The 144,179-nt window shown below is 40.0% G+C and overlaps 4 protein-coding genes and 3 long non-coding RNA genes across 11 annotated transcripts in view; 4 read left to right on the top strand and 3 right to left on the bottom strand.

Annotated features, from left to right (window-relative positions):
- The first annotated feature begins 614 nt into the window (after nucleotides 1-614).
- cnbpb (CCHC-type zinc finger, nucleic acid binding protein b) lies at nucleotides 615-22,045 on the top strand. Of its 2 annotated transcripts, none has more exons than XM_077202661.1 (5): nucleotides 615-761; nucleotides 15,527-15,651; nucleotides 15,913-15,978; nucleotides 20,792-20,990; nucleotides 21,066-22,045. In XM_077202661.1, the coding sequence occupies exons 1-5, from the start codon at nucleotides 634-636 to the stop codon at nucleotides 21,181-21,183; spliced, it is 636 nt and encodes a 211-aa protein (XP_077058776.1). In that variant the 5' UTR covers nucleotides 615-633; the 3' UTR covers nucleotides 21,184-22,045. The 2 variants fall into 2 exon arrangements, with proteins under 2 accessions (XP_077058776.1, XP_077058777.1); XM_077202662.1 differs by having other exon boundaries at nucleotides 708-867.
- Nucleotides 22,046-26,581: 4,536 nt separating this feature from the next.
- Nucleotides 26,582-43,687, top strand: isy1 (ISY1 spliceosome associated protein). Of its 2 annotated transcripts, none has more exons than XM_077202649.1 (11): nucleotides 26,582-26,695; nucleotides 27,044-27,066; nucleotides 28,244-28,295; nucleotides 28,558-28,623; nucleotides 29,010-29,052; nucleotides 29,429-29,541; nucleotides 32,323-32,440; nucleotides 34,305-34,427; nucleotides 40,189-40,313; nucleotides 40,384-40,467; nucleotides 42,321-43,687. In XM_077202649.1, exons 1-11 carry the CDS (start codon nucleotides 26,693-26,695, stop codon nucleotides 42,426-42,428), a joined length of 858 nt encoding a protein of 285 aa, XP_077058764.1. In that variant the 5' UTR covers nucleotides 26,582-26,692; the 3' UTR covers nucleotides 42,429-43,687. The 2 variants fall into 2 exon arrangements, with proteins under 2 accessions (XP_077058764.1, XP_077058763.1); XM_077202648.1 differs by having other exon boundaries at nucleotides 26,583-26,695; nucleotides 40,381-40,467.
- A 10,376-nt stretch (nucleotides 43,688-54,063) lies between these two features.
- LOC143712234 (haloacid dehalogenase-like hydrolase domain-containing 5) lies at nucleotides 54,064-79,291 on the top strand. Of its 2 annotated transcripts, none has more exons than XM_077204560.1 (9): nucleotides 54,064-54,274; nucleotides 60,153-60,356; nucleotides 62,773-62,885; nucleotides 63,161-63,254; nucleotides 69,042-69,075; nucleotides 70,076-70,253; nucleotides 71,860-72,048; nucleotides 75,436-76,194; nucleotides 77,455-79,291. In XM_077204560.1, the coding sequence occupies exons 1-8, from the start codon at nucleotides 54,188-54,190 to the stop codon at nucleotides 75,818-75,820; spliced, it is 1,284 nt and encodes a 427-aa protein (XP_077060675.1). In that variant the 5' UTR covers nucleotides 54,064-54,187; the 3' UTR covers nucleotides 75,821-76,194; nucleotides 77,455-79,291. The 2 variants fall into 2 exon arrangements, with proteins under 2 accessions (XP_077060675.1, XP_077060673.1); XM_077204558.1 differs by having other exon boundaries at nucleotides 75,436-76,245; nucleotides 77,393-79,291.
- A 2,561-nt stretch (nucleotides 79,292-81,852) lies between these two features.
- Nucleotides 81,853-83,036, bottom strand: LOC143712011 (uncharacterized). The gene is made up of 4 exons (XR_013194957.1): nucleotides 83,013-83,036; nucleotides 82,791-82,845; nucleotides 82,451-82,515; nucleotides 81,853-82,039 (listed from the first exon to the last, which is right to left on the bottom strand). It is a non-coding gene; the product is annotated as an uncharacterized LOC143712011 (long non-coding RNA).
- An 8-nt stretch (nucleotides 83,037-83,044) lies between these two features.
- Nucleotides 83,045-83,831, bottom strand: LOC143712010 (uncharacterized). 2 transcript variants are annotated; one of them, XR_013194956.1, is made up of 4 exons: nucleotides 83,722-83,831; nucleotides 83,465-83,580; nucleotides 83,228-83,372; nucleotides 83,045-83,134 (listed from the first exon to the last, which is right to left on the bottom strand). It is a non-coding gene; the product is annotated as an uncharacterized LOC143712010 (long non-coding RNA). The 2 variants fall into 2 exon arrangements; XR_013194955.1 differs by having other exon boundaries at nucleotides 83,465-83,738.
- Nucleotides 83,832-84,464: 633 nt separating this feature from the next.
- Nucleotides 84,465-85,158, bottom strand: LOC143712009 (uncharacterized). The gene is made up of 3 exons (XR_013194954.1): nucleotides 85,122-85,158; nucleotides 84,712-84,785; nucleotides 84,465-84,580 (listed from the first exon to the last, which is right to left on the bottom strand). It is a non-coding gene; the product is annotated as an uncharacterized LOC143712009 (long non-coding RNA).
- Nucleotides 85,159-113,007: 27,849 nt separating this feature from the next.
- Nucleotides 113,008-144,179, top strand: part of syn2b (synapsin IIb) — a 122,970-nt gene continuing 91,798 nt past the window's right edge. The window contains exon 1 of the mRNA XM_077202611.1: nucleotides 113,008-113,519. Coding sequence (XP_077058726.1) covers nucleotides 113,194-113,519 — 326 coding nt within the window. The 5' untranslated portion in view covers nucleotides 113,008-113,193. The remainder of the gene's footprint in view (nucleotides 113,520-144,179) is intronic.

The following is a 144,179-nucleotide window of genomic DNA, read 5'->3' as shown; positions in this document are numbered from 1 at the left end:
TGTGTGTGTGTGTGTTTGTTTTTGTGATTTGTGAGGACACAAATGTGTATAATGACATGTACAGTATGTGTGTTTGTGAGAAAGAGAGAGGCACCAAGAGACTGGCGTTCACAATCACAGATTATGCTTTTTGGAAGTCTGACCAACATAAGAATTTTTACAGGAAAATATAATCTGAACAAGTAACATCCACTTGTGTTCTGACCAATTAAGGGGGAAAAGCATTGCAGTAAATCACACCGATTAAATCTAACGATCACTAATCATATCACCTCAAACCGTGCAAATTATACTTTGTTCTCAAGTTGTTACTGTTAACTATGGCAAGCAGAGAGTTTTGAACACTGGCTGGTTATGCTTGCTCAATTTATTTTTGTATATTTTTTAACCCAAAAAAGTTACAGACTGCAGCTTTAACAATAATTTAAAAGGAAGATAGAAAGCTAGAAATGAGGGTAAGATATTAGTTTATTGTAGTGGCGACCTTAGTGTGACGTGCCTATGGTGCGACGCCTCCCTTCTCTCACGTAAAAATACACGACTGTCTCCTTCGGTTGGTAATGGTAATCCAAGGCACTTTACACCCGCCATACAGAGAGAGAGAGAGATAGAGAGAGTGTGTGTGTGTGTGTAATGAGCGGGTCGTGTGCAGTCTCAGATGTGGGCGGGGCTTCAGGATTCGGTACCGTGCGCAAACCGCGTGTGGCGCAGAGACTGAGAGGAGGAACCGAAAATAAACAGCAACGAGTCACGTCGCCGAGGTGAGTTCCCTTAACGGGCGAAAACACGACATTTAACTCGACGCATATCGTGTGGTGACACCGTCAAGGTCTCAGAGAGAGTCTCCACCGTCTCGAAATGCCACGGGTATGTTTTTTAAGGCGAGTCGTTCAGAGTAAACGTGTCCAGAAAGACACAGAAGTGTGTTTTCTGACGGCGCACTTTGGCCTAAACTGCGACAGGCTGCGCGCGGGAAACTCGTTACATCGAAGCGGCCATTATCGCGACGCTAATGTGCGAAATTCGCCAAACGCGTAGCTGAAGGATAGCTCTAATCTCGTCGTGGGACTGGATGTGTGTGAGGGAAAGGGTCTGTGGGAACCAGCCTGATGGACCGGGTGAGTGAGGCCAGAAATCAGCCCTGAGGAAGACTGTAGCTGATCTTCCTCAGGGCTTCATCTCACACGATCAGCTTGTTTTGATTCTTTACAGTGCGGGGAGATTCAAAGACACTTGCTGTCTGAAGTGACTCGGTGTGTTTATTAGCATAGCATTTCTGTTCACAATAGGCGCTTTGAACGCTCGAATTCTGTGTGGTTTTTTTTGGCATCTTTCCGATTCCAAACATCCCAGTCGCACCGATTTCAATCGAAAACCCTTTTCAAATTGTAGGTTTCAGCACGTTTAAACAGTTCGTGGAGAGCATGATTTCTAAAAAGTGACAGTTGTTTTGAAGTCCGATTCGTGAACGAATGAGTCGGTTCTCTTTTCAAGGAATCGATTGAATCTGTTTCCGAGCGGTTCTCGAATCAACAACTCGCTGAAACCAATTCAATTCAGAAAGCTTTATTGGAATGCAAAAAAAAAAAACATTTTGTATGGCCACAGCATTAAACAAACTGAAAATTATTTAGAACATGAACATTTAGTGAAGCATATGTGATTCGTGAACGAATGAGTCGATTCACTTTTCAAGGAAAGCTTAATTGGCATGACTTTTTTTTTTTTGAATGGCCATAAGCATTAAAAGGGGTGGTTGATTGATTTCACTTTTCTTTAACTTTAGTTAATGTGTAAAATTGCTGTTTTAACATAAAACTTAATAAAGAGCCTTTGAGTTAAAAAGTAAACAACAACAAAAAATAGGTGAGAGGGATGGAGGACTAGAGTAAGACTTAGAGAATAATGAACACAGCAAAACAAAAATGGTAACACTTTACAATAAGGTTCATTAGTTCACTACCTTAGTTAACATGAACTAAGAATGAACAATACTTTTACAGCATTTATTAATCTTAGTTAATATTAACTTCAACATTTACTAATACATTATTAAAATCAAAGGTTGTATTTGTTAACATTAGTTAATGCACTGTGAACTAACATGAACAAACAATGAACAGTTGTATTTTTATTTACTAACATTAACAAAGAACATCTAATACTGTAACAAATGTATTCCTCATTGTTAGTTCATATTAGTTAATGCATTAAATAATGTTAACTAATGAACCTTATTGTAAAGTGTTACCAAAAAAATAATATAAAGTAAAATAGCAAAAGTGGTACCCAGGGAATATAAATGGGGATCACAATGCCAAGGATCTGCAAAGAGAAGGAAGTATAGAACATCAGAATTAGCATAAAATGTTTTATTATTTTATTACTCTAGTGCAGGGGTGTCCAAAGTCGCTCCTGGAGGACCACTGTCCTGCAGAGTTTAACTCCAGCTTGACTCCACACACCTGCCTCCACACACACACCTGCCTCCACACACACACCTGCCTCCACACACACACCTACCTCCACACACACCTGACTCCACACACCTGCCTGGAAGCTTCTAGTATGTCTAGTAAGACCTTGATTGGCTGGTTCAAGTGTGTTTAACTAGGGTTGGAGCTAAACTCTACAGGACAGTTGCCCTCCAGCAGAAGGATTGGACAGTGCATATACTGTATAGCAGCATAAGTATAAGTAACAGTATGCAAAATATAAAACAAGCCCTACTTTCCAAGGAGTTTTGTTGAATTTGTATTACTATTGAATGTAGTTTCATGTAAATGGATGTATACTTATTAATAACAATAATATCAAAATAGTTTACATTTAATCAATTTATTCATAGAAAAAAAAGTCCTACAATATAACTTTGTATATTGTTACTATTAACTCTTAAATCCTATTTTCCTGGTTCAGTTTTGCCACTGTATTTCTTTTTAAGGGCCTTGTTTTAACATTATATCCTAATCTAAACACACACACACAGACACCTACGATGCTTTTGGGAAACGCTGCCCTAGTTATTTGTGCGATATGGTGAGTGAAGTTACACAATCTTATTTTTACATCACTTCATTTTATCATCACACTAAACGCCACTTCAGAATTAAAAATTGTAAATAAAATTAGAGAAAAGAAGAGTAGCTTGCCTGTAGGCTACTCACCATACAGAGATGAACAGCGGAAATGAAAACATGCTAGAATCGAAGTCATGAGTTCACGTCAGTAACCAATGAGAAGAGATGTTGGCGGGTAGAGACGTGGTGCGGCCCCACCTCAATTGACGTCATCACTTTGCCACTAACCAATGAGAAGCATTGTGGGCGGGGCTGCACATGCAGCCTCGCCCCAGGTGCACCCCCGCCCAAATCTGCAGGCTCCAGCCAGGTGCTTCTCACAGTAAGAGCAAGCCATTCATTCATAAAAACTCATTTACAACAATTGAGCATGCTTTAAGTTTTTTGTGATGATTATCTGGGTCAGTATATATGCGGAAAAGATGATAAAGGCACAAAAGCTGTTTTTATATTTCATTCATTAACTTCATTGTTACTTTCCCTGTTTAGCCTTACATGTTATCAACTTTTGCTACCATGAACGGGATTATAATCGGTTTCCCTCAATACCTCATCATCAGGGTCCGAAATTAACTTTTTGGCTCACCTGCCACGGGGACTGGTAAATGAAAAACTCCACCAGCCAAGCAGCCAAGCATATCACTTGCTGTCTGAAGTGACTCGGTGTGTTTATTAGCATAGCATTTCTGTTCACAATAGGCGCTTTGAACGCTCGAATTCTGTGTGTTTTTTTTTTTGGCATCTTTCCGATTCCAAACATCCCAGTCGCACCGATTTCAATCGAAAACCCTTTTCAAATTGTAGGTTTCAGCACGTTTAAACAGTTCGTGGAGAGCATGATTTCTAAAAAGTGACAGTTGTTTTGAAGTCCGATTCGTGAACGAATGAGTCGGTTCTCTTTTCAAGGAATCGATTGAATCTGTTTCCGAGCGGTTCTCGAATCAACAACTCGCTGAAACCAATTCAATTCAGAAAGCTTTATTGGAATGCAAAAAAAAAAACATTTTGTATGGCCACAGCATTAAACAAACTGAAAATTATTTAGAACATGAACATTTAGTGAAGCATATGTGATTCGTGAACGAATGAGTCGATTCACTTTTCAAGGAAAGCTTAATTGGCATGACTTTTTTTTTTTGAATGGCCATAAGCATTAAAGGGGTGGTTGATTGATTTCACTTTTCTTTAACTTTAGTTAATGTGTAAAATTGCTGTTTTAACATAAAATCTGCAAAGTTGCAATGTTCATAGTTCAAAGCAAAGGAAGATAATTATTTTCTCCACCAGCCAAGCATATTTTTTATCGTTCAAAATAATAAACAGCCTTTTTGTGTCACATATACATTCATTTCAGTACATTTAATTGAGATAAGGTATTATGTTGAATGAATAAGAGTACATAGAAGTCAAAACAGAGCAACAAATAGTAAGACATGGACATGAGCATGGAACTAGTGCTCATAACAGTACATTTGAAGGTTTATTAAGAGTATCACATACTTTACCGTTATATATATATAATCTTTTTTGTTTGTTTGCTGCTTGCTTAAAAAAACCATAGGCTATATAGCCACATCATGTAGACATGTTACTTTAAATAAAAACTAGACAAGCTGTGGATTGAGGTAGGCTTATATTTTTATTTGACGAAAAAAACGTAGTCTGATGAAAAAAAAAGTTTCTTCAAAGCTTCTTCAAACTGATTCAGTGTTTTCTTTTTGTCATCTTAATTTGTTAATTATTTAAGTTAAATATATTTAGTGTAGGTCTATTTTAGGTGTGAAGGTTCACACACGCTTCTTGAGGCACACACGCACACACACGCAAGGTCTCTCGCTCTCTGCGGCGCGCGCGCTACACGGTTTGAAGCACAGTATGTGCGCGCTCTTTCTCGCTCGCTCTAGATTCCAGGAGGTTAAACTAATTTGCAGGTATCAGGGAGCCGCTATCAATATGCGGGAGACTCCCGGAACTTTCTAGAATGTCTGAAACATTCACCCGCCAGTGTGGCGGATAGCCTTTTGAGATTTACTCGCCAAACGGAAAATCTACCTGCATTTGGCTGTTGGCGGGTGTTAATTTCGGACCCTGCTCATCATACTCAAGGATTCCCCTTCCATCAGGACAAAACGCTTAACGTAGCTTAATGGACTAATACAGTGATATAAAAGACCAAACTCGCACCTTATTGGGGAAGTATGCCTACATACATGTTAATATTCCTACATACATGATTAATCTGGTAGGGTCATATCACTTTCATATTGTTGTCCTATATTGTTAATTTAACTGTAACTTAAGTCGCTTTGGGATAAAAGCGTCTGCTAAATAACTAAATGTAAAATTGGCTTTGACATTCAGACATTTAGGGACCGTCTCTAAAGTAGCATTGGTAGTTATACAGGCCTAAACGTTTCTAACTTCAATAGCAAACTTCAATTTATTTGAATAAATTATGCATTATGCCTGACACCTACAGGAACACTTTACAGTTAGTGTTATGACTGCAAGTCGTTCTCTTCAAATGCTATTGAAGTTAGAAACGTGTATACCAATGTCGTATGTAACTTTAGAGACAGTCCCTAAATGTGCGAATGTCCAATGTCAAGCCAATGCCAGTATCACTGAGAAACGCTCAGCTTTAAACTCTGTGCGTTAAGTTCATATCCTGAGTTCTGCTTGCCTGCGAGTTTGGTCTTTTATATCACTGTATTAGTCCATTAAGCCACGTTAAGCATTTTATATGTCCAGCAGAGGAATCCTGACGTATTGAGGGAAACCCTAGTAGCTATGCAGAGAGGCAACTAAACAACCAATAGATATGTCAAACTCAAATGTAACATTGGATCTGTATACATCCGCATCGGGGGAATAACATTATAATCTCGTTCACGGTAGAGATGCATGTAGGCTAAACAGGAAAAGTAATCGTAAAGACACTGAATTTCACATAAAACATAATAATCACAGATACACTTACATTGTTGTAAATGAGTTTTTATGAATGAATGGCTTGCTCTAACTGTTGCTCGGACTTCGTCAACAACACGCGCTTGCACCCCCTGCTGGTGAGGTCGACTAACAGCAGATGGAGATTATGCTCGGTAATCTACTGCTTCTCCTGCAGTTCCTGGACGTCAATGTTGAATTTACTGTCGAATTTGAACCACTGAATTTGTGGAAGTGAATTTCCGAAGCGAAATAAAATGGACCGAAAACCGCCTGTTGAATATTATAGGTTGTATTTTTAATCAGTTTGAATATTTTGGAAGTGAAATATGAAAGGTGAATATGGATTATTGAAATTTTACTAATGAAAATGTTTGAAATGTTTTGAATTGAAATATTCACAGCTTAAATATTCAACCATGCTAAATTTCAGCCCATAAAAATGCAAACCATAAAAATACAATGCTTAAAAATACAAGCAGGGTTAATGCAATGCATATTTTTTCAAAGTAGTACAATTCAACAGGCTTTTTGTTTAAAAAATATTTGCCATTATTTTACTTCCATAAATAATAATAATATTGTATTTTATTTAGTTTTTTAAATTATTTTCTGTACAGGCTTTTACTGTAAATGTAAAGAAAATAATAAAACTAAATATAAAAGACAATATTATATTCATGGCTAGATATAGCAAAAAATAATATTAACATTAATAATAAATCAGTTAGGGAATAATAATAAATTAAGATTATAAAACTACTCTCTCTCAAAAGCAATTATTACATTAACGGTTTTACTGAAGGGGAGGACATTTATTTTGACGGATATTGTATTAATAACTGCAAAAACTTTGTTTTGAGTCTTATGATGAAAAGTAAGTAAATGCAAATTATATTTACCTACAGTCAAATTTTACTTATTTAGTTTAGTTTACTCATTCATGTAGTTTGATTCACTGATAGTTTTTTTAGCTCTTTATTTTTATGAGCACCACCTTATATTAAATATCCATCATAACTCTGATGTCGAGATCAGTGTGTTTTCCGCAAGTTATGTTTAAGATAAAACAAACACAAAATCACATGCAAGCCTATGAACAGTGCAGGAAAACTAATACTGACATTTGGGTGACAGATAAATGTGGGGAAAAATGATTCTTGGCAATTAAGAAAATATTTTGAATCGACCACATAAAAAAAAAAAACAGATTAATCGAAAAATCTATTTTTTTGCCCAGCCCTACACCATTTATCAGTGTGTGTTCATGAACTGGAGTGTGTGTTTCTCAGTTGTAGGGTGCCGTCTGAGGCTATGAGCAGCAACGAGTGTGTGTTCATGAACTGGAGTGTGTGTTTCTCTCAGTCGTAGGGTGCCGTCTGAGGCTATGAGCAGCAACGAGTGTGTGTTCATGAACTGGAGTGTGTGTTTCTCTCAGTCGTAGGGTGCCGTCTGAGGCTATGAGCAGCAACGAGTGTGTGTTCATGAACTGGAGTGTGTGTTTCTCTCAGTCGTAGGGTGCCGTCTGAGGCTATGAGCAGCAACGAGTGTGTGTTCATGAACTGGAGTGTGTGTTTCTCTCAGTCGTAGGGTGCCGTCTGAGGCTATGAGCAGCAACGAGTGTGTGTTCATGAACTGGAGTGTGTGTTTCTCTCAGTCGTAGGGTGCAGTCTGAGGCTATGAGCAGCAACGAGTGTGTGTTCATGAACTGGAGTGTGTGTTTCGCTCAGTCGTAGGGTGCAGTCTGAGGCTATGAGCAGCAACGAGTGTGTGTTCATGAACTGGAGTGTGTGTTTCTCTCAGTCGTAGGGTGCAGTCTGAGGCTATGAGCAGCAACGAGTGTGTGTTCATGAACTGGAGTGTGTGTTTCGCTCAGTCGTAGGGTGCAGTCTGAGGCTATGAGCAGCAACGAGTGTGTGTTCATGAACTGGAGTGTGTGTTTCTCTCAGTCGTAGGGTGCAGTCTGAGGCTATGGGCAGCAACGAGTGTGTGTTCATGAACTCGAGTGTGTGTTTCTCTCAGTCGTAGGGTGCAGTCTGAGTCTATGAGCAGCAACGAGTTTGTGTTCATGAACTGGAGTGTGTGTTTCTCTCAGTCGTAGGGTGCAGTCTGAGGCTATGGGCAGCAACGAGTGTGTCTTCATGAACTGGAGTGTGTGTTTCTCTCAGTCGTAGGGTGCAGTCTGAGGCTATGAGCAGCAACGAGTGTGTGTTCATGAACTGGAGTGTGTGTTTCTCTCAGTCGTAGGGTGCAGTCTGAGGCTATGGGCAGCAACGAGTGTGTCTTCATGAACTGGAGTGTGTGTTTCTAAGTCGTAGGGTGCAGTCTGAGGCTATGAGCAGCAACGAGTGTGTCTTCATGAACTGGAGTGTGTGTTTCTCAGTCGTAGGGTGCAGTCTGAGGCTATGAGCAGCAACGAGTGTGTCTTCATGAACTGGAGTGTGTGTTTCTCAGTCGTAGGGTGCAGTCTGAGGCTATGAGCAGCAACGAGTGTGTGTTCATGAACTGGAGTGTGTGTTTCGCTCAGTCGTAGGGTGCAGTCTGAGGCTATGAGCAGCAACGAGTGTGTCTTCATGAACTGGAGTGTGTGTTTCTCTCAGTCGTAGGGTGCAGTCTGAGGCTATGAGCAGCAACGAGTGTGTGTTCATGAACTGGAGTGTGTGTTTCGCTCAGTCGTAGGGTGCCATCTGAGGCTATGAGCAGCAACGAGTGTGTGTTCATGAACTGGAGTGTGTGTTTCGCTCAGTCGTAGGGTGCAGTCTGAGGCTATGAGCAGCAACGAGTGTGTCTTCATGAACTGGAGTGTGTGTTTCTCTCAGTCGTAGGGTGCAGTCTGAGGCTATGAGCAGCAACGAGTGTGTGTTCATGAACTGGAGTGTGTGTTTCGCTCAGTCGTAGGGTGCCATCTGAGGCTATGAGCAGCAACGAGTGTGTGTTCATGAACTGGAGTGTGTGTTTCGCTCAGTCGTAGGGTGCAGTCTGAGGCTTTGAGCAGCAACGAGTGTGTGTTCATGAACTGGAGTGTGTGTTTCGCTCAGTCGTAGGGTGCAGTCTGAGGCTATGAGCAGCAACGAGTGTGTGTTCATGAACTGGAGTGTGTGTTTCGCTCAGTCGTAGGGTGCAGTCTGAGGCTATGAGCAGCAACGAGTGTGTGTTCATGAACTGGAGTGTGTGTTTCGCTCAGTCGTAGGGTGCAGTCTGAGGCTATGAGCAGCAACGAGTGTGTCTTCATGAACTGGAGTGTGTGTTTCGCTCAGTCGTAGGGTGCAGTCTGAGGCTATGAGCAGCAACGAGTGTGTGTTCATAAACTGGAGTGTGTGTTTCGCTCAGTCGTAGGGTGCAGTCTGAGGCTATGAGCAGCAACGAGTGTGTGTTCATGAACTGGAGTGTGTGTTTCGCTCAGTCGTAGGGTGCAGTCTGAGGCTATGAGCAGCAACGAGTGTGTCTTCATGAACTGGAGTGTGTGTTTCGCTCAGTCGTAGGGTGCAGTCTGAGGCTATGAGCAGCAACGAGTGTGTCTTCATGAACTGGAGTGTGTGTTTCGCTCAGTCGTAGGGTGCAGTCTGAGGCTATGAGCAGCAACGAGTGTGTGTTCATAAACTGGAGTGTGTGTTTCGCTCAGTCGTAGGGTGCAGTCTGAGGCTATGAGCAGCAACGAGTGTGTGTTCATAAACTGGAGTGTGTGTTTCTCAGTCGTAGGGTGCCAGGGTTCTACGCTAAGGTTTTTCCCAAGAGGCACATGTGCTCCTAAATGAAAAAATCTAGGAGCACACAAAGACATTTTGGAGCGCAATGAAAAATGTTCAAGTAACAGATAGGGTTGGGTATCGTTTCAATTTTAACGATTCCGATTCTGCTTATCGAATCCGGTTCTTAACGATTCTTGGTTTCGATTCCAAAATTTATTGGAGAGAAAAAGGAGAGCAAATACTTGTAACAATTCTACCTTTTATTCTTGTCACATTTAGGCTATTACCAGTAAAACTGTGACAATGCGTCTTAATTTAAAATATATATAACACTTTAAGGAATTAGCATGAAAAACAATTACAAAAATATTTCATTTTAATCATAGTTTACTGTAGTATATAATGTTCTGTTAGCTCTGTTTCTGATTTGCTTTAAGACACAGGTGAATATCAAAGAAGGATCAAATCCATTGATATTGCTGTGAAAACTTTTTGCATACCTAAATGAAGGTGACTCAACTGTAGCAAAAGGATGTAACCCCTTCACCACAAATCTTGTCACTGCCCTGTGACATTCATCCACTCTCTCCTTGCTCATCTTCCCCTTCATGGCTAAAGTGAATGGAGTCTCTTCAAATAAAGATTGTGTTGATTACATTATTAGACCAATAGGTGGCAGCAAGTGAGTGTTAAATGTATTTTTTTTCATTGAATCGTTCATTCAAAAGATTCGTTCAGAAATGGTGAATCATCCATTAACTAAAAAGTATTTATGGAGTATCAAACAAGTATTCATTCAAAAAAAAAATACATTTAATAGACTCGACTCATATTAATTGTCTGATGTATTTATTCATGATGATCTCCACTTTAAACAAAACAACACAACAATTTTAAACAAATCCAGAATTATGCGGCTCTAGTTCGAAGACGAATGTCTGCTCATCTGTGTTTTGTACCTGAGTGTGAGAGACTGGTATTGCTGCTGCTAGTAGCTTTATCTGGTGTGTGGAAACCTGTGGTACTGCTGCTGAGAGATCACACCGAATCAAATGCGGTGCATTCCTTCAAATTGACCCCGTGTTGAAGCAAATGTTTCATCATATTGGAGGTGCTTCCTCCCTTGCATGAAGTGTCTTTCTTGCATGTTATACAATTCGCTGTATTTTCATCTTTTTTTGAAAAGCTTAACCAAACTTTGGAACGTTTGCCGCGCTCTGCCATCGTAAATATAACGTACAGCGCATGTGCGGCAGGCAGGTCCTGGCAGATCAATACAACAGTAAACAAATGCTCACTGCCATTCACCGCGCGCGCATGCGCGAGCGAGCATCACCAAAGTAAGGAATCGATAAGCGGAATCGAAATGCGCGTGTCTTATCAAATCCCCGGTTTTTGGCATTTTGGAACCGGTTCTAAAATGGAACCGGTTCTCGATACCCAACCCTAGTAACAGAGTTTAACAAACTGTTTATTATATATATATATATTTATAAACACAACGTGTGTGCTCCTTCTCTTTCTGTTCAACTATGGTGTGAAACCGTCGTTTTGATGCAGAAGTATAAATCACACTTTACAATCACTTTAGTAAAACACAACAAGGGGAACGTGTTGCTCTCAGGAGGAGGAGCACATCGGCACACCTGTGAATCTGCATCTTTGACTGCAGAGGCTTTTTCCACAACATGGAGGAGAAACTAGTTTAAATGAGTGTATTAGTATTTACTAGTATTAGTCGACTAAAACTAGATTAAAAATAAAACAATTCAGATGACTAAAATTTAATGGGTTTAGTTCAATTGTAATGCATTCATTTAGAATTACTCTAAAATGTCCAATATACTCCCGGAGAAAACATCTATTAACCTGTTAATATGAACGATTTTAAAGTTTGAACATGCAATACATATACAGACTTAACTACTGTGACTTAAAAAAATATCTTAAAATTAAATAAAACCACTTTTCCTAAAGTAGAATAGTCTTCTTTCAATGAATGATATATGCATTATTTATAACTACTTGCATACATCATTCTTTATTATTTCAAGCAGCAGACATATTTATTTGTATGAATTAAATGTAATGAATCCTTATTAAAGCTATTAACGAGCAGTGAATGCTTTTCTCTTTTTCTTTTGTTGCTTGATCAATATTAACCCTCTAGGGACTAAGCTCTTTTTGGTCCGTTTTCTCTATTTTTACATTTGGGGTTATAAACTATATGTAATGGAGATGGAACACTATGTGTTTGGTATCTATGGATTCAGAAAACCCTAAGCTAACATAGTAATGTAGCATGTAATATGTTTATGAAGGAAGTGTGAGTGAAAATGTTCAATAAACTAGAGAATTTCAAAAACCAAAATTCGAGTTTTGGCATTTATTTCTGAAAATCACACTTCACACAACAATAGTGACAGTTTTTGAACAAAAAATATATTTGTCAAAGCCTTTGCTTGACAGACATGTGTAATTGTAAAATAAAATGTGTAAAGAACAATGAAAAATGTAACTTTATTTACAAATAGTCCCAGGCGTTTTTCTTAGGAATGCTTAGAATTTTCTAAGCAATGCTTTCTCCTCGTCACTCTCCAGTAATTCTTCCAGAGCTTGTTCCACCGTAAATCGTTTACTGCTTGCCATCATAAAAGTGCTAAAACAATAAATAATGCTATAATTGTATGTGTATGTATATATATTACAATTGTTCTGTCTCTCTCTCATATCTCGTAAATCCTTGTTTATACTCAACGCGTCCGTTCGCTTTCTGTCGTCTCTGCCACTCAATGCTGTTTGTGTAATAGTATATCACCCCTTGCAAGGCTACAGAGTCATCCGATTTGCTAGAATACGTCATGGTAACCTTCCTCTGATTGGGTAAGAAAAATATTCCTCCATCGGCAGTTTTTCCATTGGTTGTTGCTCGTGAATCTGCCAAACAACATCGATTTCATTGGCCTTTGACGTAGTGGTATTGCGCAACAAGGAAGTGTGTATACAAGCCGGTTAAGTTTGTTATCACTGTTTTCAGTGGAATCTGAGGAAGAGGTTAAAAAAGACCGCACCTCTCTATCATTAATAGTTTTTAAGATAATTACACATTTGTAAAAGTATGTCATTTTGGGTGGTACCGCCCAATCCGTCCCCAGAGGGTTAAGGACACAGACTGCATTAGGTTTATTACTCACTGTCACTTTAAGACATCGGATCATGTCCAATGACATGCGGATCCAATTGCACTGATGCACATCCGATTCACTCAAAACTGTTTAAGACTTAACCGACACAGTTTACATGAATACTCTCCAAAACGGATATTTCGACATAATGTTGTGTATTTGTCCATTCAGAAACGAAAGAAAGCTAAATTCAGTCCTCGCGCGTTGTGTGTGTGTGTGGCTGCACGCTTCGAGTCGGGTGTGTGCGCACAGAAAACTATGCGTGTCGTCACTCTCATTCAGATCTTTATGGCTGCTCTACTCATACTCCCAGACGTTTACATTTTTTAATATTTCATGTAGGGCTGGGCGATAAATCGATTTTATCGATTAACTCGAATGTGTAGTTTACCCCGATTTTTTTTTTAATGAAAATCGGTTTTCTCTTTAACAACCGCCGACGCTCCCATCTGGGCTCCCGTAGTTCCGACCGGGCTCAGCGCTTGCCATGATAGAGATACACAAACAACATGGCAAATGAGCAAGACCACGGCAGCAGAAGCACACCCGTCGAAAACATTTAGGCTACAAGCTGAATCTGCAGGGCTGCCAACTCTCACAAGTTCACTGTGAGAGACGCAATTCTGTCACTTTTTACACGCTCTCATGCCACACATCCATTTTTCGCACGCAGAGAAAAATCACGAAGTAAAGAGGACACTGTAACTGACAGACGAGACAGAGCAGGTTACTATCGATATGAAACAGATTCTCAGCTCTCAGATTCTGTCAATTTTATTACAAAATTCAAACAATAAACACCGTTTTGGCGCTTGTAAATGTGACGTGAAAGAACGCTGGCAGATCTCAGTTCAAGCGGCACATGAACCGAACATCTGCTACTCTTTACTACCAACTTACCGAAATGTAATAAAATCGACCGATCAGTTTTTTTCAACCGCGGAAAGATGTCCATAAAGCAGCTGGAGAACAACATATGTCACGTAACGTTACATTTACCTCAGGATGCCTTTTAATGACCCATAGCACGCATGTTAGTTAGACGCATTATAAAATAAAAACGCATTATATTTAATTTCAGTTAGTAAATTAAACCTTAGTAAACCTTTAATAATACCAGCTGACAGGGCTCTCTGTATGTTTACAGCATTAGGAGATTTTTTTTTTTGGGAGAACAATTAACACATTAACGTATCTACTGTACCTATTTATCCAAAGGAATTTATATTGAATCAAGATCAGAATCAAATCACAAGAATTGAATTGAAATTGGGAAATTTGTGTTAAGCAATAATAAAAACAGTAGCATACCAGTAAACTTAATAAAATTATGTTTAGTTACCAAATAATTTGACAATCACAATACACTTATTGTGATGCAAGTTTTTTTTGTTTTTTTACACATCCCCCCCAATCCCAATCCACCCATTTTATTTTACGTTACATTTTCATTGTTTTCAAAGACAGGGCCTGTCCTCTTGTCTTTTTGGCTTGTTGTTTTTGATTGCACTTTAATGGAGATCAAATCCCAGAAGGGAATATTAAAACAAAATAAAGTTAAAACTTGTTTTGAACAATTTCTTTGTCATCTGGAGATTGATTTTAAGTAGGGAGAGAAAAAAATCGATTTAAATCGTAAATTGGATTTTTTGGGAAAAATCGGGGATTTTTTTTTAGGTCATATCGCCCAGCCCTAATTTCATGAGACATGCAGCGCATGTGAACCCGTGTGCCGCTGGTAGATCAGCACGTCCCTACTACAGGACAAATATGCACATCTACAAACGCAGGACATCAGTTCTGAATGGATCGCTTCCCAAATCGTCACTATCTAACATTTTTGTCTTGTTTTTATTCGTTGACAAATGTCAATAGATTTTCGTCATAGTTTTTGTCATTCAAAACTATTTTTTATTTAGTTATCTTCTTGTTTTCGATTATGGTAGGTTGTAGTTTCTCGCACATTGTGCTCGTTATTCATTTTTCCGATTCGCACGTATCGATTTTTAGGGGCATATGCGAGCAAAATGGTCGCACTGTAGAGCCCTGGGTGCAGTCTGAGGCTATGAGCAGCAACGAGTGTGTGTTCTTGAACTGGAGTGTGTGTTTCTCTCAGTCGTAGGGTGCAGTCTGAGGCTTTGATCAGCAACGAGTGTGTGTTCATGAAATGGAGTGTGTGTTTCTCAGTCGTAGGGTGCAGTCTGAGGCTATGAGCAGCAACGAGTGTGTGTTCATGAACTGGAGTGTGTGTTTCGCTCAGTCGTAGGGTGCAGTCTGAGGCTATGAGCAGCAACGAGTGTGTGTTCATGAACTGGAGTGTGTGTTTCGCTCAGTCGTAGGGTGCAGTCTGAGGCTATGAGCAGCAACGAGTGTGTGTTCATGAACTGGAATGTGTGTTTCTCTCAGTCGTAGGGTGCAGTCTGAGGCTATGAGCAGCAACGAGTGTGTGTTCATGAACTGGAGTGTGTGTTTCTCAGTTGTAGGGTGCAGTCTGAGGCTATGAGCTGCAACGAGTGTGTGTTCATGAACTGGAGTGTGTGTTTCTCTCAGTCGTAGGGTGCAGTCTGAGGCTATGAGCAGCAACGAGTGTGTGTTCATGAACTCGAGTGTGTGTTTCTCTCAGTCGTAGGGTGCAGTCTGAGGCTATGAGCAGCAACGAGTGTTTTGGTTGCGGTCGCACCGGCCACTGGATCAAGAACTGTCCGAATGCGGGACGTGGACGTGGAAAAGGTCGAGGCAGAGGAAAAGGTGAGAGCAATCGATCTAACAACTTGACCCCGAGAGTGTGTGTGAGAGTGTGTGTGAGAGTGTGTGTGAGAGTGTGTGTGAGAGTGTGTGTGAGAGTGTGTGTGAGAGTGTGTGTGAGAGTGTGTGTGAGTGTGTGTGTGAGTGTGTGTGTGAGAGTGTGTGTGTGTGTGTGTGTGTGTGTGTGTGTGTGTGTGTGTGTGTGTGTGTGTGTGTGTGTGTGTGTGTGTGTGTGAGAGTAATGTGTTTCTCCTGCGCCGCTAGATCTGTTCTGCTATCGCTGTGGAGAGCCGGGCCACGTCGCGCGGGACTGTGAGCGCACCGAGGACGGTGAGGACATCTCTCACATTACACATTCAGTTTGCTTTTACAGTCTTAAAGGGAGAGTTCGGACAAAAATGAAAATTAGCCCATGATTTACTCACCCTGAAGCCATCCTAGGTGTATATGACTTTCTTCTTTCAGGTGAATACAGTCAGAGTTATATCAAAAAATGTCATGACTCTTCCAAGCTTTATAATGGCAGTGATTGGGAATTTTTTTTGGAAGTCCATAAAAGTGCATCCGTCCGTCATAAAAGTGCATCCGTCCGTCATAAAAGTGCATCCGTCCGTCATAAAAGTGCATCCGCCCATCATAAAAGTGCATCTGTCCATCATAAAAGTGTGTCCGTCATAAAAGTGCATCTATCCATCATAAAAGTGCATCCGTCCATCATAAAAGTGCGTCCGTCATAAAAGTGCATCTATCCATCATAAAAGTGCATCTGTCCGTCATAAAAGTGCATCCGTCCATCATAAAAGTGCCTCCATCATAAAAGTGCATCCGTCCATCATAAAAGTGCATCCGTCCATCATAAAAGTGCGTCTGTCCATCATAAAAGTGCATCCGTCATTAAAGTGCATTCGTCCATCATAAAAGTGCCTCCATCATAAAAGTGCATTCGTCCATCATAAAAGTGCCTCCGTCATAAAAGTGCATCCGTCCGTCATAAAAGTGCATCTGTCCATCATAAAAGTGCATTAATCCATCATAAAAGTGCATCTGTCCATCATAAAAGTGCATCCGTCCATCATAAAAGTGCATCAGTCCATCTTAAAAGTGCATCAGTCCATCATAAAAGTGCATCCGTCCATCATAAAAGTGCGTCCGTCCATCATAAAAGTGCATCAGTCCATCATAAAAGTGCATTCGTCCATCATAAAAGTGCGTCCGTCCATCATAAAAGTGCATTCATTCAATTCAATTCAAATTTATTTGTATAGCGCTTTTCACAATACACATTGTCTCAAAGCAGCTTTACAGAAAGTCCAATCCATCATGAATGTGATTCATCCATCATAAGTGCATTCATCCATCATAAAAGTGCGTCCGTCCATCATAAAAGTGCGTCCGTCCATCATAAAAGTGCGTCCGTCCATCATAAAAGTGCATCCGTCATAAGTGCATCCGTCATAAGTGCATTCATCCATCATAAAAGTGCATCCGTCATAAGTGCATTCATCCATCATAAAAGTGCATCCGTCCATCATAAAAATGCATCTATCCATCCAGGGTCCGAAATTAACTTTTTGGCTCACCTGCCACGTGGACTGGTAGATGAAAAAATCCACCAGCCAAGCATATTTTTTACCGGCCAAAATAATAAACAGCCTTTTTGTCACATATACAATCCTTTCAGTACATTTAATTGAGATAAGGTATTATGTTGAATGACTAAGAGTACATAGAAGTCAAAACAGAGCAACAAATAGTAAGACATGGAAGACGTGAGCATGAAACTAGTGCTCATAACAGTACATTTGAAGGTTTTGTAAAACTATCAGATACTTTACCGAAAGTTAAAAAAAATTACCGATTAATGCTATCAGTTAAACGCTTTAAAAGTGTGTGTGTGTGTGTGTGTGTATATATATATATATATATAGCTATATATAGCTTTTTGGTTTGTTTGCTGCATGGTAAAAAAAAAACAGTATATAGCCTCACGGGGGTGCGTCGACAAGCGCAACCACACGTGCCTATACATAGCCTATTTCGCTGAGCAAGCAAAATTAACCAAGCGAGAAGAATTAGCTACTGTGTGGGACCATTTCGACAGAAAGAGTGACGAATACTTGCAAAATATGATACGTGGTATTAAAAAATATAAAGCAGTAGGCCTAGTGCAAGTAGGCTACAATGCAATATCACTTGCGAAGCAAACATCCACAAGCAAATGAAAGGCACTTTCCGAAGTTGGCCACTCTAGCTAGACGTTATCTCTGTATTCCCGGGACATCTGTGCCATCGGAGACCCAGACTAACCCCACATCATGTAGACATGTTACTTTCTTTAAGTAAAAACTAGACAAACTGTGGATTGAGGTAGGTCTGCTATTTTTTTTTTTGACGAAAAAAACGTAGTCTGATGAAAAAAAAATTTTTTTTTTCAAAGCTTCAAACTGATTCAGTTTTTTTTGTCATCTTAATTTTTTAATAATTTAAGTTAAAAAATATATATATTTAGTGTAGGTCTATTTTAGGTGTGAAGAAGGTTCACACACGCTTCTTGAGGCACGCACGCACACGCAAGGTCTCTCGCTCTTTCTCCCTCTCTCCCGTCCACGCGCTACACGGTTTGGAGCTCAGTATGTGCGTGCTCTTTCTCGCTCGCTCTAGAGTCCGGGAGATTTGAACTTATTTGCGGGCATCAGGGAGCCGCTATTAATATGCCGGAGACTCCCGGAACTTCCAGGAGACTTGGGATGTCTGGAACATTCACCCGCCAGTGTGGCGGATAGCCTTTTGAGATTTACTCGCCAAACGGAAAATCTACCCACATTTGGCGCTTGGCGGGTGTTAATTTCGGACCCTGTATCCATCATAAAAGTGCATTCGTCCATCATAAAAGTGCATCCGTCCTTCATAAAAGTGCATCCGTCCATCATAAAAGTGCCTCCATCATAAAAGTGCGTCCGTCATAAAAGTGCATCCGTCCATCATAAAAGTGCGTCCGTCATAAAAGTGCATTCGTCCATCATAAAAGTGCATCCGTCCATCATAAAAGTGCGTCCGTCATAAAAGTGCATTCGTCCATCATAAAAGTGCGTCCGTCATAAAAGTGCATTCGTCCATCATAAAGTGCTCCACACTGCTCTGGTGGGTTAATAAAGGCCTTTTGAAGCGATGTGTTCGTGTAAGAAAAATATCCATATTCAACTTTGACTAAAATAACTATCTTCCGGCAGACGGCCTGCGCAAGTCGACTTACGACACGAGTGACGCACAACATGATGACACGGAAGCTCAGCAAAACAAAACGGCATTCGAGAATTAGAAGTCTAAAATGATCATTTTTAAAGGGAAATGTGGGAGGAGCTTGAGTTTGTTTGAACCGTGAGAGGCGTCTAAACTTACGCTACTCCTACATCTCCGTCATTCACCGTCTGGTGGCGCAGGCCGTCTGCTGGAAGAGGGTTATTTTAGTCGATAACATTTTAAATCTGGTTATTTTTCTTACACGAACACATCGCTTCCCTTCAGAAGGCCTTTATTAACCCCCGCTGAGCCGTGTAAAGCTCTTTCATCATGGATGGATGCGCTTTTATGGACCAAAAAAAATACCCATTCACTGCCATTATAAAGCCTGTAAGACATATTGTAACTGTACACTGTAACATTTATAATTATAACTGATTGTGTTCGTCTGAAAGAAGAAAGTCATATACACCTAGGATGACTTCAGGGTGAGTAAATCATGGGCTAATGTTCATTTTTGGGTGAACTCTCCCTTTAAGTCAGGGTTATTTAGCATTTTATTAATAATTGTAAAAACCTTTTGTTTGAGTCTTGTGATGGAAATCATTTAAATGCAAATAATATTTACCTAAAATAAACTGTTCAGTAAAATTCCGTAAAAACACTCATACACATGTTCGAACAGCTTGTTCTTTATAATCGAAGTTAATTTATTTTAGCTCTTTATTTTTAGGAGGAAATGTACTTTTACAGATATTAAATCGCTGTGTGAAATATAATAAACATGAACTGAAACATTTTCAGTTTATTTAGTTTGACATGATGTACTACAAATTTCAAACTTAAATAAACTAATAACCCTAAAACATTTACATAAAAAGTAAAATTAAAATGATATTATAAACATAAAAAAAATTTATTTTGAAAACCATAAAGATTTTTTGTTACTTGAAATAGAAAAGTGAACTGAAATAAAATGCTAATCTATTTCCCATGGTAACATTTCTTGTTTTTATTTTTTATTTACTACTGTAAATTAATAAACTGAAATAATAATAACTATATAGACATAAAAAAAAGAAAAAAAGTACAATATAATTAGTAAAACACAGCCGACCAATCAGAGCACAGTGTGCTTTTTAGAAGGAGAGGCTTCATAGAGACGGGTTCGTTTCTCGAAAGCATTGTTAACCAACTATGGTCGTTATCAGGATAATTCAACGAGTCGGTGTTTCCCGAAACAATCGTTTTAACGAACATTCGTAAACAGCATCGCAGAGTTGTGTGTGTGTGTAACGACAGATCTCGACCTGTGATTAGAAGAGTTTAGTGTTTGCATGACACGTGGACTCAATAAATCCTGATCTTGAGCAAAATAAGCAAGATGACATTCAGTGCAATCTATATCTTTTATTTAGAACACATACAAACGTCATTTACGTCTTTTAGTTTGTCGAGATTTAAAGCGTAGTTTTAGAATAGTGCGCATGTGTGAACGAGCTCTAGAACGAGTCTATGATTGAATCTGGAAATAAAGCAAAATAACTGAGAAAAATGAGAAATAGTCCATCAGGTGGTATGTGATTTATAGTAAAACATCTCGCATTAATTCGATCTCAAACAGATTAATTAAAAGTTTTATTACTCCAACAACTGCGTGACATTAACCAACGTGGTTGAACGACCAATTTGCGACAATGTGGTTTCGGGAAACAGTCGTGACTAGCTAGTGGATTTCTACAATGATGCATCGTAATATAGTAGTAAAGCAGCGAGTTACGGCGTTATACGGGAAACACACGTGAGCGTTACTGACAGACTGAGAAGAGCGGAGATGCAACAGTGGAGAATATGGAGAAATCATGTTCTAGTAGATTAAATCGAGTGTGTGTGTGTGTTCCAGCGTGCTACAACTGCGGCAGAGGCGGCCACATCTCCCGGGACTGCAAGGAGCCGAAGAAGGAGCGTGAGCAGGTTTGCTACAACTGCGGGAAAGCGGGTCACATGGCGCGTGACTGCGATCACGCTAACGAGCAGAAGTGCTACTCGTGCGGCGGCTTCGGACACATCCAGAAGGGCTGCGAGAAGGTCAAGTGCTACAGGTGAGCCATGACGGGTGTAGGAGGAGTGTGTGTGAGCCGGGAACGGGCCTGATCCGTGTGTGTTCTGCTCCCCAGGTGTGGTGAGATCGGACACGTAGCCGTCCAGTGCAGCAAAGCTAGCGAAGTCAACTGCTATAACTGCGGGAAATCGGGTCACGTGGCCAAAGAGTGCACCATCGAGGCCACCGCTTAACCCAGCCCTCCATCAACTCCTCCTTTTCTGATTGATGGTTGTATTATTTTCTCTGAATCCTCTTCACTGGCCAACGGTTGGCAGATTAGAGGCTAATTCCGGCCAGTGAGCTCTTGACATGTTAAAAGGAGGAAAGGGGTGGAAAACACTTTCCACTTTCTGCATTTAATACAAAAAAAAATGTTTATGTTTAGTTTGGTTAGAGGTGTAAACGTATAATGCTTTGTTAAAGATCCCCCTTTCCACGCCACTGGTGAACAGGGATGTTTTTGAGTGAAGAACGAACGTGTCGAGAGATCGGAAAGAGTACGGTAAAAATAACCACACAGATCAGATCAGATCGGGGAAGCGCTGGCTTCGTGAATGATTTGCTTTTTTATTTTTTTATTTTAAATCAGTGAGTGAGAGTGATTGACCAGCACACGACACGCCGGGCCAGCCGGACGCAAGATACGCGGAGAACACCACGTAAAGCAAACTACTTTATAGCATATTCAGAACGTGATCTTCTTCGTAGAACACGGGGTTTTCAGACGAAGACCTCGCTCGTGGAGTTTATCGTTCTCCCCGAGGTGAAAACTTCAGTAAATATAATGATAAAAGATGAAACACACAACGGGGTCATAAAACAGATTCGGAGTTTGAAGAAAGGTGAATGTTTTCACAGAAATCAAAATGTTATTTTTGTACAATATCACTTAGACTACTCTAAAAAAAAAAGAAAAAAAAAAGAATATTAATAAAAAAAACTATCATTTGCTTGTACTCAGTTTTTAAGTCGGAAGGTAAACGCAACTGAAGTTCTAGGACATAGAAATGTAATTTTAAACTATCAATAAATCTGGAGGAGGAAGGGGTGTAAGTCTGAGTCGTGTCTGATTACACACACACACACACACACACAATCTGTCTGCGCATTTCACCATATATAACCAATGTACAGCATCAGCTCTCAGCATGGTTTTATTTTTCATGGAAAATATTTAGAGACTATAGAATTAAAAATGAAGAAGAAATATCATAAAACAGATTTTCACAGATCAAAGTGTTTTTGTACAATATCACTCAAACTACTATAAAGATAAAAAATATTTAAATGCTTTTTTAATATTCATAAGTAAGACGGGCACATTTTTTTTATTGAAGTATATTTTGTATATATATATATATATATATATATATATTAGTGCCATCAAATTAATTAATTGCATACATACTTTATATATATATGGCATATATATATATACACAAAATATACTTCAATAAAAAAATGTGCCCGTCTTATGAATATTAAAAAGGCATTTAAATATTTTTATATATAGTATGTATGCAATTAATTAAAGGCACACTATGCAGGAATTCCGTTTTTGTCAAACAGCGACCCCTAGAGTCACTGTGGAATTTTGAGTGTAATGTAAACATTACAAAACGCCAGATGACATCAATAAAGTTAAATGTACGTCGCATTATTTAATAACATTCGCCGTTATGATGTCATTAGACATGATTATTGCAATTAATCATAATATTTTGTCAATTGTGCTCGTTTACAGTATTTACAACCTCTAGGCTTCTTTGTGTCCTTATAATTATGTGAGATATTGACAACTGTTCTCATGATAATCTCATGTTAAATTATTGGACTGGTCTAATTATCAACAATGGATGAATGAGCAGCATCGTAAAAAATGACATACTACAAGTAAGCGCAACAACATACAATATAGAACGCAAACAAGTTTACAAATAAGATATTTACTTACTAGTCCATCAACAAGATGCTGTTGCATCCAGTGCTGCTGTTTAGCTCGCGCCAACGAGTAAATGCCCGAACGAGTGGGACTCTTGTCCGGTTCCTCACGCGGTCAGATTCTCATTTCCTTTTCCTAGTCTCTTCCGACCGCATTTTCTTTGCTTTTTCCATCTTCGACTCGAGTATCACGTCTGAAATGTGTGCAAGTGTCTTCGTGCTTCATGTTGTTGTTGATATGTGTGACGTCGTTGCCGTAAAGCATTTCGTGATTCTCGCGAGATTTGTCGGGGGCGCTCCTCTCAAACTTGCATTGCTGGTTTTTCCAGCGGCGTCCCCCCCAAGCTTTACTGCCAGGATGATTCGTCCTACTATGAGTTTGTTTACCACCGAAATGACTTTGAAGCTGTTATATTAAGGTAAAATTCTTGCATAGTGTGACTTTAATTACATATATTTTGCATAAATTATATGCAATGAGTCGATTTGATGGCTTATATCCATGTGTGCATATATTTAAATAAATGTGTGTGTATATATAAATATGATAGGCAAATGACATTTTATATATATAAAAATATACATCACACACTTGTATACATTTATATATGTATGTGTTATATGTATTTGTATGTATATACAAAAAATAAAATTATAATAGGCAAATTACTTTTTAGTTAAAACATTAAATATATTTTATATAAAATATATATTTTATATAATATATATAAATACATATGTATAAATGCAGTCAAATCAATTAATCGTGATTAATTGCATCTATTAAAAGTTTGTTAATATATATATATATACAGGTGAAACTCGAAAAATTTGAATGTTGTGCAACGGTTCGTGTATTTCAGTAATTTAAATTAAAAGGTGAAGCTAATATATGTATTAGTATGTATAACTATATACATGATCATACTTTTCAGAGGGCCGACATTTATTTAAAATCATTTTTTTTTTATTGATTTCATGTAATATTCTAATTTTCTGAGATTTTGAATTTGGGGTCTTCATAAGCTGTAAGCCATAATCATCAAAATTATTTTGCACGATATTTAAATTTTTTCGAGTTTCACCTGTATGTATATATATATATATATATATTCTAAAAATAAAAAAGTATGATAAGCATTGATCATAGATCATCGGAAGTCATTAAAAGTTGTATTTTCAGTTAAATTTGGAGAAACCACACATTTGTTGAGTAAATTTAATTTACTTTTGTTTGATTTATTATAAACAGCTGAAAGTATGTTCGATTTGTCAATAAACCTGATATGCATTGGGGTTGAATAATTTCGATTACAACTGTATTGATATACTGTATATTTTCTATATTACACATGAAGAATACAATAATTGAAATAAAACTTCAAAAAGTTACTTTCTATGGCGAAAATAAGCAAATGTGTTCATATTGGTGTATATAAGAGTATAATAACTACTGTACATTGATTGTGACATCGGTGCAAACTTAACTACTTTTCTATTGACACGATCACCAATATCAGAAGGGAAAGCCTCGTTTTGCGTAATGTACAGCTGTTCATCAGCACATTTATACGTACAGCCATGTTTCCTTGTGAACACAAACACTATCGGATGATACAGCAAAAAGCATTTTAATGAAACACAAGTAGGCGCTTGATAAAAACTGCTTTTGATGTCATGTGACTAATGCTGTATATAGAAACTTTATTTGTAGGACTCTTGAAGCCAAATGAGCCTGAAGTAATGTGAGTTACCACAGATCAATGAGACCAGCTAAACATAGAGTGTGTGTAACTGGAGATCAGCAGAGCTGAACACACTGAACTGAGTCTCAAAGCCACACACACACACATGCATCTGAGCTCAGGAGTGTTTTGAACATAACAAATGAGGAAAAATGTTAGATTTCACCAAAAACACAATGTCAGGGGAGCTTGAGCTTAAAGCCACCACATCAAAACGGACTATTCTTATTTTTTATGGAGTCAATAAAATAATAAAGTATTGCAAAAGAAAAATAAAGTATTGAGTGGAAAAAAGTTGTTTTGCAAACAAAAATAAAGAATTGCAAAAGAAAAATAGTGGTTTCCTGTGCAACGCTTCTTTTATTCTATGTGGGGGTGGAGTCAAGAAACGGGGGCGGGTTCAGCGGATGTGGCCACGCCCCTCGAAGTGACGTCATCTGCTCACCCACAGATCCAGAAGACTTTTTATTATGTCATCAGTTTGATGAGACAGTTATTCATTTGTTTTGGGAATGTGTGTATTGCAAAATCTTTTGGATTGACTTTTCAAATTTTGTTAAAAGGTATCTATCTTTAAACTTCTGTATGAGCCAAAAAAAAATTTTTTGGTGACTCTCTGAAATTAGACCTATTTTAAATTTGTTCTTAACTTGCTACTTTTTCTTGCCAAATTGTAGATTCACAAGTGTAAATTTGCAAACAAAATTCCATTTTCATTTAAAAAGAAAGATTTTGATATGTATCTAAATTCTTTGAAGAACTCTAAAAACTCCACTGCATGTAAGACTGCAATGGTGTCAGTCATTTAAGCTAGTTTAATATTCTTTATCTAATGTAACCCTCTGTATTGTTTGTTTATTATTGTCCTTATTTGTATCTATTATTACTGCATAATAAAAAAAGTTTTTAATAATAAAGTTGGAGAAGAATATAATGAATTTGTGCAGATTTATCCTAAACAATCTGACACCCACCTCTACGGCGACCCCTAGTGGCCAGAACAGAGTAAATGCAGCAAAAACCTGGACCAAACATGCATAAAAACACATTTTACAAATCTAGTGCACATTTTTTATTTAAAGTAAAATCTTTCAAATGCAATTATCAAATCATCTAATAAGATTATCAAGTGTCTATGTTCGTTTATTAATTGTCAGGTTTTGTTTAGTTTGTTCTATGAATGAATATTAACCATTGTGTGTAACTCATTACAAGTAACTTGAGTTATGTAATCAGATAACTTTTTCAAGTAACTAGTAAAGTAACACATTACTTTTAAAATTTACAACAAAATACCTGATTGATTCTTTCACATTTATTGACTCCTGTCCTCATGTTGAGACAAATCGAAGTGCAGGGGCATTGTGTGTGTGTGTGTGTGTGTGTGTGTGTGTGTGTGTGTGTGTGTGTGTGTGTGTGTGTGTGTGTGTGTGTGTGTGTGTGTGTGTGTGTGAACATGATGTTATTGTAGTTCTATCTCTATATATTATGTCCATACTAAGTCTTATTTCTGAGATAAAAAGTCGAAATTATGAGGGAAAAAATCATAATTATGAAAAAGAAAGTTCATTTCTAGTTTAATTTCATAATTCTGTTTTAGTACGTCATAACTATTACTTGGTAAATTTGAAATTTTAGCTCATAAATGACTGTCATAATGTACTTAATGTCATAATTTCGACTTTTTAAATCATTATTATATTACGGAGTTCCACAGAAGTCGTGCTGATTGGAATGAAAACTGTCAATAAAAGTTAAATCTCTTGTAATGAGTGTTGTTTTATTTCTCACCACTGGATAGTAAAAACATGTTTTGCCTTTACTTATGAGTCATTTCACGATCATCTCTAAGTAGCAATAGTGACTTTAGCACCATGAATATAAATAAACCCACATGGTTTGATCTCTCATCGCCGGCGCGCCGGAAGTTGTCCAGTGTAGCCACATGTCATATCCGTGCGTCGTGCGCGCTCACCGTTGAGCTCACGGAGGATTGAACATCTGAACCACAAACATGGTAAAATAAATATTCCTCTTCATCTAAAGTCTTTTTAATGATCTCTCGTGTATTAGAATAGAAAGTAGCTTTCTTTATCAACATGAACACATCTGTTTTAAAACAGCGGAACTTTATCCTGCACCGCTGACGCAAAGATTTAAAAACAGACATTAATCAGATTCTTTTAGGCTTATTAATTATATATATACACACACACAAACACACAGTATTTTGTGATATATTGCTGCTAGTTTTTCAAATGAATCTTCAGCTTATGATATCTGACAAAGAGCTGCATTTGTATATGATTATAAATGTTATATCATGAATATGTGAGAAATTAAGATTGTTGTTTTCTGTTTCCAGGCTCGAAACGCAGAAAAGGCCATGTGAGTGTGTCTTCTGACATATTATGTCTATTAATGCTTTACTTAATCAATTCATTCAGAGAAACATAGTTCACCGACTGAATGCTCATCTATATGTTATTATATGTCCCTAATGTGCAGAAATACTTTTAATGTTATTATTCTATCACAATTTAACACCAACTCTCAAATTGATAAATGAACTCTATTATTTTTGGGGAAAAAATTTATATGTAAAAGTGCAAATTCTTGGAATCATCTACTGTCTTTTTTTGTTGTAGATTATAATTCTTATGTAATTTCTTTGTTGGGCTCAACAAAAAGAAAAAAGTAATCTTTGTAATGTCAAAAATACTCCTATTGTTTAAAACAATTTTTATTTTATATATATTTATTAAATTCTTTTTTGTTTTATTCTCGTTGATACAATTTTGTGTAAATTGTTTTGGCACCAATTAAGGTGTGTATGTATATATAGATCAGCACTTATAGCATACTTTTTCATGAGATAATTATATTTCCCTAACTGACTTTTTTTATATATTTCAAAAGTGAAAAACTGTAGAAGAAAGCTGAATGTTTTTACAAAAATCTTTTATAAATCTTTCATGAAGATTGAAGATTCTATAAATTAATTTCATAAAGTTCTATTTAAAGAAGCATATATACTGTATTCAAAAGTTTGGGGTCAGAAAGAATTAAAAAAATGAAATTAATACTTTCATTAATCAAGGATGCATAATATTGATCAAAAGTGACAGTAAATACATTTAAAATGCTGCAAAAGATTCTATTTCAAATAAATGCTGTTCTTTATAACTTTCTATTCATCAAAGAATCCTGGAAAATTAAATGTATCAGTTTCCACAAAAATATGAACTGTTTTCAACACTGATAATAATCATAAATGTTTCTTGAGAATCAAATCATCATATTATAGTGATTTCTGAAGGATCATGTGACACTGAAGACTGGAGTAATGATGCTGAAAATCAGCTTTGATCACAGGAATAAATTACACTTTACTATATATTCACATAGAAAAGCTGATTTAAATTTTAATAGTATTTCACTGTTTACTGTATTTTTGATTAAATAAATTCAGCTTTGGTGAGCAGAAGAGACTTTCACATACATGCATGCATAAATCTTTCGAACTCTAGTGTATGTATATATAAATGTGTGTGTGTGTTCGCAGGACGGCTCTGGCCAGGTTTCGTCAGGCGCAGCTGGAAGAGGGAAAAGTGAAGGTGGGTTTAATCTTGATACTGACGTGACGAACACATCGGTAATGCTGGTGCTCTCCTGGTCATGTGACGTGTGTTCTCCTGATCATGTGACGTGTGTTCTTCTGGTCATGTGACGTGTGTTCTTCTGGTCATGTGACGTGTGTTCTCCTGATCATGTGACGTGTGTTCTCCTGATCATGTGACGTGTGTTCTCCTGATCATGTGACGTGTGTTCTCCTGATCATGTGACGTGTGTTCTCCTGATCATGTGATGTCTTCACAGGAGAGAAGACCTTTCCTGGCGTCGGAGTGTAACGAGTTACCCAAAGCTGAGAAGTGGAGGAGACAGGTCAGGAGTCACATCCGGCTCGTATATGTGTGCTGTGCTTACGCAGAAATGAAAATTAGCAAATGATTTAGTCACCCTCAACTCATCCTAGTGTATATGACTTTCTTCTTTCAGACGAACACAGTTATATTAAATATGTCCTGGCTCTTACATCTCATGGACAGATGCACTTTTATGGACTTCAAAACTGAAACGTTCCTTCACTGCCATTATAAAGCTTAGAAGAGCCGTTGCCTTTAATATTGTCTTGAAAGAAGAAACTCATATACACCTCATATACACTCATATAAACTCATATACACCTAGGATGACTTCAGGAAGAGTAAATCCTGGGCTAATGTTCAGTTTTGTGTGAACTCTGAATGTGTGTTTCTCCTCCATTCCAGATCATCAGCGAGATTTCCAAGAAGGTTGCGCAGATTCAGAACGGTGAGAGCGAGGCGCGTGTGTGTGTGTGTGAGTGAGAGAGAAGAGAGAGAGCGAGGCGTGTGTGGGTATGTGTGTGTGAGAGAGACGAGAGAGAGCGAGGTGTGTGTGTGTGTGTGTGTGTGTGTGTGTGTGTGTGTGTGTGTGTGTGTGTGTGTGTGTGTGTGTGTGTGTGTGTGTGTGTGTGTGTGTGTGTGTGTGTGTGTGTGTGTGTGTGTGTGTGTGTGTGTGTGTGTGTGTGTGTGTGTGTGTGTGTGTGTGTGTGTGTGTGTGTGTGTGTGTGTGTGTGTGTGTGTGTGTGTGTGTGTGTGTGTGTGTGTGTGTGACGAGAGCAACGAGATGTGTGTTTTACTGACTGAGATCTGACCGTCTTCCTCAGCCGGTCTGGGCGAGTTTAAGATCCGCGACCTCAACGATGAGATCAACAAACTGCTGCGGGAGAAAGGACACTGGGAAGTGCGGATCAAGGAGCTCGGGGGGCCGGACTATCGGGTGAGTCAGTGATGATGCGTTTCCTGCTGATGGAGACGTAAGGCATGATCTCAGTGTTGCTCCAGTGCAATGATGCGCACTGAGACCGTCACATATCATACAGCGCTGTTGCGGTGATCGAGTTTCCCTTGCGGTAATGTTGAGTGGCTCAGCGCGATACGCAGTTTTATTTTTTTTATTTGTTGCTGTATAAATAAGTGTTACGATGTGGTCAGCATGCACAAAAATGAGGCGTTGAAACAGGAAGTGAAGTTAACAGAAGACAATGTCAAAATAAGGATCCAAAGAACAGAACATAAACCGGACAATAAGCTCGTTAGGATATTTTTATATGTATAACAAACGCGTTCAAAAACGCTGATTCGTTAACCCTCTGGGGTCGGCAAACTCGCCGGCGCGAGGTGTCAGCTGATCTCATTATCGTTATCTCAGCTCATTATTCTGCTAATGTGACACGCCCACGGAGAGCGCGCGCTATTCAAACGCAAATGATCTTAAGCGACACATGTAAACGTGTCAACGCCCCTCATAAACGCGATATCACAACAAGTGTAATCATCAGATTAATGTACTATGTCGTCTTGCGAGGCTGTGACTGTGAGGAATAATCCTGGGACATTTACTTCAGAACATTGCTGGTTTATTTTCATTTCAAGGAGCGACGGTTTTAGCCGATAATTGTGAATAGTAAGATTTTTATTCTTGTGCTTTGTTCTAATCGCGATATGGAATAGTGTCTGTAAACGAAAAAAGACTGTTTAAATTTTAATCACGTTTCTGTGTGTGAATGAATTAACGGCACAGATGGGCGCTGTTGTTTATGTTTACTATGTTACAGATGAAATATGAAAGACACATTTCGTAGTTTTGGATTGATTATAACGTTTTTATTCTAAAATATCAAATAAGCTTTTGTTATCCAGTTTCTGCTCATATGTAAATATATAGTATGTTTTGTCAAAAATAAACTCATCAACTAATATGTTATTATAGTGTTTGTTCCAATGTAAGCTATATCAAACTAATGAATCCTTAACTTTAAAATATGTATGATAAAATGTATTGGCCTACTTTTAAAAAGAATACTTTATAAGAAATTTTTGGAAAAAGACAATTTTCTTTTCAAGATGTTTCCAACTCTAACTTTGAACAAATTCGGTAGAGTGGCCCATATAGCCTGTTTGAATTTGTTTCCAGGTATGACTATGTACTAAAAATGTGCTTTTGACTTTCATTTATATTTGGATTATATATATACACTGCTGTTCAAAAGTTTGGGGTCGGTGTGATTTTTAATGTTTTTAAAATAAGTCACTTATGCTCACCAATAATGTGTTTATTTCATTAAAAATACAATAAAAAACATTAATATTGTAAAATATTATTACTATTTAAAATAACAGTTTTCGATTTTAATATATTTTAAAATATAATTTATTCCTGTGATCAAAGCTGAATTTTCAGCAGTTTTTCAGTCTTCAGTGTCTCATGATCCTTCAGAGATCAGTATAATATGCTGATTTGATGCTCAAGAAACATTTATGATTATTATCAGTGTTGAAATCAGTTATTTACATTTTTATTTCAGGATTCTTTGATGAATAGAAAGTTCAAAAGAACGGCATTTATCTGAAATTGAATCTTTTGTGTGTGTTCGTGAAAGAGGGATCAGGTCGGCGAGTAGGGCTGTCACTTTTGTGAAAAAATCCTGTTCGATTTTTGAGACATATGTGTTCATTGAATCGATTGTAAAATCGATTTTTCCATGTCTAACGACGTTTCCATTTTCAACACCAAATATTGGCAAATCCACGGACAACTAACAGGCATTAGGACGAACGTAAAGAGGGCGCTTGAGACGCGCACAAGTCAGCAATATTTCTGATGATTTATTGGCGTGAAGTTTTTTGCACAATGACAAACAGGAGTGCAGCATTCAAGGATTGAAATTAACACCCGCCAAATTCGGATAAAATGAACCTTGGCGGGTAACGCTGTCATATCACGAGCCAATTTGGCATGTTTCTATGTTTACCCACTTTGCTGGGGAAGTTCGTGTAAGCCAAATCTGCGTGGATTTAGCGCAAATACGCAACTCGTGAGTCCTCGTGATATATTAAATACAGCGTATTGCGCAGAATCTGCGCATTTCTGGCTTGCTTGAACACACACGTCACTAAGCAACAAATTAGGGCACCCTTGTTCACTTGCACTGAAGTAATAGCGAATATTAAAAAGCATTTGGTTAACAGAAAAGAAATTGTTATTTTCCAACATCCTACATGTTCTGTGTACTGTATTGATCTGTCTATCTAAAAAAACATTTTTGGTTAAAAAAAAAGGCAGTTAAAATCGATTCTCTATTTTCATTTTCGAAACTTGTGTTGGTTGGTCCGATCGATTGTGCAATCGATTTTCGAACGTAAAGTGACAGCCCTATCGGCGAGCGCTGTCTGAAACGCCTGAAACATTTTTTGAATGTGTGAATTGACAAGACAAAACACATCCAAATGATAAACTTTCACTCTATGATGGTTGTTAAACACATTTACTGAATAAAACAAAAACCTCATGTGACTACCTCAGCGTCAGCTGTGATTGGATAACTGGAGTAACAGTGGACCAATCACATCGCAGCATCTCTAATGTTGGTTTGGTGTTTCTGAAACAGAAGTTTTATTACTGATATTATGAGCCAATTTCCCAAAAGGAAAAAGAGCCCGATTGCAGTGTTATCACTGATATCTTGTCAACTTGTGTGTGTGTGTGTGTGTGTAACAGAGAGTGGGGCCGAGGATGTTGGATCACGAGGGTAAAGAGGTCCCGGGAAACAGAGGATACAAATATTTCGGCGCCGCAAAAGACTTGCCTGGAGTCCGAGAGCTGTTCGAAAGCGAGCGTAAGTGCAGTCACTGATCCAGGCCCAGGGTCTCGTTTATCAGAACAGGCCGAACACACACGTGAACACACACTCCACGGCAGAATGTGTACGTACATCTGAACACGCACTCCACGGGAGAATGTGTACGTACATCTGGGGTCTCATTTATTGAACTGTGCGTAGGATCTTTACTAGAAATGTGCGTGTGCCCGAAAGGCAAAAATGGCGTACTCCAAAAAAATATTCATACTTATAAAACCATGCGTACGGACGAACCTGCGCAGAATTTGCTTTATAAATCCCAGTCAGAGGAAGATTGTGCGCACATGCGTCTCCTCCCCGAAACAACCATATATGAGCTTACAACGCCTAGTTTTACTATGCACATCCTCATCTGCATATCATTTGCATATGATTATTCATCCATGTGATAACATGTGTAACAGTACAAGACATTAGGAAAATATGAAATACGGATGTGCCGTCACATTACATTAATAAAAATCATTAGTAGCCTATCCTTGCCTTGTTTTTGAAGAAATAAATCAAATAGTATAAAATACATTTCATAATACAATTCAAAATACATTTTTTCCAACTGGCCAAATAGTATTTTTAATCGAGTTATGTTTTTAATGGAAACAGATAGGCCTTTGTTGTGCATTATTTCCACGCACATATTTTCTCAGACAATCTGCTATTATCATAAGCAATTATCTCAGTAGTTAAAACATTAAAACACAGCATGCCAGAGGAAAAGTATTTAAAAGCATTGCATCCACTACAAATATTTCTATTGATTTGAATATACATTTTTTTGTAACGTCTCAGTAATGATTTCAAGTAGTTTAAGTGTCATATTTAATCTAAATGTTTACATCAGAAGTAAAACAAAGTTTAAATAATTCTTTTATTTATTTAAACTGCTATTGTGAACATGCACTGTATTTATGATTAGGACTTGTAATGAAGATTTACGGCTATATATGCGTCAGTTTCACTAAATGGTCCAACGTGCTCGCTGGCGCGGACATTTAAGAAGGGATGGATGTTTGCTTCTTAGTGATGGGCTTGGTGAGTGAAATTATATTTGTATTATCTTTCTGTATATGTATAATTTTCTTTAGATTTTCTGTCTAAAAGTTACTAAAAAGACATTTAACTCCAGCTCACCATGCGTCGGAAGTGGCGTACGCCTCTTTCAGGGCCTGTTTTGTGCGTACGCAACGTTTATAAATGAGGCCCCTGAACACACACTCGACGGGAGTGTGTACGTACATCTGATCCTGCGTACGAACATCTGGAGACGATCAGTTTAACGGAACTGATGGAGGAAAAACACTTTAATATCCATTATGACTTTGAGTCATCACTACAGAGAAGTTACAAAAAATGTTATATTCTAATAAATAGAAATATTTGATGCTGTGTTTTAATGTTTGCTTCGCGCATGATTATAGCAGAATTCATGGTCTGAGGAAATGTATACACACAAATAATGATCAATAATGCACAACAAGGTCTATCTGTTTCCATTAAAAATATAAAGCAATTAAAAACACTATTTGGCCACTGAAATGTATTTTATACTATTTGATTTATTTATTCAAAAACAAGGCAAGGATAGGCTACTAAATTATTTTTAGCACATCATGTGACGCATATCTCATATTTTCCTAATGTCTTGTACCGTTAAACATGGGATCACGTGGATGAATATAGATATGCAGATGAGGATCATACGCAGTTTTATAAACGAGACCCGATGAATGGCTGGTTCTGTGTGTGATGTATGTGTTGTATCTGAGAGTTACGGATGTCTCTGATGACGTCAGTGTGTTTTATGTACCGGGATCATGTGATCATCTTTGGTCTGTTTCAGCCGTTCCGCCGCCCAGGAAAACCCGTGCGGAGCTGATGAAGGACATCGACGCCGAGTATTATGGGTATAGAGATGAAGACGATGGTGTTTTAGTGCCACTGGAACAGGAGTATGAGAAGCAAGGTGAGGCACGATCCCACTAAACGCCAGTGGTCGATCGATATATTGGCATTTTTAAAATATCGGCATCGGCTGATAAGTTTTTCTGATTGGTCGATGTGTTGGAGGTGGGACTTTTATTTTGCCGGGCAGCGCTGAGAACGGCAGCGCTCACTCACATTCTCCGTCTTCATTAGTTTACGATCTCTGTCACTCATATCTAATAATTTGTTAGACAGAACTGGTAAACAAAGAAAGTAAATGGTATGTGAAAAAGTAAAGCGTTTGCTTTTATATTATTTGTAACAGAAAAGGCAAACAATCAGGCTAAAATACTTTCTCATTTACCGTCAACATTCAGCAAACGCGCATCTACATCATGTAAACAAATCTCTGAATATCTAATAAACATTTAATTTCACAAACTTTGCAAATTTAATGGAATCCAGCTGTGATATCTTGTGAAGTGTGCATTTGTAGCCGATATAAACGTGTTCCTGCGAGTGACGGTCGGTAAACAGAATGTTCAGTGAATGTGAACAGAAGATCAGCTTCACATGAGATCATCGAAACACTTTAAATCCTTCATAATAAAATATGCTGTGCTATATCCAGTTGCCCACTGTCATATTCATATCGGTTTCACCGTGTGCTCTATGTAAAATTAGCGTTACCGTGTCTTTATTTGAAAAATATGCTTACCAGTGCGCACGAAATTACCAGATTACTGAGTGCCGTTAAAGTGTTTACTTCTTTTTTATTCATATATTTTTAAACAATTACTTTATTTGTGAAAAATAGTGTTATAAGATTGCAGATTCAAGAAGTTGCCATCTTAAGTATAAGTATGTTTATTTTAAAGATTTGTTTTCTAATTTATTTCTAATTGATTAAATATGGGTTAAAATACATATAAAGTATATATTTATATAAATCTATATATTTATATAAACATCGGCCACCCGGCTCTCTAAGATATCGGCATCGGCCATCAAAAACCAGTATCGGTCGACCGCCACTAAACGCTAGAAACGCACAGTAAATCGGTCGCTGTTTGTACACTTGATGTTTTAAATTAATTATGGGAATCTGATTAGAAGCTGAAAATGTTTTCTCATATTTTTTGACTGAATGATTTCTTTAAATAACTCATACATTTAAGCATTAAGCAGACCCTTTTATCAAAAGTTACTTTGAGGACTTACGCTCTTCCTCAAAGTCTTGATGTTGTTTCAGGCTCTACTAGAACAGGTTTTCCTGCTTGAATGTTGATTATTTTCCTCATATTCTCCATTGTTGCGGCTCCTCTCTTCCCAGTCTGTCAGTAACGCTCTGTTTACTTCCTGTCTCTATGAAGCCCCTCCTTCTGAAAAGCACACTGTGCTTTGATTGGTCGGCTGGATCAGTGTGTTGTGATTGATCGAGCGCTTCGAGTGTATTTTCCTGATCAAAAAGCAACATTACACACTAAACACAGATGTCGTAGAAATTCGAATGTATTCGAATACATTACTTGATATTCGATAACCGTTCAAATTTGATTTTTCTCAAAAGTGACAGCCCTAACACACACCCCAGGCAGGCTCCACACACGGCAACAAACACACTGGGCTAACCCGCACCACGAAACATAACAAACTGGTCAAGCCAATAACCGACAAGAAGGTTTTTGGGGGGTTAGTGCGCGGATGAGGAGGAGGAAATATTTTATCGGATCTGCCTTTCGTTTACACGGCGCCGTCGTTTTTGGGGCTTAAAAAGTAAAAAAGTGAAACCACCCCCCAGAGTGGAAGTCATAAAAACGCTCCACACACACCCCCAGGCAGGCTCCACACACACCCCCAGGCAGGCTCCACACACACCCCCAGGCAGGCTCCACACACACCCCCAGGCAGGCTCCACACACACCCCCAGGCAGGCTCCACACACACCCCCAGGCAGGCTCCACACACACCCCCAGGCAGGCTCCACACACACCCCCAGGCAGGCTCCACACACACCCCCAGGCAGGCTCCACACACACCCCCAGGCAGGCTCCACACACACCCCCAGGCAGGCTCCACACACACCCCCAGGCAGGCTCCACACACACCCCCAGGCAGGCTCCACACACACCCCCAGGCAGGCTCCACACACACCCCCAGGCAGGCTCCACACACACCCCCAGGCAGGCTCCACACACACCCCCAGGCAGGCTCCACACACACCCCCAGGCAGGCTCCACACACACCCCCAGGCAGGCTCCACACACACCCCCAGGCAGGCTCCACACACACCCCCAGGCAGGCTCCACACACACCCCCAGGCAGGCTCCACACACACCCCCAGGCAGGCTCCACACACACCCCCAGGCAGGCTCCACACACACCCCCAGGCAGGCTCCACACACACCCCCAGGCAGGCTCCACACACATCCCCAGGCAGGCTCCACACACACCCCCAGGCAAGCTCCACACACACCCCCAGGCAGGCTCCACACACACCCCCATGCAGGCTCCACACACGGCAACACAAACACACTGGGCTAACCCGTACCACGAAACATAACAAACTGGTCCAGCCAATAACCGACATGAGGGTTTTTGGGTCGGGGTTTGGGGGGGGTCAGTGCGCGGATGAGGAGGAGGTAGAGTCTAGCTAGCCTCCGTTTGTTTGACAATAGGCCCTGTTTACACGAGAATGTTCGCGGGTGAAAACGTAAAAATATTTTATCGGATCTGCCTTTCGTTTACACTGCGACAGCGTTTTTGGGGCTTAAAAACGCCAAAAAGTGAAACCACTCCCCAGAGTGGAAGTCATAAAAATGCTCCACCGTCGTGTTCCCGTCTAACGGGTAAAAACGCAAATCTGCGCACTGGCTCTCGTCGCGTACCCGTTTACATCACAGGCATGCGCCAGTACAGGAAAATAACCACCAACATGTCGGATTATTTCCATACGTCGGACCTTCAAGTTGCCCTAGCGGCTGATAAACGTACAAGAGTCTTTTTGTTTTGATTTCGCGCTACTAGGGAGAGAAGTAGAACGAAGGTTGTACGCAGACACGAGGACTTGGTGTTGTTGTGTGGCAGTGCTTCACATCGCCCCCTAGCCGCCTGGAGTGCATACTACATCGAATTTCACACACTTTTGCGTCACCATATGCACGCAGATTTCCCCCCATAACGCTCGTCTAAACGCAGAATAAAAAGTGATAAAGCAACGCCACTTTTGCGTTTTCTCTTCAGATCGTTTCCGTGTAAACATAACCTTAAACGTCATCAAGAAGTGACATCACCCAACATCGCTTAGAGCAAGTTGTTACGTCCATGTGAAGTTCGAGTCCAAGTTCCCCGACTTTAGTGTCAGAGCTGTCAAAGTTTACATGTAAATCTGAGATTTATTATGCGTTTATCTAATATAACAGTCCAAAAACATGGAACTTATAGTTTTTAATCATCATAACACACTCGTTCCGTTTTGTGTGATTTTTAACAATCTCAAGTGTCTCTCATATGCACCAGTGTAATTTAGATTTTTATTGAAGTTTTTTTCAAATAAGTTTTTATTTTTATTTTTCATGTTCATTTTAGTTTAATTTTTAGTAATTTTATAATGTGCTATTGTCATTTTATTACTTTTTTCTTTTAAAATATTGCTATTTAGGTTTAAATTATTTTTATTTGAGTTTTAGTTTTATTTATTTCCAGTTAATCATTTTAGTTTTGCAACTTAAATATTAGAATTGTCTCCTTGACTGTAATAAGCTTAAGTTTTTCAGCAAATATCCCACCCCAAATATCTGTAATATATTAATTAAAAGAAATGCTTTTAATAGTTTGTTAACAATAATAACCCTGATATCAGTATATGATAGAAAAGCCTCTTTATGAGTTGCTTAATGATGATGCATGTAATGAAAGTAGAATCATAATTAATGATCTGCAGTGAATTACTGCGTCTTTATACATGTTAGATTGTGAGGACAGCCGTTTTATTATTGAATTATTATTATTTAGTAGTTTCAGCGCTTCAGACTGTGTGTTGTAGATTAGCCGAGCAGCACGAGACCCACTTCATTCAGGTGTGTGTGTGTGTGTGTTCGTGTTCGCTGTGCAACAAGCGTGGCATTGTGTGCTGATAGCATTTTCTGACATGTGTTTCTCATTTGTGTGTTAACTGAATGCCTGACATGCGGCTGCAGGTTTGATGCGACTCATGAGAAGCGTAACGCGCACCGGACCGTCCAGTGACCTGAAGTCACATGACCACTGCATTCCAGCTCGACCGCGAGGCTGATTAAGATGAATGCATTGTTCACGTCTGCGTTATTTCTACAGTACTGATGCATTCAAAGCAGCTTCACAGGACATTAATGATGCAGACAGAATTTATTTAAACACAATGTTTAAAGAGTGGTATAATGCCCTGTTCACATCATATAAAATAAGTATCTGATGTCCCCAGCTGAAGTTTAGCTCAAAATACCCCACAGATATTTTTATATAGCATGTTAAAATTGCCACTTTTTGAGGCTGAGCAGAAACTTCTTCTCTCTGTCCCTTTAAATGCAAATGAGCTGCTGGTCCTGGCACAGGGGGCGGAGCTTCAACAACTTGAAGTGACAACACTTTTTGAATGGTTAGCTGATGAATTTATGTATCTGATGTGGAGTTATCTTCTAGTCCTTGATTAGCATATCTTGTCATGATGGGCAAATCTATAAATTGAGGTCCCGGGGCGAGGTTTATGTAAATTTTATGGTTAGTGATGTCATTTACCCGGGAGGAATGTTGTGTAGTCCCTACCAGCCGTTTGTTGTAGTGCTTAAAAAGAGATTTTTGTAAAATAAAATATCTCTCTTTGCTTTGAACTTTGAGCGCTGTAACTTTGCAGATTTTGTTTATGCTCAAACAGCAACATTACACACTAGCTAAAGTTAGAAAAGTGAAATCATAATCAACCACCCCTTTAATTGTAAATCCTGTGTTTCCATCCCGCAGTCAAAGCTGAATTCTGCTTATCGATTACAATTCTAATTTTGATTCCAATAAGGTATAAAAAAACTTAAATATTCACATTTAGTCTTAGTGCAAAACATTTAATTGTAGCTGAATATCATGATCAAAAATCATCAGGAACTTACACAAGGAACGTTTGCCTGTGGTTTAATTAAAGACAAGTAAACACTCAGTAATTAAAAGAAAATGTAAAAAAAAATTGCCATCGCAACAATTAGATACAACTGAACAAAGATACGATTGAAATAAACAGTGTTTTAAGATTTTCAGGTTCAGAAACTGTAATCAAATGTAAAATAACTGCACTGTATAAATAAAATGCATTACAAATATAGTTAGTAAAGTTATTCAGTGAAGAACGAGTGAATTTTCTCTTGTCTTGTGTTGTTTGATTAGTGTTATAATAGAGATGGCAGCAGGAATATTAGTGCTGTCACTTTAAGACTCGTCCAATAGTTCCACACGCCTGCAGCTCTGAGAACAGCAAGTCGGCTCTCGCATTAATGTTTTAAAATCACATTAAAATCAGTTCTTCTGTGAGCGAGCTCTGGATGTGTGTGTGCAGCACTGAAAACAGCGAGTTGGCTCGCGCTTTAATTGTTTAAAGTCATATTGAAATGCTCACAAAGGAATCGATAGAGGAATCGAAATTTAAATTTTATAACAAGTATTCAATTCCAGAAATGGAATAGATTTTCGATGCCCGACCCTAATCTTCACAGGAAATTAATGACGCAAACAGAATTCAGTTAAACATGATGTTAAAGTGTGTGTGTGTGCCGCAGTGATAGCCGAGGCGGTGGAGAAGTGGAGAGCAGAGAGAGAGTCTCGAGTATCCGCAGAAGGAGTGAAGGAGCCGGAGGAGGAGGAGGAGGAGGAGGAACACCTCTACACTGTCAGAGATGAAGAGGTGAACATCATCTCTCTCTCCGAGCCGCTCTCCTTACTGCAGATCCCCTAACTCTCCTGTCTTACAGCAGTCTGATGATGAGGCGGGACAGCCGATGGAGGGAGAAGATGCGCAGGCGTTCTTCGCTCATGTTCCCGTTCCCTCGCAGAAGGAGGTGTGTCTCGCTTCAGTTCACGAGTCTGATGTCCTTAACGGAGCCTAGCTAGAGTTGTGTTCAGTGTTGGGGAAGTTCACTTTCTACTTGAACTAGTTCAGTTCACAAATTTTAAAATTAACTAGTTCAGTTCATAGTTCATACTTTACAATTTCTAACTAGTTCATGGTTCTTTTTTCCATATGTTCCATATTTAATTTTAAAAATTATTGCCACAGCCCATATAGAACCACAGACAGCAATTATTTTATTGGCAGAGAAAGTTTGCACAGAAATGTAAGATTTTTCCCATCCTCACCAACCTCGTCATAAAACTCCTTTAAATTATCATACGATCCTCTTTGCTGCTTCTGGTGTTTGATGACGCATGCGGCGGTGCGACACTGGTGCTGGTGTTGCCAGATTGGGTGTTTTCCCGCTACATATTAAAGGGATAGTTCACCCAAAAATGAAAGCTCTGTCAGTAATTACTCTCCATCATGTTGCTCAACCCCGTAAGACCTTCGTTCATCTTCGCAACACAAATTAAGATATAATCTGAGAGCTGGATCACTCCTCCATAGGCTTCTAAGGGATTGACACTTGCCAGCCCCGAAAAGTTATTAAAGATATCGTTAAAATAGTCCAAGTGACTACAGTGGCTCAATCTTAAGTTTATCAAGCGACGAGAATACTTTTTGTGCGCAAAAAATAAATAACTACTTTATTTCGATTAATCATTTCCTGCTCTGTGGGCCTCGAGTGAGTTCTTTAGTGTAACAGCGTAGAGCTTCTGTGTTGTACGTCACACGCATCACACACATGACCAGCGTCGGCCAATAGTGAGCCTACGTGTGACGTAGCTCTACGCCATTACACTACGTTAACTGACTCGAGGCCCACAGAGAAGGAAATTAATAGTTGAAATAGTCGTTATTTTTGTTTGTTTTTGAGCACAAAAAGTATTCTCGTCGCTTGATAAACTTAAGATTGAGCCACTGTAGTCACTTGGACTATTTTACGATGTCTTTAATAACTTTTTGGGGCTGGCAAGTTCAATCCCTCAAGAAGCTTATGGAGGAGTGATCCAGCTCTCAGATTTGATCAAAAATATGTTAATTTGTGTTCCGAAGATGAACGAAGGTCATACGGGGTTGAACAACATGAGGGAGAGTAATTACTGACAGAGTTTACATTTTTGGGTGAACTATCCCTTTAAGGCCTGTTTATGATCATTTAATTTTTCATTGTAGCTTTCAAATCGTGGCCAGTTTGAAATCCACCTATTTTAATTACATTTTAGGATATTGCATTAAAAAATGCTGGAAAGAAACATCAAGATGCGCTTAAACTTTTATTATCCAGTGAGAAGAAACGCGGGTAGTGGAAGCATATTTAACAAATAACACTTAGGCTGTGATTGGATAACTGGAGTAAAGCAGTGGACCAATGGCGTCGCAGCATCTCTAATGTTGGTTTGGTGTTTCTGAAAGTCGAAGTGTGTGATCAGAATGATTGGGTTTAATTCCCTCCAGAAGTGTCTCACACACACGAGTGTGTTCCCGAACGCTAGAGAACATGACAGCTTTTATTGGGTATCGTCTGACGCTATGACACTTGTTTATGATGGAGGGAAAAACAGACACATTACAGAAACTTAGTTTTATTACTTTGAGCCAATTTCCCTAGAAAAGACTATTCTGTGTGGATGTGTTTGGAAACGCTGCTTTCTCACACGTTAAGTTCGCATCTTTGCATGGAAACACAGCTAATGATACTAAAACACTGATCCATGAAACATTTGAGTTGTGTAAACATTTAATAACATGTTATCAGTCGTGATGAAGTTGATAACCTGTTGTTGTGTGTGTCAGATTGAGGAAGCCCTGGTGAGACGAAAGAAGATGGAGCTTCTGCAGAAATACGCCAGCGAGAGTCTGATGGCCCAGAGTGAAGAAGCCAAAACTCTGCTGGGGTTATAGTGGACCTGAACACCTGATGATCTGAACACCTGAAGACCTGAACACCTGATGATCTGATGATGAACTCCAGTGCTGACACACAGCCGCTGGCTTTAAAGGACTAGCTCACTTCTAATGTACCTTATAAAAATCCTGATACTTTATTCTCCTCCATGTTAACCAAGATGTTCAGGTGTTTCTTTCTTCAGTGGAAAAGAAATGAAGGTTTTTGAGGAAAACACTCCAGGATTTTCTCCATATAGTGACTTCAATGGAGTCCAACGGGTCGAAGGTCCAAATGTGAGTTTCAGTGCAGCTTCAAAGTCTCGACACGATCCAGCCGAGGAATAAGAGTCTGATCTAGACAAACCAGCGGACATTTATAACAAAATAAACATGTTTAACCACTAATGATCATCTTGCACTAGCTGTGATGTGACACATAATATTTTAATATTATTACGTAATCACGTTGAAAGGTCAAGCGTGACGTAGGCGGAAGTGCAGATCTAGTGTTTACAAAGCAAATGTGCAAAGACTAAGCCAAACACCATTTACAAAATAAATAAAAGGTAAAAGATGTCAAACGATTTTAAAGTTGGAGGAGAAAATGAGAGAGTTTATCACTCTACTCTACATTTCTCAACCGGAACACGTGTGACCTTACAATGTGCTTACATAATGTGTGTAGTCGTGGACGTGCAAGACCAGCATTAGTGAAGTCACTATATGGAGAAAATCCTGGAGTGTGTTCCTCAAAAACATTCATGTCTTTCTTTCTTTCTTCAGTGGAAAAGAAATGAACATGTTGGATGATGTGCGGGAGAGTTAATTATCAGGAGATTTTAGTTCTGAAGTGAACTACTCCTTTAAATGATAACTGACCATTGTTTAATCACACCTGCTTCACATTAAACCGTTGTGTTTGAAGAGGTTCTGGTTATGTATCTTATAAATGTCAAATGTGCTTGACTTCACATGGTCAGAATGATGCTTATGAACTGTACAGTTAATATTAAATCATTTAGGAGTTTAATTATTAATCTGTTTGTTTCATGTAGACAATACTTTAGACAATATTGTCATTACACAGTAATCATGTCAAATGGTGTATTACATGCAAGGATAAACTAGGGCTTTTTTCCAAATGCAAAAACAACTTAATTCATCCTTCATTTGTTCAACATCTTAAAGGACAAAAGTACAAAAATCTCTGTAAATATTTTGTATACTGTTCACTTTGCCTTCTTGGACAAGTAAACTTTTTTTTTTTTACCAAACTCTTTATACTATGAATATGCTTTGTGTGTAAATGTGTGGAGTATTAACTCGCAGAAAACATTCATACCTTACGTTGAGAGTGTGATGAGACACGGTTCGGTTCATGTGACCAGCCAGAGATAAGCCAGTCACATGGTCAGGACTCAAATTTAATATCCAATTCACCCACGATGCCCTGCTTCTGCAGTGGATGTAATGCAGGTCTTGTGTCTTTTTTATTATCTTATCTAGAGAGTTTTTTAAAGATTTACGTTTAACTGGGTGTTATGACAAGAGTTGCTGTTTGTACATGTTTAGGCTATATAAAATAATAAACACATTAGTAATAGTAGTACTAATTCAATAACTGCATGACTAGGTTGGTCATGTGATGTTCATTGAGAGCGGCTTTTTCTAGAAGACTACATTTTAATGAGATTTCTCTGATCATTGCTGCTATGTAAAATACTGAAGGCCCATTTAAAGTAACTTTTTTTCATTCATTCATTTATTTTTGGACAGGGAAAATGCAAAATATACATTAACCTTAGAAAGGAGAGATTCATTTTACCAGGTTGTAGCACTTGTGCTAATTTCCACCTGTAGTCCCTGGGCAGGCTGATGTCAACAAATACACATTAATAATACTTTTATCCCAAAAACAACATAAAAAAAAACATTCATAATAGACTCACATACACATGTATACATTATGTAAACATGTTTTTTTTTTTTTTTGAAAGTTTCCATTTCTTGGCCCGATGTGATTTTTTTTTTTTACAATTTACCAATATGTGGTCAACTCTGTTGGCAACTTTTTCCATTGTCTGATGGCCACACATGACGAAACTGAGCTGCCGAGAGCTGTTTTACACTGAGGAATCCTACACTCGTCCCGAACAGTCGACCGAGTGACTCTTGAGGTAATTTCTGAGCTCAGTGAAATAAACGTTTTTTAACGGAGGGGCTGCGATACCATTTATTATTAGGGTGACCACCATCAAACAAACCAAATGTGGGACGATTACTAAGTTTGTGTGGGACATGTTACCAACACTAAAACATAACCTGAAACTGTTATAATGTCTATTTAACTTAATAAAAACATTTGTATTCTGCATTTCAGCTGATAAAAATACTTTGTATTTTGGTATAAAAAATTTGGTATAATGGTATAAAAAATCACAATGTAACATTACATCTTTATTTTACGTGTAATTTAAATTTAACATCACTGAGCAAGGCAGTGGGCGTCATGCAGATCTGATCAAGTCCAACTAAAATCCAACAAAATTAATAATATGAACAAATAAAATATAAAACAACATGAAATTAGTTAATTGGCAGTCATATATATTAAGAATATATTACACCAAAAGCTTTCCTATTTAAAAAAAAGATGTGAATTAAAACAACCACAGCAGGCAACAACTTGATAAATTCTGTTGAATTAAAATTTTTATTTACCGAATTATCCATTTGTTTTCTGTCAGAAACACATGGAACTAATCACCGCTCCACATTTTGATTGACGGCCGTCACAACCCTATAATGACCGTGTTTACTCCTGTGATTTTTAACTATTGGATAGGGTTTTAAAAACGGCTGTTGTATTTGTAGACGAAGCCCTGCTATATTTGAAAACTACAGCGCAAAAAGAATAAATAAAATGCTTTCTTAAAAAGGCAAAAGAACGCATGGACGTTTTCTTAATATTATAATTAAAAACAAACAGACTGATGACAATGCGGGAAATTTTCTCAATATGCGCGCGCGGGACAAGGGCTGAAAATGCTGTGCGGTGACGCAGAGCGGGACGGGTGCTCACCCATTTATTATCTTAAACAAAAGACAGATGTTTGAATATATAATTATGTTTTCAAAACCTATTATACTATGTTTTTTTGAGAATATGACAATGGTGAAATAACCGAGATTTCTTGTCATGAACCTTAAAGACCTTTTATACAATGATTCCAGGGGCCTTAATGCTGTTTTACATGCCTGTGACAAACTCGTCATGCAATATCGAAAGTGCGGAACTATCATCGCATTTAGATATAAATTGGATGCATCTGTGGTCAAAGTGTTCCTAATATATCTAAAATGTGCTATGTTAATTTTCAGCGTGTTTGTAATCGTTTTAATATGTTTTTTAAAATTTAAATTTGGGTCAAGAATGACTCCTAAATATTTAATTTGGTCAACCCTTAAAATTTCCTCTCCCTCAATAATGATTTTTGATTCAGTTTTACATAATTAGAACTTACGACGGTTTGTGAAAAACAGAAACCATTTTGTCAACATTCAAAGTTAAATGAGAATTTTTTAACCAAATGGAAATCTTTTTCATTTCCTCAGTTAACTTTCAGGCAACATCCTCAACAGTTTTACCATGAATATACACCACTGTGTCATCAGCATACATTATCATTTTAGCATTAATACACACAGACGGAAAATCATTAATATAAAGGGAAAACAACAAGGGCCCTAATATTGAGCCCTGTGGCACACCCATAGTGCATGCTCGTAAGGGAGATGCTACATTATACACATTGCTGCCTAGCACTGAGAAAAGATTTAATCCAATTGATTGTTCTTAAACTAATAGAGAAATGTGTTAATTTATCTATCAGTAGTTCATGGTTTACTGTATCGAAAGCCTTACGCATGTCAAGAAAGACCGCCCCTACAACTCCTCCGCTATCTACACTTGATTTTATTTCCTCTATTTAATAGCAGCATGCTGTCTCCGTTGAGTATCGTTTTCTGAAACCAAACTGGAGAGGATGTAATGCAGCATTGTAATTAAGATGTTCCTCTAACTGTGATACAACTACTTTTTCAAAGACTTTGGAGATAGTGGGAAGAATGCTTATAGGTTGATAATTTGAGACCTGGAGCTTGTCTCCTGACTTGTGTATAGGCTTTACTATTGCTGTTTTCAAAGCTGTAGGGAAGATACTTTCATTTATAGACTGATTTATTTATCTTGGAACTAAAATATTACAACTATAATACTAAAATATTATAACAAGTTACTTATAACTTGGAACTAAAATATTTCCTCACATCTTAATTTATCAGAAATGTATGTTGTTTTTATTAATTAAACAGAAATTATCTTTCAGGAGAACATTAGAGGCGCAGTAAGCGATTTCTGAGAAATTATGTTGATATTTGAAATCACCAGAACAAACACGCCCTTTACCCAAAAGACCACACCCCTATCTCGATAGCCCCGCCCCCAAATAGACCATTTCACATTTCCGGGTTTCTCAGAAGCGAAAGTCGTCATAGAACTTTCATAGCGGGAATGAGACAATACATTAAATATATTTTTTTGTGTTCACATTTGCTTTAATAGAAAAAGAAATATTGTCATAGTTGGGTAAATTTTATTTTTAATACTTAAATACATTAAATATATTTATTATGTTCCAATTTGCTCTAATAGCAAAAGAAAAACTCCACAATTCGTTCGGGTCACATGACGTCACTGTAGCTTTGCGCCGCCATATTGATGACCGACGGTCTCAGTAATGCCTGCAATATGTTGTGCAGTTGGCTGCAACAACAGCCGAAAGAGGAACCCCGAACTGGTATTTTATTCTATACCAAAAGAAAAGGATAGAAGAAATGTATCATATTGTATCATGTCTCATATTGTATCATGTCTCATCTTTCTGTGCGCACACACCCGACCCAAAGCGTGTAGCCATAGACTCCTATACAGCGCGCGATTAATGAATTGAGCTCTGTTTCGTGTCTGAATGGACAAATACACACAACGTTATGTTTAAATGTCCGTTTTGGAGAGTATTCACGTAAAATATGTCGGTTATGTCTTAAACAGAGTTGTCATCCAGTCTCTTTGGTAGAGAGAGAAAGACAGAGAGACGAGGAAAACAAACAAGCATGCAAATGGAAATTATCGCGGCCAGAAAAATTATCGTGCTCATTTTTTTTATCGTGCGATTAATTGATTTATTGACTATCGCAACAGACCTAATCCAGATTAATGACAGCTAGCCATGAGCCGTGGCTAACAGCCGGCAAGCTACCAGCTGAGCCACTTAGCTAGCTAACAACTCGCTACCTAGTCAGCAAACTACCACCAAATTCATTTGAATTTTTTTTGTATAATACCTAATGTTACACTCCCCATGATTAAATATAAATCCTTGGTGGCCAAGGACCGCACTTTTACGTCTTTTACCCATCCAGCAACAGCTTATTGATACGCGTCTATACTCTTGAAAGCCTTCAAGCGATCCCCACTGTATGGGGAGGGGTTATGCACAAGTTAAATATATATATCATGGAAGGCAAATTGGGGCAAGTCTAGGGCAGATAATAAAGGACAAAAGAAAACTGGGGTAACAAATAAGGATCGGAGCCTAAAATTTAAATGTTATCAATGTATCTCTGTCTTTCTCTCTCATTCAGATGGGCAGTTTGGGCGGCCATATATGCATCACATATATACATCACATAAATAGAGAGATTGATAACGGCCGTCAGAGGAAAGACGTCACTCCCACAGCCGCTGAATTAGAAACATCCTCACAGCAGCGGTAACTAGTTTGTTGTAACTTGACGCAAAAGTGTTATAAATGTACATACATTTTTTCTATGAAAATAAAAAAAACTGCAGGATTTATGATGTTGATGACCGTTAAAAGGCGTCTTCTTAGTCTGTGAAAAGGTTCCATTCACGTATGCGCTATATAACAAGTCAAGTCAAGTCAAGTCAAATATATTTATATAGCGCTTTTCACAATACAGATTGTATCAAAGCTGCTTCACAGTATCAATCAAAACAACTTAACAATGTTTGTTTATTACTGGAAAAAAAGACATCCAAGTTTGGTAGAGCTAATCAATGGTATGATTGGTTAATTAATTTGAATATCCCCAACTGAGCAAGCCAAAGGCAACAGTGGCAAGGAACCGAAAAACTCCATCCAGTGACCTAATGGTGTCCTAACACCCCATCAAATGACCCAATGGAGAAAAAAAAACCTTGGGAGAACCCAGGCTCAGTCGGGGGCCAGTTCTCCTCTGGCGTTTATGAACTAGAGGCCGAATTTACAGTAACTGTAAGATAAAAATTTATATGAATGCCTGGCTAAATAGATGCGTCTTCAGTCTAGTTTTAAACTGGGAGAGAGAGTCTGAGCTACGAACAATATCAGGAAGGCTATTCCAGAGCTTCGGAGCTAAATGTGAAAATGCTCTGCCTCCTTTGGTGGATCTGGATATCCTAGGAATGACCAGAAGCCTTGAATCTAGTGATCTTAAAGAGTGCGATGGATTGTAAGGCGATAGAAGATCCGTTAAATAGACTGGAGCTAAACCATTTAGAGCTTTATAAGTCAAAAGCAATATCTTGTATTTAATACGGAACTTTATAGGTAACCAATGAAGTGATGATAAAATCGGTGTTATATGATCATATTTTCTTGATCTAGTAAGAACTCTAGCAGCTGTATTTTGCACTAACTGTAGCTTGTTTATTGAGGATGCAGGACAGCCAGCTAATAAAGCATTACAGTAATCTAGTCTCGAGGTCATGAATGCATGAACTAACTTTTCTGCATCAGAGACTGATAGCATATTACGTAGCTTAGCAATGTTTCTAAGTTGGAAAAAGGCTGTTTTTGTAACATATGAAATATGCTTTTCAAAAGACAGGTTGGGGTCTAGTATAACACCCAGGTCTTTTACTGTAGCGGATAAAGTAACAGGGCATCCTACTATGTTAGCGTCGTGCTGTGAAGGGTTTTGTGGACGGTTTTTAGAACCGATAAGTATTACCTCTGTCTTGTCTGGATTTAATAAAAGAAAATTACGCGTCATCCAATCTTTTATATCATTAACACAATCTGTCAATTTGGATAATTTAGCGTATTCATCTGGCCGTGATGAAATATATATTTGAGTGTCATCAGCATAACAATGGAAACTAATTCCATGTTTCCTTAGAATATTACCAAGTGGCAGCATATATATTGAGAATAATAAAGGGCCTAACACAGGTCCCTGCGGCACTCCATAGTTTGCCGAAGTTATAATCGATTTTTCTCCATTTAAGTAGACGAAATGGTAGCGGTCAGATAAGTATGACCTGAACCAGCTTAATGCTTGTCCTTGAACACCAGTGTAATTTTGTAGTCGATCTAAGAGTATTGTTGTCACAGATTTTCAGGAACGAACCCAATTGCAGACAGTTTGCTGACACACAAGGTTTATTGATAACAAAAAGGGAAAACAAAACCCCACAAGGGAGGAAAAACAGCACAGGCAAAGCAAAAGACTAACAACAATAGACTAAGACTTAAACATAAAACTTCACAGGAACAAAATAACTATAACAAGAAAACTTCTTTGTTTAGACAGAACTCAAGACAATGTACTCACAAGTATTACCGTGTGTGGATACGCACACAATCAATCACAATGAACCAGCACAGGACAGCAAACACAAGGGGATAATATAGGGAACACTAATGACAAAGACAGGTGAAGCTGACTAGACAAGGACAGGTGAAACTGACTAGACAATAATGACGAGACGAGGATAACAAGGGGGCGGGGTGACGTGACGAGACAACACAAGCACATGGCTCAAAACACAAGACCATGTGCTTGCACACAAAACATGATTCTGTCATGATCCTGCCTCAAGACTAGAGAAAATCAAGGACACGAGGGCAGAATCATGACAATTGTGTGATCTATAGTATCGAACGCAGCACTAAGATCAAGTAAAACTAGTACTGTGATACAGCCTTGGTCCGAAGCTAAAAGTAAATCATTTGTGATTCTAACAAGGGCAGTTTCAGTGCTATGATGTGGCCTGAATCCAGACTGAAACTTTTCATAGATGTCGTTTTCTTGCAAAAAAGAGCCGAGTTGAGCAGCCACAACTTTTTCTAATATTTTTGACATAAATGGAAGATTCGAAATGGGTCTGTAATTTGCTAGGTTATTTGGATCTAATTGTGGTTTCTTAATAAGAGGTTTTATAACTGCCAGCTTGAACGTTCTTGGAACATGACCTAAAGATAAAGATGAGTTAATAATATTGAGAAGAGGCTCTTCCACTAACACAGGCTCCTCCCCCTAATGTGTGCACACGCCCCTTACTGCTGATTGGCTGAGGTGTGTTTTGGTGCTCAGAAATCGCTCACTGCACCTTTAAAGAGCATCGTTCACACGTAACAAATAGACATATTAATAGAGGTCACACAGTCACTATCCACTATAGTTGGCTGCCACATCCCACTGTCGCCTTCTCTTTGCTTGCTGGGGGACCTCACAATAATCACTGATAAAACTATAAACTCTAAAATACTCCTTATAGCTCTAACCATCGCCAAGAAAACTATCCTCATGAACTGGAAAACTAGAAATAAATTACACATTAACATTTGGAAAAATCTTATTACAGACTTCATTGCAGTGGAATACGCATCTCCCCTTCATAACTACGCATCTGAAACTGACCTCTGCCATCCAACACTTTCTGACCTCTTACAGCTATGAATCCTATCTCTGTTTTCAACTCCTACTCCTCCCACCCTCTTAATCAACCCACGAATATTAATGCATTTTAGTTGTTGGAACTTGTTTGTCATCATTGTTATTACTATCTTTACTGTTATTGTTTTAGTTACTATTTTCACTTTTATTTTTTCATTGTTGTAATTGCTGTTGTTGCTGTCTTTTGCTTTCAGCATTGCGGTCGCCACTGCCACCATCATTGTCATTTATTATTAATATTATTATTATCATAATTATTATCATTAATCTTGCCATTGTCAATGCTGTATTGGAATTAAGTATCATTGTCATCACTACTGCAATAACTCCCCCCTTATCTCTTCATGGGCTTTTAATGCAACACAACATAGAATAGAAAAAAAAAAAAGGAATATGTATGGAAAACCTAACAAACACCAAGGCAGGCAAGACAGGCGAGAAGTGGTTTCAACGGGACAGCATCTCTGTCCCAATTTGAGACACTCTCGCACTGTACTCCCTCTTTTAATGCACCTTAGACATTGCACATAACAAAAAAAAAAAAAAAAAAAAAAAATATTAGGAAAAGATAGGGACTGATGAGATGTGGGGGAAGGTTATCTTATATCTTATATCATCTTTTTGTGCAGGATTGACAATGGCAATTGTTACATAGGAGGTAGGATGGAAATAAAAATCGACCAACACAATATTGGCAGTGTGGTGGTAGTGGGGAGTAGGGTGGTGATGGTAATGACAATGGTAATAGATAATAAATGGTTACTTTGTTTACGCATACACACACATGCACATACCCACACTCACACCCGCTCACATACACACTTAGATCAAACACTTAAATCACTTTTATGTCACTTCTAGAATTATGGATTTACAAGATTGCTCACTGCTGCACTATGTTGGTTTGTATGTATGTTTGACTGTAAAAAAAAAAAAAAATTACATATGAATAAAGCAAAATAAACCTCATTAATATAATCATTACAAAAATTCTCATATTGTTTTAAGAATCCGTTACATTTTTATTACTAGTTAAATAAAAAGATTTGAGAAAACAAACGAGTCAAAACCTCAAATTAAAAATGTGAGAGTGCAGGAAGTATGCCTGAAATAGTTTATGGATAAATAAATTTACCAAACAAAATAATAATAATAAAAAATTGGATATTCATTAGACTTGTTGGAAGTGTCAGTATAATTTAAATTAAAAGAATGGGCATTTTTTTATTTTGATTGAATGCCAGTCACATACAAATAATAAACATGACAATAATCCAACATATAGTGTACAAATATTAATGTATTTATGTTGTTTATTGACCCTATATGTGCGGTTGACGTCACTGGTAGCCCACTTTCACATCGGCCTTGTTTCCATTCATAATCACCATATTATTCCAATCAAGATATTTTACTTTCAAGTAAACATTTATAGTCCTTCATTATTTCTGTGAATTCTAATGCGAACGCCTTCTTATCTGCAAATGACGTTACGCTCTAGGCACTTTTATTTTTTTTATTGAATACAAAATCTGATTACAACAGAATGGCACAAAACAGTTATTATACAAAGACAAAACAGGCGTGAAGGGCTCAACACAAATAAAGATATATCCAAATAAAATAAAACACTATTTAAATAATAAATTAGGAAAAGAAAGAGAAAAAGAAACTTAAAACGGATTATACGATACTAACAGGTTATACTATTGTATGGCACATTGATTTTCTATTTTAGTGAGGGCATCTATTTTTACGCGGCACCTTCTCCGCGTCGCGTCGCCGCGTTCAGTCAGTGCGATAGACATCACGTCTGTCGCGTCGCGTCACGGAGAGAGCGTTTTCAATTAGAGCGTCAAAAACATAGACTGTCAAAAAGGTTGGGCAGTTCTTTATGCAAATGTAAGCGAAAAACGCGGTCGGCAGCCAATCGCTGTGAGGTTCGGGATGTGACGTCTGTCTCGAGAGTTTAAATATATGAAGATTGTGCCGGAGAAAGAATCTGTGACTCATCTATTTTTTATTGTATATATTAAAAAATGTTTTGGTTGGATGTTTCAAATTTCATTTCTAGGTTGTTGGAAACATGTTTACATATTGATCTGTATGATGTAGGCTAGTATTTTTTTTGTGCAGGACAATGTTGATTCCAAAAGTACGATGCTTCCTTATACAACTTTTTATTTTACTTGGAAAATATCACATTCATGTGAAAAAATGGACTAAAGCTAAGCCAAGCTTTGAGCACTTTATAAACGAGATGAAACTATATGGTAATACATTAGATAAAATTAAGAACAAAAAAAACAAGAAAGCTATGAAGCTTTTTGTTACTTTAAATTATTGTAATTTCACCACTGGCATGACCTCGTTTCTTTTTTTTTTCTTTCTTTTTTTTACATATTCTTATCTATGTTTTTCTACTTGTTGTGAGGTGTATATTAATGTACAAATCTTTGTATATTTTTTTGCAATAAAAAAAGATTGTGCCAGAGTTTATTCTGGATTTAGTGCGTAAATCATTTCGTTTACAAATTAGACGCTTTGCAGTTGTTATATGTTAAATATTTAATTTAGGATGTGTTCATTGTGATCATACGGACTGGGTTTATACAAATTGACAGGATATCTTTGGGGCATTTGGAAACAAAGCTAGTCTATTTCCGAATGTAATGATGATGTGTATGTGTATGTGTGTGTGTGTGTGTGTGTGTGTTGACACACTCGCGGCACTGAGCGGAGTTTTGCCGCTGTAGTGGACACGCATCTGTCGCGTCGCGTCGAGTTTGCCGGCGCGGAAGGATGTGTTTATTTCCTGAATCCTGCCTCGAGTCTGTCGATGCTCGCGCCTCCTCCTCTGTCGTCACTCCTCAGCGCTAATAAAGCCCGATGGAGGAACTGGAACCGGGCAGAACTCACTCGCAGAACTGCGGAGGAAGCCGGCAGAACTTCCAGAACCACGGATCGAGATGAAGGCCTTCGCTGCGCTGATGAGGCCGTCGAGCGGCGTGTGTTCGCGGCGCGTCGTGACGCCCGCGCGTGGACTGAGCAGTCAGGTAGTGTTTACATGCCTACATCATCCGATGTTTGCTCAACCGCTGGATCCATTGTGTGTGTGTGTGTTTGTCTATTTCCCCCACTAAATTCTCGTTGACTGTAATGTCCTCTCTTCACTGGGGTTAGTGTTGCAGATTCATCTTCACAGCTCATCAATTCCCATCTTTTAAATCAGAGGAATGATGTTTTGATCCCTTGTTTGTCATTATACTGTAATTACAAGATTTATATAATTCATTTTTGTTGTTTTGGGCAACCGTCAACGGCAGTTCAAAAAAACATTACAGTAACGTTAGCCTATTATACAAATCATATGCTAATATTGATGGTCTGCCTAATATTAGGCATTTAAGTCAAAAATAATAACTGGTAGAATTGATGTTGTGAATGTTGTGAAACTGCTGTTATTGAGGAGGACACGGAAACTTTATGGGTGATTATATATTATAGATGTCGTTAACATGCATTTTTAAAACATGTATTATTATTATTATGTAAAAACACAAGTGCGATTAATTTAAATCTAAGTAGTAGTACATTCTAGTTAAATACACTTCATACAAAACGAGACTAATATTAATTATCATGTTATTAATAATACTTATTTTGTTATTGTTATTTATGCAAAGTTGTTTTGTGATCTAAATATTTAAAATATTTCTATTTAGGTTAAATATATTTTAACTTTAACTTGTATTTATTTCCAGTTATTAATTTTAGTGCTTCAACCTAAACTTATTTCAATTCAGCAATATTTCTAATCTTATTTAGTTTGTTTTTCAACTAATATCTATATTTTAGCTTTATTTCAGTAAAATAAATATGTTTGGTTACACTTTATTTTAAGGTGTCCTGGTTTCAGTTTAATAATATATTTAAGTACTGAGTAATATTAATTAAAGTCCCCCTGTAGTCGATCATTTTATCCATTAAAACTCATCTTTGATCACCAAAATGACATATTTAGAAGTTTTTTCCTTCAAAAAATAATTCTTCATGCCTTAAAAATCTTGAATGTAACTCGACACCCTTGCCTCATTTAGTATGCGTGTTTCTATGAATATGCAAATGAGCCCCGCCTCCACTCACTCACTCAGCTCAGAGATCCACTCGTTGACGATCACACGTTGATCTGATTGGTTACAAGGTAGTTTGTGACGTCAGAAACACCAGCGATTTCAAACCGTGTTTTTGAGACTGTCTTTGGTTCACTGCAGTTTTAAGGAGAAAATACTCAGCAATGCTGTCGACTTATGAATTTACACATCCTTTGTCTTAAAGCATATTAAAACACCACATAGACATATAAACAACATTAAAAGATGGATTTTCACCCCAGGGGGACTTTAAACATGTACTTAAGTTTAAGTTGATGATAATAACCCTGACATAAATGGCTGTTATAAGTAGAGTAATTATTCAAACAAAACAACAGATTACTTAATTTACCTGCGATTGATGTTTTTGGATCTAAAATCAACAGTAGAATTGAGTTAAAGTGTCGAAATGATTATGGTTTGATCTCTACTCTGATTGATTTGGATTTGCGTTTAGTTGATATCATGTATAATGACAGTTTAATGACAGCAATTGTACTCAGAATCAGATATGTTGAAATTAAGCACATTTATATTTTAATATTTACAATACAATACAATATTTATGTATAAAGCACAATTTAAAAACAACCGAAGTTGACCAAAGTGCTGTACAAAAAGAAGATAAAACACAAGCTGTAAAGTAGTTGTAACACACAAAAGTAAAATCATGAAACAGCAAGTCAAGATATATTAAACGCCAAAGAAAATAAATGAGTCTTGAGAGAGGACTTAAAAGTAAATAAAGTTGGGGCAGTTCTGATATGAACCAGGAGAATATTCCATAGTTTAGGGCCGATGACAGGAAAGGAAACTTGCAATAGTCCAGAATTAGCGGATCTGAGCGACCTTGACTGAGCTAGGGATGTAGCAGATCGGATAAGAACTGTGGTGTCTCATTACAAATGGATTTAAAAACAAAAAATAGAATTTTAAAATCAATTCTATATTTGGCCGGCAGCCAATGCAGTGAGATCAGGACAGAATCATATTCACGTTTTCCATAAATGTAGACGTGAAACACAAGCCTGGGGGCTCATTTGAACCAAACACAATAAGTTCAGTTTTACTCTCATTAACAATCCATAATAGGCTTTAAGGCCTGCTTGTTATCACGCTTCAAAGGGATATAAATTTGGGTGTCATCTGCGTACAAACGAAAAGAGACCCCGTACTTGTTAAAAATAGAACCTAGTGGAAGCATATAAAGGGAAAACAGAACAGGACCAAGAATTGAACCCTGGGGAACACCAAATTTAAGGTTATTTCAGAGGATGAATGAATGGTGTCCAATATTGACAACATACCTCCTGTCAGAGAGATATGACCGAAACCACTGTAGTACTGTAATATTTAATAAAAGATGTTTGCACTAGACGAGTGTTAAATCAACATAAAAGCTAGAGATACTCTGAGTTCAGTCCCTCACTGACCTGCAGTTAATCAGTGAAGGTCACTTCTGCGTGACCATGTGACCCTGGACCACAAAACCAGTCACATGGGTCAATTATCTGAAATTGAGATTTATATATAATCTGAAAACTGAATAAATAAGCTTTGCATTGATGAATGGTCTGTTAGGATAGGGCAATATTTGGCCGAGATACAACTATTTGTAAATCTGGAATCTGAGGGTGCAAAAAAATCGAAACATTGAGAAAATCTCCTTTAAAGTTGTCCATTTGTGTTCGCGATTGTGCAGCATCCACTCACAGAAATAATGTTTTATATATTTACGGTAGGAAATTTACAAAATATCTTCATGGAACATGATCTTTATTTAATATCCTAATGATTTTTGGCTTAAAAGAAAAATCTATAATTTTGACCCATACAGTGTATTGTTGGTTATTGTCACATACCCGTGTGACTGGTGACTCGTGATGTTATCATTCCTCAGCACTGATCACAGTGAAACCAAACCTCTTCCTCACACAGACTGAGATGTGGATAATATCTGTAGTGAAAGCATGATTGTGCTGATACCCATCAGTGGTTTCATGATCCTGCTCTGAGAACTGGCGTGGAATGATGATCGGAGATCTTCCCGAGAGACTCCCTGTGGGGAATATGATGTTTTATTACAGCAGAAGGACAGTAATCCTCCAGTGAACATGTTATGAGTCACGACAAACCCAGAGACGTGTCCATCAGGGGTCAAGAGTGTCGCAGCTTCAGCCGCTTCTGTGCGTAATCAGCTTTCTGAGGAGACACATCTGGGAATGAGGCTATGCATTGTGTTTGTGTCATTATGTCATCTTTATTCTATCTATATCTTTATTTCATGTTGGTAAAGCATCAATTTAAACATTCGGTAACACTAAAAACCAATCCCTAACACTATAGTAAGCATGTGTTAATTCACATACACTGCCATTCAAAAGTTTGGGGTCGGTACGATTTTTAATGTTTTTTAAAGAAGTCACTTATGCTCACCAATGCTGTATTTATTTCATCAAAAATACAACAAAAAAACAGTAATATTGTGAAATATTATTACAATTTAAAATCACTGTTTTCTATGTGAATATATAGTAAAGTGTAATTTATTCCTGTGATCAAATCTGAATTTTCAGCATCATCACTCCAGTCTTCAGTGTCACATGATCCTTCAGAAATCACTATAATATGATGATTTTATGATCAAGAAACATTTATGATTATCATCAATGTTGGAAACAGTGAATAATTATGAATACTTTTTCTTTCAGGATTCTTTGATGTACAGAAAGTTGAAAAGAACAGCATTTATTTGAAATGGAATCTTTTGTAACATTATAAATGTCTTTACTGTCACTTTTGATAATTTAATTCCTCTTTGATGAATAAAAGTATTGATTTATTTTATTTATTTCCCCCAAAGAATAAAACAAAAATTCTTACTGACCCCAAACTTTTGAACGGTAGTCTTTAATGTTACAAAAGATTATATTTCAAATAAATGCTGTTCTTTTGAAATTTCTATTCATCAAAGAATCCTGAAATAAAAATGGTACACAACTGTTTTCAACATTGACGATAATGAAAATTGTTTCTTGAGCATCTAATCGTCATATTATAGTGATTTCTGAAGGATCATGTGACACTGAAGACTGGAGTAATGATGCTGAAAATTCTGCTTTGATCACAGGAATAAATTACACTTTACTATATATTCACATAGAAAACAGCTGATTTACATTGTCATATTTAACAATATTACTGTTTTTATTTTTGTATTTTTAATCAAATAAAGGCAGCTTTGGTGAGCAGAAGAGCCTTTTTTTAAAAACATTGAAAATATTACCGATCCCAAACTTTTGAACGGCAGTGTATGTGTGTAGTTCCACTGTATCAAGACCATCTTAAAATATAGTGTGACCAAACATTCTTTCAATTATGCAGTCATATGACTCGTATTAGTGAAATATAGATTTTGCAGTCAATAGCGTAGCAATTTATGAAGCGGATGTTCCACATGAATCACTTATAAAACAAGCAGCTTTCTATTGGTCAACATGGCAAGTTTGCGTGACTAACTGGGAAACTTTCGTGAACTTTCATACCACTTAAATGAGGGCTGCATAATTCTGGATAAATTGAGATAAAGAGATCACGATTCTGAACAGACAACTAAACAAATAACATGCAATTTACTAGAGGCTCTTATAAAATGTTAATTTCTCCAGTCTATTTAATTAATTAGAATTTTGAGTTTGAATGAATGATTCAACTTACTCATAAAGACTTCACTTGTTCCATTACTGGATGAATCAGTGTTTTTGAACAAATCTCTTGAATGAATGATTCAACAAATCTCTTGAATGAATGATTCAATGACTCACTCATATTAGGCTTGTTCGACTTGAACCGGCGCTGCACAGACCGATCGGTGAATGTCATCAAAATACCGCAAGGGCGATAAGAGAGCAGACGGCTCCGTATGCTTTTTAATTGCTATCGCAGTATTTTTTTGTCATAAACCTATTGGTCTGTGCAGCGCCGGATCAAGTCGATCAAGCCTAAAGACTTCACTTGTTTCATTACTAGATGAATCAGCATTTTTGAACAAATCTCTTGAATAAATGATTCCATGTCTCACTCATAAAGACTTCCCTTATTTCATTAATGGGTGAATCAGCGTTTTTGAGCCCTTTTCTTGAATGAATGATTCAATGAAACACTCAAAAAGACTTCACTTATTTCATTAATGGATGAATTAGCGTTTTTGAATGAATCTCTTGAATGAATGATTCCATGACTCACTCATAAAGACTTCACTTGTTTCATTACTGGATGAATCAGTGTTTTTGATTAAATATCTTTAATGAATGATTCAATGACTCACTCATAAAGACTTCACTTGTTTCATTACTGGATGAATCAGCATTTTTGAAAGAATGACATGACAAATGAATTTTGAATTGAAATGACAAATACATTTTATTCACTTGTCTAAGGTGCATTTGAAGGCAGTATAAGATATTATACTGTGTAATGAATTCATTACACAGACCAATTTTCAGGTACAGTGCTGCGATTTTGAAACATTCAAGAGATTCGCAGATTCATCCAGTAATGAAAGGAGCCATGAGTCATGGAATCATTCATTCAAGAGATTTGCTCAAAAACGCAGATTCATCTGGTAATGAAACAAGTGAAGTCTCTATGAGTGAGTCATTGAATCATTCATTCAAGAGATTTGTTCAAAAACGCTGATTCATCCAGTAATGTGTGCTTTTCTTTAGGCCTGTTTTTGATGTTTTGACCTTTATTGTGGATCTCTGTCTCTCTCTAACAGCTGGAGCCAGGCTTCGGGTTGCTGTTTGACATCGATGGAGTCCTAGTGCGAGGGAAGACGCCCATCCCAGCGGCCAAGAGAGCCTTCCAGAAGCTTGTGGACGCGAAGGGACAGTTCCTGGTCCCCGTCGTCTTCGTCACGAATGCTGGAAACTGCTTACGACAGAAGAAGGCAGATCAGCTGTCGCACATACTGGGTGTTCCTGTGAGTTCTGTTGCTCGCTGTCGAGATTGAGCAGATTTCTGCTGCTTGACTCGTCAAATGGAGCTTTCTGTATCAAATTCATTTAGCTTGACACACACATTGAAGGGGTCAAATGATGAGAACTCAAAATTAACTTCAGCTTTCGACATACAAGAGCTTCATGCACTGGGAAAATGTGCTGCACACTTCTTTCCCCGGTTCTAAAGACAAATTCACACGGAAGTTTATTTTTAAAACTGTGCTTTTTAACAGTTCTATGGAAGCTTGTTTCCGCCACAGAATAAAACTTTGTAAAAGATAATTGTGACTTTTTTCTCAGAATTGCAAGTTTACTCGCAATTCTGTTTTTATTTCTCTCAATTCTGACTTTATTTCACACAAATCTGACTTTATTTCTCTCAATTCTGATTTTATTTCTCTCAATTCTGACTTTATTTCACACAAATCTGACTTTATTTCTCTCAATTCTGATTTTATTTCTCACAATTCTGACTTTATCTCAATTCTGACTCTATTTATCTCAATTCTGACTTTATTTCTCTCAATTCTGACTTTATTTATCTCAATTCTGACTTTATTTCTCACAATTCTGACTTTATTTCACACAATTCTGACTTTATTTCTCACAATTCTGACTTTATTTCTCTCAATTCTGACTTTATTTCTCACAATTCTGACTTTATTTCTCACAATTCTGACTTTATTTGTCTCAATTTGACTTTATTTCTCACAATTCTGAATATTCCTCTCAACGGACTTTATTTCTCTCAATTCTGACTTTATTTCTCACAATTCTGATTTTATTTCTCACAATTCTGACTTAATTTCTCGCAATTCTGACTTTATTTCTTGCAATTCTGACTTTATTTCCCGCAAATCTGACTTTATTTCTCTCAATTCTGACTTTATTTCTCACAATTCTGACTTTATTTCTCGCAATTCTGACTTTATTTCTCGCAATTCTGACTTAATTTCTCTCAATTCTGACTTTATTTTTCACAATTCTGAATTTATTTCTCGCAATTCTGACTTTATATCTTCCAATTGCGTGTTATAAAGTCAGAATTACGATGTATAAACATGCAATTCTGAGAAAAAAAGTTTGAATTGCGAGTTTATTTCTCGCAATTGCCAGTTAAATCTCACAATTCTGACTTGATAACACGCAATTGCAACTTTATATCATGTAATTCTGACTTTATAGAATTGTAAGATGTAAACTCGCAATTGTGAGAAAATCCAAATAAGACCAAAAATAAATGAGAAAACCATGTGATTGACCCTTTACAGCTTCACAGAGAGGCGTTTTCAGACCTATAGATCGCTTGTTTTGTTCCGAATCAGTGATTCAAATCTTTACAATGTTGCAATTTCGTCTTGGTTTTGTTCGCTTTCACAAGGCAACATTTCCAAACCACAAGTCGTGTGTGAGTAAACTGTGCTCTCATTGGTCAGACAGAAGCTGTTCGCTCACAGCATCATACATCAGCATTATATCACACGATTAAATCTCTGAGACGCTCACTAAACACCCTGTAAACTTGTTTCATTGTTAAAATCCGTAACACATAGAAATACTGAAGTTTACGAGGTGTTTAATGAGCATCTCAAAGACACGGGTCTTCTGACCAATGAGAGGACGGTTTACACACAGACCAAATTTTGGTTTAGAAATGTTGCTGTCACGTCTGTTTTGGGCTTTTATTTTGTAATTTCTCACTGTTCCTGTTTGTCATGTGCTTCCCTAGTCTCACGTCTCATGTTCTGATTGGTTGTTCTTGTCATTTGTGCTGTTTTCTGTTTGATTGTTCACAGCTGTTCCTTGTTCAGTCATTAGTTTCTGTGTATAAATAGCAAAATAATGCCGGCCTAGATCCGGGTCACATCCGGTCCGCGTTGAATCCACATGTACCAGATGAGGGCCGGATCTGGTTCATGTTTGCATTGTCTCTTGTCTAGTAGTGTTCATGTCATTCTACTGTTGGGAAGTACATGTATTTTGTCAATCTTTCTCTTGTTTACTTTAAATTATATTCAATAAAACTGCAAATCAACCTGGCTTTTGAGACAGTATACTTGTGAAAAAGAACCAAACCAAGAAGAAATGGCAACATTATAACAATTGTAATCACTGTCAACATGTCTGAAAAGACCCTGAATGTTTCATGTTTTAAGAGAAGTGAAGTGTAAGTGTGAACACACCCTCAGGGTTTGTCACGGTTATCCAAAAACTAAATACAGTAGTCAACATTTGAAGTGGATCAAAAAAAGTTCATAATTCATGTGCAACTTTGATGAAAGGTTTTGATCCACTTCAAATGTTGACTACTGTACATTTTTTGTTGCATGGTGTGAAGTGTTTCTGTATGGATAATAACGACCGATATTGATGATAATCTGTTGGCTTTATTTATAGATATCTCAAGACCAGGTCATGATGTCTCACAGTCCTCTGCGAATGTTCAAGCAGTTTCATGACAAGCATGTGCTGGTGTCGGGACAAGGTCCTGTGCTCGACATCGCAAAGAAGTATCCTTCAGTGTTTGTGTTCATGCTCCTCGTATTGACCTCATCATCATACGGGATTATTGACCTGCAGATTTTAATTAAATGCATATATGTAAATGTGGCTTTTGCTGGCCTTTATTCCACCTTGATGATGTCATCAGATGTGATAATACTTACAAACTTAATCTGAGGAATGGGATTATCATAATCCCTCAAATCTCTTGTTGTTGTTTGCGAATAAAAGAGGATTTTGGTCAAAAAAGCACTTATAATGAGTTCTTAACCCTGTGGATCAGCGTGGGCTTCACTAACGTGGTCAGCATCGACATGTTGCGCGAGTGTTTCCCTCTGCTGGACATGGTGGATCACAACAGACGACCCAAACTCCCTGTGAGCCCACACTGCACTCACACTACTCACTCCACTCACACTACTCACTCCACTCACACTACTTACTGCACTCACACTCACACTGCACTCACACTACTCACTGCACTCACACTACACACTCCATTCACACTACTCACTGCACTCACACTACTCACTGCACTCACACTACACACTCCACTCACACTACTCACTGCACTCACACTACACACTGGACTCACACTACTCACACTACTCTCTGCACTAACACTCACACTACTCACTGCACTCACACTACACACTGCACTCACACTACTCACTGCACTCACTCCACTCACACTACTTAATGCACTCACACTACTTACTGCACTCACACTACTCACTGCACTCACACTACACACTGCACTCACACTACTCACTGCACTCACACTACACACTCCACTCACACTACACACTCCACTCACACTACTCACTGCACTCACACTACACACTCCACTCACACTACTCACTCCACTCACACTACTCACTGGACTCACACTATACACTGCACTCACACTACACACTGGACTCACACTACTCACTGCACTCACACTAGACACTGGACTCACACTACACACTGCACTCAAACTACTCACTGCACTCACACTCACACTGCACTCACACTACTCACTGCACTCACACTACTCACTGCACTCACACTACTCACTGCACTTACACTACACACTCCACTCACACTACACACTGCACTCACACTACTCACTGCACTCACACTGCACACTACACACTCCACTCACACTACACACTCCACTCACACTACTCACTGCACTCACACTACACACTGCACTCACACTACTCACTGCACGCACACTACTCACTGGACTCACACTACACACTCCACTCACACTACTCACTGGACTCACACTGCACACTCCACTCACACTACACACTCCACTCACACTACTCACTGGACTCACACTACACACTCCACTCACACTACACACTCCACTCACTCCACTCACACGACACACTGGACTCACACTACACACTGGACTCACACGACAGACTCCACTCACCCTACACACTGCACTCACACTACACACTACACACTGCATTCACACTACTCGCTGCACTCACACTACTCACTGCACTCACACTACACACTGCACTCACACTACTCGCTGCACTCACACTACACACTGGACTCACACTACTCACTGCACTCACACTACTCACTGGACTCACACTACTCACTGCACTCACACTACTCACTGGACTCACACTACACACTGGACTCACACTACACACTGCATTCACACTACTCACTGCACTCACACGACACGCTCCACTCACACTACACACTCCACTCACACGACACACTCCACTCACACGACACACTGCATTCACACTACTCACTGCACTCACACTACTCACTGCACTCACACTACTCACTGCACTCACACTACACACTGCACTCACACTACTCACTGCACTCACACTACACACTGCACTCACACTACTCACTGCACTCACACTACACACTCCACTCACACTACTCACTGCACTCACACTACACACTGGACTCACACTACACACTCCACTCACACTACTCACTGGACTCACACTACACACTCCACTCACACTACACACTCCACTCACACTACACACTCCACTCACACTACTCACTGGACTCACACTACACACTCCACTCACACTACACACTCCACTCACTCCACTCACACGACACACTGGACTCACACTACACACTGGACTCACACGACAGACTCCACTCACACTACACACTGCACTCACACTACACACTACACACTGCATTCACACTACTCACTGCACTCACACTACTCACTGCACTCACACTACACACTGCACTCACACTACTCACTGCACTCACACTACACACTGGACTCACACTACTCACTGCACTCACACTACTCACTGGACTCACACTACTCACTGCACTCACACTACTCACTGGACTCACACTACACACTGGACTCACACTACACACTGCATTCACACTACTCACTGCACTCACACTACACACTCCACTCACACTACACACTCCACTCACACGACACACTCCACTCACACTACACACTGCATTCTCACTACTCACTGCACTCACACTACTCACTGCACTCACACTACTCACTGCACTCACACTACACACTGCACTCACACTACTCACTGCACTCACACTACTCACTGCACTCACACTACACACTGCATTCACACTACTCACTGCACTCACACTACACACTCCACTCACACTACACACTCCACTCACACGACACACTCCACTCACACTACACACTGCATTCACACTACTCACTGCACTCACACTACTCACTGCACTCACACTACTCACTGCACTCACACTACACACTGCACTCACACTACTCACTGCACTCACACTACTCACTGCACTCACACTACTCACTGGACTCACACTACTCACTGCACTCACACTACTCACTCCACTCACACTACACACTCCACTCACACGACACACTCCACTCACACTACACACTGCATTCACACTACTCACTGCACTCACACTACTCACTGCACTCACACTACTCACTGCACTCACACTACACACTGCACTCACACTACTCACTGCACTCACACTACTCACTGCACTCACACTACTCGCTGCACTCACACTACTCGCTGCACTCACACTACTCACTGCACTCACACTACACACTGCACTCACACTACTCACTGCACTCACACTACTCACTGCACTCACACTACTCACTGGACTCACACTACTCACTGCATTCACACTACTCACTGCACTCACACTACACACTGCACTCACACTACTCACTGCACTCACACTACTCACTGCACTCACACTACTCACTGCATTCACACTACTCACTGCATTCACACTACTCACTGCATTCACACTACTCACTCCACTCACACGACACACTCCACTCACACGACACACTCCACTCACACTACACACTACACACTCCACTCACACTACACACTCCACTCACACGACAGACTCCACTCACACTACACACTGCATTCACACTACTCACTGCATTCACACTACTCACTCCACTCACACGACACACTCCACTCACACGACACACTCCACTCACACTACACACTACACACTCCACTCACACTACACACTCCACTCACACGACAGACTCCACTCACACTACACACTGCATTCACACTACTCACTGCACTCACACTACTCACTGCACTCACACTACTCACTGCACTCACACTACACACTGCACTCACTGCACTCACACTACACACTCCACTCACACTACACACTCCACTCACACTACACACTGCACTCACACTACACACTGCACTCACACTACTCACTGCACTCACACTACACACTGCACTCACACTACTCACTGCACTCACACTACTCACTGCACTCACACTACTCACTGCACTCACACTACACACTGCACTCACACTACTCACTGCACTCACACTACTCACTGCACTCACACTACACACTGCACTCACACTACTCACTGCACTCACACTACTCACTGCACTCACACTACACACTGCACTCACTGCACTCACACTACACACTCCACTCACACTACTCACTGCACTCACACTACACACTGCACTCACTGCACTCACACTACACACTGCACTCACACTACTCACTGCACTCACACTACTCACTGCACTCACACTACACACTGGACTCACACTACACTTAAACTATACTATTTAAAAAAATGCTCAAAACATTTCTTTTTTTGTTGTTGAAGAAATGAATATTTTTTTTTTTACTTCAAATACTTTTTAGGATGCATTCGATTGATCAAAAAATCTAAAATGTTACCAAAATTAAAGAATACATTACATTTGACTATATATTCACATAGAAAATAGCTGTTTTACATTGCAATAATATTTCACTGTTTTTACTGTTTTTTTTGATCAAACAAAGGCAGCCTTGGTGAGCAGAAGAGACTTTCAAAAACATTAAAAAATCTTAATTATTAAAAATTTATCTGGAGTCTATTAGCAATTGAGTAATTATTATACATTTTTAAATTCCATAATCAATTAATTTTCTATACTCAAGATTATGGGTGGGTGATGTGACAAAAGTCTCACCACAATATGAGTAATTTTATTTCACGATAACGATGTCACAATATTGTTTATGATAAAAGTTTTTAATATCACACCAATTTTAATATCACAAAAAAACGATTTCTAGCATAACTAACGTAAGTAAAAAATTCAAATAAAAAAACTCTCAAGCTCACATAAGACAAATAAACAGTCAGTGATCAAATAAAAGCACCCTATCTGAAAACATTCAAGAACTAAATAAGAAATAAGGTAATAAATGTATATGTACAAACTACAGCATCGTCATTACTGTGTAAATTAAATATACATTACAAAAGTTATTCAGTCAGGAGCAGTGAGTGATTTTCTTTGATTTTTTGTTGTTTTATTAACATTCATGACAGGAATATTAGGCCTCTGTCACTTTAAGAGCGAATGCACGGATCTAATATACTGATACACATACACTTTCTCGACTGTTTACGTTCACTTAAGACACAAACAACTGGGTTTATGAGGATACTTTCAAAAGTCAGGCATTCTGACACATCATTTAAACGTTTAAGCTCAAATAAGCGGCAAAAACAACTAATTTCAGTCCTCATGCACTCATAATTTCCACTAGTTAATCGTGAGTGTGTCCCAAACCGCAAACTCTTATGTATGTCACGATCTTTAAGGTCTGGATGTACTACGTTTGCCATGCTGTCATTATCATGTGACTTACAGCGTCAGTTTCTGGTTCATAAATACATACTTCTTTAGTCACCTACTATATAGCAGGGAAGTGTGTGATTTCAGACACAACCGGTATATGGCCCTCCTCTAATCAAGATTATATCTTGAGCTTTATACTAGGAATACACAATATATCGAAATTATCCAAATATCACACATGTATATATCGATATGCATATTTCAACGGCTTGCAATGACTGGGTCATGAACAAAAGACAAAGAAAATCACTCTCTGCTCTCGGCTGAATAACTTTTGTAGCTTTAATAAGAATCAGTATTTATTTATTACATACAGTGAAAACTAAGCAGTGTTTAATTTTACATTTGATTATTCAGTTTCTGTTGTTAAATAATCCTCATGTAGGATAACCTGAAACCCCGAGGTTTACACTGATGTTAAATAACACTTCTTGCGCTACAGTAAAACTGTTCACTTTCAGAAGCTGTAGGGATGTTTTCTCGTCACAAAAAGAATGTGAAATGCGCATGTATGTTATATAATTTAAAATATATTTTAAAGATAATTGAAGTTTATTTTACACACTTTAAGCATTATCGTATCAAATATCGCATTTTTCTCCAATATCGTGCAGCCCTACTTTATATACTATTCTTATACCTTATTTGTAACCGATTATTGCTTTAATTACACTGAACGTGGCCAAGGTTTGTGCAGTGTGTGTGTGTGTTCTTGATGGTTTATCTTGTCGAGTGACTGCAGGTTTGAAGTGTAGGACACTGTTAGATTAGAAGAAGGAAGCAGTGGAAATACACAACTAAACACAGCCCAGTTTCTGTAACGCAAAAAGCTCTGATGACACTGACATCCACAGATTTGCTGGCCTGTTGTTTGTGCATGTAAAAAAATGTATTTAAAGGATTTAAGATGGTTTGTACCGTTATAGTCTGGTATTTGTATGTAATCCCCGAAGCGATGGTGTTTAACTGCAGATGTCCTTATCTTTTCAGTCCTCTCCTGTGGTGACCCTGCCCAGTGTCGAGGGTGAGATGCTCACACACACACACACACACACACACACACACACACACACGCACGCACACACACACACACACACACACACACACACACACACACACACACACACACACACACACACACACACACACACACACACACACAGCTCAAACACACACACACACACTCAGCTCAAACACACACACACACACACACACACACACTCAGCTCAAACACACACACACACACACACACACACACACACACACACACACACTGTAAAAAAAAATTCTATACTCAAGATTATGGGTGGGTGATGTGACAAAAGTCTCACCACAATATGAGTACTTTTATTTCACGATAACAATGTCACAATATTTTTTATGATAAAAGTTTTTAATATCACACCAATTATAATATCACAAAAAAACGATTACTAGCATAACTAACATAAGTAAAAAATTCAAATAAAAAAACTCAAGCTCACATAAGACAAATAAACAGTCAGTGATCACACACATACACTCAGCACACACACACACACACACACACACGTTCAGCTCAAACACAAACACACACACACGTATTCAGCTCAAACACACACACACACACACTCAGCTCAAACACACACATACACACACATGTGTTCAGCTCAAACACACACACACACACACACACACGTTCAGCTCAACAAACACACACACACACTTATTCAGCTCAAACACACACACACACACACTCAGCTCAAACACACACACACACACACGTTCAGCTCAAACAAACACAAACACACACGTGTTCAGCTCAAACAAACACACACACACACGTTCAGCTCAAACAAACACAAACACACACACACACGTATTCAGCTCAAACACACACACAGTGTACAGTATATGTACTTCATTGTATTTAGCTGTAACTTTAATTATAAAAGAAAAACAAAGCAATAATGTAATATAATAAAATGAGTAACAGTGTAGTGTTGTGTGTGTGTGTTGTGTGTGTGTGTTGTGTGTGTGTGTAGCGGTGGTTCTGTTCGGCGAGCCGATCCGATGGGAAACGAACTTACAGCTGATCATCGACGTTCTTCTGACAAGTGGCAATCTGAGCGGTTCATATGAGAGCCGTCACACACACACACACCTGCCACTGCTGGCCTGCAACATGGACCTGATGTGGATGGCAGAGGCGCGCTCGCCCAGGTACACACACACACACACACACACACACACACACACACACACACACACACACACACACACACACACACACACACACACTCTCATACACACAAACACACACACACTCTCATACACACACACACACACACACACACACACACTCTCATACACACATACTTTCATACACACACACGCCAGTTTAACACACTACTAACTAACTCAAACAGGCCCCGCCCCTTTATTCTGCGCATGAATTATTATAATGAGGAATATTGTGACGTGTTCGTTCCCGGAAGAAACTCAAGATACAATGGAGGCGTTTCAGGAGTTCAGAAACACTGACACTGATATAGAGAATAACTGGAGCTTTTCATGATCAAACCGCAACACTACACACTAAACACAGATGAACACTACACACTAAACACAGATGAACACTACACACTAAACACAGATGAACATTACACACTAAACACAGATGAACACTACACACTAAACACAGATGAACACTACACACTAAACACTGATGAACATTACACACTAAACACTGATGAACATTACACACTAAACACAGATGAACATTACACACTAAACACAGATGAACACTACACACTAAACACAGATGAACACTACACACTAAACACAGATGAACACTACACACTAAACACAGATGAACACTACACACTAAACACAGATGAACACTACACACTAATCACAGATGAACATTACACACTAAACACAGATGAACACTACACACTAAACACTGATGAACACTACACACTAAACACAGATGAACACTACACACTAAACACAGATGAACATTACACACTAAACACAGATGAACACTACACACTAAACACAGATGAACACTACACACTAAACACAGATGTACACTACACATTAAACACAGATGAACACTACACACTAAACACTGATGTACACTACACATTAAACACAGATGAACACTACACACTAAACACTGATGTACACTACACACTAAACACTGATTAACATTACACACTAAACACTGATTAAAATTACACACTAAACACAGATGAACACTACACACTGAACACTGATTAACATTACACACTAAACACAGATGAACATTACACACTAAACACAGATGAACACTACACACTAAACACAGATGAACACTACACACTAAACACAGATGAACACTACACACTAAACACAGATGAAGACTACACACTAAACACAGATGAACACTACACACTAAACACTGATGAACATTACACACTAAACACAGATGAACACTACACACTAAACACAGATGAACACTACACACTAAACAGATGAACACTACACACTAAACACTGATTAACATTACACACTAAAGATAGATGAACACTACACACTAAACACTGATTAACATTACACACTAAAGATAGATGAACATTACACACTAAACACAGATGAACACTACACACTAAACACTGATGAACATTACACACTAAACACAGATGAACACTACACACTAAACACAGATGAACACTACACACTAAACACTGATGAACACTACACACTAAACACAGATGAACATTACACACTTAACACTGATGAACACTACACACTAAACATTAGTAAATTATATGTGTGTCCTCAGGTTCGGTCACGGCACGTTCATGGTGTGTCTGGAGAGCATCTATAAGAAGATCACGGGTCAGGATCTGAAGTATGAGGCCTTGATGGGGAAGCCCAGTGAACTGACCTATCACTACGCAGAGTTCCTCATCAGAGAGCAGGCCTCAGAGCGAGGCTGGCGGCAGCCAATCACAGCGCTGTATGCTGTCGGGTGAGTGACACACACCAATCACAGCGTGTTTGCTGTCCCTGTATGATATCATGTATGCTGTCCCTCTATGATATCTCAGTAAATGATCTTTCAGTGAGAGTGTGTTCGGCTGCAGTTCCAAACGTTTCCACTACAGGAAACTCTCATTTATTTCCAGTGTGTGCGAGGAGTAAAAGAGCGATTATGTTTTCAGGAACATTTAACCTTTGTGACACTTTTAGCACAGCAAGTGCCAAAGACATTTACTAATGCCTGGCTCACTACAGGAGTTTTAGGCCGATTTATGCCCGATTTCCCCCTCCCGAGAATCGGAGAAAATATCTTGTCGAGGACCTCGATCGGTTCCGGTGTTCGGTGCAGATTATCTGGTAATGTGAGGCGTTCACAGATCGAATCTTTAACCTCCCCATCTGCTCTCACACAAATCGGGCTCACCCCGATCATATCAAACATGTTTGATATTTATCGGAATGAGAAAGATTGTGATTACGTCAGTACTGTCACAATAGCCAATAAGAAACAAGAATGGCTGTCGTGGTGAAGGAATTCCATAGCACCCGTTATTTTGAAATCGAAAGCGAGGCCCCGGAAGTAATAGACTGTAAAAAAAGGATATGTGGTATTATCTTTATTTATTTATTTATTTATTGCTAAATAAAAAAGTGTTACACTGTTGTCAGCAGGCACGAAGACTAGTACATGTTCAGTAATGAAACCGAAACAAAAGAAAGTGGAGTAAACAGAAGATATAGTGTCAAAATAAGGGTCCTCATAATATAACAGAACATAAACCTGACACTAAGCTTGTTAGATCATTGTTATATAACAGTTAGTTACGATCCTGGAATCTCACCTAACGAGAGGCTTTCTGCTGATATTTCACGAGTATCGTCATTGCTCGTCTCTGCGTGTTATAGATTGACGGTCACTCAGTCCAGTTACACAGTTAGGCCACTAGGTGGCGGCAAGAGACTGCCTTTGAGTGAGTCATACATTTCCGTTGAATTAACAAAGAAATTCGGATTCATTCTTATATATATGTAATGAAACAAGCTGTTAATTATTTTAATATTTAATTTTAACTTTGAGCTCCACTTTATAAGGCTCAGCTGCCCATTCCGGCGCATGGGCAAGGCAAAGCTGAAGTTGATGCGTCACCTCATAGAGATGACGCCATTCATTAGAAATATCTTTAAATGTTAAAAGGATGATTTTTTTTTAAGATTTCACTTTCCTTGGTCACGGCAACCTTTTCACGAATATGACTTGATCTGAAGGACAGATATTTAGTTTACAGTGCCGTCGAAGGTGGGGTGCGAGGCCCTGTGCGAACTTGAAATGCGAGCCCCCCCCCAAGGCTCTTAACGTTAGAATAATTAGCTGCGCAGCCTACTTGTTAGCCTTGTCCGCTTAAATAAATTATAAATAAACATTAAAAACTAATAGGCTATTTGCAGTATATTAAATAGTTTTTGACCTAATTATTTGGCACTGAAATGACACACTCTGTCGACTCTGACAGTGTTGCGTGAGGTGCACCTGCGCTATATAGCCTATGATTTCCCAAAATAGTACTATGTCAACTAGTGATATCAGCACAAGAACTGTTGAGGAATATGCAACGTAATTTAGACAATTGTTTTTGTCATATGTTATAATAACTGACTGGCGGCTAAGACACGAATAGATGTTTTAAATGTTTAAAAGGTATTACATTGAAATCTGTTGAATAGAGTTTAAATTTAGTTTGTGGGTAGATTAAATAATGATAAGCGGATAATCACCCGTATGGAGATCATTAACTTAATTTTTTTTTACTAGCTCAAAACAAATACAGCACAATTGCGCAATACCATTGTTGCGTGCGGGTGCGCCTGCAGTTATAAAAACGATTTTTACTAATTGGCATATTTCAATGTTTTATGCCAATTCTGATATTTGCATTCATATAGCCTAATCAAAACAGACGGGGCCACCTAACACAGACAAGTTAGCTTACCGTTTTTAGGTGATATGCCATGTTTGTTGTCGAGCTGTGATATGCAAACTGTTGCTTGCAAACTTTGCATTCGACTTTTTCCGATATCTATTTTCGTAAAATGCTGCCACACTGCCGATGTCTTTGACATGGTAGAGGAGGACTGACAGTAAATTAAACGCTCAGAATTAAATTAATATTCAGCAAACCACCATACACCAGTGCCTTGTAGTACTTTCTTCAATCTGTCTCCAGTGGGTTGGGTTAATCCAAAAAAGTGAAAACAAGGGGGGTGTTCTGAAGACAGGCTGTTACCTGTGAAACAGGGGTGCTCTGAAAACACCCCCGTTAGCAATTAGTACTTTCCACCTGATGAAACACGTCAAAAAATCGACCAATCAGAATTTTGGTTGATCCAGAACGTATCGACCAATAAATCGACTAATCGACTGGGAGATTACAGCCCTATGAAAAACCCGCTTAATTTGTTGGGGCAAAAAAAACCCATAAGGATTGCGAGGCCCCCTAGTGGCGCGAGGCCCTGTGCGGTTGCACAGTTCCCACAGCCCTTGCGACGGCTCTGAGTTTACATCCACTTTTCCGCTTCCGATCTGTTGCGTGAGATCACGTGATCATGGTGGAATCATATCTGGCACGATAATCTTATTAACATTTTGTAGTGTGTGATTCGCCACGATTTTCGAATCTTGTAGTGTGAGCATCTTTAAGATTTGAGGGAAGAAAATCTGCAAAGATTCTCCTTAAGTGTGTGATGCAACCAGATTTCAAAATCGGTTAGGATTTTAAATCCTGTAGTGTGAGCCAGGCATAAGTTTCATACCATTCCCATGAAGTAGAAAATCCTAAAGAAAAACAAAAGGTTAAAGTTTTGGCACAGAGGGTTAAACACGTGTCATCTCACAATGTTGCTAAAGATAGATGCTATTTCCTGATTGTGATTGATTGCGTTTTTAGGCCACAAATGTAATGGCGAATGTACAGAATGAAGATATTTAGCTAATAAAACGACAGCTTATTTCTGATCTCGGTATCATCAGCGGATGAGAAACTTTTAGGAAACGCGCATACATCTTTCTCCTGATACAGTTTAGACTGTTTCAGTTCGAGCAGTGGAGGTTTGGTCATGTGACTCTGCTGCTCTTCGGGCATTTTTGACCAAAACAACAAACAAAAATAACGACTTTATTTCAAATATTAATTTCCTTCTCTGTGGGCCTCGAGTCAGTTAACGTAGTGTGATTAATATATCTTAATATCTTAATTTGTGTTCCGAAGATGAACGAAGGTCTTACGGGGTTGAACACCATGAGGGAGAGTAATTACTGACAGAATTTACATTTTTGGGTGAACTATCCCTTTAATGACTTGTGTTGTTGTTAACCCTTTAGGGACAACCTGATGACTGACATCTACGGTGCCAATCTCTACAACCGGTACCTGGAGGAGCGCGTGGCGCGCAAGAGCCGAGCCGTGGCCAACATGGGGTCGGGATCCGTCCCTCGGGACTCGGACTCTGAGAATAACGGCTGGGAAAGTGAGCTCGCGTCACCATCCGCGACCTCCTGTAAATCCATCCTGGTGTGCACAGGTGTGTATAATCCTCACCTGCAGTTACCCAGAGACGCCAGCAGGAGCGTGACGGAGACGGTGTTCCACGGGCACAGGGACTTCTGCTTCGACCCGGCGCTGGTGGAGCCCGAGAGCATCGTGCCGGACGTGGACGCAGCGGTGCAGCTCATCTTCCAGATGGAGGAGTTCGGGATCGAGCGTTAGGCAGTCCCATTTCAGCTGGAACACGTCCCAGAAATCAAGACTCGACATCCTTTACATGTAAAACAAGCACTTTGCGTCCCGAACAGTCGTGAAACGCACAGTAGATCCACGACTGATCACTACTGGAAGTGTACAGTTGTGTTCAAAGCCACTAAACTTCCTCCGATTGCAAGCGCTCGAAGCTCGTTTCTGCCACGCTAAGCATAAATACATGAAATAAAAAGGTAATTGCGACTTCTTCTCTCACCACTCGAGAAAAACAACAGAACTGTGAGATAAAAAGTCTCAAATACCTTTATTTTTGTGTGTTGGTGGGAACAAGCTTCCATAGCAAAAATGTTTTAAAGGGTTAGTTCGCCCATTTAAGACATGAAGTTGTATGCAATCCTTACCAGCACTATAGTGCATACACACTGACCCACTCTGTAGTCACCTCCCTGGTCAGAGTTCTGGCCGCTGGAAGTTTTTCAATAAAGTACTCCCGGTTATTTTCCGGGGCCACAGAACTGTGCGTTTTTTACGTGAAAAAATTATTTGCGTTTCAAAGCTTGATTAATTTACCACACAAAAAACACGCCGGTCAAAATTCATACCTCAGTTTTAATCGGCACTATTTTCTATCCATTTCTATCAATCCGCGCTGCTGTCAACGTCAACAGTGCGCACGTTCCGATCAGCTGTTCCATAGTGTTTACACAATCGATTGACAACGACATAAAAAGTATTAAATTAACATTGGTGCGAACTTGTAAATTCCCAGGCTGTGACCACAAGGATGTGCCGGGATCAAAGTTCAGATTCCATCATTTTCCTGTTTCGAATATAACTATGAGACAGCTTTGGCTGGTTGCCATCGGCTACTCTGCGGGAGCTAAAATATCCAGAATAAAGGATTTTCGCGTGTGTAGTGCTCACTTCAGCGAAGACGATTACATCCCCAACCAAGGAGGAAAAGGAAAATTCAAGAGTTTTGCTGTATCAGTACCACGGGTAAGCTCTATTTACTAACTTATGATCCCATGTCTAAACTGTACGGTAAACAAGCTGATGTTAAGATTCCATTATAAAACACGTGAAAAGATGTCTAATATAAAAACAGTATATAGGGATATTGGTACAATTTGCTGAGAAAATTATTTGATTGAACACACACACAATTGAGGTTTTGTGTTGCAATCAATAACTTTTGATTTGATCTTGTATACTCCGGTTCATAAAGGTATCCCTTTGTCGTTGTGCTAAAATTACTTTCATCATCTGATCCGTCTGACATTGTGCTAAAATTGGTTTCATCATCAGAAGTTTCGCAGTCAGACATGTTGTCAGCGAGTCGCGCTATCAACAGCTGATCGGAACGTGCGCACTGTTGACGTTGACAGCAGCGCGGATACATAGAAATGGATAGAAAATAGTGCCGATTAAAACTGAGGTATGAATTTTGACCGGCGTGTTTTTTGTGTGGTAAATTAATCAAGGTTTGAAACGCAAATCATTTTTTCACGTATAAACGCACAGTTCTGTGGCCCCGGAAAATAACCGGGAGTACTTTATTGAAAAACTTCCAGCGGCCAGAACTCTGACCAGGGAGGTGACAACAGAGTGGGTCAGTGTGTATGCACTATAGTGCTGGTAAGGATTGCATACAACTTCATGTCTTAAATGGGCGAACTAACCCTTTAAAGAAATTCAATTCAATTCAAATTTATTTGTATAGCGCTTTTCACAATACACATTTTCTCAAAGCAGCTTTACAGAAAGTGCATTTCAGAAATGTACATAGAAAAAATACAGTTAGTTAATCATGTATTAATTTAGGGCATATCGCCGGCGTTGAGTCGTCTCTTCACAGGCGATTAGTCGTCTCAATCGCAGGTGTTGGGGATCTGAAGTCTCCGTGAGAGGCTGGATACAAACTGGAGCTGACGAACGCTATTTACCTCGTGCCTAGCGTCCCGAGATAACAGCAGAAGAGCAGATGGGAAATAATTAGCATAGCTGCTGTTCATAATATTAATGCATTCAATCTGATTCAACAGTAGTATAAAAGGTAAGCATTATGTGAATGCTTGGCTAGAGAGATGCGTCTTTAATCTAGTTTTAAACTGGGACAGCGAGTCTGAGCCTCGAACAATATCAGGAAGGCTATTCCAGAGTTTAGTAGCTAAATGTGAAAACGCCCTCCCTTCTTTAGTGGACTTAGATATCCTAGGAATGACAAGAAGCCTCGAATTTAGTGATCTTAAAGAACGTGATGGATTATAGGGCGATAGAAGGTCCATTAAATACACAGGAGCTAAACCATTTAGGGCTTTATAGGTCAGTAGGAATACTTTGTAATTGATACGGAACTTAAAAGGTAACCAGTGTAGAGATGATAAAATAGGTGTTATATGATCATATTTTCTTGACCTTGTAAGAACTCTAGCGGCTGCATTTTGCACTAACTGTAGCTTGTTTATTGAGGATGCAGGACAACCAGCTAATAAAGCATTACAGTAATCTAGTCTCGAGGTCATGAATGCATGAACTAACTTTTCTGCATCAGAAACAGATAGCATGTTACGTAGCTTAGCAATGTTTCTAAGGTGGAAAATTAGAAAAAAAACATCAGTACCATGAAGTACTTTTGTTATTTCACACAGTTAAAATCAGATTACAGTAACTCACTGTAAGGTTTTACCGCTTTATCGTTACACGTCCCAAAAATATGGTTATTGATATCCAGAGTCGACCTCCTTTACATTTAAAACAAGCAGACGTGAGGAAACAGCAGCAATCCTGCGGATCTGAACATCACGAGTCCCGGGAGAGTGTCAGTCATGAAACACACACTGTTCTCGCTGTACACACACAGCAGATCAATGGCAAGGTATTGAATTATGCGAAAAATAAACAAATAAATGAAATAAAGTAATAAGGTAATTGCGACTTTTTATCTCATAACTCTTTGAAAAAACCCAGAATTGTGAGATTAAAAGTCGTAAATAACTTTATTTTTGTTTGTTGATGTGAACAAGCTTCCATAGCAAAGATGTTTTAAAGAGACCATCAGTATTTCTGTTATTTCACACAGTTCAGTGTTAAAATCAGATTACAGTAACTCACTGTAAGGTTTCAGCGTTACACGTCTACCATTTTCGTAGAATTGCCGGTGTAATACTTTATTAATTCAATATGTTCTGTATTGTCTTCATTGTGCCAGTTTTATTAATTGTTACATACTCCATTCTTTATATATATATATATACACACACACACATACATATATACATATATATACTGGTTACTGTTACATTGTAACATTCTGGTGAGATTTGCACTGAGACGAAACAACCTAGTAGAAAATAAAAGCCATTTACTTGAACGTTTGTTTTTGAATTTTAGATTTGCGCCTCCAATATACAGTTAAACAACTGTTCAAAGTATTATAATACATCCTGATAGTTTAATAAAGGTTGACAAATAGTTGCATTTTTGTCACTTTGTCATAAATGTGTACTATGAACTTTAAGGTAGTTTTTACTTTTCTTTTAAACATACGTGACCATTTTATTTTTTTCCACATTATTTTGATGTCATTAAACTGTTTAACAAAAAACAATTCTCTGGTATATTCTTAAAATCTTATATACAAGGTTTGCTGTGATAGTTTTATTGATAAAATAATATAAAAAATGTTCACCAAATACAAATTGATATTCTCTCAAAACATTTAACTGATTGACAAAAAAACTGCATAGAACTATAACATGACATTAAAAACTGCTTTAAAAGGCACTATAATTTCTGAAATACTCTTGCAATATGATTTACCTTCAAGTATCCAACATCACTGTATTTAAACTTCATTCACTCCTGAACTTCAGCAGCAATTCTGTACAACGACAAACTACACATCTATGAAACTAAAGAGTTTTCCACACATTCTGAATACAGATCTCGATTTAAAACACAGTCGAGAGAGTTGCGACAACGGAAGTTCTAAATGCTTCATCGTCACGTGATTCATGTAGACTTCGGATAGTTCCAGGAAGTGCTTTGGCGGGCATTTCAAGTAGAGTGACAGAACTACGATTTCTGGTAATTAGTAGCCAATAAATGCATTTATTTTATATATTTATGTAACACACCGACATATGTAGCATGAGTATGTTGTTACAGCGATGTTGTTTTTAAAAAATATCAAATCAGCTAATATTTGAGGATTAGTGTTTGCTTACCGTTATTTGCCTCAACTTATTTCAGGCTAACTTAGGGTTTCTGCTGCCTTTTTATGTTACCTCATGTTTATTGTTTTCACTAATCTCATGGTAACGGTCATATTTATGACTTTTCAGATAGTACAGAGACAGGCTGGTGACAGGTGATTTCCAGCTCCCACCACACAATGGGTCAATGGACTATTAGCAGCAGTTACGTAAATGTAAAATTTAGTGAAATGAAGCTTATTGTTTACAATTATATATATATATATATATATATATATATATATATATATATATATATATATATATATATATATATATATATATATACAGGGCTCTCAAGTTTTATCAAAAGTTTAGAGTGAGATTTAGGGGAGGAGCGACCCAAATATTTGCAGCAGCGGTCCCTCGACCCAACCAAATTCGCTTCAATTTTTGCTAGCAGTTCAATTTTGCCTATTGTTCATAATTGACCAGCACAAATGGAAATTATAACAATTGTTAAATCTGATAAAAAGACAAATTCATCCAAATAAAATAAATAGTTATATTTAAAAAATACAAATTTATTGAAAAATAAAAATAAATTTGACCCCAAACAAGCCAGCTGAACATCAGTGCTCAATGTACATAACATTGTGTCATAACAACTTGCCCTGACAAGTATGTCAAGACCCAAACTGGTCACCTTTACAGGGGTCATCGGATGCCCATTTTCCACAAGTTGGTATGATTCTTTTGGGTCTTCATGTAAAGTTTGTAACATACTTTGGTTAAAATTTCTCAATGGTTGTGTAAAACAACACCCTTTTTACCTCTTAAAAAACAGCTCTGTTCACAGTGACCCGTTTCGGTGCATGTCTCTTTAAATGATAATGAGCAACAACTTTTTGGCTTTTTGAGGATAAAAAAAAACGTGAATGGATTTTTGTGTGCATGGTGATTGTGTCCACAGACTGCAAAGACACATTTATTTGCAAATTCCATATAAAAGTGTATTTTGCATCCGATGACCCCTTTAAAAGCAGTTGGAGAGTTTTTGAATGCATCAAAAATAATTTAGCACGAATTTGGCTATACTCCTCAACATCAGCTCTCACTGTCTTTGATCACAGGCAAGAGATATCGTCCAGGAGTCGTAAAATCAAAATGCAAAAAATAAATAAAAAAATAAATGAAGATGTCCGCAAACCGCATCCATCAGATCGTGCTCTTTCAACTTCCACTCCGTGTGTGCGCGTGTCTAGTAACGAACGAGCTTGCAGCGGGAAAACATAATTTACCCGGAAACAACTAATTCTAATTTCTGATTGGCTGGTAGCTAGCATTTAACTCTGTATAACTGGAGACAGATGCTATGAACTCGGCAGAGAACTTCCCTCCGTTTGCCTTCCGTCCATTAATTGTATAGCGGGACAAGTTCCCTTACTCAGCGTGAGAAATACACGGTGTGGCGTGTGAGCGTGTGAACGGGTTGAAATGCGTGTGTCTCACGCCCAATGCGTGAGACTTGAGAGCCCTATATATATATATATATATATATATATATATATATATATATATATATATATATATATATATGTAGTAATATAATTATTTATGTATTATAAATATTATATATCTAATGTATAATTCTTACAATACTTATTCATATACACAATATATTCAGCTTTAAAACAACTTAGGCATACTCGTATATAAACTGCCGTTCAAAAGTAATTCAGCTTGGGATCACAGGAGTAAATTACATTTTAAAATACATTAAAATAGAAAACAGTTATTTTAAATTGTAATAATATATTACGATATTACTTTTTTGTATTTTTATTCAAATAAATGCAATAACTATTTACAGCAATTCATGAATACATTTCTAATAAATTAAATAGCATGCCAAGCATTTTGTATGTGTCATTTCTTTCATGTTGTCGCATAGTCTTCACCATGGTTTGCTGTGCTGCATGGGGATGCTCCAATCGCTCAGAGAAAGGTGTGCGAATGTATGGCTTCCCCACTGACATGGAGAGGAGAAACAAATGGTTGGCTCAAGTCAGCAGGAGCAATCTAAATATTAATAAAAATTACAACAACAAAAAAATGTGTGAGGTAATTATACATTTATTTGCACTTTTTCATATGGAAATACCCCAATGGGATTTTTTTTTCACTAGAAATAAGCACCAAGCAAACCCTTGCAAAACCCAGGGAGCTAAATCTCGTTTTAAGGGTGCAGTCACATTGCAGGGAGTCATCAGTGTTACCTATAACTGTGCCTTTAACCATCATGCGATATATACAGTATGTGGGTAGACAAAGTTGTGTGTGGAAACTAAACTCAAATCACTCTGCAGGCACATTTTGAGGCAAACCAATTTGTCATGACAAAAAAATTCAAGAGTAGGCTGAGGCCAGATGCTATTCCCACCATCTTTGTGGATCGTCCTGTGGTCAAAAAGTGGAGGGCCCCTGCACCACGATGCACCCCTAGACCTGTTAACATACAGCACATCGCTGCTGATCACAGGTATAGTATTACAGGTGACACATATATAATAAGTACAAACTCATACTAGTTGAAGTAATATTTCTAATTTTGAAGTTATGTGATATTTTCAATACTAAAAATTAGCAATACCATGTATTCTGCCTCTATCAGTTTCAAAGGTTGGGGAAAAAAAGGATGAGGACACTCAGAGAAGGGAAAGTGACAGTGAAGAAATAGAGGACATGGCTAGAGAGGAGAGACAGGGACAGGTGACACTAGCCAGTCAGCCAGCAGCCAGTCAGCATACCAGTGAGCCATCAGCCAGTTACCTGGGTCTATTAAAACAATTAAAGAGACAAGAAAAAATATCACAAAATGCAAAGGCAGCACTAAGAAAAATAAAGAAGGAAAATGCCGCTCTCAAGAAAACAATTAAAATTAGGGACAAAAATTTAAAACAAATTTTATCAAAAGACCAAATTATGGCATTAGGAAGACGAACCGCAAAAGGGATGAAATGGAGCAATGACAATTAAGAAGGCATTAAAAATTCGCTTTGCAGCCGGTCCAACTGGTTACAAGACCCTACAGGAATTGCAGATTCCCTTGCCAGCAATCAGAACCCTGCAAAGAAGGATGGAATGTGTCAAATTTGAGCCTGGTGTGTTGACAGAGGTATTTGATTTTTTAAAACTGAAGGTAGATGGATTGGCAGACCTTGAAAGGGAGTGTGTGCTGTCCTTGGATGAAATGGCAATCACTCCAAGTGTGGAGCTGCACATGCTCACAGGCAAACTCTATGGTGATGTCACTTTGCCAGGTCACACAGGAGTAGCAACACAAGCTTGTGTGTTTATGTTGGCTGGAAACACCACTCGGTGGAAACAAGTAGTGGCATATCATTACAGTGGTAATTCTACCAATGGAGCAGAGTACAAGCCAATAATTAATTACCGAAATAATAGAGAGGGCAGCATCCATAGGGCTACATGTGCTTGCTGTCACCACCGATATGGGTAGCCCTAACCAGGCCATGTGGAAATCCTTTGGGGTCGACCACACCAAAACATCTGTGCCACATCCAACAACACCAGATAGGAATCTCTATTTCATGCCTGATGTCCCACATCTGGTAAAAAATCTAAAAAGTGCCCTTGTCCGTGGACAGGTGTTAACAATTCCAGAGAATGTGGTTAACAAAGAGAACCTACCTTCCAACGAGGTTTCAGTGGTCCCTATTAAGGACTTATTGTCCTTTCAAGAAGGAATGGCATTAAAAGTGGCTCCCCATCTATCAGCTGCAGCCATAGAGCCAAGCCACTTTGAAAAAATGAAGGTTGGTCCTGCTCTTAATGTTTTTAGTAAGGCAACAAGTGCTGGGCTGAAGTATATGGTGCAGCAAGAAAACCGCCCTCTCTCCTACCTGACTACAGCGTGGTTCCTGGAGCAAGTGGATCACTGGTTTGATCTAATGTCATCTCGCCATCCAATTACAGCACTGAGCAGGGTCAAGATAGAGGAGTATGAAAAGGCCATCATCTTCCTACAGGATATCATCCATCTGTTCCATGGGATGAAGATTGGTCATAAGGGAGTATGGAAGCCTGTTCAAAAAGCGCGTGATAATGGCAACAAAATCAGTTTTGGGCATACAGGAAGAGATGCTGACACGAGGACACAGGTTTGTGTTAACTTCAAGGTTCACACAAGACTGCCTTGAAAATACATTCAGCTGTGTGAGGTCTAAAAATCCCTTATCAACTCCAGTGGAATTCCATCATGCACTGAGAATTATATCAGTAGGGCAGTTCCTCACCACCATCAGGTCTGGGAGCTACCAGGAAGATGACAGTAGCTCTTTGGCAGACTTCCTGGACACAGTGAAACAAAATGTCACTCCATCAGTCAGAGTGGAACAGCTGATCGTGGAGAACAGAACAGCACCCGACCTCACCAAAACTGAGAAATGTATTCTCTTCCATCTTGCAGGCTACATTGTCCACAAATTAATCAGATTTGCCAGCATCTGTGGAAAATGCAAAACTGCAATACGGCACACTGATGACAATCCTGCTAGAGATAACAGCATCTTAGTAAACTTAAAAGAGTTCAAGGCAGGTGCTCTTTGTCGTCCCTCCCAAGAAACCTATGACTTCACCCAACAAATTGAGAAACTATTTAGGACCAAGACTAGTTCCTACCTCATGGAGCTCCCCAATGCAGTGGATGTCTTGGAGAAAGAAGCTCAGTCACTCTCCAGCAGGCTTCCATCATGCTGTGGAGTAGAAGAAAAAATCTCCAAAAGATTTATACGGCTGAGGTTGAGGATTGAGGCTAAAAAAATACGAAATGACAGAAAAAACAACACTTAAACGATGGACATCTTGGAAGCAAGAGCCAATATAAAAAGATGAAAAGGACCAACAGTAGCCAAGCTTCAATATCCAACAACCAGCAAACAGCTCCTACACCTACCAGCACTCAGCCAACACTAATCATCCACCTACCAGTCCAGCACCCAGCCAACATCACTGCTACTCCACCTACCAGCACCCAGCCAACACTAATCCTCCACCTACCAGCACTCAGCCAACACTAATCCTCCACTTACCAGAACCCAGCAAACATGACTGCTCCTCCAACAGCATCCAGCCAACACCACTGACCCACAGCCTCTCATCATTGGTCCTCAGTGCAGTATGATTCCCTAAATTATTATTTATAATATACATTTCATATTTAGTTTAGTATGATTCCTTATATAAAGCAGCAGTACAATACACATTTAGCACAATACTTTATTGCTGGCTTATTTGAAACATTCCTTTTGTTTTCATTCTCACCATGGTCCCTGCAGCACTCCTGACCTGCATCATCACTGATGCTCCATCACAGAACAGTCCTGTGGCATCACTAATCCTCCATCTACCAGCGCATATATATAAAATACATGTTAAGTATGATTACTTCTATAATAAAGTAGTATTATATAATACAGTTCTGGTATTTAGTATGATTCCCCATTAAGCCTAGTATGCTTCCTTTTTCAAAACTGCGCCCCTATTTTAAGAGTTTTTTGTTGTTGTCCAAAATTCAGCTGAGCTGAAATATAGACAGGTAACTGTTAATAGTCAATTGAATCACAATGCCTAAAAACACTCAACTCATATGTTTTGCAAACGCAGTTCACACTAAATCTAGTATATCAATAGGGTGCAATTTATTAAGGAATTTTATTATTTAATACGTGTAATAGGGAACAAACTTGATAAGATAATATTTTAATATTTTAATAATTGTTAAGATAATATACTCAGGTGAAAATTGCATTTTTAAGTTCACTTATCTGTCCTAAAAATCCGTTCAAAAATGTGATGATGTCACATAATAGCAGAATGCTACCGTGTGCCGGCAAACAAAGACCTAACCTGTAAGAAATCGAAAGGACATTAGTACTCGTTCATTCGACTTTTGGTCTATAATCTATATTGAACTTGCGGAATCAACAATAAAATCTACGTTGATTAAACGACAAGCAGGAGAAAGGGATACATTTAGCCGTCTAGACTCCCATTCATTCTGCACTCGCCCGCGATCACCTCCAGTGGAATTCTAATGGAACTGCAACCAAGATGATATACAACGAGCTAATAGGAAGTGCCAAGACTCTCCATAGACAGACTCTGATGTCTCTCAGTTCACTTACGAGAGTATCTCTCGTACTGCGTAATATCTTATGCAGATAACCTCTTTTCCACGAGATATTGAAGCCAAAGTTATCCTTCATTTTGAATTAATGTAAAACGCTGTGCGGCAGCACGCAGACATAAGCAAGACGGCTCGCACGCCTATTGGCTGCCCTGCGGCAACAGCAGCAGCCTATCGAGAGAGGCCCTGCGTGACGTGATACCCAATGGGGGCGCTTCGCGCCCATTTAGTCACGTCCCGCCAGAATAGGCGTGGCCTTGGCCTATAAATACGCTCGACAGGCTGATACAAATTGATTTTCATCTCTTCAGCGAAGCACTACTGCATCGCTGGATCCTGAGTGAGAAGCCGCGCCGTCTGATAGTAAGCCTTCAGCAGGACGAGCCTTCGAGTCTGAAGCCGCTGGCCTTCACCTCGCCGCCTTCAGCCGCCGTACCTGCTACGCTTTCCGGCGTCAATATCCTTTTACTCTGCTGAGAGTGTGTGTTTGCCGTTGCGACTCACACTCTCTCTCTTATCTAAAAGAGCAGCGTCTTTTTAAAGATGCTTCGTTCCTGTGGCTCGTGCCGAGCCGCAGTCAGCGACGGGGACCGCCATTTGATCTGCGTTTCCCGCCTGGGTAAGGATCCTGCGGCTCTTGCGCTCGCTGAGCGAGCTATTGCCATGGTGACTCTGAGGACTCGCCTGGTATTTTTTCTCCGAGTCTGCACTCCCGCCCGCTGTAGTACTCAGTTCGCCGGTTCGCCCGCCAGCTTCACCAGCTTTAATCGGGTCGCTCACTGACGGACAACAGCCGGCGCGCGCCGCCGCCTCCGCCATTATGACGACGAGATAGTTGCATCTTTAGAGAAGGCCAGCTGCTCTATCCTGGCGTCGGACAGTAAGGATTGGGCGAGCTCTGTGGACCTCCCCCCTTCTGCCCGCGAGTCGTCAGGGAAACGGGCCAGCATCAAAACCGCGGCTAGCTTTCTTTACGTTATAAGAAACAAATAAGAAAGAAATAAGAAAGAAATAAGAACTTTACGTTATAAGAAAGCTACCCCGCCCCCGCCCCCCGTGGGCGTGCGTTACCGGCGAAATGAGGAAAGAGTGTGTTTAGTCCCGCCGAGGCCGGACCAATCTCCATTTTTTAAAAATTTCTCAGTTCCTCTTAGTTTGAGCGTCTGAAAATGTCAATATTGCAGCAGTGAGCCTGTTGAATAACACGCACGCCTGCAAACAAACGCCTACACACACAGAACTGTGATGACGCTCTCTTATCTGCTCGACGCCCCCCGTGGGCGTGCGTCACCGGCGAAATGAGGAAAGAGTGTGTTTTAGTCCCGCCGAGGCCGGACCAATCTCCATTTCTCAAACATTTCTCAGCTCCTCTTAGTTTGAGCGGCTGAAAATGTCAATATTGCAGCAGTGAGCCTGTTGTATAACACGCACGCCTGCAAACAAACGCCGACACACACAGAACTGTGATGACGCTCTCTTATCTGCTCGACGCCCCCCATGGGCGTGCGTCACCGGCGAAATGAGGAAAGAGTGTGTTTTAGTCCCGCCGAGGCCGGACCAATCTCCATTTCTCAAACATTTCTCAGCTCCTCTTAGTTTGAGCGGCTGAAAATGTCAATATTGCAGCAATGAGCCTGTTCTATAACACGCACGCCTGCAAGCAAACGCCGACACACACAAAACTGTGATGACGCTCTCTTATCCGCTCGTTCAGTTCCAAGAAAATGCGACTGTTCCAGTGTATTTTGCAGTAAACAAGCCGGTACCATGGCCCGCTTGCTTGCACACAAATGCCGTTTCCACGGCGACCCAGAAAAATCATATAAGCAGTGTATTTTCTGGTATTCCGGCCACAGCCGATGGTGTTATGAGTGTAATAAAAATGCCCACAGCCCAGTGTTCATTTCTACACACAAACACAGCCCGCCACAGTGCAGGGCTCGCACAAATGAGATCGACTCATGTCAATTGTGCATTAAATGTAGTGAATGTGCCCAAAACCCAGTGCCCACTAACACTACACACTGCATGTGCCACGTTTTCTGTAAAAGAAACCAACACACATACAGTCAGCTAAGGCCTACGGTGTTTAAGTCTCGCCGCGGCCAGACTCCACCGAAACTTCTCGCTCGTTCAGTTCCAAACAATGTGACTGTTCCTGTGTATTTTGCAGTAAACAAGCCGGTACCACAGCCCGCTTGCCTGCACACAAACGCCATTTTTACGGCGACCCAGATAAATCCCAAAAAGAGTGTATTTTCTGGAATTCCGGCCACGGTCGATGGTGTTATAAGTGTTGTAAGAATGCCCACGTCTCAGTGCCCATTCCCACACACAGACACAGCCCGCCACAGTTCAGGGCTAGCACAAATAAAATCGACTCATGTCGATTGTGCAAAAAAATTTAGTGAAGGTGCCAACGACACAGTGCCCACAAACACTACACAATGCGTGTCCCACGGTTTCTGTAAAAACAAACCAACACACATTCAGTCAGCACAAGCCGACGGTGTTCTCAGTGCAGTGAGTGCGCCCGCTGTCCCGCGCCCACATTCCCTCACAGACACGCTTAACCCCACAGGGTTTGTCCCGCTCGCTCTCTCTCCACAATCTGTTATAGAGAAATCGAGCGCAACCAGGCTGCCCGCCGTGATCGGCGCGCCCCCCGCCTCGCACACTGTAAACACAGTGTTTATGTCTCAGCACACCGAAGCTCTGCGGCCGCCGCTATGCCGTGGCCAGAGCCCAGGTTTCATTCTACCTCTAGCTATTCACGCAGATGCGTGGGCAAAGCTTCCCGGGGTATCAGAATGGGTGTTGAACACTATAAAAAGAGGCTATTCGCTGCAGTTCGCTCGACGTCCCCGCCGTTACACGGCGTAAGTCGAAACCAAGGTAAACAACGAAGTATCTCATATACTTCGAGCCGAAATAGCGAAACTACTGATCAGAGGGGCCATAGAACCTTTATCTCAGATCGAAGGGGGGCTATACAGCAGATATTTTCTGGTACAGAAAAAAGACGGAGGTCTCAGACCTATTCTAGATCTACGGCAGCTGAACAGAGCGCTTGTGAAGCGCCAGTTCAGAATGCTGACAACCAGGAAAATCCTCGCGCAAGTTCGCCAGGGAGACTGGTTTATGTCAATAGATCTGAAAGACGCCTATTTCCAAATACAAATAGCGTCACGTCACAGGCAATTCTTGAGATTCGCCTTCGAGGGCCAGGCATTTCAATACACAGTCCTGCCGTTCGGCCTGTCCCTAGCACCCCGTACATTTACGAAGTGCATGGACGTGGCTCTCCCACCCCTGAGACTTCAGGGCATGCGAGTCTTGAACTACTTGGACGATAGGCTGATTCTAGTTCGATCACACTCAGAGCTCATAGAACACAGAACCACATTACTCGAGCATCTCGAGAATCTGGGTCTCACAGTCAATTGGGCGAGGAGTTCGCTGTTTCCCAGCCAGAAAATTTATTTTCTGGGAACAGTGCTGGACTCGCTGTCTATGACAGCACGTCCGTCGCCGGAGCGCCGACTGGACATTCAGCGCGCCGCAAAATCCTTCTGCCGCGGCTCTATAGTCCCGCTCAAAAGGTTTCAGAAAATGCTGGGCCTCATGGCCTCAGCATCTTCGGTACTTCAGCCTGGCCTGCTTCGCATGCGCCCACTGCAGTTATGGCTGAAAGCGCGAGTTCCACCCCGGGCATGGACCTCTGGTCTGTTTCGCCTCAAGGTCAACATGGAATGCGTTTCCGCTCTGGAACCTTGGAAAATAGCTGACTGATATCAGTCAGGCGTGAGTTTGGGGACTCCCTCGAGTGTGAAGGTGGTGTCCATGGACGCCTCCATCTCGGGATGGGGAGTGCTGCTCGAAGCCAGACCGTTCTTTGGCCAGTGGTCAGAACGGGAGAAGCTTCTACACATAAACTGTCTAGAACTGTTGGCAGTCGACAACGCGCTACGGCGCTTTTGTCCCCAGTTAAGAGGCCACCACGTCTTGGTCCGGTCGGACAACATGTCAGTGGTGGCATACATAAATCGCCAGGGCGGCGTCAGGTCCCGAAACCTTTACAGGCTGACGGAACGCCTCCTGGTCTGGGCTCAGCACAACCTGCTTTCGCTGAAAGCAGCACATGTGCCTGGTCGCCTGAATCTGGGACCAGACAGTCTGTCCAGAAACAATGTCCCAGCAGGGGAATGGTCGCTGCACCCGCAGACGATCCAACTGCTGTGGGAGACATTCGGCAGAGCGCAAGTGGACCTGTTCGCGTCCCAAGAGAACAATCACTGTCCGAACTTTTCTCCAAGAGCAGGGATACGCTTGCCCACGTATGGCCCCGCTGCCCCCTCTATGCTTTCCCCCCCCATCTTGCTCCTGCCTCAAGTGCTGGAACGAATCAGGGAAAACGGATGCCCAGTGCTGCTCGTGGCTCCGCTCTGGACGAACCAGATTTGGTTCCCAGTCCTAATGCGGCTGACCAGCACTCCCCCGTGGCCTATACCGGTGAGGAGAGACCTCCTCTCTCAGGCAAAGGGCTCGATTTGGCATCCTCGCCCGGAATTATGCATGGGCCATCAACGGGTACCCACTATCCTCCCGGAGGGAGTGTTAAAAACGATCTGGCAGGCTAGATTCTATTCCTCGAAATGGTCAGTGCTCTCTGCCTGGTGTCAAGCTCAGGGCTTTTCACCCGTCGACTGCGGGGTCACGGAAGTGCTCTCCTTCCTTCAGGAGCTGTTGGATAAGGGCAGGACCCCATCCACGCTCAAAGTATACGTGGCGGCTATAGCGGCGTTTGCAAAACCGACGTCTGGCCAGTCACTGGGGAAAAACGGAAGTCGTGCGATTCCTCAGGGGAGCTCGGAGGCTGAATCCTCCCAGACCCCCCTCAGTCCCTGTGTGGGACCTTTCTACGGTTTTGGAAGCCATGAAAGGTGCCCCATTCGAGCCAATCCATTTGTCAGACATGAAACATCTGTCTTTCAAAACGGTGTTTCTTATGGCACTCGCTTCAGTGAAGCGCATAGGGGACTTACAAGCGCTCTCAGTAAGCGCGTCATGTATGGAGTTTGGGCCTAACGACTCAAAAGTCATACTCAAACCAAGGCACGGGTACGTGTCCAAATCCCTCAACACACCGTTCAGGGCCCAGGTTATTTCCCTGTGGGCCCTCCCGGTTCATGATGAGAAGGAGGATGCGAGTCTCCTTTGTGAGTCTACTGTGGCCACGCCTATTCTGGCGGGACGTGAAGAAATGGGCGCGAAGCGCCCCCATCGGGTATCACGTCACGCAGGGCCTCTCTCGATAGGCTGCTGCTGTTGCTGCAGGGCAGCCAATAGGTGCGCGAGCCGTCTTGAAAAGAGGTTTTCCCCATACGCATACCCTTTCTAGAGAGAACCGAGGTTACGTTAGTAACCGAGTACGTTTTCCTCCGGCCTGAAAACAGCCGGCCAATCAACGAACAGAGGGCGGGCTGAGACACGTGACATTGACGCTAAGCGTCGAATTTAAAGCCCATGGTGCAGGTAAAACACCACTGTCGATTAATGGGTACATAAACCAGTCAAGATATGTATATAAAGTTAGAAATGTCTCCAAAATGGTGTTAAAGTCCAGTTTTTGTAGTTTTTGGTAAGTGACGGTTATTTTTTACGCAACTCGGCGATGACGTCACATGAGGTAGACGTGGTGGATAGCCTCAGCCTTTCTCAGCTACTAGAACTAGTTCTACCACTGACTATGGCGTCTAACTGGGATGAGGAAGAGGTGGCAAGACCCACAGTTAACATTTATGATGGCCCACAGCCATATAATTAATAAATAAATGCATGGTCAGAGGAGAATTACTGGAGAGGAGAATTACTGAATTACTGAAATGCTACCATTTAGAAACACAGCAATGACCGCTGGAGCTAGTAGTCTATGAACAGCAGTGCATACAATAACTTTTTTTTTTTTACTGTCAGTGAATAGCATAGAGTGAAAGTCAACGTTTTCTTTATATCCAGTGACAGTGATTATGTTGTTGTGCTAGCTATGGGCTAGCTTGACAGTCCCACCTGTGAACCCCTAGTGTTTATTTCTAAGCTTTTAACTCTTTCTCCAGTGAAAATGTTGTTTGCAAACATAGCCGACGCCGAGTAGGCTGGTCATGTCTTCAGTGTGATTATTGTTGATTGTGCCAACTAGTTTTCCTCGTGATTGATTGTCATTGACACCCACAGGCTTACCGGGAGAGGCAGTGAGTAGTAAGCGTCTGTGTTGCTGTGTTTGGCAGGTGTCTGTGTGTGCGGTGTCGTCCCATGGAAACTGTGGTGGAGAGCTTGTGTTGTAGGGAGGTGAGCGCGTTTTGGTTGCTGGTCGAAGACCTCGCCCCGCGGCCAGCTGGTGTAACGTGCCTAACGCAGCATCCTGGATTTGAGGCATGCTGCCTGAATCCGTTTGTGCTACACATAGCATACTCACACTTCAGGCAGGAATTTACCATGACAATGATAAACTAGAAAGTACATTTCCAGAAGAAAATGTGAAGTGGTGCTTGCAGTGGCAAAACTCGCCACTCGGTTGCTAGGGCGTTGCTAGGCGGTTGCCAGGGTATTCTGGGTGGTTGCTATGGTGTTGCTAGGCGGTTGCTAGGGTGTTCTGTTGGTTGCTAGGGTGTTGCTAAGGTGTTCTGGATGGTTGCTAGGCAGTTGCTAGGATGTTGCTAGGTGGTTGCTAGGGTGTTCTGGGTGGTTGCTAGGCGGTTGCTAGGGTGTTCTGGGTGGGGTGTTGCTAGGGGGTTGCTAGGGTGTTGCTAGGTGGTTGCTAGGGTGTTTTGGGTGGTTGCTAGGGTGTTGCTAGGCGGTTGCTAGGGTGTTCTGGGTGGTTGCTAGGGTGTTGCTAGGCGGTTGCTAGGGTGTTCTGAGTGGTTGCTAGGGTGTTGCTAGGTGGTTGCTAGGGTATTCTGGGTGGTTGCTAGGGTGTTGCTAGGCAGTTGCTAGGGTGTTCTGGGTGGTTGCTAGGGTGTTGCTAGGCGGTTGCTAGGGTGTTCGGAGTGGTTGCTAGGGTGTTGCTAGGTGGTTGCTAGGGTATTCTGGGTGGTTGCTAGGGTGTTGCTAGGCGGTTGCTAGGGTATTCTGGGTGGTTGCTATGGTGTTGCTAGGCGGTTGCTAGGGTGTTTTGGGTGGTTGCTAGGGTGTTTTAGGTGGTTGCTATGGTATTCTGGATGGTTGCTATGGTGTTACTTGGTGGTTGGTAGTGTTCACATTTGGTTACTATAGAGTTTTTATAATGTTCATGGCATGATTTAGCACTTAGCTAATCAATATTAGCATGTAGCTATTCACAGCTAGCATGTTTAGCATGTTGAAAGTCCTGTGTGCTAGCATGAGTCAAAAGACCCAACCCCCATCTCTATACGATGTTCTGATGCAGAGATGTAGGTCTTGCAAAATGGTTGCTAGGGTACTCTGTTTGGTTGCTAGGGAGTGGCTTGGCAGCTGCCAATGATGAAACTCAAAAGGCTGCTTGTCAGTATGAATGATATAAACCAACCCCCATCTCTATACGATGTTCTGATATAGAGATGTAGGTCTTGCAAAATGGTTGCTAGGGTACTCTGTTTGGTTGCTAGGGAGTGGCTTGGCAGCTAACAATCATGAAACTCCAAAGGCTGCTTGTCAGTATGAATGATATAAACCAACTCCCATGCCTCTGTGACATTCAGAATGGACGATATTCCTCTTTGGATTTTGGTTGCTAAGGTGCTCGACAATGGTTGCTAGGGCGTGGCTAGGAGTGTTGAGGTGATTCATGATTGGCTGTTTGCTGCCCCGAGTCAAACGAGACCACCCTCATGTTTCTATGACAATTCAGTCCAGAGATATCCCTTCGATCTCTTTCAATGGAAGTCTATGGGAGTTGTTGCTAAGGTGCTCTAAATGGTTGCTAGGGCGTGGCTTGATAGCTTCACAATGATCCTGAGAGACTGATTGGTTGTCTAAGTAAAATGAGCCCGCCCCCTTGTCTCTATGACACTGTGATCCAGAGGAATCAATGGGGAAACTTTGGGCAGCTCCTGCCCCCCAGGGGTGCAACTTTTACCCCATTGTGTGGTATGTTCTTACAGAGCCTGTCAGCCTCTTCAAATGTGCTAAATTACACGTTTCTGCGACATCCTCGTTCCGACCTACGACTCGTCAAAGTTTGACGCAATGTTAAGTCTATGGGATTTTTCGGCCGGTTTTTCGCCCCTGGGGCGAACATCGTACCCCCGATCCCTTATAAAAGTCATAGCACACCATTCCCGAACAGGCCGCACGTTTTGACGCCTCATTCGTGGGTCTGTGACAAAAACTGCGGGAGGAGTAGCGCGTCAAAAAGTGGCCAGAAGAATAATAACAAGAAAAAGAATAATAAGTATGGACAATAACAATAGTGTTGCCTTGCTTTCAGCAAGCACCACTAATTAAAATACAAAAACTACCGAAAACACTGACTCACGACCCCTCTTACTGAATACCAACCTACTCAGCACTGAGCTGACGCAGAGCACACATACAACTCCTTCATGTGACGTAAAATGACACGATGCTGCAAAAAAGCGTTTTTTACGAGCAGTCAAAGAAACGCTCACTTTATCTACTAAATTGGTGCCCTTATGTTGTTTTAAAACATTTTAAATCCTGCATTTTTTTACCTGCAAGATGCCCTTTAAGATTGGGGAAATCGAAAACGACCGCGGATATGGAGACACAGGACGCAATTCGTCCTGTTGTGGAGAATATTCCTGGCAGTTCCAAACTGAAGGCCGAACAAGAAGAGTGTTTGGTAAACATTTTGAATGGAGGTGATGTTGTGGCCCTACTCCCGACAGGATTTGGCAAAAGTTAAATTTATCAAATATTACCGATCACCATAACCAAACGTTATGTGATTGGCTTACGGGTAACCAATGTTTTTATACATGCCGGCCCTTACAAAACCCACAAGCTGACCCTTGGACACACTACACTCAACTACATGACCTGATTTGAAGTGGTTTTCACCCCTGTGAACACTTGTTTTCCTCCTTGAAAAAAGCCATCATGGCAGCCAAGAAGATCATGATTGCACTGATAAGTGTACCGTGAAAAAACGCAACAAATGGTTTTTTATTTTTATTAATGATCTTTAGTCTTCGCGGACCTTTGCGGGGTTTAACCAGACAGTTACACGACTTCCAGCAATCGGATGCATCACTGTGGGATTGTGGGTAATGAAGTAGGCTACTTATCCAAGACATTGCGAATAAAAGGCATTTATCTCAAAACAAGGTTAGTGCCCCATGAACTTTTGGCGTTTATATGAGCATATACAACCGCTTAGTACAGCCGTAGCTAGTTTTAAGTCTACCATGTATGGTTACGTTTTTATGGCTTACACCCCAACTGTCAATGGAGAAATTGTATTGAATTCTTACTTCCGGCACCGGCTGTGGGCGGGACTGTGATGCTCTATTGAAGTCCATTATATGGAGAAAAATCCAAGAATGTTTTCATCAAAAACCTTAATTTCTTTTCGACTGAAGAAAGAAAGACATGGACATCTTGGATGACATGGGGGTGAGTAAATTATCAGCAAAAGTTTAAAAAAAAAAGTGAACTAATCCTTTAAGTGAAAACACTCAGCACCATGAGTTTGTTGATTATACACAGTATTTGATCCTTTTTCAAACTGCCACTAACTAAAGATTAGCTGATCTAACACTTCTGTAATGCATTTAATACAAATACAACATATTAACAACTTTACTCACCTCTATATCCTTCTTTGCTTGAACTATAATATTCGCACAGAATTTCCCCTTTGGGCTTGAACTATAATATTCGCGCAAAACTTCCACCATCTTCTGAATGGAAAAAAAAAAAAACCTGCAGATGCATGCTACGATACTGTTGTGTTCGCTTTAAGTAGACCCTCGAGAAAATGTGTGGGTTACATTTGTGTTTGCGTTGCCACTGTCTAATAACGGATGCAAAAAACAGTTTTGTAAAAATTATTTCACACTCCACATTCAGGGGGGCCACCACAAGGGGGTCCAAGCTTGTTGTCACAGGGGCACTGCCCCCCGACCCCCCACTGTAACGTTAACTGTCAGATGCGGTTCCTGCCTAGTCTCGCGTCTATGAAAAATACCCGTAGGCTACACAGTAGAGGTCGCTAACTAAATGCACATTTGACCGTCTAAAAAAAATAACAATAATAAAATACATTTAACAAATTATATAATTATAAAAAAAAAAATCGAAATACCTGACGTGTGCATCCAAGTCATCCATCGTTGGAAAAAGAAGGGCGAACTTGCTTCTTGAGGCGCGGAGTGACGTTGCAGCAATGTGATTGGATGATAGTTAACACACACTAGGCTTGTTTGAGATGCGACTTGCCTCGCCTGAAATGTAGTTGAGAGTAGGCGGCTGCAGTGAGGGGAGGAGTATGACAAGCCAAACAAACCAAAAGTGGGACGAGACCAAGCGGCAACCTCCCTGTCTCTCGCTTGAAATCAACACGGAAGTGAATTAAACTGCAATTCATCGCCTGGCCGCTTGAGGCTGGCAGGAAAAGTGAGTCAAATCTGTATCTCCCCAATGTTAAAATGCCCAACTTTACCGCAGAAAGAAATATGTTTACAGCCTGGTGTCCTAAGTTGTTTTTGTCTATACGGCTAATTTTGCCCTTCATGACAACTGTGAGGGGGGTGAATTCTTTTTAGAACTCATCCGTTTAAATTATATTAAGCCTTAAAATGCTGCATAATCAAGGGCGTGGCCACTTGAGTGACAGGTGGATTGCCGCTGCTGTTACTAGCCGCTTGTCTGCTCTCTGTTAGCCATCATGTCACCTCAGCTTATTCCAGCTGCTGAACTTGTCATCTCTGCCATGTTTGTACTTTTTTGGGGATTATTTCATACAGTTTATTACACGCCGCCCTTATACCTTCGCCCATGCCGTTGGATTACGTCATTGTCGAGTATTGAGAGAACAACCAGCGCTGTTCTTCAGTTGTTTTCCTCTGTGAACATGCACTCATGGATGTCTGACAATATCGTTGCTTTTTGGAGTTCAGATTTAAAAATGTCTAAGATCTAGAGGCCACACTCGTTCTGCGGTGCCGTTGATCTTACGGAGCAGATAGACTATAGTATGCTTATTTAACTTTTTAGTGTTCAATAAAAAGTACCGTCAGATGAAATCCTGCAGGTGTCAGTGCTTTCTCTTCGTCCCTCAAATGAGCGTGGATTTCTAGTGCATTACTTGAACTTCTTAGGTAATATCTATCAGAATTGAAAATGGACTGAATAAAGCTCTCTACGAACTTGACGTGCGATGCCGCGCTGACTGACATGTATGCGCATGAATCACTGTCACACTCACACACGCTCAGAGCAAATATTGTAAGTTACTGCATGAGAATAATAATGCATCACAATACATATAGTCTCACAGTTAGTTATGTCTTTTAACTATTATACTATTTCAAAGGGCAAAAACATGAACTTTAACTATTGGCTTTAGGTCTACTTCTTCAAGCCAGCTGTCACTTTAGCGCGAGGCCAGTAGCACATTAGCTTAGCCTGAGCAAACTCGATCACGTCGAGCAAGGCGGGCGTAGTTTCAGTATCCAGGCACCTCAACTCAACCCACGTCCCGCCTTTTTGCCCATTTTCGTTTATCCGGGAGTGACGCACTGTGACGCGCTTCCAAGATGGCGACGAGTGACTCCGCCCACTTTAGGCTTCAAAAAAGCTCTTCAGAAACCTACGGGTGACGTCATGGACACTACGTCCATATTTTTTTACAGTCTATGGACGAGACAGCGGGGGTTTACAGAGCTCGCTCTGCAGTTCTCTCTTCTCGCAGTGGATCTGACACCTGCGAGATCAGTGATGGATATTGCGGGATTTACGCTCGTTCACAGTGTAATAAACTGGATGTAATTTAAGTTCTGTTGCTTTTATATGAAAATAAATATAATGAAAAAGACACCCAAATTACTTTTTATTTAATTCCATTCCAAATAAGTGTTTATCAATCATTTTTTCTTTAATATAGACATAGGCTATGTGTTTTTTTATATATAGGCTATAATAAAATGACATTGCATAACTCATAGAGATCGCACTGTCCGAGAGTTTGGGAATATTCACACATAACATATACACATAAAACATGATATCCGAGTTTTAAAATCAAACATTTTAAAAGAGAACAATACATCACGGTTGTTTAAACCAATCAACATTAAGCTGTGTCGTCAGCAAGTCGTTTCCCATCATGATTTTGATCAGCGCAGTCGGTGGAGAGCAACTGCGCGCGACTGCAGAATCCGACACGTGCGCCTTGCGCTCGCGAGAGCTTTTTAACACACATCAGCATGACATCAGAGCAAGGCGGACCGCACTCGGACACATTTCTAACCGGCGTGCATTACGCGCTGATCACCGTTGATCGGTTCTGCGCAGATTTTGCTCATCTCAAACAAGCCTATTGTGTTGTTTCTCTCTCTCTCTCTCTCTCTCTCTTTACACATGATCAACTTAAAATTACACAAAATGTGTTAAAATAGCCTTGACACAAAAAATATGTTATTAAAGGTGCTCAAAGCGATGTCACACGTTTTTTAGGCCAAAACATTTTTTGTCACATACAACAAACATCTCCTCACTATCCGTTAGCTGCCTGTCCCCTGAACACACTGTAAAAAAACACGATCTCTGCAGACACCCCAGGCTCCACAAACGGCAACAAAAACAAACTGGGCTAACCCGCACCACGAAACATAACAAACTGTTCCAGCCAATAACCGATAAGAAGGGTTTGGGGGGTTAGTGCGCAGATGAGGAGGAAGGAGGGTATAGCTAGCCTTCGTTTTGTTTGACAATACTTTAAACGTCAACAAGAAGTGATGTCACCCGACATCGCTTAGAGCACCTTTAATTAACATCCTTTTTGAGAGTGTTCTGCGTTTCTGCTTCTGTTCTGTGACCACTTAAAGTCCCCTGGTGGTGAAAATCAGCTTAATATTCTTTTGTGTTCAACAGAAGAAAGAAACTCATACGGCTTTGGAACAACTTGAGTGTGAGTAAATGATGACAAAATCTTAATTTTTGGGTGAACTGTTTATTAAAGTGACGAGGCACACCGAGTGACGGATGACGCAAAATCCCACCAAACACCATCCCGAGTTCCCGACTGGTCTAAATAAACACTGAACTGCCCATAATTAATTAACCCAACTGATACAGTATGTGGTAAAATGTGTTCTTTACAGTCTAAAACTAATAATAAATCTATTCGGTCTCTATTTTTAAAGGAGGTTGTCACCAAATCTTGCTCTACCTTGATTGGGAAAGTGTTTGGTTATTACCTCATAAGTTTTTTGTTAAACAACGTGAAAGAAATTTCTTTCGTGATAATGCACCTGTCAAACATTTCCTTAGTAAGTTTAAGAAAGACATTGATGCTGTTTTTGCTCTTTGCACTGCGAAACAGGCCTACACATCTTCTGGTATATATTTCTCAGTAGCCTTTAATATTACTTTTCTACTATTCAATCTAGTACTGATGGAAAAGCGATTAAGACTGTTCATTTGTGTACCTTCTTTAAAACCTTTGAATGAAAGGTCTTATTTTTGTTATATACATATATAGGTCTAAATGAACACGTGTATAGGCTTGCCATAGTAAGACAAAAACAATGTTTTGGAAGAAGAATTGATGATGTATTTGAGTTATTACTTATACTGATTATTTAAATCTTGAACAAAAAAAGTTACATAGTGTATAAAAGCAGGATGGATTCTGATTGGATGTCAAAGTTTTTATCGTTCATCAAATGGGAAAATCGTTCTGAAAGTGATTCCATTCCAGCAATGTTGTTCCTCTGCATCGTTATCATGTGGAATCTGCTATTCTTTACATTTACAACTAAATCTTTAGTTATAGTCCTTGTGTGAAATCAATTATCAATAAACAAACATCATTTCAGAGTTGCATAAAATGCCCTATGTTTTCTCATACAAAAGTGAGGTAATGAGGTATAGCGAAGGAACGTGTGTGTGTGTGTGTGTGTGTGGCAGAAATCCTACCTCAAAAAATGCTGTTTTCATGAACAGCCACTAGAGAGCGCTGAAGGATTGAGCGTTGGACTATTATTATTTATCTATATATTTAAATAAGGATAAATCTACTATAGAGTGATGACGTGCCTGATGACAGCAATGACAACACCAGGATGACGATGATGATGACGAGGATGCTGCAGCTCTGTTGAAAATATTATGCAGATACAACAATTTTGGTCTGACATATTTGATTCTACCAATGTTATACATTCTTTCAGTTTAAGATACATCATTTTCTATTATAATGAAAAAAAACGCTTGAGTACATTGTTAATTTCTTTATTTTATATGGTAAATACTTCATTCAAAAACAAAAGTTTGCAAATGGTTTTCTATCCTGTCCTTATTTTGACACTGAATTAATCTCACTTCTTAAATCTCTTCATTATATAAATAATAAACAAAATTATTAAATATTATGCAGAAATATTTAAAGGAAATACATGTAGGCTACTTAAAAGGTTTCCTTAATGTATGTAATTGTATCAATACAATTGTAGTGTATGCCTTCTTGTCATATCTCTGTCATGTCATCTTTTTTTGTATAATCATGTTTTTTTCTTTCTTTTATTATATGTATTTGTATGTAATTCCTTGACAATTGTCTTATGTTATTGAGCATTAAATAAAATGCCGATGCAAGGGCCAATACTGTGATGAGAAAATATTTTCAATTCAATAAAGCATTTTCACAAGTGTCATCTGTACATATAGTGCACATTATAATGTCAAGTGAGAGAGAACCTCGTCATCAAATAGCAGAGACTCTCAGTGGCCAAAAACACACTGAATTAATCCCACTTTAGTGTTTCTTCATGTTCTGTGTGTGTGTGTGTGTGTGTGTGTGTGTGTGTGTGTGTGTGTGTGTGTGTGTGTGTGTGTGTCTCACAGCGAAGGCTAATTTGAAGGGAATGGTTGGTTTCAGGCGGTGATAGTGGAGGAACTGATGATTATATGTGCATCTGGACCTCAGCTCTTATCTCAAGCACACAATAACACAATCTCACACTTTACTGCAGTTTCCATGGAGACGCATTCACTTCTTATTCCTGCGCTTTCTCTGTTTAAAGCCCAACATCTGAGGACTGTCGCATCTCGCTTTGCCTGCCGTTAAAAAGCACACACTGCTTCCCTGAAGTCGTTTCTGATCAGCACAATGCACTTACATACAGAGACCTCCGAAATATGACATTCAGCTTAATAATTAATGCAGCACTTATCGTTGGAGGGAAACACAGGCAAATATTAGCAGAGAACACGAGAGGTTTATACAGACTGTAGCAATAGTACAACAGAAAGCATCTTAATCATATTCTAGCAAAATATATTTAACACAGCCATGTTATACATATGCTGTTTAATATAGCAGATGTGTTTATATAATCTCCTTTTAAAACTGCATAAATTCATTTTCATTGGATCATTTTCAACAGAAAGTCTTTGGCAAATTTGTAAACTAATAATTTCACAAAGCTTGCACATTCAAATTCTAAAATGTCACTAAAGATATTTGTATGGAATATGGTATAAGATCCTATTAAATACAAATAAAAATAAGAAAATTAATAGAACACTATATAAATCAGAAGGCATTTATAGGGAGAAATGCAACATCTACTAATATCTACTTAAAATCTACTAATAGAGGGCTATAAAAATAATCACACATTTCTATGTCATGTAACAAAAAGCATCTTAATCATATTCTAGCAACACATATTTAACACATCCATATGTTTACAGTGCTAGTTAAATATAGCCGATGGTTTTTCTTCCTTATATTAAAGATGCACAAAATATAAGCATTTTTAAATCCAACCTAAAAACTAATTTTTTTTTTTAAAGCAACACGATGTCGTTTTTGCGTTTTTTGCTCTCGGGGTCCCCCTACAGTTGGGAAACAGTATTGTCTTCTACTACTGTCGTAAAATCTGTCATGGTTACACCAGGCGATACACGTGTGCATTTGTTGACAAGCCGATACTGGCCGTTTCTCAAAACCAAGAATGCAAAGAACGGACTTGTGTTCTTGGGGAGAACGCTCTTGCTAGTTGTTCTTGGAAGAATGAACTTACAAGGTGACGAGCACACAGAACGCTGTTGACAGTTTAAGGCGATGTGTTCTTGCTGGTATTGCGCTATACCCCTGCACAGACGCCGTCTTCAGTACACAAACATAACAAGAATTATTGATGATAACAGCCAGGTTTTTAGCATGACTGGCCGGTTGGCTCGCTAGCTACACCCGCGTGCGCTTATGGAGATTCTTCACTAGAAAATGTTTGAGCATATTTTCGATTCGCCATAAATTTTCGTAAAAATGGCAATATTTGAAATTTACACAGTAGATTTCTCGCATCAAATGTTCTCAGAAGTGAATTTAGTGATGAAATTGCATACGAAATTGTAGAAAAACGACTTCCTTGTTCTGCCTTTCTGCTCCCCGCTCCTTCCTTGAATGCCGAAATGAATGCTGGGATATTTCTGCCATCAAGTTCACACAAGGGGTACTTCTCAATATCCCTCCTCGTCTCCTCGCTCCTCTGTCCTCCATCCTATGACCCGGAAACCAATCAAGCACAGCCATCTTGAAGGACATCTCAATTCTCTAATTGCACCGCGAGGAGTCGAGGATCGAGAAGTGAGGAGGCTTTCGGAGGAGTTATGAGCGAGGATACACAGGTGTATCCTATGCTGAAGTGTTTTATTGACTAAACGTGACGCACGTATACATTCTCCTCCCCCTTCACATCGGTCACAATCTTTTTAATTTATAGTTTACCTTTGCAGTTTGTATAAACCACACATCTCACATATTTCAACAGGGTATCTTGCTTTATTATTATTCATTATGAATTTCTGAAATAAACAAACTTCAACAACATAAGGACAGATCCTTTGAGCGCTGCTGATGACGCTGTGAAATGACGCTCGAGTGATCAAGTATTATAAAAAAAAGCTTTCATTCGATTCCTCCGTCCTCATTTTCTTTCCTTGCGTCCTTCCCTCACAACCTACAGGGGAGGAGCTGAGGCGGTAGGTAAGGAAGCGAGGAAAGGAAACGAGGATGCATAAATAAGAAATGAGAAGCACCCAAGTTACCAACCGATGCATCCTCGGTAAAATGGGCGTGTCAAGAACACTTCCGGGATTTTTAAGCGTTCTTGCCAAAATGCAAACTTGGGTGCTTCTCAATATCCCTCCTCGTCTCCTCGCTCCTCCATCCTATGACCCGGAAACCAATCAAGCACAGCCATCTTGAAGGACATCTCAATTCTCTAATTGCACCGCGAGGAGTCGAGGATCGAGGAGTGAGGAGGCTTTCAGAGGAGTCATGAGCGAGGATACACAGGTGTATCCTATGCGGAAGTGTTTTATTGACTAAACGTGACGCACGTATACAATCTCCTCCCCCCTTCACATCGGTCACAATAATTTGAATTTATACGTTACCCTTGCTGTTTATATAAACCACACATATCACATATTTCAACAGGGTATCTTGCTTTATTATTATTCATTATGCATTTCTTAAATAAACAAACTTCAACAACATAAGGGCAGATCCTTTGAGCGCTGCTGATGACGCTATGAAATGACGCTCGAGTGATCAAGTATTCCAATGTATAAAAAAAGCTTTCATTCAATTCCTCCGTCCTCACTTTCTTTCATTGCGTCCTTCCCTCACATCCTACAAGGGGAGGAGCTGAGGCGCTAGGAAAGGAAGCGAGGAAAGGAAACGAGGATGCACAAATAAGAAATGAGAAGCACCCCTTGTGTATTGAGACAGTACTTGGGCAGCGACTGATGACGTTTCACAAGTCCACAAGAACACAAGTACAGACAAGAACGCATATTGAGAAACGGCCCCTGTCTTGAGTTCTCGCGGACAGACTGCCAGAATTGCGTGTGAAATGTCTTCATCTCAGGTACATTGGCATATATTTCAGCATGTCACATGAATATAATTTCATGGGTTTATTTTTTTCAAACGTCAAAAGATCGCGTAGCTCACGTTTACAAGACAGCGTCATTATAGTAGCCTTTTGTCTACTGTTTTACATAACGGATATGCTAATTCAATTCAATGTTTGTGTTGTAGGTATTAGCCATATATCGTCAATATTATAATATCAAGCTACCAGATGAATCTGCAAATTTGAAAATCGATTTTTATTATAGCCAGAGGCAAGATCATTTCACCAGAAAAATAAATACACAAACATATCAGCCAGCAGACATTATAGTTATCCTGAAAGATTATTTATTATAACCATCGTAAACTAGCATGTAAGTGAGGCTACCAGATTGATAATTCGCTACTCTACTAGCATTAGGCTACTTAATTCGTGAAGATAAATGGAGGACCAGATAGATTCCGTAACATGGCCAGGCCATGTTATTCAGTTTCGCGTGATAGTCAGCTCCCTGACTCCTTGATTTATTTATAAATGTATAAACACTTTATAGATTGCTGCGCTTGTGACAGGGTGCATGTTACTGAAAGAACGAGCGGAGAGAGAGAGCCGGTCGCGCGCGCGCACACTCTCACCGTCTTCAAACTGTCTTGCTCTAGTGTTCCTCGTCCGGTCTTTTAATTTGTCACTCTCCCTTTTTCTTCTTTTAGTCTCCTCTGACAAAACCTTTGCCTTCTTCCTTTTAGTTGTTGCTTCGGTCATGACAACAACATACTGATGGGTATCAAACGCTAGTTGGGCTCTCACGTCAGAATCCGAGGAAGTGGGGGAAGTGACGTATGCCGTAAAGCAGTCGAATTTTGTCGTTTTTTTGTGTGCTCGGGTTCGTACCCGAAACCCGAAGTTACATAGTGCCAGTAAAAGCGATATAGACACTGTCAGGCTATGGCAGACGTGTCATTCAACCTATTGTAAGTCGATGTACCATCACAAGGGTCTTGGAAATATATAATGAAGGTTGAAAAACTTCATAGTGTTACTTTAAAGCTGCATAAATTAATTTTCATCTGGTATTTCAAACAGAATGTTTTTGCTTCATTGGCAAATTTGTAAACTAATAATTTCACAAAGTTTGCACATTCAGGAAGAAGAAGCGCCGCAGCCAACAGCAACCTGAGACCATGGATGTTAGTGAACGCACACCGGCCACGTCCCTGCGTGCTTCACTCTCTCCAGCTCGATCATCTCGGTCCTGTTCGAGGGAGATCAGCAACCCCACGTGGCAGGCCTCGTCTCCTTTGGTGGACCTAGCGAGCACGAAGCCTGTCTATCTCCGCATCTGAGGAAGAATGGCCGGGCTCTTTCGACCCCGTCATGGCTTCCCAGCCGGCGGCCAGCGCCTCAGCTACCAGGACTAACTCCGACGCTGAAATGCTTCGGATCCTGACGCAGGCCGTCGCAGACATCGAGCTCGAGTGGGCCGTGCCCGCTGAACCTCCTCGAAGTCGGCTGGATGGCTGGTTTCTGCTGGGGCACCAGCAGGACCCTCGTCACAAGCCAGCGCCATTTTTTCCCGAGGTACAAGAGGAGCTTACCAAGGCCTGGCGCACTCCTTATTCTACACGAGGCCCCGCAGTTTTCGCAACGCTCTCCTCCGTGGACGGCGCGACGAAAAAGGGCTATGAGTCATTGCCGCCCCTCGAAGAGGCGTTGGCCGCTCATCTCTGCCCAAACACAGCTGCTAGCTGGCGAACTAGAGCTGTTCACCATAACAAACCATGCCGTAATACCTCAGCCCTCGCTGGACGCGCGCAGGCCAAACTCCTCCGGTCTATGGGCGAGGCTGCCCCGGACCCTGAGGCCTTTCGGGACCTCCGAAGCGCCTTGAGGGCTACCAAGGTCACAGCGCAGGCCATCGGGAGGAACATGGCGAGTCGCGCTCGATGCAGCGCCGCCAAAGTCGTCTTAGCATGCAGAGGAAAGAGAGGGGGCACGTGTCCCGCGCTCGCCGGACCACCCTCAAAGAAGCCAACAAAACTTCCCACAGCCCCGTGTTCAGTTCAGGCGGCTGGGGATTTTATTACTACAAACAGACCCGCAACAGTGAGCGCATCTTTGCAAACAAACGCCGTTTTCACTGCGACCCAAATAAAGCACAAAAAGAGCATGTTTCACAAGCACAACACATGGGTTCACGGTCCCCCTTCACTAGGAGGCCCCTCCCCTGTTGTAACACTGACTTCCCCACACGCAAATGCTTGTACCGTCAGTCCAATACTCAATGTGTGCACAAATCACAATATAAGGGTATCAGGTCCCCCTATGTTAGACGGCCCGTCCCAATCAGTGTGTCAAGCCCTAGCCACACGGGTTCTAGCCTGGCAAGCTATCCCCGATGTGTCGAGTTGGGTCATAAACACTATAAAGCGAGGTTACTCGCCCCAATTCGCTCGCAGACCCCCAAAGTTCAGGCGGTTCTCGAGACTTCGGTGAGAAGCAACTATGCCCACGTGCGTCGCACCGAAGTACAGAATCTGTTAGCAAAAGGGGCGATAGAATTAGTCCCCCCTGCGCTAAAACATATGGATTTTTACAGCCGCTATTTTCCAATTCCGAAAAAAGACGGCGGTCTCAGACCCATTCTAGATTTGAGACATTTGAACAAAGCTCTCATGAGACGGCCGTTCAAAATGTTAACTATCAAACATATCCTCGCACAAATTCGCCCGGGGGATTGGTTTGTCACAATGGATCTGAAAGATGCTTATTCATTTCACATTCAAATAAATCCTCGTAACAGGCCATTCTTGAGATTCGCTCTCAAGGGCCAGGCTTATCAATTACCCCGTTCTGCCGTTTGGTCTATCTTTGGCACCACATGCATTCACGAAGTGTGTGGATGCAGCGCTCTCTCCTCTGAGACATCAGGGAGTGCGAGTGTTAAATTAACTCAACGATTGGCTGGTGCTGCCACAGTCGAGAGTCAAGCTATTAGCTCACAGAGATTTGATTCTCGACCATCTAAAATGCCTGGGTTTCACGATCAATGCTTCAAAGAGCAAACTAACCCCCAGCCAGAGCGTGATCTTTCTGGGCACAGTTTTAGACTCGAGAACAATGACAGCGCGACTCACACCAGAGCGAGCGCTCTGAACGAGCCTGCGAGCGTTCGCATCGAGAGCGCGCACGTTCTGGTTTGAGTCGCGCTGTCATTGTTCTCGAGCTAGCGCCACTGAAGAAATTTCAGAAACTGCTTGGTCTAATGGCAGCAGCATCACCAGTACTCCGTATGGGATTACTGCGCATGCGCACGCTGCAGCACTGGCTGAAAATCCGTGTACAAACCCATGCATGGCAGTCAGGCAGCTTACGCATTATGGTGATTCACGGTTGTTTAAGAGCCCTGATTCCCTGGCGGGCTCAGGACTGTGGTTCTTACAGACGTGTCCAGCCTGGGTTGGGGAGCGCTGCACGAGGGCATGCCTGCCTCCGGCCTCTGGTCGAGCACGGAGCAGAGCTTACATATCAACTGTCTGGAAATTAAAGCAGTTGGGTTGGCCCTGAAGGCATTTCTGTCGAACCTCAGGGCTCACCACGTCTTAGTCCGTACAGACAACATGTCAGTAGTGGCCTACGTAAATCGTATGGAAGGTGTTTGGCGAGGCCGAAATCGACCTTTTTGCATCGAGAACCAACACCCACTGCAAAGTGTTCTTCTCGAAGAACAGGGATGCGCTGGCCCATGTCTGGCCCTACCACCCCCTTTATGCCTTTCCCCCCGTCTCGATGATTCCACAAGTCATCAAGCGGGTCAGAGAGAGCGGGTGCCGAGTCCTTCTGGTGGCCCCTCTCTGGAAAACCAGACCGTGGTTCCCAGAACTGGTTCAGTTATCGGACACAATTCCATGGCCTATCCCACTGAGGAAAGACCTCCTCTCACAGGCGAACGGGACGTTGTGGCATCCGAGACCCGATCTTTATGCTTCAAAATGGTTGGGTTTTTCGAGCTGGTGCTCAAAAAATCATGCTGACCCAGAGTCATGTGAGATATCTGTGGTTCTCTCATTCTTGCAGGAGCTGCTGGACGCAGGTCGCTCCCTGTCCACGCTCAAAGTGTATGTGGCAGCCATAGTAGCACATCATGTTCTAGCGGCTGGCTATTCACTGGGAAGAAACGACCTGTTCGTGAGATTCCTGAAAGGTGCTAGGAGAATTAACCCCTCCAGACCTCCTTCTGTGCCGCCTTGGGACCTATCCACGGTCCTGGGGGCTCTGAAAGGTCCGCCTTTTGAACCGCTTCAGTCGGTTGATCTTAGACCACTCTCCTGATGGCATTAGCATCTATCAAGCGAGTTGGAGATCTGCAGCCGCTCTCTGTGAGCCCTGCATGTTTGGAGTTTGGTCCAGATGACTCCAGAGTCATCCTCAAGCCCAGGCATGGTTACGTACCCAAAGTGCTCTCAACACCGTTCAGAGCACAGGTGGTGACATTATCCCTCCTTCTGCAGAGGATGGAGAGGTTAATCTTCTCTGCCCTGTCAAAGCGCTGAGAATCTATTTGGAGCGTTCTGCGTCTTTTAGACAATCAGAAAAGCTTTTTGTCTGCTTTGGTGGTGGATCCAGTCATTAAGCAAAGACTGTCTAGATGGATAGTGGATGCTATTTCTATGGCTTATACCGCAGTGGGTCAAGTTTGCCCTATAGGTATCAAGGCCCATTCGACCAGAGGCATGGCCTCCTCATGGGCTTGGTCATCTGGCGTTCCCATTCGTGATATTTGTGATGCGGCCGGCTGGTCCTCGCCTTCCACATTTATGAGTTTCTATAATATGGAAGTGCCTTCCCTACAGGCGAAGGTGCTTTCGGTATGATTAAGATCCGACGGTGTCCGGTCTTGTCATATATTACTGTGCACAATCACATTCACATATATATATATATATATATAAAACCCGCTTTTTGCCGGTTATATTTTCATGTATAAAACCCGCTTTTGCAAGTTATATTTACATATATATATATAAAACCTGCTTTGGCCGGTTATATGTTCATATACTAATAACCCCGATGGTGTCTGGGTTTATTGATGCGATATGTTGGTTTGTTACTGACTAAGATGTATTATTCTAGACCTGATGGTGTCTGGTCTGTTATATACATATTGTGTGGGTTATGGCTTGTTCTGTACGCTCAGGGTTCCTGAGCTGTACTGGCAACCAGTTACTCGGTGCGGCGTTTTGCATGGCGTCCCCACTGCGTATAGCTACGCAATACGAAGTGACCGTTCGAAAGGGAACGAGTATTGCGTAGCCGGCCGCACTGTAGTAACATGGCGAGTTGTCGCTTCAGTCGTTAAACCTGCTATAATGGCGAATTCGGGGACTATTATAGGCTGAGGCCACGGCCCCTTGGCGGGTGGTGCCCGCGCCATTGGATATGCAGTTGCCGCAGCACAGCCTATGAGCAAGCCAGACGCTCAATGTGCTAGCTGTGCAGCTGCAAATGCGTTTTACATATAGGCTTCAGTAAATCGAGGAAAAGGAGTTCTCCCACTGCGTATAGCTATGCAATACTCGTTCCCTAACTCAGGGAACTGAGGTTACGTGAGTAAACGAGTAGTTAATCAACCAATTACCAAAATAAGAGGTATATATACTCTTGTTGTCAGTGTTTTTTTGTCTGGATACAAACAATGTACACACTCGTCCTGGTATCGGTTGTTGGTATCAGAGCATTTTTATAAGTACGAGTACATGAGCTCAGTATCGGTATCGGTGCATCCCTAATTTATATTGTTGCATCACTGTTGCTCACCCTCTGTCTGAACGCTCCAGTTTCGTTAAACCCCGCCAGAGACTGTCTAATAGAAGAGAATTGGCACTGTCTGGTTACTTCCGGTTTCTGGACTGGCTGCAGTAACACGTCTCTGTCCATGCGGGGGTGCTCGCAGTCGAGTGCAGAATGAATGGGAGTCTATGGGGTTTCACCCCCAGAAATTCACTTTTCTCAGGATGTAATTTTTTGTCAAGTAATGTGAAAGTTGCATTCAAAGGAGGGGGCGATCTAAGATAATACACTCAACTGAAAATTGCATTATTAAATTCACTTATCTGTTCTAAAAATCCGTTCAAAAATGTGATGACGTCACATAATAGCAGAATGCTAGCGTGTTGCGGCCAACAACGACCTAACCTGTACAAAATCGAAAGGACATAAGTACTCGTTCATTCGACTTTTGGACTATAATCTATATTTAACTTGCGGAATCAACAATAAAATCTACGTTGATTCAACGACAAGCAGGAGAAAGGGATACATTTAGCCGTCTAGACTCCCATTCATTCTGCACTCGCCCGCGATCACCTCCAGTGGAATTCTTATGGAACTGCAGCCAAGATGATACAATGGGGCTAATAGGAAGTGCCAAGGCTTTCTGTTAGACAGGCTCTGACCCCGCCTATTGAAAAGCCCAGCCTGTTCTGATTGGTCAGCCGGTCCCAGACTGTTGTGATTGGTCTACAGCGATACGATGTGTGTTCAGCTGATCAGAAATCTCTGCGTCTCAGTGTGGTTGAAACAGTCGGTTCTTGTATCAGTTGAGCACAAATTGAGATGAACAGCTCAAATACCTGCAACATCTCATTTGGATTCATCTCTCTAATTACACAAGACACAATGTAATTATGTTCATATTGGTTATTATTTTTCCTGTGTGGAATCAGCATGTAGTTGTTCCCGCTGGGCTTCACACAGAAATTAAGATCGTCGTCTAATTTAACTTGAGAACTCATGCTATTTGATGAGCAAACATCGATTTAACCCTTTCTCTCTCTGATAGTTCCTCTTTCAGTGTGTGTGTGTGTGTGTGTGGGTGTGGGTGTGGGATTTTTTCACCTGTTTCATGGTCCAGCATGATCTTCTCAATCTCACTCATCCCGCATGATTCATTTATGCCTGTTTCTGTGTCTGAATTATGTGCTGGAGTTTACAGTAATGCATTGTTCTTATGACTTACACTAAGAATAGTTGTAGTAGCCACTAATAAAACCTGTTCACATCTTCTTATCCTGTTAAGTGAGGTCACCTTTATTTACAAACAGGCTATGTTTACACGGAAACGATCTGAAGAGAAAAGGCAAAAGTGGCCTTGCTTTATCACTTTTTATTCTGCGTTTAGACGAGCGTTATGGGGGGAAATCTGCGTGCATATGGTGATGTAAAAGTGTGTGAAATTCGATGTAGTATGCACTCCAGGCGGCTAAGGGGCGATGTGGAGCACTGCCACACAACAACACCAAGTCCGCGTGCCTGCGTACAACCTTCGTTCTACTTCTCTCCCTAGTAGCGCGAAATCAAAACCTGGCGAAGCGAACAGCAAAAATACTCTTGTACGTTTATCAGCCGCTAGGGCAACTTGAAGGTCCGACGTATGGAAATAATCCGACATGTTGGTGGTTATTTTCATGTATTGGCGCATGCCTGTGACGTAAACGGGTACGCGATGAGAGCCAGTGCGCAGATTTGCGTTTTTACCCTTTACTAGACGGGAACTCGACGGTGGAGCGTTTTTATGACTTCCACTCAGGAGTGTGGTTTCACTTTTTTGCGTTTTTAAGCCCCAAAAACGCCGTCGCCGTGTAAACGAAAGGCACATCTCATAAAATATTTTTACGTTTTCACTGGCGAGCGTTCTCATTTAAACAGGGCCTCACACAGACTCGCAAGCACAGACACACACACATGCGCACAGACACACATACACACACATGCACACACACACTCACAAGTCAAGTCACCCTTATTTATATAGCGATTTTTTACAATACAGATTGTTTCATAAAAAATCACAATTTGAATCTCTATATGCATTAGTCTCATATGTGCTGCTTCGGATGCAGCTTCAGTGTTGTTTAAACCCAGACGCACACCATCACCACTGAACCCTTGAGCAGATCTCATAACCTCATGTTACATGTCTGTTGCTTTCAAATGTCTCTCTTGATCATGATCACCATTCCTCATCATGCATTTTGTTTGTGTTTCCTGCAGTGTATAACATGGGCTTGCCATATTTGAACTGAACGATGGCACAGGATCAATGTTTATAAGACGCTCTTAGAGCCGTGTCTCCACCATCTGCACACCTATTCCTCCATCCCATCGTCCTCCCAGGGTCTGCAGGTCATCCCGATCCCGAGGAGGGGGGGGGGGGGGGGATCTCCCCTCCTTCCATGTGTATTCACTGGAAACCCCGTTCAGCAGCTGCGGTTCAGCGTAAGCGTAATACACTCACGCAAGCAGTGATGCAGGAGATCGTGAGGGACAGGGGGAGGGAGAGCGAGGGAGGGAGAGCGAGGGAGAGAGCGAGGGAGAGCGAGTGAGCGAGGGAGGGAGAGCAAGGGAGGGAGGGAGGGAGAGCGAGGGAGGGAGCGAGGGAGGGAGAGCGAGGGAGGGAGGGTGAGTGAGGGAGGGAGAGCGAGGGAAGAAGAGCGAGGGAGGGAGCAAGGGAGGGAGAGCGAGGGAGGGAGGGTGAGTGAGGGAGGGAGAGCGAGGGAGAGAGCGAGGGAGGGAGAGCGAGAGAGAGAGAGAGAGGGAGTGAGGGAGAGAGAGTGAGGGAGAGATAGAGAGGGAGAGAGAGAGAGAGAGAGAGAGAGAGAGGGCGAGGGAGGGAGAGAGAGAGAGAGAGGAGAGAGAGAGGGCGAGGGAGAGAGAGAGGAGAGAGAGAGAGGGCGGGGAGGGAGGGAGAGCGTGTGAGAGGAGGAGAACGAGGGAGAGCGAGAGACACAGGCACAGTGTGAGCATCTCTTCCTGGCATTCAAGCTGTCAGTGTAGGAAGAGCAACATCAACACACACAAACACACACACACACATCTGATCTAAGCGCTTAACCGTCACCAGCCATGAACTTCCTCCGCCGTCGTCTCTCCGACAGCAGCTTCATCGCGAACCTTCCCAACGGTTACATGTCCGATCTCCAGCGCCCCGATCCTTCTCCTCCTCCTCCTCCCAGCGGCCCGAGCCCGACTCCATCAGCCCAGTCCCCCCCCGCGCCTCAGCCGGCCCCGTCCAGCGGCTCCAGCGGCTCCTCCGGCTCCGGGTTCTTCAGCTCCATCACCAACGCCGTCAAGCAAACCGCGGCGTCAGCGGGACTCGTGGAGCAGAGCCCGTCAGTGGCGTCTCGCAGGTTCAGGATCCTCCTGGTCATCGACGAGCCGCAGCACGACTGGTGAGTTCACATCCAGGGAACTACACTTGTTGAGCTTGCATGAGTCCGTGCGCACGTCACTCATCCATGCTTGTTTTATAGGCACGTTTCGATCTCTGATTAGGGTTTTCTTCACAAAACGAGCCTGATTCCAGTCAGAAGTTCTTCATTTATACGCCTCTTAAGCAGACAGTGCATGCAAATGGTGTTCGTCACGACGCAGAGCTACTCCCTACATCACAATTTCAACCTTTGATTGAGATCCTCCTGGGCTGTGTTTGAGATGCATCACGGATGATGAAAGGTTAGGCTGCTGGAAGTGTGGATGAACTGCAGTTTTTCCATGTTTTTGCAGTGTTGACCCCCAAACCAATCCTAGTGAACTAGACTTGTTGATCGTGCATGAATCCATTTGCATGTACGTCACTCATCCATGCTTGTTTTAGAGGCACGTTTCGATCTCACATTAGGGTTTTCTTCACAAAATGTGCCTAATTCCAGTCAGAAGTTGATTGGTACCTTGAAAAAGCTGCCATTCTTTATTTATACGCCTCTTAAACAAACAGTGCATACAAACAGGCTTGATTTACAACACCGTTCGTCACGACACAGAGCTACTCTCTACGTCACAATTTCAACCTTTTATAGATATCATCCTGGGCTGTGTTGAGATGCATCACTGATGATGAAAGGTTAGGCTGCAGGAAGTTTGTCTGCCATTTTTCCATCTTTTTGGTGTGTAATCTGCTATTCTTTTAATCAAATCAATTGCTGATTATGAAATGCCCAGCTGTCCAGTCTCGGTTACTATAGTCTCCACAGTGCTGCGATTGATTGGCTTGGAAAAACCCCATCCAACTACACCTGACGGATGTTCGGGGTGCATTACATTAATGAGCTTATCGCTTTAAGCATGCCACAGAAGATATTTATTCACAGGATTATTTTGCATAATGAAAAACCCACAGTAGAGGAATCACAAACTTACTTCCCCAGGTTACAAACATGAATATTTCAGTGCCGTTTCTCCAGGAGAGTCAGCATGCATTCTCTCTAAGAAAGCGAAGCTAACTGTGTGTTATGTGTATTGATTTTTCCAGCGCTGGGGAGCCCGTAAGGCTCAATACCACTGACTTAGGAAGCCAGAGCTTGTACTGTAACATAAGCGAGCCTAATTAGAGCCTTGCAAATGTTTTACATTCATTTTGCATTTTACACACTCAAAGACGTTCATGCTAATTCAAGTTTTTAGATCGTTCACTCTCAGAAAAAAATGCTACGAAAGCTGTCACTGGCACAGTACCCTTTAAAAATGTTATAATATGTACCATTTAGGTTATAATATGTATCTTTTGGTACCAATATGTGCCTTTGATGTACTAATATGCACTCTTTTGCCTTTAGAAAGGGTTCTGCCCCAGTGTCAGCTTTTTTTCTAAGCTTGCGTATTCAGTGCGGAGCAGAAAACAGCAGGAGTGATGTGCAAAGAATAAGGACACAATCTGTTGGTTTACCTCTTATAATAACATCTCATTTCACATAATCGCCCGCATTTAAGTCCCAGCATAAAGTGCGAAAGGTTCATTATTGAGGGTGATCTGGAAAGCGTCTTGTGTATCACTGAAGAGTGAGGATGACACACACATGAAGCTTACATAACCGTCGGCTTCCATCTTCTGTGTGATCCGCCACGTCCAGTCCTCGGAGGAAAACACCTCGCTTTATTTTCCTCAAGACTGTGTGCTTTTCTCTTGCTGGAGATTTCTGTGGCATGTGCTACTAGATTTCCTTGATTTTGCTCAAGAATTGTGAGAAATCTGTGGTTTTTAAATGTTAGTTTTCTGCCCAAAAGGAGGGCTGATCCCACTGGATGTGTGAATGCGGAGCGGTTCTGCCCTTGAGTCTCCTCTGTGTGCGTCGGGAGAGAGTGTGTGAGGCCAGCGTGTGTTGAAGTAATGAAAAGAGACATGGTGAATCAGCAAAGTGAGCCTGAGGCTTGCGTCTGAGCGGTGTGTGTGTGTGTGAGGATGATGTTGTTGTTGGGAAAGCAAAATGTCGACATGCAGGACAGATATTTCCTGCAATTATGTTTATGTGTATACATGTGTGTTAACTGCCTCCCCACCAGCGTTTTATTTTTTAGTTTGCAGCCAGCATCAGCATCATTGATCATATTCACAAAAATGTCATGGCCACCATAATATTTTGTTGTATGAATTTGTAAACAATCAATATATCAACAACAAAAAAAGAAAGAAATGAGAATAACCTCTGTTTTTATTCTAGCTTTATTCATTCTCTTTTATCAGCACTTGACTGCGAGTGTGTTTTAACAAAAAACAAGGTGTTTTTGTCAAAGTCTTCGTCCGGATGAGATTCAGAATGATGATCAAAACATAGATCGAGTCCATCAACACCTCAAAGCTTGAGTCGTTTCAGTCCTCTCATGTGTTCAACATTTCATTCAGTGACATTAGGCATTTTTACAGTATGTACTGTTGAATGTGTGATGATCACGTTATGTGTGTACACAACTTCTATCCGCTCTTCTTGGTTTACGCAGATCCAGGGCTTGACATTAACTCTTTTGCTCCAGTCACTGTGGACAGTGGTTTTCCAAAGTTACTAACAACTCAGCATTTTCACTGGCCACAATTTTGACCAAATTGCCAAATTGATATTTTTAATATTATCACATAATTTCACTGCAGGTTTATTAGGCTGCTGTCACTTTAAGACCTGATGCACTGATACATTATACTGTTACAGATGCGTTTTCTTTCTCAGCGGTTTACGTTCACTTATAATGTAACTGACTGTGTTTATGTCAATACTCGCCATGACCGGCATTTTGACATTATTTTGTGTGTATTTGACTGTTTAAGCAAAATGGAAAAGAACTCAATTCAGTACTGAGAGGCGGCTTTATGTGTCGCACTTTGGCTTTCAGCATGAAATCTGCAGGAATGGGTAAAATTATGCGCAATCCCTCGCCGATATTCAAGACACAGCAACAATATTCATCCAGAGCAAATGAAACGAGTGAGGGAGAGATGAGAGAGAGAGAGAAAGTGCAGTAGGTATCGTATATCTATTCTGTGAGAAATGAGTATTAGAAGTGGTTCAAATATTTCAGTATCAATATATGTAGGCTATCAGAAAATCAATATTTTTTACAACACTACATTGCACTTAGTGTATTATATCAGATGCCTTTTTAAAAGACTACAGCCATAAACACTGAAAATACTGAATTCCGTTGCTTCATAAATGATGGAAATTCTCATCAATAGCGGGAAAAGAGTTAATATGTATCTGCACCTATTACTTTTTTTTGATTTTACTTTTAGCTGTTTGTGAATGTAAACAACATCTACAAAGTTACAAAGCACAAAGTGAGTGAATTCCACAAAGTGAGCCACTTCACGTCGAACACACCAGACTTAGTTCAAACTGGTATAGCAATACTGATGTCATAGATTTATTATTTGTAATGGTAAAGAGGCATTACATTTCCGACACACAAGCGGTGGACCAATCACAGCAGGCTAGGCCATGCAGCTGACAAATCACAGTAAGCTGTTATTTTCTGGCTTTAAAGAGACTTGACCTAAAACACAAAGGATTACAACATGAGAAAAAAAAATGGTGACATATTATGCCCCTTTTCATAAGATGTAATATAAATCCATGGTTTCTCCAGAATGTCTGTGAAATTTTACCTCAATATACCAGATCATTTATTATAGCTTGTCAAATTTGCGCCTTTTTGGTTGTGAGCAAAAACTTTCCGTTTTTGTGTGTGTCCCTTTAAATGCAAATGAGCTGTTGCTCCGCCTCCGTTCAGAAGAGGGTGCTGTCTTTACACAAGCTTCAGAAACTCGGCAATAACAAAACAGGCCAATCCAACTAATTCAGAATCCCAGAATAACCAGCAGCGAGTGCAGCCTTAAAGTCGGCATGAAATCAAATTTGACAAATCTTCTTTTTATATCTAATATTATAGTGTTTATTATAAATGATTTATCTGTGCACTTCATTATTTTTTAAAAATTCATGTACCCTTATAATCTTTAATAAAAAACATTACCCTTCCCTCCCCCCTCGAAACGACCTCTCTTCTCTTTCGGTCACGAGGCATGGCGAAAGGGTGTGGCCCGAGCCGATGAGGGTGCGGCTATCGGTGCACCGCCTCTCAGAGAACCTGTCAGTCATCGCAGCCAGCAACATGGTGGTTATTGTTTTGACAGTTAAGGTAAATAACTAGATTTAGATAAGATAGATAGCCTACCATTCGGACACATCGAGATGCTCTCGAGGGTGAACTTGACAGATGACTTGACTCACCTCGGTTCGCGGGAGGCTCGTATAAATATGGGCTTTTTCTTGCCTGAAAATTTAGCTGCTCGTCCTCGTTCTCGTCGCCGGGCTCCTCAATAAAAAATCCTTCATGGGAGGGTAACGGTGGGGAGAAATCCTCCACAACTGAATGTAAACTGGTATTCAAATCTCCCTCCATTTTGTTTGCAACGCCCAACCTCCAACGATCCAATCAATTCCCGAAGGACGAAATCAAGCCCCGCCCTACATTTTTTTCTTATTTCAGAAGCCGTTTCACTCGGATATACATCACAACAAGGAAAAAATGACAATCTCAACTTTCGTTTCATGCCGACTTTAAGCCCCGTTCACACCGCCAGCGACTTTTTTGCTGTATGTCGCTCGGCTCTGTACTGTGAAGTCGCTTGTGGGCGTTCGTAGTGCTGTCGCTCTAATGTTATTGGTAGACTGCACGTCTGGCCATATCTATACAAAATACCATCACAAGTGATATATACAACTATACAATTTAAATTTGACTAGGAATTAGGCTCAAAAGAAAAATTATGCTGTTGGGAGAGTGTTTTTATATTACCACAACAGTGTTAAGTGGATTAAATTAATTTACTAGATTAACAATCGATCAATCAACAAATTAAACTCACTCATACTGTCATAAATTACTAAAACATCAATCAAATTTGACAAATAATTAATTTTCTTGTCCCTAATAGTCATGGGGAAACTGTAAAATGAACTGCAGCAGTGCTAAACTTGCATAATAAAATTACACCACTCGAACTATAAATGTATGAATTAAACTCACTGGATGTCGACAGTTTCTTTTCCATGCATCATTTTATTATATCCATTTATGTGGTTACAGTCAAATCATATAAAACAGTGAAATCGTCCTCGAACTCTTCTGTCTTGCCTGCACTCGAGACAGTGACGTGAGCTCCACTGAAAGGCTTTTTTCCTATTGGTTGTCGCTTGCGAAAATCGCTTCTCATTTGCATAAAGTTGAAATTTCTCAACTTTTGTCGCTTGTCTCTTGTGGCTTGACACGCCCACATTCTGTTGCCAACGGTCATTTTCGCTCATGTCGCCAGAAGTCGCCAACGCTCCATTGAAATGAATGGGAACATGTTGCTTTGTCGTTGCGTGTCGCTGTCGGTGTGACGGTGCTGATCCACTTGTCCGTGCAACCCTTCTGTCGCGCCGCGCTCCGCTTTATTCCTATGGGTGACGTCACGTGACTTTAACGCGCCCGCAAAGCATCCCGGGAAGGCGGCGCTTCATTTGGAAAAATGCTGCACGTCAAAAGCTGGCCGATGCCCATCTTTATGCAAATGAATCCGTCAAACGCGACGCGTCTAGTCAAGTCAAGTCAAGTCATCCTCATTTATATAGCGCTTTAAACAATGTAGATTGTTTCAAAGCAGCTTTACAGAGATAAACATATAATTTAAGGTAACAGAGATCGGTTTGGTTTTATAGTGGCTCTTGAAAAATGTTTTTTCCAGCTAAAGTTAGTTTTGATTGATTCACTTCCGTCTAAATGATCATTTGTTATTAAATTAGGGGCAGCTAAGACGACAGCGTTCTCTCTAAACAGACTTTAAACGTGAACCTGTGATAGACGCTGATGGCGTTCACATGCGCATTAAGAATTGAGTCTATAGTTATGTGCGTTTGAATATATGTGCGCAGGTTTGTAATTCCTTACAAACCATGCCTAAACAAACTGCTTGTCTACAAATTTTGATGCAGAATTTTTATTTTATCTTATCACTTTGGGTAGGTACGCGAACCGAAAAATTCCATAACGCTTTATCTGTAGAGTGGTATAGGGATCCTCCATAGGGAGAGGCTAGTTGGCACTTCAGCACTGCATTGTCATCAGGTCCAGGCGAAAGTCCTTCGTCAGATCTGGAAACAGCCTGGATCCAGCAGGCTGCGGGAAAACCTCGGGATAAACATAGACACTAAAATTAGCGTAGATGCCATTCTTCTTATGATGTAATGAGTACATCAGGATTTGAGGGTACATCATGTAATGAGTACATCAGTTCTGGCTGACCTAATCTAAGCAGCCTAATATTGAATTATAGAAGGCTATAGAGTGTTATGTGAATGCTAGGTCAAAGAGATGTGTTTTTAGTCTAGCTTTGAATTGACAGACTGTGTCTGCTTCCCGGACAATGTTAGGAAGATTGTTCCAAAGTTTTGGTGCTAAATAGGAAAAGGATCTACCGCCAGCAGTCGATTTATATATTCTAGGTATTATCAACTGGCCGGAGTTTTGAGATCGCAATAGACGTGAAGGACTATAATGCGTTAAGAGCTCGCTCAAGTACTGGGGAGCTAAACCATTTAGTGCTTTGTAAGTAATCAGCAATATTTTAAAATTTATACGATGTTTAATAGGGAGCCAATGCAGTGTTGACAGAACCGGGCTAATATGGTCGTACTTCCTGGTTCTGGTAAGAACTCTAGCGGCTGCGTTTTGAACTAGCTGTAGTTTGTTTATTAAGTGTGCAGGGCAACCACCCAGTAGAGCATTACAATAATCTAGCCTTGATGTCATGAACGCATGAACTAGTTGTTCCGCATTTGTCAATGAGAGCATATGACGTAATTTAGATATATTTTTAAGATGGAAAAATGCGGTTTTACAGACACTAGACACGTGACTTTCAAATGAAAGATTGGTATCAAAGAGCACACCCAGGTTCCTAACTGACGACGAAGACTTAACAGAGCAGCCATCAAGTGTTACACTGTATTCTAGGTTATTACGTGTGGAAGTTTTTTGTCCAATAATTAGAATCTCTGTTTTTTCAGAATTTAGTAGTAGGAAATTACTAGTCATCCAATTTTTGATATCAACTATGCATTCCGATGATTTTGTGAATTGGTGAGTTTCGTTAGGTTTGGAAGAAATATAGAGCTGAGTATCATCAGCATAACAGTGAAAGCTAATTCCATGTTTCATAATGATATCTCCTAAAGGTAGCATGTACAGAGTGAACAGCAGCGGTCCTAGTACTGAGCCTTGTGGTACGCCATACTGAACTTGTGATCGATAAAACATCTCTTCATTTGCTGCTACAAACTGATAGCGGTCAGATAAATATGATTTAAACCATGCTAATGCAATTCCACTAATGCCAACATAGTTTTCTAGTCTATTTAAGAGAATGTTGTGGTCAATGGTGTCAAATGCAGCACTAAGATGAAGTAACACTAATAGAGAGATACAACCACGATCGGATGATAAGAGCAAATCATTTGTGACTCTAATGAGAGCTGTCTCAGTGCTATGGTGCGGTCTAAATCCTGACTGGAAATCCTCGCAGATACCATTTCTTTTAAGAAAGGAACACAGTTGTGAGGATACTGCCTTTTCTAGTATCTTTGACAGAAAAAGGTAGATTTGAGATCGGCCTGTAATTGACAAATTCTGTAGGATCAAGTTGCGTTTTTTTAACAAGCGGTTTAATCATAGCCAGCTTAAAGGTTTTTGGTATGTAACCTAGAGACAAAGATGAATTAATGATGTTAAGAAGAGGATCTATGACTTCTGGAAGCATCTCTTTCAGTAGTTTAGTCGGTATAGGGTCTAACATACATGTTGTCGATTTAGATGAATTAACGAGTTTGCAAAATTCTTCCTCTCCTATGGCAACAAATGAATCAAATTTTACCTCGGGGAGACTATAATGCAATCCCTGATGTGATGCTGTAGTAGACGATTGCATAGTTATAATTTTGTCCCTAATATTATCAATCTTATAAGTGAAGAAGTTCATAAAGTCATTACTGCTGTTTCTTGGAAACTTCTGGGCTTGAAGCTTTCTTTTTCGTTAGTGTAGCCACTTTTTCAAATAAATACCTTGGATTATGTTTATTTTCTTTTAACAGGGTTGAAAAATAAGCAGATCTAGCAGCTTTTAAAGCCTCTCTGTAAGCAATCGAGCTCTCCTTCCATGAAATCCGAAATTCCTCTAGTTTTGTTTTCTTCCAGTTGCGCTCCATTTTTCTGGCTGCTCTCTTAAGGGCCCGGGTGTGCTCGTTGTACCACGGTGTTGGACTATTTTCTTTAATCTTCTTTAAGCGCAACGGAGCAACTGTGTCTAAAGTGCTGGAAAGGAGAGAGTTAAAAGTTTCTGTTGCAATATCAAGTTCTTCTAAGCTATCTGGGATGCTGAGACGATGAAACTGATTAGGAAGATTATTGATAAAGCAATCTTTAGTCGCAGAAGTGATAGGTCTAACATACTTGTAACACGGAGTTGGCTTTGCAGCCTTGGCTAAATGTTATTTACATGAGACTAGATAATGATCTGAGATGTCGTCGCTCTGCTGCAGAATTTCAACAGCATCAACATTGATTCCATGTGATAATATTAGATCTAGAGTATGAATACGACAATGAGTAGGTCCTGACACGTGTTGTCTAACTCCAATAGAGTTAAGAATGTCTTTAAATGCCAATCCCATTGCATCTTTTCCATTATCTACATGTATATTAAAATCACCAACAATTAGGACTTTATCTGCAGTCAGTACTAATTCTGATAGAAAGTCAGCAAATTCTTTGATAAAATCTTTATGGTGCCCTGGTGGCCTGTATACAGTTGCCAGCAGAATTCTCAAACTTGATTTATCGTTTACATTATATATTTTTACATTAAGCACCAACACTTCAAAATAAATATATTTTAAACTAGATTTTTTAGTGGTTTTGAAATTATTACTATAAATTACAGCAACACCTCCCCCTTTGCCTTTCAGGCGAGGTTCATGTTTATAACAGTAATCATGAGGGGTGGACTCATTTAAAGTAATGTAATCGTCTGGTTTTAGCCAGGTTTCTGTCATACACAGCACATCTAGGTTATAATCTGAAATCATATCATTAACTATGAGTGCTTTTGAAGGAAGGGATCGAGTATTCAGCAACCCAAGCTTTATCATTTGCTCATCTGTATTATATCTATTTTTTATTTGTTGAATATCAATTACATTTTTAACCTTAGATCGGTTTGGACGTTTTTTTGGATTTCCAAATTCGGGGAACAGACACAGTCTCTATATGATGATATCTAGGTGAAAGAGCCTCTATGTGATGGGATTTATCTGACCTTGGTGACGCGAGGCCGCTAGCAGACGGTCGGTTTAGCCAGTTTGTCTGCTTCCTGTCTATCTGATAGAAGTAGTCTCTCGAGGGGCCTTTGTTCTAGACTGGCTGCTGGGTCAAAACCACGCCCATAGCGGTAAATTGGAAGAACGCCGATCAACTTACAAATGTGGAGAGGCGTGCGACACCACGCTTCAGTTGTGTCGCAAAAGTGGATCAGTACCGTGAATGGGGCTTTACGGAGAGACTCAGGAAGAGTTTCTGAATGTTAGTGGAGACATTTATGTAGTTGTTGTGGAGTTACATTGATCATCTCATCATCACGTTGAACTTTTACACAAGTTTTACAAAAGTTTTCTGGGTTGGTAGATGCACCAAGGACACGATTATAGCACTTAAACACAGAAAAAGTCTGTTCGTAAAATATTATGAACTTTAAGGCACTTGTTTTTGTGCATATTTCATCTCTACATTGATGGGATGAACCGTAATGAGGTCCACCTGTGAATGCAGACACACACGACGGCTGATAGCGTTTACATTACACTTACCCCTTTTCCACCAAAAAAGAACTGGTTCGGAACTGGTGCTGGTTCAAAGTTGGTTCGGAGTTGGTTCAACTTGCGATCCTTCTCAGAACCGGTTTGTTTTTCCACTGACTAGAGCGCCAAGCGAACGACGTCGTTACGTCACTGTGTACGTCGCTATACGTCTTAGCTAGAAACGCTTGCAAGTACAACATTACTTTGGGATTATCTCTAACTCGTGTACCAAGAAGGCTTTAAAAACAATTGAAAAATGTAAGTCTTTTAATCTTTTCCTTTGATATGTAATCTTTTCTGATTAATAATGTACCCCTGTCTTTTTTTCCCTTTCCGTTTATTTGTTCTATATTGTGACAGTTTTTTTCGTTGCTTACATAATGTTTTCAATAAAAAAAATTGAAAATAAAAAAAAATTAGAAACGTTTGCGCCAACTTCAAGCATAACAATTACAATGGCGGACTAACGTTACATCGTGTTTCTGTAAATGCTTCTCCTGGCTTTGCGGTCAGAAAAGATGTTTTGAACACATCTAAACCCGCCCCCAGACCCCGACGTAAGCATGACGTGGTAAAAGAACGGTTCTCTGGTTCTAGTCCAGCAAAGAGTTGGTGCCGCTTTGGAACCAGTTTTCCTGGCCGACAACCGGTTCTTTGGCTGTCGAAACACAAAGAACTGGTTCGTGAGTAGGCACCGGCTCCGAACCGGCTCTCAAAATGCTTTGGTGGCAAAGGGGTTACTGAGATCCGATCACAAATGGCGCTTTTCCACTGCATGGTACGGTATGGTTCGGTTCGGTACGGCTCACTTTGGCGCTTTTCCACTGCATGGTACGGTACGGCTCGGCTCGGTAAGGCTCCCTTGTGGCGCTTTTCCACTGCATGGTACGGTACGGTTCGGTTCGGTACGGCTCACTTGTGGCGCTTTTCCACGGCATGGTACGGTACGGCTCGGCTCGGTACGGCTCACTTGTGGCGCTTTTCCACTGCATGGTACGGTACGGTACGGCTCGCTTTAAATGGTACAACCTCTGTTGAGGTTCCAAGTGTACCGTACCCTACTAAAATGTGACGTGGAAGCTCTGTAGATCACTGATTGGTCAGACAGACAGAATCTTCACTACCAGCATCATTCTATTTGCGAGACATGAAACCCGCTAGATTTAAATAGCCAGTAACAGCCAGCGCTGTAGCACCTGTTTTAAAACTACTTGCTTGACTTGCTTGAAGAAAAAAAACTTCCAAAAAAGAAATGGTTGAATCGTGGTCAGTGGACGAGAAGCGCAGACGTTCCTCTTGTTGGTTGCCGAGGAGCGGATAAACTATAACGATCAGTCATAATCCCACCCACTTTGAAGCGGTACTAACTGCAGTGGAAAAGCAACCGAGGTAAAGCGAACCGAGCCGTGCCGTGCCGTGCCGAGTCGTACCACGCAGTGGAAAAGCGAAGCGAGCCGTACCGTGCTGAGCTGTACCGAGCTGTACCATGCAGTGGAAAAGCGCCAAAAGCGTCCTCGACTCCCTCCGGACCGGGACACACTGATCGAGAACATTGCCATTAGAAGCACGTTTACACTCGTCTCGTCAGCGTGTGTGGACAACAGCCTCTAATCACGTGGAATATTAACTCTAGTGTAATCTCATCATGTCTTCTGGCCTTATTTAACAGCATCCAAACTCAATCAGCCCGGCTCTGCTTAACATCAGCACAAACAGCACAAACTCTCTCTTTACGCTCATTTCATGCCTATTCAAGTTAGTTCTTTAGCTTAAAGGTATGGGTAGCTAATGCAAAAAGTATATTGCTTTTAGGAATGACATGACAAATTGATTTTGTAGTATTTTGAGCAGTGAAAATATTTCTTATGAAATAACAGTGAAAGCAGTTACATTCATTACATTTAATCTTAGTTAATGTTAATTTCAACATTTACTAATATACTGTTAAAAACAAAACATGTATCTGTTAATATTATTTAATGCACCACTATAAAGCTCAATTGCAAATTCTGTCATGAGAGTTCAACTAAGCGACACATTAAAGATAAATTACATTTTTAATGCTGTAATGTTTTGTATTTGCCGATACTTCACTGATAAATCTCACAGATCAATTATGATACAGTCAGGGAACATGACTGATGGATAATTTAATTTTAATAATGTCGAATTAGTTTTAATTTATTATACACATAACCCACTGCCTGTAATTACACTGATATTAATGAATTAATTTCATTAGAAAAGTCCTAAACTGGAACTACATGACCATCTTAAACTGCAGAAATACAGATTAATATTAAATGTAATAAGTGGCTAGTTCTCCAGCCTCAGGGGAAACTTCTGCACGTTTGCTAATAAAACAAAGATGTCTTCTATAATTTGCCCTGTGCTCGTTTGCTTTAATGAGCCTGTTGATGCTCATTGATGAAGTAGATTAGTGACTGAAGGCTCAAGAGCTTTTATTTCCCTCAATACTAATGAGCTTTTACTGAACATTTTCCTTCACAGCTTTGGCAGATGAAAAACTGCTGCAATTATTAGAAACTCTGGACTTTTTAATAGTCTTAAAGTGATTTACTTCTCAGCATTGCCTTGCACCAAAATTACTTTACATCATTTAATAAAAAGAAAAGAAAAGAATTATGAATAATAAAACATTGGCCAGATTTTTTCTCTGTTTATCAAAAAATATTAATATTCAAATTTTTAATGATTCCTAATTGGGAGGATATTAACGGATTACAGTAAATGAAACCACTTATTGCCGGGAAACTTAACAGTAATTGTAATAACAGGTCAGAAACTGCAACAGATGTTTGATTAATACTGACAAATAAATACTGTTTAGCTCTCAACAACTGTTTCCATTCTAAGTTGCGAATTTAAAGTTTTAGTATGAACATGTTAGCCTTAAAGTTATAAATAAGCTTGTGTGTTCCAAAACAACGACAAAATATGCATTTAGGAGATATAAGCATTCAGAATGTACAGTCTCTCACTCTCACCGCTAAAATAGATCAGGGATTTTATGACATCACCGCGGACTTCAGCTTCTCATCACATCTTCTGTCCAATCAAATGCTCTCAGGAATCTGAAGCTCCGCCCCCTCTCCTATAAACACCACCTGGCCGAAGCGACTGCTGACAGACACAGAGCAATATGTGTGTGTGTGTGTGTGTGTTTGTTTGGTTGCTCAAAGGCTCCAGTTTTATTCGGTTTTCTACCTGTACACTGTAAAAAATAATACTGTAAAAAAAACTGTAAACTACTGGCAGCTGTGGTTGCCAGCATCATACCGTAAAAATATGGTGTTACTGTTTTTAAAATGAACAGCTAAATACCGTTTGTCAGCTACAGCTATATGCTGTTAAATTACAGTTATATACTGTAGCTGACAAAACGGTATTTAGCTGTTCATTTTAAAAACAGTAACACCATATTTTTATGGTATGATGCTGGCAACCACAGCTGCCAGTAGTTTACCGTTTTTTTTCAGTAGCACCTCCTTGCAGTACACGAGATCCAGGGGCTGGAGTTGGATCCAGATCTAAGGGGTGGAGATGGGTAGGATTAGGTATATGTAAGGTGGGAAGAGTTGGATCTGGATCCAACTCCTCCCCCTGGATTTTGTGTTCTGCAGTGAGGACCATCTTGTTTTTTTACAGGATTATTTTTTACAGTGAATGAAATGACTAGAATTTATTCACATCTCCACTATTAAATCCAGCGTATCATCAGCGCTCGGATTCACTTCCATAGTGCTGTCAGTCTGTAAGGGAAACTAAACGCTATTGGCTATTTGAAAAGGGGGAGGAGTCATTCAATATGTCCCGCCTTAACTTCCTGTTTCAGTGAAAATTAAAGCTGCGTGTTCCAAGGCACTTCAGTGGGCCTTTAACTTGTGCATAAAATTGGAATATTAAATAAAACATTTGTGAATAAAGCAGCGTTCCCATCACATGTCTTCAAGAGGACAAAATAAGCCATCGGGCTCTTTTTCCCTCCATCATAAACAAGTGTCTCAGAGCATCAGACGAAACACAATAAACGCTGTCATGTTCTCTAGCGTTCGGATGCTGGTGTTCGGGAACACACTTGTGTGTGTGAGACGCTTCTGGAGGGAATTACACCAAATCATTCTGATCACACACTTTGACTTTCAGAAACACCAAACCAATATTAGAGATGCTGAGACGCCACTGGTTCACTGCTTACTCCAGTTATCCAATCACCGCTGACGCAAAGCCTCATGAGGTTTTTTTTTATTCAGTGAATGTGTTTCCATCATAGTTTATATGCACGTCTTATGGGATAAAAGAATGATCCGCATCCTCAAGTGATCGCAATCCTCTTTGCAATCTTCGCAATTCTCAATTGATCGCATATGTTTTTATCCACATTTTTTTAATTTATGTGCATCTTGGTGTCTCTTCCTCTGTTGTTCTAATCTATTGAAATGCTGTTTGTGCTCTTGTCTGTATTTCGTATTTTATTGGTTGACTTTCTGGAATAAAAACATTGCAAGAATACTTTCGGGTCCGTGTCCGTTTTGATAGTTTGTTTTTTCGTTTGAACCACAAAACAAAATAACAAGAAACCACCTTTTTTTCCGTTTGTCGTTTCAAACCAAAAACAAAGAAATTATAAAAAAGAGCCGTTCTCCCGTTTTTGGTTTCTGAATCCAAAAACGAAAAACGACTAAACCAAATACAAATAACGGTCCGATTTTGGTTTTTTGAAATTGCACTTTTTATTTCTCTGTTTGAAGATCTACATTAAAAGTTAAAAATCGGATAAATGACTTCAAAATCCGTTTTGCACATGTGGGCGGTCATGAGACGCCCCTTTCAGTCGATTGGTCAAGCAAATCTGAGCCTGTGACGTCATCAGCAATTCCCCAGGTCTTTTCAACAAAATAATAGTCATATGGCTCTGTACCGCTTCTTAAACTGTACAGGGCTGTGCAACTTAACGCGTTTCACAGAAATATTTAAATCAGAAATATTAATCTGCACCCAGACGGTTTTAATTAGCTGTGCAGAGTTAAATCTGTGTAGTGCTGCACTAGACAGCGCAGAAGCGGGTGAAGCTCAGACCACTGTTCTGTCAAGTGTAAATACGCAGCAGTCATAACTCTTCTTAATACGCTCAGTTTTGGACAAGGAGTGGTCATTGCAAATACTGTAATGCAAAACTGCTGATGGTGGTGGGTACCGATGATGGTAAATTAAAATGTAACTAATCATAGCCGCGAGAGTGAGACAGCGAGATGATTGACAGGACGATAGCGGAGGAAAAAGATCAAGATAGCCTAACATGTGTTAGTTAAAAAATATTTCTTTGTTTAATAACCTATAAGTGAGTTTGTATTTAAAAACAACAACAACAACAACAAAGAAACAATCAAATAACAGTGTGAACCCACAAACTGAGCGTTCATTTTAAAGAGAAATTTCCAAATATCTTTTATTTATTTGTTATGATCAGTGTTGGGCAAGTTACTTTAAAAACGTAATTACTTACAGTTACTAGTTACTACTTCCAAAAAGTAACTAAATTAGCTACTCAGTTACAAATGATAAAAGTAACTAGTAACTTTTTTAAATCAAATGTGACCCCACCTCCACCCCTCTTTAATGGAACTTAATATACATGTGCATGTTCAATTATTATTGATAAACCTGAATATTATAATGAAATGGACAATTAATACAATATATTATTAACAGAAACAATGTACACAATCTAAACTATTTTAATGTTGCCCTAGGACAAAGTGAGACAGCCTCCAATCAAATGCCATGTAGATAGTATGTTTATAGTGGATAGATACAAATAACACAATATATGTTTTGGAACTTTTGATATTTATTGCCCCTCAATAGGCCACAACTGGGCACAATTAAATTATGCTTGTTGAGCACTATACCAAAAAGAAATAACAAATAGGCCTATACTCTTTGTATAGTGCAAACAAAACAAAACAAAAATTGTTTATTACTCCTTAATAAATACATTCAGACATTAGAAAAATATCATTCTAAACATGCGTTGTTTATTTAATATGAGGGAAATACACATGCGTTTTATATTTAATATGAGTGAAATACATATGCGTTGTGGACGTGACACAAAAAATCTTTAACTTTTAGGTAGCAAAATATTTTGTAGTAATTCTGTGATTTACAATTTGCGCAAACAAAAAGTAATACCCAGCGGATGAAGAAGAGTTGGTTCTCCACAGAACATAAAATATTCATTTTATTAAATGTTTCGTGTTCGCATTTATGAGGAAAAAACAATGTTACGGACGTAACCGCTCTGAAAGCGGCAATAAAAGACTTTAAAACTTCAGATACCTCAAACAGAAAGCACAAAGCCTTTCTTTAAAGTGAATTTCGTTTTGTATTAATTGTATCTTCATTTGAATCAATGTTTCATCAACCAATTGCCTGGATTTAATAAATAAGAAGTAAATATTTAGCAGACAATAGATAATCCCGACACGGAGGCGCCGGCGCCTGAACTGGAGCTCGTCTCATAAATGAACCGAAACTCCGCGTATAAGGTAGCCTACTTGCCTCACAGACCTGAGAAATGTATCTATAGAAAGCTTTTAAACAGAACAATTCAAAACGAAAGAAAAAAACAGACTGCTCTCTGCTTATGTTATCCGTATGAAATGTGTTTTTCTCTCTGGCGCGTTCACTACTGCGAAGATCAAGAGTCAACTTCAACTTCACCTTTGCAGCCGACACTGACACACAAAAAAACATATGTTTATTAATAAACAATTAAAATGTCTCCTTGCTGTATTTGACGTATTTATATTCATTTGCCGGTTCTTTGTGACAGCTTTTAGGTGCTTTATTGGCAGCATATTTTCCCTGGACTCTACGCCAGGGGTCACCCTCAGCACCCCTACTTCCCGCGGTACCAACTAATGTACAGTAGCCAATGATGGGTTGCATACAGAGTTTATTTTCATAACTTTGGAATTTGAACTTTTTAATTTATTTTCCTCTAAATCACTTTACAGTGTGATGAACACACTTTTCTTAAAGAGTGTTGTATCACTCTATTAGCACCCTTATGTTGTATACTGTAATAGACATTGTCCAGCGAAATTATGTTTTTGTAAGAAAAATGTTGTGGGCCAATGTAGAATTGTTTTCTATAAAACCTGTAAATGTCATCACTTTCTAAATATTTAATCAACACAAATTGCAGTAGCCATACTGTAGGCTGTCTGATGACATCTGTATCTGACATGGAATTTAGCTGTATTTACACAGTTTTATGCAGCTCAAATGTGGCACAGTAAGTGCATTTACATATAAATTTCAATTGCATACTAAGAGACTATTAAATGCCACAGTGAAAAATATGAAGTTACATGTAACAATACTTTCAAGACCGCCAGTAGGTGGCACCAAGTCAGCCATTAGCAAATTACATAATTATATCATGAAAATATGATACATTAACTCAGTTGCATTGGTCTCAGTTTCTTTAAATTAGGTGGCATTACTGTCGGCCCATCATAATTTCTGACTGAGATAAACGGAACAAACCAAGCGAACATTGGTTCAATCAATCTGTTGATTCAGGATCATACTGGGTGGGACCCAAATGGTGCCCAGTCTAGCCCAATGGTCCAGACAACTCCAGTCTTGGCTGTATAATCAAAAATAAAAATGAGAAACATGCATGCGTCAATAAAATGTATTGCATCAAAACCACAGGAGCTTATGCAATTAGTAGTAGGCTACCATGAACATACCCATAAATAATGTAATGTGTAGCCTATGCTATATTTACCAAGGCACTTCATAAACCCAAATGAAAATCTTAATTGATCTTGCTGTTCATGCTTAGAACTGTTTAGCTTTCTAATTGGGTTTATGAAATGCCTCGGTAAATATACAATAAAATAGTAGTAAAAAAACTCCCGCATAGTATTAAACTTCTTTTAACAAAACGATTAAGACGGAATACATAAAACAACAGCATTATAACAAATAAATAAAAGATATTTGGAAATTTCTCTTTAAAATGAACGCTCAGTTTGTGGGTTCACACTGTTATTTGATTGTTTCTTTGTTGTTGTTGTTGTTGTTGTTGTTTTTAAATACAAACTCACTTATAGGTTATTAAACAAAGAAATATTTTTTAACTAACACATGTTAGGCTATCTTGATCTTTTTCCTCCGCTATCGTCCTGTCAATCATCTCGCTGTCTCACTCTCGCGGCTATGATTAGTTACATTTTAATTTACCATCATCGGTACCCACCACCATCAGCAGTTTTGCATTACAGTATTTGCAATGACCACTCCTTGTCCAAAACTGAGCGTATTAAGAAGAGTAATGACTGCTGTGTATTTACACTTGACAGAACAGTGGTCTGAGCTTCACCCGCTTCTGCGCTGTCTAGTGCAGCACTACACAGATTTAACTCTGCACAGCTAATTAAAACCGTCTGGGTGCAGATTAATATTTCTGATTTAAATATTTCTGTGAAACGCGTTAAGTTGCACAGCCCTGTACAGTTTAAGAAGCGGTACAGAGCCATATGACTATTATTTTGTTGAAAAGACCTAGGGAATTGCTGATGACGTCACAGGCTCAGATTTGCTTGACCAATCGACTGAAAGGGGCGTGTCATGACCGCCCACATGTGCAAAACGGATTTTGAAGTCATTTATCCGATTTTTACCTTTTAATGTAGATCTTCAAACGGGGAAATGAAAAAAGGAATTAAAAAAAAAAAATTTCGGACCGTTATTTGAATTTGGTTTAGTCGGAGAACGGCTCTTTTTTATCGTTTCTTTGTTTTTGGTTTGAAACTACAAACGAAAAAAAGGTGGTTTATCGTTATTTTGTTTTGTGGTTCAAACAAAAAAACAAACTATCAAAACGTACACGGACCCTTTGGGATGCACTGAAAATTCACTTCTATGCATAGTAACACATATGGGATTATTCAGTGTGTATGTGCAACTCTCTATGCACAAGTAGGCCTAGGCTAGATGAGTGTTTTACTGTAAAATACTGATTTTGCTAAGTTTATTTTACATTTACATTTAGTCATTTAGCAGACGCTTTTATCCAAAGCGACTTACAAGTGAGGACTAAAGACAAGTCAAGTCATTGTGAAGAGGCAATTATACAAGAAATGACTATTTCAATCTTTCTACTTACAAAAGTTCATGCTTACTTACTCTTTTTTGTAATTATTAATGATTGTTTTACTAGCAATTTCTGAGTGAAAATCGGAGAGAGAAAAACTCAGGCTAGTCTGTGTAAGCTAATATTTTTACATTCCAGCAAAGAGAAACATCCTTTTGTCAAGTGTCCATTTTAAATTCCCACATAGTTGTGTCTTCAAAATATGTCTAGCACAAAAATATTTTTAAAATGTTACTCTGCAAGAAACCTGATGTTCTTCCTCAGTGTTTCTGTCTTGTTTTCCAGCACAAATATAAAAAAATCCTAATCAAAATACATTTACTGGAGAAGCAAAATGTCTGAAGATATATAAGTCTTGCTTTCCTAAAAAAAATAAAAAATAAGTGAGTTTATGATTAAAGCAAGAACAAATATCTACCATTAGGACCAGAAAAATAAACTTAATTCAAAGGGGAAATAAGATTATTTTTCTGACTTCACTGACAGATATTTATTCTTCTTTTAAGCACAAACTCACTTCATTTAAACCATTTTTTTTTTCCAGAAAGCAAGACTTAATATCTTCAGCCCCTTTTCCAGTGAATGTATCTTGATTTAAGAATGTTTTATATTTTTACAGAAGCAGAAAATCCATTTTAGCAGTGTATCATAGAAATCATGCATTCAGTAATGTCTATTTTGAATTTGAGTTCAAATAAGTCAAACATTCTTTAAAACGTTCTTTATTTGAACAGTAAATTAAGTTAGCATCTAGCCTCATGTCACTCGCGGGACTTCATCTTTTCCAAACAATAAAAAATATAAAACCATAGGCTACTTCTAGCTAAGAATGCATTAAAATAAATGCTTGTTTGTCTTCATTCATTCATAAATCATGTATAATAAACACTGCAATATTCCATTAAAAAACCCCAATAATTGTCCATTTTGATTATATGGTGAATTTAAAAAACATTTTTGTTACTCATAAACAGTTTGTCTAATGTTTCTTTGCTCTGAAGCAAAACCAGCTTGATGAGCGCTAAACTAAGATCTGTCTAATCTGAAATCTATAACTCTGGTATACTGTATTATTAATAATCTTCATGTTTGATGGATCAGGGCCTGTGTGAGTTCTCATCAACTGTGTATCACACTGTGTGTTGTGCTCTCGCCCTCAAGCCATCGGACCAAATAATACCCCTAATGCTTCAGTTAGCTTGCATGGTCAGTCGTTCATCTGATGTGGAAGGAACTCACAGCTTCTCCTATATCTGAAGAAGACGAGCTGCAATAACACAAACTCACACTGTGCACTTTAGTACACAAACAACCTGAAGTCTTTCCGGTCCAGACACACACACACACACACACACACACACACACACACACACACACACACACACACACACACACACACACACACACACACACACACACACACACACACACACACACACATTTGATTTCTTTATTTGAATCCATCAATCAAATTTCTTACAGAAAGGGTTCAAATATTCTCAGAGATAACACAGCTTTGACATTCAAGGGTGCATAAAGCATCTCTTACGCCACACAGGAAGGCTGCCTATCACAGCAGATATAGAGCAAAATTTTGCCAGCTGTTTAGACTTTCCTTTGGGTAGCCCTGCCAGTCTCACTCAGTCCACTAACAGCCGATTTGTGGACATGTCCCAGGCTGCCAAATATCAATGCCACAAACTTACATGCATAGCCTAGGTCACTAATCTTTGCAAGGAGGGGTTGGTATTTAGTCATTTTTTCTAAAAAGGCTATGTCCATATACAAATCATAAGCACAACCTATTTCAAGGACTAGCACCTCCTTTCTATCTGTATCCATGAGCACAACGTCAGGGGTGTTAGGGATGTTTCTAAACAAATCATCAGAGCTGTTAAACCAGTCCGGTATTACTCGTGAATGTTTATACATAGGCATATTTTTTGGAAATATGTTTTGAACAGCACTTGCAATGAGATCTACAATACGGTCATGGCGTGCTGTGTATAACCCTTTGTACATATTACAGCCATTTACAATATGGGCAACTGATTCAAGGTGATCAGAGTTAGAATGCATTATGCAATGTGGATAGTACTTTTCAGGGTACCATAATGCTAGATTGTATCTGGTTGGTAACACCTGTAGTCTGGCCTTGACAGTGAAGTAAAGAATATCCGCCCCTATTGCAGCATTTCTGTACATAGAATGAGAGGTAGAATGGTCAGCAAAGTCAAGACATGCCAGTTTTCCCTGCATTTTTAGTCCAGTCCAGTGTTGTTTTGTGTCCATCTGTTTGATGTTCATTAAAGATCTTCTTGCTGTCGTGCTCTGTAGTGTGTGTTGTGTCTCATTGTGACAGACTGTGGCCTTCACAGTAACAGATGGGTCTGTGACCACTGCGTCAGATACCTCTGGTGCGGTTTGTGAGTTGCTTTGTGTCCACTGTAGTTTAACTGCCAATCTATTGCACAAGTCGTTTAAGTCCGGCCAGTCTGAGCGAACTCCGAAACCTACGGCTTGTGTGTCCAGTTTACTGTTGCTCTTCCTCCTGAAGCCTAGGAAGCTGTCTTGATCACCGGTGGCCAAAGGGATTTTTCTCTTCCTGAGGTCCAGTAAGAGGGAAGCTCTGGCTAACTCTCTGACCGCAGCATAAGTTGTTAAGCATGCGGATCAGGTGTGTTAGTCTTGTAACGGAGTACGTCAATTCCACATTTGGGACCCCCAGACCCCCTTCCTTGAGTGTGAGGAAAATTATGTCCCTGGTGGAATGTGAATTCAGTCCCAGCCATTTCCTGACGGCCTCAACTGTTTTATTATTCATGTCCCGTAGGACATTTTGTGGAATATGAATGTTTGCAAAGAGGTGTTGTATCTTTGCCAGAGCTACTTCTCTAACGGCCTCCAGTTCCATGACTACAGGTAGAGGGGAGGAGTCGATCAGATCGATCCTGTTCTTAAAGGCACAGGATAACTCCTGTACCTGTTCACCCCACTCACCTGCAATGTTGAATTTATGTCCAAGGTAGGTGTATGTTTCATGACGAGAGTAGACCCTGATAGGCTGTCCCATTATTTTAAAGGAGGGGGGGTTATCAGATTTAGATTTGTACCACCGATTTCCACCGCTTCGCCGTTCGTAAAATGCTGCACATTTGGTATGTTTCACCTCCAACTTTGACCACTGAAGGAATTCATCCGTTCTGGCCAGCATATTTTGGATGACATTCTCCTCCCTAGAAGACACCTCAACATCGTCAGCGTATCCCTGGACAGGGTTTGGGCATCTGATATGTGGTGGTGCACACTGACAGATCCATTTCATCCACTGATTGATAGCCAGAATGAAATTAACAGCACTCCATGGGCAACCTGTTTTAATCCCCACCTCAAGAGGTATAGGTTTTGTAAGTTGTTTACCACAGATGACTTGCAAAAAAGATCCTCTGTACACATCCGTTATGAGGTCCACACACACACGCTTCGTGGATCTGTACGGTTTCATGTGGCTAAAAATAAAGCACCAGCTCAGTGTGGAAAGAGGATTGTGCATTATTCTTTCTACAATCCATTATGAATGAAGAATCAAGATTCTGCATTGAAATTATTTGCATAGACAAATTCTTCTAATTTTCTGTATATCTCACAGCATGTTAATCATTTTGCTGTTAAAGGTAAAGAAATCCTTTATTTGCATTTCCGTGATTAGAGAGTGTGTGTGTGTGTGTTTGACTTAGACACAAAGCACTGAACAATAAGATCATGCTGATTGTGTGTTTGTGCATTTTGCTGCAAAATAATGGTACTCTCTAAATGAACATTAGAAATAACAGAATGGGCTTTAGGAAAAAAAAGTTTGATTCACAAGCTCCATCACTCCACAACATCACAGTGAGCAACTGTAATAGTATGCATTATCAAACTTATGATTTCTTCCCATCTGGTGCAATAAACGGGCAGAAAAAGAAGGAACGTCCTGAGAAATAAGAGGTCAGAAAACAAGCACTTCAGAATTTGTACAAATAACTTTCATTACTGTCAGGAAACGGACAGATGCTATTTAATGTTGGACATCTGATTTTCATTCTCAGAAGCTGCCAGAAATTAAATGGTTATCAAATAATGATGAAATATAAATGTGTGTTTGATGAAAGTTCAGAGAATGAGTAACTGCACTACGGCTCTGTGTAAACTCAGTCAGAATCAACGGCTGGAGATTAATCGAAGTCAAGAATGTGGCATAATCATCCAATACTCTAAAAATACGGGTTCCTTAAGCCATAAAGAACCATTTCTGGTTCCCAAAGAAGTTTTGATCGGTTCTTAAAAGAACCATTTTTCTTAGTGATGATAAGAACATATTAAAAATCTATAGATCCTTTTCCACTATAAAGAATCTTTTGAGGAATGAAAAGGATCTTCATAGAATCATGAATGCCAAAAAATTACCTTTTTTTAAGAGTGTGTGTTCGCAATGAAAAAAGTAACTAATTCCTAAAAAAAATATACATTTATACATTTAAAAAGTTCAGATGTTCAAATGTTAAGTTATAAAACACATAGAAAACATTGTATCATGATAAAGATGTTTTATTAATTATGTCCTATTAAAGTGCCCCTATTATGGTATTTTTAATTTTCCTAATGTTCTTTTGGCGTCTCCTCCAACAGGTTCACACTCATCCAAGGTCAAAAACATTAATTTCCTCATAATCTCCATTGAAGCATCACCTCTTTTCTTATAGTGTCTGAAACGCTCCCATCAAACATAGTAACATTGCCGTGTTCAGTCCCAGAACGCGCGCTGTGTGAACAAAAGCCATAATCAATGCTGTGTCGTAATGACGGCGCTAAGCCGGGATTCGTTCGCCAGCGTGAAACGGTTCGTAATGCACTAGTTTATGATCGAATCAGAGAAAAAAAAATGCAGAAGCGTGGTTTCTCGAGAGAAATCGCAGCTCATAAGCAAACTATAGACGCCGCTGGTACATGTCATGTGTCTTTGCGGGTTGTGCGTGTCTGTGTGAACGCACTCTCTTGATTCCGGAAAATCACTGGCAGTGTGAATGAACCAAAGTCAAACGAACCCGGGTCAAATCCTGGGCCACTTTATCCGTGTATTTTCCGGAATCTCTGTGTGAAAGGGAACTCGAAACACTGAGTCAACTCAGCAACAGGAGCCGCTTGTACCAAAGAAACACGCGAAAAAAGAGATAGACTGACAAACGCCCAGCAACACGTGCCTCCACTCCACAAAGCAGGTTTCCATAACACAAGCATTTACAAATGCTGCACAATATGAAACGGATTAGTTTTTTTAGTTTTATACAAGTTATATTTTACTTTTAAGATGGCAATATTTACAATAATTTATTTTCACGAGTTCACACTTACATCAATTAAACAGAGTAAAGATTATGCGTATTTGGCGTGCTGTCCGGGGGGAGGGCTCCGAGCTCGGAATTTTGCCCGAACCCAGAGTACTCCCCCCATTGTTGTAAGAGTATTAGGACTATAAGTGAGGCGATGGGGTGGTGGAGGGATGCTGTTAAACTGTCAATGAACGGAGGTTAGTTTGCTGTATATATACACAGCGATTAACTCATTGATTAAGCACCACTCTTGTCTAATTAGGTTTGATTATCTGAATGTGCTCCACGTGTGTTTAATTAGGTTTAATTATCTGAACGTGCTCCTCCCGAACTTTGTTAATAAAACATCATTTGTTTACAAAAATAACTATTTTCTACATTTTTAGGAAACTTTCTTTTTACATTAAAACTTAATTACTTTTTTATAAGACGTTTTTATTTCAAGCATTGTATGCTTTGTTTGATTCAATTGTTTGAAATATTTAATAAGTAAGCATTAAAAGCTATCTGTGTGTTTCCTTATTTTAGAATCACAAAGATAGGATTATGCATTCTTTCATTAAAAAAAATAACCGTCAACATATTTACAGTATACGCCTTGCCAGTGACACATGAGAAAGAATTTTTTTAAATAATCGTTCAATAATCGTAATCGAGGTAACTTGTTCGATTAATCGCGATTATGATTTTAGCCAAAATCGTCCAGCCCTAAAAATGCACTGAACAGTTCAGTATGAGCTGAGTGATTGAGTTTTGGACATCACTCTCCACTGATCATCTTTGCTTCTGCTATTAGTTTTGATGGCAGCTTTTGCTGAGGCGCTGGATATCAATTTTATTATCATCTGAGCCTAAAGCTGGATTTAGTGGCAGATCTCACTTTCTGTCTTTGAGTCCTCAGGATCCAGTATGATATGAACGAACCCATACAGAACCAGCTGTATGTACTCATAAACCCTACACAGAGATTATAATGTAGTGTGGTATTTATACAAATATACATTTACATATAATTACTATTGCTTATTGTCTTGTTGATGAGACATGTGTTGTAGATTTACTGCAGTAAATGATTGGACTTACTATCATCATCTGGCAGAAGATAAAAAAACAGAAATGGAAGCTTGTTTCCGCCATAAAATAAAAATCAAGACATTTTTGTACAATTGCGAGGCAATAAATTCAAGGCATCAAAAGACTGCAATTGATAAATTATATGCAAATGAACATTGATATTTATTGCACAGACTTTGTATGACTTACTTCTGTTGGAAACTAGAACTACATATCAACGTGGAAGAGATTTTCATATAATCACATCATAAGTAAAATTCGTCAGTTCATGAAAAGTCCTGCGTTGTCTTCATGCATTAAGAGTCATTAAATCTCCAAAACCCTGTGTGGCAACACAAGTCTTTTACAAGTCTTTGTAATTCACTCCAACTTACACCATCAGCAATGTCAATCCTTAAATATACTATGTACAGTCACACATAATATATATTTTTACACAGTTTCCTCAAATCTGATTGGTCGATCAGAGTTCCAAGAGTGCTGATATTGTATTACCCTACTTTGCATTTGTTGCAGACAAATTATCAGTCTGTGTGTTTTTGGTGAGGATGTTATAGTGACCAAGTCGGTTACATTGTTATGCCTGTAGGTCTTTAGATTCTTTCTGAATGAGTCGTGGAATGATTCACTTGACCGATTTGTTAAAAATAATGCAGGCTGAAACTATTATACTGTGTGGTTCTTCAAGATGCATGAGGCTCTCCAACAACGGTTACATGAAAAAAGCTAGACAAAGGAACAATGAAACATGACGGAGGTTTATACACAGACTAATGACTAACAAGGAACACCTGTGAACAATCAAATAATGAACTAATGAGAAAACAGGACACATAAGCAGAACGACCAATCAGAACATGACACAAAGACAAAGCACATGGCAAGAGCACACGAGGGCAAGAGAGACAGATGACAGGAAACAGGAACCAAACTACAGAATAAAAGACATGAAAGCATGAACACAAAACAAAACCACATCCAGTCGTGACACATTTACTTCTAACCAAAGCGTTTGAAGTTCTAAGTGGGCATTTGTGAAGTAAGGCTTTTAGTAAGGCGTCTTTGATCTACTTTGAACTAAGTTTCACACTCAAGAGTCTTTGGGACTTTTCCCTTCATTATTTGCTGGTTAGTTGAACTGCTTTGATTACCTGTGGTGACCTGCTAATATACAGCCATTAATATTTTAGGTAAAGTTTGCTGTTTTTAAAAAAAGTAAATGACTATGTAGATGCATACAGTATTGTACCTTAAGAATTTGACTGACAATAAATACTGAACATTTCCACCATTATGAAGCCTATTCTAAGATGGGTTTACTGAACACACACAGGTAAGTAACAACCTGTTATTATAGGCTTTGCATCTTCATTTAAACAGTAAAACAATTACTGAAATACGCTTTACTATATACATATGCCATATGCTATAATGATGGTACAAGACATGATAATGTCAAAACAGTTTGTTCAACTGTCTTTATGTTTTGTCATCACTCGTCAATCGAAGCTGATAATTGGCTTTAACTGGTGAAGTGTGGAGTCATTCTGCCGTACAGATGGAAGGATTTTGCTCTATATTAGACTGGAGTTATGAAAGGCAGCTAATAGCAGCTCATGCTGTCACGGTCTGTAACCGCTCCGCAGGGCCAGTATTTAATAGATTGTGTCTTTGTATAATGTCCGTAACTCTTGCCCTCCAGAGGACTGCAAAGTCACTGGGCAGCTGCTTGCTTTTTTTGGTTATACTCCAGTCAACAGACTTTTGATTCATGGGCTTTTGCAACCCATTCTTTCCATCACAATGAAATGTGTTTCCTGGCAAAAATGCCTTCACAGAGTCAAATAGAAAACAATAGACACTGACCACTAAATATGACTCAATATAAAGCAATTAATAGATCTTAATTGTGCATACATCAGTCTGAATTGTAAGAGTAACAGCTCAATTTAGCTCAGGGGGAATTATTAATTAATTATAGGGATTTTTAAAGAATCATTTATTTTACGGTCGAGCAAATGACTGGTCCAGTGTTCACTTGAACGGGCCGTAACTATCAGCTCTGCAGCAGATATAAATACCCAGCCTATAGTGAAAACACTTTTTATTAGCAAGGTAACTGAGATCGGCAGTTTAAGACATTAAATTCGTAAACACATAACACAAGAATTAACTTCTCTTTAAAATACAAACAAGACTTTGTTGATTATTCTAATACCTAAAACTAATATCTAACACAAACACACACATTCATATGAGTTCCAGAAAGAAAGAAAAGTGAGAAAATAATGAGTTTTAAGGCTGAGATTATGAAATTCAAAGTTTCTGGGTTACTAGGCGGGTGCTCTGGATGTTCTAATCTAGGATGTTGCTATGTGTTCTGCCTGGTTTCTAGGCTGTTGCTAGGGTGTTCTGCCTGGTTTCTATGATGTTGCTATGTGTTATGGTTTCTAGGATGTTGCTTGGGTGTTCTGCCTGGTTTCTAGGATGTTGCTAGGGTGTTTTGCCTGGTTTCTAGGATGTTGCTATGTGTTCTGCCTGGTTTCTAGGCTGTTGCTAGGGTATTCTGCCTGGTTTCTAGGCTGTTGCTAGGGTATTCTGCCTGGTTTCTAGGATGTTGCTATGTGTTCTGCCTGGTTTCTAGGATGTTGCTATGTGTTCTGCCTGGTTTCTAAGATATTGCTAGGGTGTTCTGACTGGTTTCTAGGATGTTGCTAAGGTGTTTTGCCTGGTTTCTAGGATGTTCCTATGTGTTCTGCCTGGTTTCTAGGATGTTGCTATGTGTTCTGCCTGGTTTCTAAGATATTGCTAGGGTGTTCTGACTGGTTTCTAGGATGTTGCTAAGGTGTTTTGCCTGGTTTCTACTGTTCCACTGTGAGACACCAATGCGTCCGTGAGCAAGACACTTAACCCCTAGTTGCTCCAGAGGCGTGCGACCTCTGAAATATAGCAATTATAAGTCGCTTTGGATAAAAGCGTCAGCTAAATGAATAAATGTAAATGTTGTCTGGACGATATGCAAAATTGGGATATCGAACATTTCATAATTTGTACAATCCGACCCCCCAAACATGAAAAGAGCTGAAGGAAGTTAAAGAGAAAACAAATAACGCACACTAACCTTCTAAACAATTATATGTAGCGATTTTAATACTGTAGGGGTTTGTTTGACTGTATTTTATTTTTTGTACAAAAACAAGATCGTTCCTCAATGGCACGAGAGTAGGCTGCTACTAATTTGCAATATACAACTACGAAGTTCTTACCTGTGTGTTATGACGTTTCTTAGGTTGAAGCAACAATCCAAAAGAGTAAAGCCGATGCACGATTAATAAAATAGCTGCTAGAAAAGGCAAAAATGCGGAAAAATTAAAGTTAAAAAGTTTTTCTTAAATGTCTGTGGCGTCCTCAAGTGGCGAGCTTCGTGAATGCATCATTAGAAAATTGCGTTGTATAATGAGTCCAAAAGATGGAATACATTTTCCCAAGAGATCGGTTTGGTACGCATTTACAAGCCGAACCATTCCGGTGGTTGGACCATTTTTCCTGCCTACCAAAATCCACGCTGGAGCGAACACCACAACGTTGCGCAACATCAAATTGCAAATGTAATGAAAGCGGAACGAAACTCATTATTTTGTGCTTCATGGACCATTTATCATTTCGGACGAATGTCAGTGCAGCGCGAGCCGATCTTGATTAAGCGACACTGTTACTACATAAGAGATCCAGAAAACAAAGCATTTGAATCCGCCACTTAAGTAATAACATCGCTACGAGATCTAGTGAGAAGCATTACAATTTCTCCGTTTGTTAACGAATCAAACAGCACTGACGTGGAAACCAGGAGAAACATCGTTCCATGAATGAACTAGTTATAGGATTTAAGTCCACAGATCATTCACCAGGGGCGATTCTAGGGTCAGAGTTTTAGGGGTGCTGAGCACCCAATGAGCCCCACTGCCACCACCCACCCTCTTTTCACACAAAAAAAAAAATATGTCAATTGAAAAATTACTTTATCATTTTAACATTGGTTCAACTAACTCCAAAATCCAGATTTTTTTTCTTCTTTTTTGATCCCTTTTTCAGAACACCAGCTTAATTGTGAGAGTTCACACGGACATGCAAAAATTGCAGCAGCCCACATTACCCCCCACTCCCCACAGCCATGTGCATTTAAATGTGAGGTAGTTAGGGGGGTTCGGGGGCATATGCTCCCCCCAGAAAATTTAGATTTCTCTGACCTACATATGTGCAATTTAAGACTTTTGAAGGCCAAAAAAATTGATAATAAATAGCTTTAAAACCATGTCAGTGTGCATTAGATTATTTGTCAATACCTGCTCTCTCATCTTAAAGTCACACTATGCAAGAATTTTACCTTAATATAACAGCTTCAAAGTCATTTCGGTGGTAAACAAACTCATAGTAGGACGAATCATCCTGGCAGTAAAGCTTGGGGGGGACGCCGCTGGAAAAACCAGCAATGCAAGTTTGAGAGGAGCGCTCCGGACAAATCTCGCGAGAATCACAAAATGCTTTACCGCAACGACGTCACACATAGCACAAAGCACGAAGACACTTGCACACATTTCAGACGTGATACTCGAGTCGAAGATGGAAAAAGCAAAGAAAACGCGGTCGGAAGAGACTAGGAAAAGGAAATGAGAATCTGACCGCGTGAGGAACCGGACAAGAGTCCCACTCGTTCGGGCATTTACTCGTTGGCGCGAGCTAAACAGCAGCACTGGATGCAACAGCATCTTGTTGATGGACTAGTAAGTAAATATCTTATTTGTAAACTTGTTTGCGTTCTATATTGTATGTTGTTGCGCTTACTTGTAGTATGTCATTTTTTACGATGCTGTTCATTCATCCATTGTTGATAATTAGACCAGTCCAATAATTTATCATGAGATTATCATGAGAACAGTTGTCAATATCTCACATAATTATAAGGACACAAATAAGCCTAGAGGTTGTAAATACTGTAAACGAGCACAATTGACAAAATATTATGATAAATTG

Source organism: Siphateles boraxobius, unplaced genomic scaffold (genome assembly GCF_051911475.1).
Source record: "Siphateles boraxobius isolate OS27281-9 unplaced genomic scaffold, OSU_SipBor_1 5, whole genome shotgun sequence".
Lineage (NCBI taxonomy): Eukaryota > Metazoa > Chordata > Actinopteri > Cypriniformes > Leuciscidae > Siphateles > Siphateles boraxobius.
Note: the sequence above shows the minus strand (reverse complement) of the source record. Positions and strands in the feature narration are given on the sequence as shown.

Coding starts and splice junctions, on each gene's coding strand:
- isy1 (XM_077202648.1), top strand. Junction 29,053..29,428: donor GGTTGCGCAGATTCAGAACG/GTGAGAGCGAGG, acceptor CGTCTTCCTCAG/CCGGTCTGGGCGAGTTTAAG. Junction 32,441..34,304: donor AGAGCTGTTCGAAAGCGAGC/GTAAGTGCAGTC, acceptor GGTCTGTTTCAG/CCGTTCCGCCGCCCAGGAAA.
- LOC143712234 (XM_077204560.1), top strand. CDS start 54,188: ATGAAGGCCTTCGCTGCGCTGATGAGGCCGTCGAGCGGCGTGTGTTCG. Junction 60,357..62,772: donor CGCACATACTGGGTGTTCCT/GTGAGTTCTGTT, acceptor CTTTATTTATAG/ATATCTCAAGACCAGGTCAT. Junction 70,254..71,859: donor GCAGAGGCGCGCTCGCCCAG/GTACACACACAC, acceptor GTGTGTCCTCAG/GTTCGGTCACGGCACGTTCA.
- cnbpb (XM_077202661.1), top strand. CDS start 634: ATGAGCGGGTCGTGTGCAGTCTCAGATGTGGGCGGGGCTTCAGGATTC. Junction 762..15,526: donor CAACGAGTCACGTCGCCGAG/GTGAGTTCCCTT, acceptor TGTTTCTCTCAG/TCGTAGGGTGCAGTCTGAGG. Junction 20,991..21,065: donor GAGAAGGTCAAGTGCTACAG/GTGAGCCATGAC, acceptor TCTGCTCCCCAG/GTGTGGTGAGATCGGACACG.